Source organism: Desmodus rotundus, chromosome 13 (genome assembly GCF_022682495.2).
Source record: "Desmodus rotundus isolate HL8 chromosome 13, HLdesRot8A.1, whole genome shotgun sequence".
NCBI classification, from domain to species: Eukaryota; Metazoa; Chordata; class Mammalia; order Chiroptera; family Phyllostomidae; genus Desmodus; species Desmodus rotundus.
In genome coordinates, this window is record NC_071399.1 from 25,604,610 (window position 1) to 25,747,559 (window position 142,950).

At 43.4% G+C, this 142,950-nt stretch overlaps 4 protein-coding genes across 11 annotated transcripts; 2 read left to right on the forward strand and 2 right to left on the reverse strand.

Annotated features, from left to right (window-relative positions):
- The first annotated feature begins 2,601 nt into the window (after positions 1-2,601).
- Positions 2,602-52,251, forward strand: IKBKB (inhibitor of nuclear factor kappa B kinase subunit beta). Of its 5 annotated transcripts, XM_024578985.4 has the most exons (22): positions 2,617-3,000; positions 3,678-3,800; positions 14,386-14,480; positions 15,731-15,848; positions 18,640-18,709; positions 28,750-28,838; positions 29,864-29,953; positions 32,177-32,301; positions 35,617-35,724; positions 36,954-37,083; positions 37,455-37,649; positions 38,319-38,433; positions 39,978-40,101; positions 40,677-40,828; positions 40,993-41,054; positions 42,140-42,249; positions 43,917-43,966; positions 44,101-44,200; positions 44,409-44,556; positions 47,567-47,694; positions 49,570-49,660; positions 51,348-52,251. In XM_024578985.4, the coding sequence occupies exons 2-22, from the start codon at positions 3,696-3,698 to the stop codon at positions 51,411-51,413; spliced, it is 2,271 nt and encodes a 756-aa protein (XP_024434753.1). In that variant the 5' UTR covers positions 2,617-3,000; positions 3,678-3,695; the 3' UTR covers positions 51,414-52,251. The 5 variants fall into 5 exon arrangements, with proteins under 5 accessions (XP_053772347.1, XP_024434752.1, XP_024434750.1 ...); XM_024578984.4 differs by lacking the exon at positions 51,348-52,251 and having other exon boundaries at positions 2,609-3,000; positions 40,677-40,804; positions 49,570-49,792; XM_024578982.4 differs by lacking the exon at positions 51,348-52,251 and having other exon boundaries at positions 2,611-3,000; positions 49,570-49,792.
- Positions 52,252-55,698: 3,447 nt separating this feature from the next.
- On the reverse strand, positions 55,699-57,661 carry LOC112321516 (STING ER exit protein). 3 transcript variants are annotated; one of them, XM_045186688.3, is made up of 2 exons: positions 57,524-57,661; positions 55,699-56,393 (listed from the first exon to the last, which is right to left on the reverse strand). In XM_045186688.3, exon 2 carries the CDS (start codon positions 56,303-56,305, stop codon positions 55,745-55,747), a length of 561 nt encoding a protein of 186 aa, XP_045042623.1. In that variant the 5' UTR covers positions 56,306-56,393; positions 57,524-57,661; the 3' UTR covers positions 55,699-55,744. The 3 variants fall into 3 exon arrangements, with proteins under 3 accessions (XP_045042623.1, XP_045042621.1, XP_045042622.1); XM_045186686.3 differs by having other exon boundaries at positions 55,699-56,516; XM_045186687.3 differs by having other exon boundaries at positions 55,699-56,516; positions 57,447-57,661.
- A 69-nt stretch (positions 57,662-57,730) lies between these two features.
- On the forward strand, positions 57,731-82,742 carry POLB (DNA polymerase beta). 2 transcript variants are annotated; one of them, XM_024578904.3, is made up of 14 exons: positions 57,731-57,969; positions 58,310-58,367; positions 60,871-60,937; positions 64,104-64,178; positions 64,774-64,832; positions 66,271-66,320; positions 68,190-68,241; positions 69,834-69,888; positions 70,237-70,309; positions 75,036-75,106; positions 75,791-75,877; positions 80,812-80,876; positions 81,363-81,502; positions 82,499-82,742. In XM_024578904.3, the coding sequence occupies exons 1-14, from the start codon at positions 57,909-57,911 to the stop codon at positions 82,591-82,593; spliced, it is 1,008 nt and encodes a 335-aa protein (XP_024434672.1). In that variant the 5' UTR covers positions 57,731-57,908; the 3' UTR covers positions 82,594-82,742. The 2 variants fall into 2 exon arrangements, with proteins under 2 accessions (XP_024434672.1, XP_024434673.1); XM_024578905.3 differs by lacking the exons at positions 68,190-68,241; positions 69,834-69,888; positions 70,237-70,309.
- An 11,086-nt stretch (positions 82,743-93,828) lies between these two features.
- Positions 93,829-102,982, reverse strand: LOC112321391 (protein-lysine methyltransferase METTL21C-like). The gene is made up of 4 exons (XM_024578790.3): positions 102,847-102,982; positions 99,764-99,915; positions 95,116-95,233; positions 93,829-94,246 (listed from the first exon to the last, which is right to left on the reverse strand). The coding sequence occupies exons 1-4, from the start codon at positions 102,968-102,970 to the stop codon at positions 93,852-93,854; spliced, it is 789 nt and encodes a 262-aa protein (XP_024434558.3). The 5' UTR covers positions 102,971-102,982; the 3' UTR covers positions 93,829-93,851.
- Positions 102,983-142,950: the final 39,968 nt, after the last annotated feature.

The following is a 142,950-nucleotide window of genomic DNA, read 5'->3' on the forward strand; positions in this document are numbered from 1 at the left end:
TCAAAACAGGAAAAAGAAATATTGCTCTGCTCCATTTGAAAATATATTTTTTGTAAACAGTCTGCTCACATCTCTAGAGCAGGATAGAGACCGCTGTAGACAGTGGACATGTCTTGTCTGGAGGGAAAACAGGAAGTAAGCTGATAAATATCTTGGGACATGATGAAACCCAGAGGCACCTTCCTGGGCCATCATTAAGTTTTAAAAAAGAATTTAGTGATATATGGCTTATCAGAGAGATTTATGTTCAGTTGAAAATCAAGTTATTTTTGCCTTGGCTGGTGTGGCTAAGTGGATTGAGTTCTGGCCTGCGAATCAAAGGGTTTCAGGTTTGATTCCCAGTCAGGGCCCATGTCTGGGTTGCAGGCCAGGTCTCCAGTTGGGGGTGTACAAGAGGCAACCACACATTGATGTTTCTCTCCTTCTCTTCCTCCCTCCCTTCCCCTCTCTCTAGAAATAAATAAATAAATATATATTTTAAAAAAAAAACCAAGTTAGTTTTAGCTGAACAATGAGAACTCTTAAATTATAGTGGTACAGAATAAACCTTCAGCTTATCAGTTGTCAGTGGATGTCTCCCTACATTTCTCAGGGACAGTGATTTTCAGAGGAGACAGGATTAAAGAGAAACCTTTTATGATGTCATGCAGGAAATTGACTCTACAGAGGGCCCAGCACAATAAGAGCTCAATAAATGTTTTATTTTTAAAAGTTAAGCTATTAAGCAAACACATATTGCTTTCCAACTATTTACGCATGTTCCTTTCTCTTCCTGTCTTGAGGCTGAGTGTTCTATTTCACAGAGACATAGAGTAAGTTGGGAAATACTGAGCTGCCCAGGGTGCCCAGGGTGGCCCTGGATGCTGCCACCCCATCTGTTTGGGTTGATACAGTCCCCAACAGTTAGCTAACGTCAGCCTCCGGGCTCTGGTCAGGCAGGTGTGTCCTCTGTGTCAGGCACGACTCTACCATGACCTCATCTGTCCTTCATAACAACCCTGCTGGAGCCTCTTTTCTTTGACTTGTGTGCCCTCCTACCTTCCTGCTGCTCTTAGGCTGAACCAGATGAAACTGCTGGTCTTTGTTGATGATATTACAACTGTTTTTGAGTTACAAAAATGACAGTTTCATGCAATTCCTCCTCATATGGCCTCCACTTTAAAGAAGAGAAATGGATTCTTGTACTGGTTAAGTAATCGGCCCTGGATTCTCTGAGGTAGTCAGTCAATAGCAGTAGCTGCTTCAAAATCCAGTTGGCCTCCTTCTGAACCTCTTAGTATTATTAACCAAATATTAACTGCCACTATTAACCAAATAGAGCATGGTTAAGAGCATGGACCCAAGAAACAGCTGCTTGAGTTTCGATATCAGATCATCAGCTTACTGGCCTGTGACTTTGGGATAAAGACTTTTCTGGAGCATTTTAGATTTTGTTCTCCAGCATATGTTACCAGTTTGGTTAAAAAACAACAACAACAACTACAACTCTGCCCTGGCCAGTGTGGCTTAGTGGATTGAGTGCTGACCTGCAAGCCAAAGGGTCATTGGTTTGATTCCCAGTCAGGGCACATGCCTGGGTTGCAGGCCTGGTCCCCAGTAGGGGGCATGCAAGAGGCAACCACACATTGATGTTTGTCTCCCTCCCTTCTCCCTTCTTTCCCCTATCTAGAAATAAATAAACAAAATCTTTTTTTAAAAAAACCCAAAACTCTTATAAAATTTTAAAAAACTGGCAGGGTAGCTCAGTTGGTTACAGCATTGTCCTGATACACTAAGGCTGCAGGTTCGATCCCAGGCAGGGGCACATACAAGAATCAACCAATGAATGCATAAATAAATGGAAAAACAAGTCGATGTTTCTCTCTCTTTCCTTTCTTCTCTCTCTAAATATCAATAAGTAAAAATAAATAAATAAAAAAGACTTTTCCTCTTTGTGCTTCAGTTTTCTCATATGTAATATGGAGATGATAATAATAATGCGGTATTGTTCAGTTTGTAGGGTTGCCTTGAAGATTGAAAGAAGAAATTCAAATACACAGTTTAGAAAGTGCCTGGCACTTAGTAAGCACTCTATAAATGCAGCTATTATTCTGATTTCCTTTAATATTTTCCTTGCTTTAGTAAATATACCAACACACACAACTCCTTTGTCTGCTAATATGTGCCACAGACAGAGAAACTATTGTAAAAGACCTTATTTTAATGTCAAGTAGGTAGGAGATGGAGGATAAGCCTCAGGGTTGAGAGCCTCTCTCAATTTCTCAACATCACTGGGCCTGAGGCTGCACTTGGGTGCTATGCTACTAGATTTTTTTCCTTTTTCCTTTCCTTTCCTTGTTTAAAAGAAGGGGGTGGAGGCTGTCACTTCTAAGGAGTACAGTTGCAGTTTATCATTCTTGACAAAGAACCTCCAGACGAGGGGAGCGCAGCGCGAGCACAGGAGGCCAGTGGCAATTCTTGCAGACAGTCCCTACATCACTCCTAGCGGGGGCGCGGGAAATTCCACCTAGTTAGAAGTCTAGGAAGCAGGGTCAAGTTCACCCTAGGAGGGCTGCGGCGAGGAAATCCCCGTCACGCCTATCCTGAAAACCTGCATCAGGTGGAACTTACTAAAGAGAACTCTGGCGTATTCGGACTTGTTTTAGGACTGTTCTCTATCTATGAGAGCACAGCCTGTACAGTTTCAAATAACATCGTCTAGATGCCACACGCATCCATCCCAGTACCACCTGAGCGCCGGGCCCCCTGTGTTGCCCGGGTTGCGCGAACGCTGTCCGCAGAAGCACCAGCTGCGGCCTGGGCCAGCGCTCCCTGCGGCCCCTTTAAGAGCTGGCCCGGGGCCCACGTGATCCGTGACGACGGAGCAGGAAGTGTTTGAGGAAGCGGCGCTCGGCTGGCAGGTTTAAGATTCCCGCATTTTAATGTATTCGGGGTGGTACCAGAGCCCCCAGTTTTGCCGCCCTAGGCCCCGCACCCCCCGTCCCGTGTCCCCGCCGACAGGTGAGTCCTCGGACGGGCGTGGATCGCCGGGCGCCGGGGCCCCGGTGCCACCTGCCGACCCCTTCTGTCCTTTGCCCAGGCGTACTTGCACCTCCCGCCTTACTTGAGGCTCCTGAAGAAAGTTTTGTGGACTTTAAAAGCCGGGGGGTTCTGGGCGTGGAAGCGTTTCTCTCGTGCAATTGGAATGGGGCGGCCCAGAACAGCCCTAGCCCGGGCGGTTCCAGGTGGCTGCTTCCAGGTGGGTGGCTTTGGGAGAGAGCTGTGATTCATTTGGACTGTGTGAAGACTCACGTGACCGTGGGGAAAATCAAAGAGATTCTGTCCCTGCCACCGTGGGTGGAATGGCAGGGCAGGGCAGGGCGCCCTTTGCTGAAGTCCAGGCTGGGGACCCCTTTTCCAGGTGCTGGGGTGTGGGGCATCATCGACCTTTGAGTGACCTTCCTCCCTGCTTGCTTGCACAATGCCTGAGTGGGGGTAGGGGAAAGTGATCAAGGCAAAAGTTTGTTACCAAAAAACCAAAATACAAAACAAACTTTCATCTTATATAACATGAAAACCCGCTCAGTTTTTTCTTCTCTTACACTGAAGGGCTATGATATCTGTTACCTTCTCCACCTCCTCGAGTTCCATTTTTCCTTAACCTTAACCTTTTGTCCCCCACCCCAAATTGCTTACAGAGTTAACACGGCATCAGTATGAGCTGGTCACCTTCCCTGCCAACTCAGACATGTGGGGCCTGGGAAATGAAAGAACGACTTGGGACAGGGGGATTTGGAAACGTCATCCGGTGGCACAATCAGGTAGGGGCTCTGTGCAGCTGGGAGGAGCCACGGGCTGGGGGTGGGGTGGGGAAGACAGGCCCCCCCCCCCACTGCCTGTGTCCCACAATGTGCCATTTGGGTAAATGGGGCTCACCGTTGCCTTGGGCTTCTTGGAAGAGGGTGAGAAAGGGGGACTGAGAAGGGGGGCTTCAGGGCCACCAAGCTGACTCTAGGTTTGTGGTCTCCAAGCTTTATTGACTATGCCACCTAAATAAATAGTAAAAATATTTTGAGCTTTTCAGCCTCAATTATATATCTATTTTAAATTACAATACATACCTATGCTAACATTAGGCTATCATGTACTAAATATATCGTGTACGAATACATCACATGTTATAAAACATGCAAGTAGAAGAATTTAAGAGATGGGAATAAGGAAATATTTTAAAATGTCTTTCCAGTATTGTTTGCAATACTTCACAGCACAACAGACGCAGATGGATGTGAAAGTGGGAATTATCGTTAAGGATCTTGGGTGAAAATCCATATTTGAAATAATTTTTATAATTTTGAATTATTTGGACTGATTTCTTTTTAGATCTCATTAGAGCCTCATTATTTTTATTCCTTACGTATTCGACATGAGTTTCTCACACTAGACTTGTTAGTTCGTCCGTCGTTCTGTTTGTGCAGGTGCTACATGTACTGAAATTCTCTGCAGGGATCTTCTTAAACCACTTAACCATTGCGTGAGAGTTATTAAAAATTATAGAATGCAGCCCATAATTCGAACTAAGTAGAGCACGTGTAACCTGCAACTTGTTCCCACAGGCCCCTGTCCACCCCTGCCTGTGAAATGCCCTTTTCCCTCAGGATACCTCCAGTACCAGAAGTGGCAGGTGACCTTTCGACAGGTGGTCTGAGGAGAGTGCCGTATAGTTAGTATCAGAAAAGCTTAGTTTCTTTATTTTTTTGGATTCTAGTCTGCGGTAACCTCTGGGTGTATATACCCAATTTGAAGACCACTGCCCTAGGGAACCCTCACTCACCAAATAGGTAAATTAGTTTCCTAATCCAAAATTCAGACCCACTGAAGGCCTTGAAGGAACTGCTTTTTAGTCAAGGGCCACTGAGCACCATTTTGGACCGAAGGGACGGCAAATTGTGTACCACTTCCCAGAGCCTGGCTGCAGCGGGCAGGGAGAGTCCTCGAGGCTATCGGCTCTCCACTACAGTAACATTCTCACACCCGACTGGCAAACTAGGGTTCCAGCGAACCCTACACCTGGCTAAGGGGGACTCGGTAATACCACTGGCCCAAATTCTGGTCAGAGTATAACCAGGGGCCTCGCGTTGCAACAGCAGAGCCAGGTCATTCAATGGCCCCACGCGGACCTGGCCTGGGCTGCTTCTAATCAGGCCAGGGCTTTCAGAGTCCCGACTGTGGCAAACATGTGCTGCAGCTGAACTAGAGATCTTGGTTTCCTTCGAGAGAGCTTTGTCCAGATGTGCCGCTTGTCCATCGTGTCTAGCTCAGAATGCCCTCTGTCTGCTCTCTGGGTTTGGAAAGCTGTTCTCAGATTGAATTTTAGTTCCGGCTTCAGATAGGTGGGCCTAAGAATGTGTGTGTGTGTGTGTGTGCGTGTAATTACTCCTCTAGAATTACTACTTTCAAGTTCCTTCCCTTGCTGAAAAACCTTACCTTGTTTTTCATTTTTAAAAAGCCAAAAGCCAAACTCCTCCTCATCCTGCCACTTGAAGCCCCTCCTCAGTCTGACCTCCCTCTGTCTTTCTAGCGTTACTGCCCGTTGTTGGCTCCCAGCAGGTCTGCGCGCTGAGCCTGCTCTGGGACAAGTCTCTCTCTCCTGGTCAGCTTTCTGTGAATTCCACCCATTCTTCCAGGATGGGCTCTAGACCATCTCCTCCATAAACCCCTCGTGGACTCCTTAATTCTGTGGGAACTGGTTCCCCCATTGAATGCCTTCAGCTCTCTCATCTGGCATGCTTCATAAAAATGCCTTTTTGTCTGTGTGTAGTAGGAGTTTGTCTCGTCAAGGCTCTGAGTTCCTGGTCAGCCAGGGCTCTGTCTGGCTCTGGGTTTCTTTCAGGGGCCCCACAGCAGCTATCCTTATGTAATACACATACTGGGTAGGTGCACAAAATCGTGCATTTAGTCAGTCCATAAATATTGTCTATTAGGGATACAATGGTGATTAAAACCCCTTTGGGTTTTGATAAAGACCTTTTTGGAAAAGAGAGCCATTCATCAATAATTATAAATGTAAACTCCCAGCTATGGTAAGGGTGTCACGGGAGAGGGACCCAGTGCAGTGAGACCTGATTCCAGGGGTCGGGGAAGGCTTTCCCAACGAAGTGGTGCTGTGGCAGAGACCTGAGGGGTTGATAGAAATTATCTGGGGCAGAAAACCTGGGAAGAGAGTTCCAGGCCAAGCGAAGCAGCCTGTCCTGAGCCCCTGTGAAGGGGTCGGTCAAGGCAGGTTGGTGGGACTGAAAAGCCAGTGGGACTGAAAGGAAGGGTGACAGGGAGCCAGGTGCCAGGGAGGCTGAAGTGTTGAAGGTGAGAGTCAGACACTGCTGAGAAGGTTTTGCTTTGATCCAAAGAGCAACAGGAGGCTGGTGAAGGGAGTCTACTCTGACTGCAGGAACAGATTGGAAGGGGCCCAAGCAGTGGTGTGCTGGGAAATCAGCTCTCCAAAAAGAAAGAAAAAAAAGAAAAGAAAAAAATTACCTTATTGGTAGTGGTTTGCAATCTCCACAGAGTAACTACGCTCTCCAAGTCTTATTTCAAGACACTGAGAGTTTAACAACCAGTTCTCACTGTATTCCTAAATATTTAACAGCCAGGTCTGAGGAGCTGGCACCAGGGAGCTGGGCCAGGCCCAGGAAGCCCTCCACCATCCTCCTGGGTTCTTCCTCATCTGGAGATACCTATAGAACAGCTTTAGGTGCTTAGGGGAGACTCTTTCATCAGGGTTCAGGGTCAGGACATGAGCATTGTCTTGTCTGGTGGGTACCCCTCTGTTCGGAGCCTCTTGAAGAAAGCAGCTGGGTTAGAGGGGTGTCGATTTACTTAACTCTAGTTAGGTATAATGATTATACTTAACATAATCATGCATGGTTCCCTAATATTCCAAGTACTTTATCTTGTCTGCAAAAGAGAGACTTTTTTTTATCACAAGAGAAATTGCATAAAAATGCCTAAGCATTGGTATCCTCAGTCAGATAAGTGATGCCTAATAATAGACCCACTGTTCATTGAGAGCCTACTAGGAGCCAGCATTGGGTGAGGTATTTTACATGCTTTATCTCCCTTCTGCACAGTAACACTAGGAAGAAGTGCTGTGCTATTTGTCTTTAATCCCATTTCATAGCTGAGGAAACTGAAAGGAGAGCCAGAGGTTAAGTCACTTACTCTGAGGCTAAGCTAGTAAGTGAAGGAGTCTGACAATCTGAATCCAGATCTGTTCGAATCTCAGCCTCACGCTTTCCCCACTGTGGCTTCTCTGTGGTGAGGGAGTCCACGGTGGGGGACACCCCTAGGACACTGTCAGTTCTCCACAACCAGTCTAAACTGTTTTGAAGCACTAAGGAGAAAACCCCCCCTTTGGAGGACAAAATATATGTTTTCCTTTTTTAACAGAGGACCCTAAAAGGCTATTTCTCAGTGAGGAAGGGCAGTGTACCCGCGACCCCACCCCTGTTTCCCTGAGGTTTTTTATTCTTACCAAGCATGGGCCTTGGCAATCCTTGCTACGTAGTCCCTTAAATCTTCAGCCCAAAGGTCAGTGCAGCCCAGATAGGCTGATCATTTCAATAAGATCTTTGTTGAACACAAAGGAAGAAGAAAAGGAGATGAACCTGAGTGACCTCAGCCTGTAACACCTTGTGGGAAGAAGGGAAAAAAATATATTACTCGCAGTCACACAATGCTGGGTTCAAATCCTGCCTCTGTTATCACCAGCATCATGGCTCTGGGCCACAACTTCCACTGTGGGTTTTGGGGATGCTAAGATATTGGTCCCCCTGGCTCTGGGCCAAACATGGGCAGCATCTCTGGAAGCATCTGGAAAAGTTATGGGATGCCTTGTAAATATATTCCCTGTGTACTTCGATGTGGAAGTGCCTGGGGAGCACTGTCTTGGGTCTCAAAGGATGCTTCCCTGAGGATTGAATGAGGTGATGTATGCACTGGGCTGTTATAAACATATAAACAGAAAGGTGTTATTGATCATCCCTCTGTAGAGTAGCACTGACTTCTACTTGGCCCCTCACTGGAGAAGACTAAGCTCACTTCGGCTTATCTGTGTGTTTTGAAGTCTTAACAATTTTAGTCAGTCAGTTCACTAAGAATTTATTGAGCATTGACCTAAGCTCCATCACAGATCCATTAGGGGGAAAGAAAAGACATGACCTTGTCCTTAATGTGCTTCTGCCCTAATCGAGGAGAGAAAATGAATACTCAGGAAAATATCAAGTGTGTCTATACGTAAGCACCAAACTGTGTAGAAATGACAATGGCTACTATCTGTCAAGAGTGTCACGTGCCAGCGGGTCTAGGGGCTTTATCCATATTGCTCCTTGGCTGCTCAGAGGAGAGTGAAGGCTTCTTGAGGCAATGGCCCTGGAGCAGGATCTTGAAAGGAAGCAGACTTTAGGTAGTCTGATGGGAGAACAGAAGGCATTTCAGAGGGAAGAGCCACGTCGACACAGGGCGAGATAAAGGAAATGATACCCCTGTGATTTACTCAAGGCTCACGTTGTATCAGACACTCCATCTCACTTTAACTGACATCACCGGAAGGGTCAGAGCCATCTCCGTCTCATGGATAAAGGCCCCAGGCCCAGGGCTCATTGTCACATTTACTGGGTGAAGGATGAGGGACTTATACCCCGACCTACTTCATGCCTGAGCCCCGTGGGTGAGTTTGGAGGCCACTGTGTCCATTGGGTGTTTATACTGAACAAAGTGGGTTGAAGTCAGGGCCCTCTCAGTGTAGACTGGTCAACGCTTTGAGTCAGGGGTGAAGCTGCAGCCAGACCCTGGACCTTTTGGCTCTGAGGCCTGGGTTCTGTCCCTAGGATGTTTCTGGGCCCAGTTTTGCATCTTTCTTAAACATTCATTTTTGGAGGGCAGGGCCTGAAGAGGAAAGAGGAGGTTATTACTAATTGCCCTTTATGCCACAGTAGCCTGTTGGGTGATTGCCATGGTAACAGGAGACTGGTCTTTCTGTGCCATGCGTTTGAGTGTATGTTTTTGGCATCCTGTGAGTTTCCCCGGTCATTGAAAGAGGGCTGTCTCTGGGGAGCTGCGCCAGCTTCTGTATAAACTAACCGTCCAGAGCGCTCATACTGTGTGGCCACTGTCGATAGCCCTCAGAAGTCTGAGGAGGTGTCCCCCGCCTCCGGCCTCCTGCACTTCATGATACACTCACATTTACACATAAGTTTTCTATTTTCATGCACAAAAAGCGAAGAATCACAGAGACTCTTAATGACCTTCGTAATGAACTATGTTCCACATAGATTACACTGTCGGCCCCTTTCTCCACTTCCCAAAATACAAACTGATTTTAAATTTTGTCCCACATATGGAGTCCACTTACGGGAAGTTGGAGAGTGAAATGGTTCAGGCCAAGTCTAGATGCCGCGGCGCTGAGCTGAGACTGGGGGGCACCGGGCCAAATGAAGAGAGTCATCCGTTGCTGTTAAGAGTTTCATTGCTGGTAAAGAACTTACTCCCTAGGATTCCATAACCAGTATTCACAGTCTTTCTGTACTGTTTCACCAAATTTTGCTCTCTGGAGGAGGGGTGTTTTAAGCTACAGGAAGTCAGTGTTTGGGTTTATGTTTCAATGAAACATTACTCACGGGAAAACTGGAATGTTTTAGAGTATTTCCTAGAGGGCAGCTGTGTAAGAATGGTTTGTATGCCTACGTCTGCGCGGGGCAGCCCCAGGCCTCGGGAGTTAGGGTTTCCCCTACAGCTGTAGGGGAAACTGCCCACAGTGGAAAGTCAGATTGGGTCTCTGTGTCCAGCTATTCCTGGGTTCACATTACTAAATTCACTCTGTAGTGTGAACATTGAGGCCAGTATCAGATCTTCAATCTTTCATATCAGTCTTCAATATAAAAATCTATTGTGGATTCTGGGTTGGGCCCGGTGACAAGTGTGCTCAGCCCAATGTGCGTGTTGAAGAGAAGACTACAGTTATCTACAATCATCCAGTGTATAGGAGGACGGAGTACCTCAAACATTTTTTAAGTCACTTAATAAATCTGCCTTTTGGGTTTGATTGATCAGTCATTTTTATGAAGGAAGCACACTATTTGTGGTAGGTAGCATAATAGCCCCTACCAAAGGTGCCTACGTCCTCATTTCCTGAACCTGTGACTATATGAGTTACATGGCAAAGGCGAATTAAGATTGTAGATGAAGTTAAAGTTCCTGATCAGTTGACTTTAGATGGAAAGATTGTCCTGGGTTGGATGAGGGAGGCAGGAGCGTCACTGTGTAAGTGGTGAGATGTGACAAAGACTCAACGAGGCATTGTTGGCTGTGAGGATGGAGGGAGGGGCCCCGAGCCAAGGAACGCAGGCATCTCCCGTCCGGAAGCTGGAAAAGGCAAGGAAACGCGTTCTCCCCTAGAGCCTCCCGAAAGGAGCATAACCCTGCTGACATCTGGATTTTAGTCCCGTGAGACCTGTGCTAGACTTCTGGCCTCCAGAACCTTAAGGAAATAAAGTTGTGTTAAGCCACCGAGTTTGTGGCAATTTGTTATAGCAGCCATAGAAAATGAACACATTCTTCTGTGAATTCGAAGTTAAAATAGGTGCACATTTTAAAATACCTTGGTTTAAACTCTCAGAGTCATTCTGAGGTAACAAACCATGGGGGTCTTCTGGTAAACTGTTGCTGAGAAGCCTGCCCTTAAAGCCACCATGTGCTGAGTGGACGGTCAGCAGTGCTGCCTCGCCCGCAGCTCGGCCCACCAGCCTTCTCTCACGGGCAGAACCCCGCATCCCGCAGTCTGAGTCTCTGTGCAGATCCCATCTGCCTGGAAACAGGCATCTAACGTGGCAAGTGAGAGGGGCTCTCGATGAAGTTACTGGAGAACTGGGCAAAATTGTGAATCTGAACACTAACAGGAAGTGAAACGTGAAACCAAATTTTAAAAAAAGATTTTATTTCTTTATTTTTAGAGAGGGGGAAGGGAGGGAGAAAGAGATGGAGAGACACATGGATGGGCAGAGAAACATCAATCAGTTGACTCTCGCACGCCCCCAACTGAGGACCTGGTCCACAACCCAGGCAAGTGCCTTGACCTGGAATCAAACCAGCGACCTTTTGGTTCGCAGGATGGTGCTCAGTCCACTGAGCCACACCAGCCAGGGCCTGAAAACAAATTCCTGTCAGCTTAATAACAGACAGGAATTTGGAAGTGCATGATGTAGATGGCATAACGTTTTGTGAGATGTAATTAATTCTGTACATTGATTGAAGAAATGGTATTCTTTTGACACATTTCCTAGGTGGACTTCTACCCAAGTTTACGTGAACAACTGTACTAATTGGTTCAGTGGAAACAATTTGCAATTTTTGAACATCTTCAGAGAGAGGTTTGGAAATCTCGGCAAATACCAGGGCTCTATTAGCAAAGTATGTGGACGATATTTATGGCAGAACCTGGCTATCCATGCCCACTACCGCGGGCTGCACCGAGGACTCTTGTCACAGAAGTAGGCATGCGGTGATAGCGTGCGTGAGCCTTAGAAACACGCTCCGTGAAAGATGCCAGCACAAAAGACCGCACAGTGTATGATCCCATTTATATGAAGTGTCCAGAACAGGCAAATCTGTCGAGACAGAAAGTAATTGGTAGTTGCCTAGGGCTGGAGGGGTCGCAGGTAAAAAGGGCAGTAACTGCTGATGGGTATGGGGTTTCTTTGTGGGATGATGGACATGTTCCAAAATCTATTGCGGTTTTGGTTGAACCACTCTGAATGTACCCCAAACTATTAAATCGTATGCTTTAAGTAGATGAATTGTATAGTATATATATTATATCTCAGTAGAGCTGCTAAAAAAAGGTAGGGGAGCTTTGATGGAGAGCTGTGAAAATGATGGAGAGCTTAACCACAGCGATGTTGGGATTTGATAAAAGCAACTTCTGGGAGTATCTTAGCGGTGTTGTGAGTGTCCGTTTTCTGGCATTGGAGCTGTAAGGGTTAGAGATGCTTCTGCCTTGTGTCTGAAGCTTACAGTTTTTGACTGCCAGTTTGGGGGATTGGTTTTTTGAGCAGTGATTCAGTGCTCTTATTAGACAACTTCTGCTTGTGTTTGGAGACATCCATTCTTCCTTTTCTTCCTGGGCAGGCCCTTGTTCCTGCAGGAATCACGGCAGCCACATGCACACTGGGAGGTCTTGCCACAATCCTCGATGTGTTTAAGTCCCACTCAGTTCCATTCAGTGCTACACCTGCAAGGCTTATGATTGTTTTCAGTATGCATTTTATTTTATTTTTTAAATATATTTTATTGATTATGCTATTACAGTTGTCCCATCCCCCCCTTTATTCCTTTCTGCCCTGCACCCCCCTTCCCACCAGCATTCCCCCACCTTTAGTTCTTGTCCATGGGTCGTACATAGAAGTTCTTTGGCTTCTCCATTTCCTATATTATTCTAAACCTCCCCCTGTCTATTTTGTACCTACCATTTATGCTTCTTATTCCCTGTACCTTTTCCTCCCAGTTTTCCCTCCTTCCCACTGATAACCCTCCATGTGATCTCCATTTCTGTGATACGTTGCCTGTTCTAGTTGTTTGCTTAGTTTGTTTTTATTTTTGTTTTTTAGGTTCAGTTGTTGTGACTTTGCTGTCATTTTACTGGTCATATTTTTGATCTTCTTTTTCTTAGATAAGTCCCTTTAACATTTCATAGAATAAGGGCTTGGTGATGATGAACTCCTTTAACTTGACCTTATCTGGGTATGCATTTTCATAAAATGAGAAAATGGTGTGATAGGACCTCTAGGATATGCTTCAAGTGGGCAACACTGTGGTTTTGGTTTGGTTCTGAAATCTTTCTTACTGATGGGTACTGTGCCATCCTGCAGGCTGTGGCCTTTCCTCGGTGATGTTGAGCACGGGGCTGTTGGGGAGGTTCTTGCTGCAGGTGACGGAACACACAGGGTATTAGTATAGCTTGCGCACTGATGAAAGGACCAGTTCCCAGGCTGGTGGCCACCAAAGCCACAGCCAGGGGCAGCTGCTGTCCCTCACCAATCCTGGAGGTCCCCATGCAGGTAGAAGCAGCATAGTGGTGACCCCCTCCTTGTGGTGGCTGAAGTGGCCAAGGCCAGAGCCGCTGTCCCTGCTGCTGCCAGTGCTGAAGCCTCAGGGCCCTCCACTTTTAGTCTGTCCTCCCTGGCTCCTTGGCGCTGTCTAGAGCACTAAGGAAAAGGGAAGAGTTAATCCTCAGGACTCAGGTAGTCAGTTAATTATTCACACAAGTCTTATTGATTGCCTTCTCCTCCATTCACAAAAAATCCCTCAATGAGGGCATTATGCTAGTTACTTGAATGGAGGTTAAGGTGCATGAAGATAGACAAGCTTATAATTTAATGAAGAAAAGAGAAGATAACCCCATGACCCTATGGAAAATAAATCTTTTGGTAGGTATGTACAGTTGAGGAATTAGCTGTTGAGGGAGGAGAGCAAGAGCCCCGTGCAGCAGGAAGACTTTGGTGCCTGTGTGCCTATGAGAGCATAGACTAGAAAAGCACAGGAACTGGACGGTGGTGTGACTCAGCTGCAGTGGGTGAACTGGGGTGGAATCATGGCACAAAGACTGGGAAGGCAGGTTGGAGCCAGGCTTTGGAGGACTCTAAATGCCAGGAGTGTTACTGGGCACCTGCTCAGGGCTGGACACTACTAGGGGTCAGCTTCAGGACGGCCCTGAAAGTTAGGCATCCATATTCCCACTTTAGAGGTGAGGAAACTGAGTCAGATAACTGGTCTGCCCAAGGTCACAGAGGTGGTACATGGCTGAGCTGGAATTTGAGTCGGCCTGTCTTCCACCTACTACACTAGGCTTACATTCTCTCTGGAGAGAAAAAACTCCCTCCAGAGAGAGAAACATGAGAAGGGAGAGAAACGTGAAACATGAAGAGAATGTGGCATTAACTTTAGGGTGAACCACGTGGAAGTGCCAGTTTTGTAGGTCAGAATGGTCAAGATCGCGATGTCATGTGGTTCAGCCTGGTATGGCAGCAGTTGGGGTTTGGAGGAATCAGAACGCTCTTGAGTAGGGACGGTCAGCAGAGATTTCGAGCTTGAGGTGGAAACGGGGCAAGGCCTTGATCTAGACCCTGGGTGGATGGAAATAAGGAGAGAGAAAGGCAGGGTGAGAGGTAGGGAGGGTAAGACTAGCCTGATGGGCTGGCAGGTGACTTGGGATGTCTGTCAGTGGGTGCATATGCAGGCCTCACGAGCCGTGACCCATGCTTTGGGCCCCAAGGAGACGGTTTCAGATTTGACCGACAGGTTTCTGTGTTTGGTCGCTGGCTGTGCCGATGCTTCCCCTGTGTGCTCTCACTGCAGGAAACAGGTGAGCAGATTGCTATCAAGCAATGCCGGCAGGAGCTCAGCCCCCGGAATCGAGAGCGGTGGTGTCTGGAGATCCAGATCATGAGAAGGTGAGGGCTCGGTGCACCGGACACTGAGCCACTTTGACAGGGCCACCCCTGGTGGAGGTTTGGGGACACAAGGGCGCTGCTGGAGCTGAGGGGCCATGGGACATTGAAATGAAATCTGGAGGGAGTCCCACCTGCTCCCTCCTGCTGCTCATCTCAGTCCCTCCTTCTGCGTGTCTTAGCCCTCAGTCAGGGTACCAGACAGACTGTCCAGGATGTGACTTCTGAGCAGCGGTGGTTGGTGTCCAATACCAGGCCTCGTCAAGGGCTTTGGTCACTTTCTTTTGTTGTATTAAGGAACTTTATTTTTAAAGATTTTATTTCATTTATTTTTAGAGAGAGGGGAAGGGTAGGAGACAGAAGGGGAAAGAAACATTGATGTGTGAGAGAAATGTTGACTGGTTGCCTCTCTTCATGCCTCCAACCAGCTCCCTGGCCTGCAACCCAGGCATATGCCCTGACTGGGAATCGAGCCAGGGACCCTTTGGTTTGTGGGACAACATTCAACCCACTGAGCCCCACCAGTCAGGGCTGTACTAAGGAATTAAACAGCCATCCCAGTGAATTTTCCTTGGTTAACAGAAATCCTTTTCCCCCTGTATTTCCAATTCCAAGGTGGCATGTGACTATGCATTGCGGTGAACCTATTGCTGATATTTATTCCTCCATGTGGAGACAGAGCCTGTAGGCCCCTAGATGGAGGTAGCACCCTAGATGGGTGCTGTCCTCCCCACAGCTTTCCTTGTCAGCTTGGAAGACCTCAAGCAGTCACTCCCTCCACGAACCTCTTAAAAAGGGGAGGAGGTGTCTGTCACCTTGTTTGTGTGCACACACACACGTGCACCCACGCACACATGCACACACGCACACGTGCACACACACACACACACAAACACCACCGCCACTCAAATGGCATGAGATTGGAAGTCCCTCTGCTTTCCCAGCTTTAGAAGCAGTTTCCAAGTCCAGTGAGGACTTGATATGGGGCACTCAAAATAAAATTAAGTTTTACTTGATGCCCTCGCAGCATCTTTGAGTTCACAGTGCTGAAAGGAGAGCCGGGTGGGTGCTAGCTGGCCTGGCGCTGCGGGGAGTGCTGGTTTCTGACCTCTGTCTTCCTACTGACTGCCGAGGGCCCTTGGCTATTACGGGCCTTTGTTGTAAGGCCAGCTTCGCTGAGATGTGGACAGAGTAAGGAATGGGTATGAGCCAAAAGCTTGGGTTCCTCCTTCATTGAATTCTCCCCCTTCTAGGCTCAACCACCCCAATGTGGTGGCTGCCCGGGATGTCCCCGAGGGGATGCAGAACTTGGCTCCCAACGACTTGCCCCTGCTGGCCATGGAGTACTGCCAAGGAGGAGATCTCCGAAAGGTGAGGCTCCCAGGGCGGTGGGGCGCAGCCTGTCTGGGAGGGGGCAGTGGAGAGGCCTTTCACCGCTTTCATCACCAGGAAGCCCAGGGAGCCATGGTGACTTCAGCAATTGCTTTTCCTCCCTCAATCCCCCGTCCTTGCCCAGTGTGGGGTGTGAATCAAGAGACTGAATCAGAAGCTCTTACGAGAAAGTCAGGGAAGGGCTTGCTGTATGTTCTGCACAGTGATTATAAAAGGACAAGGAAACAACCCCCAGGTCTTGAGTACAGGGAAAGACTGGATATATTCCAAAACAAACTTGTCCTCGTGTGCACGTCAGGGCCGCTGCAGTCTTTCATGTCAGTGTCACTGCTGTCCTTATTAGGAGGGACTCTCTCCCACAGATGTGGCGCCTGCAGGGTCACAGTGTACAGCAGGAAGGGGGCTGGCTTAGTAACCAGGGAACCCAGCTAGCGTTCCAGAGCCACCACTGACTCACCTTCTGGGCTCTGCTTTCTTCCTTCTCAGCACATGAACTTCTCTTTACTAGCGTGTACGCTCCAGGGTGAGTGATGGCAGCCCTCCCTCACCTCCGAGACAGCGGTGTGGGCCCACCTCCCTGACGTTATCTAAAACAGCATCATGCATCCTGCTTTTACACGCTGCCTTGGGAAACAGCCCCGTGACATTGGTAAAACTGATATGATTCTCATGTAAAGGGTGAATATCATGGCCCAGAGAGGTTAAGTGGCTCCCAAGCTTCACACAGCTGTAGTGGCAGAGTTTGGGCCACAACCAGTGTGAACCCAGCTGCAGGCCACCTCTCCATCTGTGAAACTAAACAATGCCATATAGCATGGGGAAAATTAAAAGCTCTGGACAAAAGAGACATTTTTGCTTCCTGGCCAGTAGCTTAATTGGTCGGAGCATAGTCCTGAACACCAAAAGATTGTAGGTTCGATCCTTGGTCAGGGCACACACCTAGAATGTGGGTTTGATCCCTGGCCGGGGCACGTGAGGGAGGTAGCGATCAACGTTTCTCTCTCACACCGATGTTCCTCTCTCTCTCCCCACCCCCCTTCTTCTCTCCCTAAAATCAATAAACATATCTTCAGGTGAGGACTCGGGAAAAAAGAGTTGTTCTTGTATTGACAAAGAGGTTTCTCTGTCAGTGCACATCTCCGTAAGCTCTTCGCTCTAGAAGAAGGTCCAGATTACTGGGGAGGGAGGCGCCCAGGAATTTCTTCTGTCTTCTCACAGCAGTTTCCTGGACCCCGGACCTGTGCTGTTCTCATTACTCTTCCGGCCCCTTCCCCCTTCTTTTCGACAAGGAAGCTTTCCATGAGGGCCAATCCACTGCAGTTGCTCCGTCCTGCCTTGGGAGGTGGGCGCATCCTGGGAGTGTCACAGCCGGATGTGAACACAGTCGCTGGCATGGCCACAGGCAGGCTGCTGATATCAGATGAGAAATGGGGAACATGACAAAGCCTCAGTTTTCCTCTTTATTTTCCTAACCTTTGACAATCATCTGATTATTAACTGCACTTATTTAAGGAGATAAAACTACGTCATAGTTGAACAGATGATTCTTAGAGGGCAGTGTTGGATGTGACCAGATTATTGAGAGCCCTAAAGCTGGTCAGAGGACTTCAGACTTTATCTTGTAGGCAACAAAGAGCCAGTCACTCAGGGAAGAAGATACACACTTCAGCATGACGGCCCTGGCGTGGGTGCCGGATGAGCTGGAGAAGCAGGAAGTGATTGCTCCCTAAGGGGCCCCTTCCATGGTGTTACCCGTGGGGTAGGGTTGGTGGGGACTGGGGGAGGGTGCTGCTGCCCAGAGTGATGGGGTTATCTTGTTCTCCAGACTAGGTAGCCTTTCTTTGCCTTCTCTGGAAAGTTCAAAATCTACACACTGGTCATAGACAAGCTCGGCCAGCACATAAGCAAATGTAAAAGCCAGACCAGACTGAAAGAGTGAAGTCCGTATGCCTGGCCCAGGAAAGGGGCTCTTGGACATTCTTGGTTATAAATGTTCGTTCATGACTCTAAACCTCAGTTGGGAAGTGTTTTCTCCATTGTCTTCATTTGAGGCCAATTTCCAACAGTATAGTGAGTCCCTCGGTAAGCTGAGCAGGCCAGAAGGGTTAAGCGTTTGGGCTCGAGCCTCAGAGACACATGGCTTCCTATTCCAGCTCTGCCTGGAAAGACCCCCTCCAGTCTCAGGTTCCTCAGCTATGAAATGGAAATTCCAACAGCACTTACCTCCATGGCAGTGAGGAGGATGAAATGAGACATTGCAGGTAAAGCTGTACCTAGCTAATTTGTGCAGAGGTTAGCCTGGTGCCAGGCATGCAGTAAGTGCTCATTAAATACTCCCCCGCCCCCCGTCATCATCACCCCACTGGCAAGGTGATGTCAGTAAGTGGTCAGAGGGTAGTTTTAGTGGCTGCCTTCCACCCTGCCTTTTGCGGGATGCTCAGGAGCAGTGGCCCAGTTGTGGCTGAGCTTAGACTGTCCCGTCTCCCTCAGAACAGCAGCACAGGTGAGACTGAAAATCCCTCATCACAGAATGACTCAGACACCTCGGCTTGCGGAAGTGAGTGCTTCTGGGGGTTCTCAATCCAGCTTCCTCCTTCGCCTTGGGCTGGTTTCTGCCAGTCCTGCTTCCCCAGGCTGGCTGTCAGCTTAGGTCCCCCAAAGTCCAGGGCTGGGACCACACTCAGATGACTTCAGCTGACGAGAGCCGGTTGGGGACTTCTTGGTGGTTGGTAATCACTCAGTCTGACACTTCTTTTCGTCTTCTTGACAGTACCTGAACCAGTTTGAGAACTGCTGTGGCCTACGGGAAGGAGCCATCCTCACCTTGCTGAGTGACATTGGTAAATCCCAGCCCTGGAAGTCAGGCCGAGCCCTGCAGAGAGTGTGTGGTACCCCTGTGAGTCCTTGTGGAGCACAAGAGTGGTGACATTTTGGTCCTCTGGTCTTTGCAGAGGGTTTGGTTGAGGAATGACAGATTGAAGAGGTCAGGTAGGGGCCAGTGAGGCAGGCACTGAACTCAAAATAGAGTTCCCTTCCTTCCGGACTAAGTCATGAAGCGGATTACAATATATAGAGAATAACAGATTTCCTTTCCCATTACAAAGCTCCACTCCCTACTTTCCTGGAATGACTGTGATGGAGTAGGTTGTCATCTGGATGAATTTCATCCCTTGGCAACACATTTTTCCACTTCCACATTGGCAGCTCTTTTGCCACCCACAGGTGCCGGAAAAACTGCCCTTGTTTAATCCTTTGGTACCGTGGGTGTCCTCAGATGAGGGTAACTGCAGCGCTCTCTGGGGAGACCAGGCTGGCTTCGGGGAGACCGCAGAGGGCTGAAGCCATGCCCTGGACCCTGGTGCCCGCTTCAGGAGACAACGCGGAGGGCAGCTCCGCAGCCAGTGGTCAGCACATGGCTCCAGCCTAGCGAGACAGACATCAGGACTGACAGAGGGGCTTCCCAGGCCTCCTGAAAGAACAGTCATTTTTAATCTCCAAGACTGTTGGTACAGGCTGACTGTTTGAGATCTAAAGTTTAGAGTTATCCGGAGTTTATCGCTGAGTCTTGTCCAGAGATTTGGGGAACGATATACGAACCCTTTTAATCCTTTTCTCACCACAACCTTTTTGAAGCTGCATTTTGTTTGCCGACACTTTAGTTTTTAGGAAAATGCCAAACATACAGAAAAGGGAAAAGAGTAGTACAGTGAACCCACATGCCCGTCGTCCAGCTTCACTGGTCGTTACCATTTTGCCACAAGCTCCAAGTCTTGGCCTGGAAGGATCGGAGGGCCTCGCGTCCCTAAAACGCTTCACCTCGCTGCTGCGGATCTGCTTCTTCCTTACTCTTTGCCACTTTTGGTGAAAGGTGGGAAAGGAGAAAATGAAGTGGGGCTTAGTCAAGCAACGACATATTTAAGGTTTGGATCCAAACAATCGGACGTAGAACATTCCATCTCCCTCTCCGTGCTGTGTCTTTGTCTTCTGAATGGAGTTCACAGTGAGCGCAATCTGACATTGCCCCAATTTTACCCAACTTGGTTGGACATCCTCTGCCGGCCAGACTGATTCTCTCATGCGTTGGTCCGTGTGGGCCTACCGGGAGGGTCCTCTCTGTCTACCTATAGGGTCTAACCCACGGGTCAAGGATCTCACCTGTCTTCTCGGCACCTCGCTACAGGGCTTGCCTATCTACATTTTGCTCAGATATTTAGTGGGTTGTATTTTTCCCAGTAGCCAGATTGTTAATTTATTCTCTGTTAACTTGGGGAATATTCTTTTGTTCTTCATGGGCAACTTTTGTTTTTCCCTGGTTAGAGCTTCAAGTTTTTTTAAACTATCTGCTGTTTTTAAACGTTATTCTCTCAAATATTTTTCTTTTAAAAAAAATATATTTATTGATTATGCTATTACCGTTGTCCCATTCCCCCCCCCCGTCACTCCACTCCATCCTGCACACCCCCTCCCTCCCACATTCCCCCCCTATAGTTCATGTCCATGGGTCATACTTATAAGTTCTTTGGCTTCTATCAAATGTTTTTCTTTTACTCTCTTGTGCATTCAGCAGATAGTTGTTAAGAAAGTCTTAAATTATTGACTTGGGTACCCATTTAACTTGTATACTTCCTCAAGGGATTCTCTAGGGATATTAATAGAGCTTCTTCTGGTTGTGTATTCTTTGGTCTGGGCACATTGTGTATCCAGTTACCAATGACTTGTGGGGTAGCTTTCACATTACTTATTACCTGTTCAAGTTGTGTGAACAGGTGGTTTAAGTTACACACAAGTCAGAAAACCCAGACAGGTAAACTCTCACAGGCCTATGTTGTTCAGCTCTCTTATAGGTGGATGAATATTAAAATTCTTTAGGTGACTGATTCCCTGTCTTTCCTCTCTGTGGCCCCAAATTGGAGATAATAAGGCTTTGAAATATTAGTCCACTAGAATTAAATTTTTGAAGACAGAGACCTTAGTCATTGCTGTAACTCCAGCGTGTGGAACAGTAGAGCCTTATAAAGACGCTTCTCTATAAATATTTGTGAAATGAATGAAATTAACCCCAAGGGAAATAAAAATTAGTAAGGATCTATTAAAAAATATATCCATATATACGTAACACTCCCAGGTCCAATGCCAGCTCTTCCACTTATTGGCAGTGTGATCTTAGGCATGTTACTTAATTTTTAAGGACATCGATTTTGTTAGCTATGAAGAGGGACCATTGCTTACCTCATTAGAATTGTTATGGGGATAAAATTAGACGATGTGCATAAAGCTCTTAGCACAGTGCTCTGCTCCTGGCAGAATGCGCAGTCAGCAAGTTCTAGTTCCTCTCTCATTTCCTTCCCCCTCTGGCATTGGATTTATAGCACCCCTTTTGAAAAACCTCCATCCTGCTAATTTGGGTGTTGACTTGAGCTTGGGATCCCGTGAGCCAAGCAGGTGGCTGTCGTACGAGACGTCCCTTCCTCAGACCCATTCCTTTCTCAGCCACCTTTTGGATGTCCTTTTGTCCTCTGACCTTGTGGCTGTGGTGGAGGTGGCCGATAAGCTTGTATTTTGCTTCTGTTCCCATATCTGATTTGTATACAAGATTCATATTCATAAAATTTATTTCTTTTGCAAGGATTTTGTCACTGAGCCAAAAGTCCAAAGCTGTTTTTGGAGCTCATCTCACATTACTCTTTTGTGTTCTGAAACATTTCCTGAGCATATTTTGTTCCAGCTTGTTTCAAGTGCTGGCACCACGTTCCCTTTGTCGGAGTTGCCACTTCTGTTCTCTGCCAGGTTGACTTCAGACAAGTGGCAGAGCCACACCCTTGACTGCTGGGTCCGGGTTCATTGCCTTCTCTTCTGTGTTCAGCCTGCTTACCCCCCGTATCTTCTGTGCCTCTAACCTCCCAGAGATGCCCACCCAGAGCAGCGCCAAGATAATAGACACAGGTAGGATTTTTGCAGAGAACTTTAAATTGCCCAGGAAGATACTGCAATCAATGTACATATGAGAAAATGAACAGATGCCCGGTGAGCACGCAGGTGAGCCCCGTTTCCTCCGTCAGCCCGCTGCTGTTATGCTGGGAAGAGAACAGGAGGCAGAACCAGAGGCAGCTGGATATTTTTTGTCTTCCACCTAATGTGATCCTAAAATAGCTCAAGAAAGTTGTACCTAAGTAGGTTCTATTGAAACAATCTTGCTCATTATTCTTTGGAAAATATGGACATGTGTTTCCTTCTGCCAGTAGAGGAGCAGACTCCTGGGCACTCAAGATTAAGGTACAGATTGCCACACTCTGGAGTCCCTTGTCTCCGCTCTCTGAGGGGTGGGGACCTGCCCCCCACCTCCGGGCCAGCTGGGTGGGCCGGTTGTGCATTTGCCAAGGCCTTATCTGATCTTAGATCTGCCTCAGTCTTCCTTGATTCTCCAGGTGGTTGGCTTACTGTGGTGACTGGCCATCCTGTCGTCCCAGCCTTCAGGAGCCCCACTCTCTATTTTTGTCTGTGCTTCTTGGGGTCACCATCTCTGTCCTCGTTGGAGTGGCTCCCAGCAGGATCAGCACTTCAGCACTTTGAGCAGAGAGGTTTCAAAGAGAACGCAGGGCTTTAGGGAGCAGCTCCATTCTAGAAATCAGAGGATCGGGCTCTCTAATTAGTGTTTCTCTAATTGTGGCTTTATAACAAAAGCGGATTACCTGATCTCAGACGTTTAGGTCATTTGGAAAGCATAAATAACCAGATTAATGAATATTATAATGAAAGAAGACAACTATCTTTCAGTTCTGGCTTCTCTACTTTCCCAGCTCTTTCTCGTGCAAGGACCTTTCTGGTCTTTTTAATCTTTCCATTTCTTTTTAATGGAAAACTATGGTAACTTTCTGGGTCTACATGTCCTCAACTTTAAAATGGGGAATTTGGTCTAGATAACCTTAGAGAAGATCCTTCTAACTCTAAATATTCCATTTTCATTATTCAAGTAGCTGATTTTCAGAATGTTTGTCCCAGCATGTCTTCATTTTCCCATCCTGACCGCTTCCCCTCACAGTTCTCTCCCCCCACTCTCTTACCGAATCGTCTCTTACCCAGAGCTTTGCTGGATGGGTTCTTTTATTCCTGCTCCGTCCTATCCGTCCCTGGACCAGCCGCCCACTGCCAGGCCATTCTCATGACATCCGTATCAACTGCATCTCCAAATTTGTGTGTTCTCAACTCTCGTCTCTTTCTTGTGTCATTTGTCCCATCTTTCCGCCAATTTTGAATCTCATTTCTTAGACTCTGCCCCTCTTCCTGCTCTACACCCTTCTATTTAAAAAGTCTCCAAATGTGGAGACTTACCCTGACCAGGTAGGTCATTTAGTTGGAGTGCCATCCCCATACACCAAGGTTGCAGGTTTGATCCCAGCCAGGGCACATGCAAAAAGCAACCAGTGAATGCATAAACAAGTGGAACCACACATTGCCGTTTCTCTTCAATAAATGAAAAACATTTTAAAATAAAAAACAAAGTAAAAATAAAAAGTCTCCAAACACTTTCAACCTTCCATTGTGTTGTATGTCTCTTTTTTTTTTTCTGTTCCCACTGTCTTCACTAACTGGCCATAGCAAATTACTGTGATGATCCCCTACCCCACCTTCCCATCTCCATTTCATTAACCCATCTTTCATTTGAAAGGACACTTTTACCATAATCCATCATTAGATCAAGGCCAAACCTCCTACCCTTGCATTTCTTCTGGTCCACTGTAGCCAACTTCACATGTACATGGCTCGAACACCTACTTTTTGGTCCTCCTGCTTGCCTTTGCGCATGCTCCTCCTTTGCGAATGCTACTCCTGTACCTCCCCAACAACCCTAAGCCTTGTTATCTTTCAGGTACGGCTTTAGACTTGTCCTTTCCATGGGGACTGTCCTGACCCTTCACTCACAGTGGCTCTCCCTCTCATGGCTCGCTGCCTTCTTCCCTCCCCGCCCCACTTCCTCCCTCCCTTCCTTCCTTCCTTCCTTCGATTTTATTTATTCACTTTTAGAGAGAGGGGAATGGAGGGAGAAAGAGGAGGAGAGAAACATATATCGGCCACCTCTCACACACCCCTGACAAGAGACTGAACCAGCAATCCAGGCAAGTGCCCTGACTGGGAATTCAACCGGTGACCTTTTGCTTTAGAGAATGATGCCCAACCAACTGAGCCATGCCAGTTAGGGCTCTCATGGCTTTTCCCTTTTTTGCCATCCCCGCTTACTTAGTTCTCGGCATTTCTGTAGTTGTTATGTGCCCTCAGCCTGTGGTTGACAGTGAGGCCTGACCTCTGGGCTTGGGGTCCATTGACCAGACTTCGTGCAGTAAGCGAAGAAAACGTTTTGATTCACTGGCACATTGTCCACAACACCTAACAAATAGAAGACATGTTATAAGTTAGTTACTAGTTGAACGGATGAGAGAATGAGTTTTCACTTTTCTCTTAGCTCTTGGTGTGACTGCCTTGCTGATTAGTCATAGGGACTATTTTAGCTGAGAACCGTTTAGCTGGACTGAATCTTTCTCCACATGTCTGCACTTGGCCTTCCAACCTATTTTGTTTGGAAAGTCCAGTGACACCAAAGTGACTGGCACATAGTAGGCACATGGTCAATTTTTACTGAGTGAACGAACATCCTATTGCCCTTCTTACTCATTGGTGACTTAAATCGCCAGTTGGTGACTGCCTTTTCTGTCTGTTTTAATCTCTGTCAGCCTTTTGGTCCATTTATCTTCCCATTTCCTCTCCATAGAATGTATCCCAAACAAAAATGTTCTTCAGGGAACTTACTAACCCCTGTGAATTTGGAGTGTAGTAACTAGGGCTCATGGACACAACCCTGATAAAACTGGTTTTCTGGACCAAACTGGGCACAAATTGGACTAAAACTGGACACAACCCTTATTAAAACAAAGAAGTCAGTTCCCTACTTTGTGGTTTGTAATCTGAAAAAATATACAGGAGCTCTGATTTGGGATTCCGGTTCGTCAATAAGAAGTCCAGGAGTGCCGCACCGTTCAGTCACATGTTTGTCTACCTCGCGAGCTAAGGGAAAGCTGGGGTGAACGTCTGGGCGCCAGTCCTGGCGAGGACAACTGGAGGAGGCGACCCTTTCCCTGTGGCGGGTCCTTACCTTGGACTCTGTGTGCAGCATCTGTCCTAGGAATTCTTTTCTGTAATTAAAACATGAGAAATGAACTTTTAGGCTTTACAGCTTGTGGGGTTCAATTTTATACATGTATATTATCACTATTGCTAGAAGTTTAGGTTTTTCAATAAACTTTCAAAGGCAAAAGTATTTTTCTTAATTTCAAATTCTTATTTTTCATCCGATTAAGTTCTGTTGGTTTGAGACAATTTTGATTCATTTCATGATGCTCTTTAGGTACTATTTTGTGAAGTGTAGCAGTCAGGCCAAACCAAGATTTTCAAGGACTGATTCTGTAAGAGGACCTATTTAAGAGGTTTTGCCTATCAAAGTTTTGACTGTTTTAGTCCATCCAAGAGACTCCATATAACAATATCTGTAGAATTCTTTGATTTCCAAGTTTAAGTTGACAAAAATGTTTGAGAATACATGAGTGCCCCAAAATGAGGACTAAACTTAGTTGAATACTGTTGTTTAACCATCAAAAAAGACAGCTATTAATAATAATTAGTGGATTCAGTGACCAGTTTGCCATCCCTTGTCACTGAAGATTTGGTGACAACGCTTCATCAGCATGGCGTAGAGAACGAGGCTTTCAGTCTGATCTGACGGCTCTCCTCCGTCACTGGGGGGCTGCTTGGGACATCTCAGCTGCTTGTGCCCCGTGTTATTTGCGCTGAGATTTTCGCATCTACCTCCAGAGGCTTTATTTTCGTCAGAGTGTATGCGCTTGCTCAAAATGCAGGAGGCTCAGCTTTCATTCATTCTGCTTTGGAGCACATCAGCTCACACTTTTATCTATTATAACCTGACACTCTCGTCATGTACCCCAACGGGCCCTTTGTGTGTCGGCCAGTAAACGTTTTGGGTCGTTGCGCGTCAGTGCTGCCTGCCGGCCACTGGTTCAGTTTCAACAGTTACACCCTCCCCGTGTGCAAGGCTGTGTTTATGCAATTATTACAGTGTTTTATTATGCTTTGCTTGGATTCTTTAATATTAATTAGTAAAACAAAAGTGAAAGTGAATTAAGAAGTATTGGTCTTTAAAAGTTAACGCAATAGAGAACATATGGGGTCGAATGTTTTGGGCATTGACAGTAGCAAGTTTCTCACTTCATCTGGACAGTCAGCGGATCTATTTAGTTATGAAAGAAAAGAAAAACCAGGAGCAAGCATGAAGTGCTGGAACTTTATGGCCAAAGGCTGGGTTTAAAAGGGCAGATGTACCATATTTTTCGGACTATATGACATACTGGACCATAAGACACACCTAGGTTTTAGAGGAGGAAAATAGGAAAAAAAATTTTGAAGCAGAAATGTGGTCCTGGTCCTGCTCCTGCCTTCCGTGACCCCGCTCCACCACCGCTCCCCCCCCAGCCCAGTGAGCCAGGTAAGCTACATTCAGACTATAAGACGCACCCCATTTCCTCCCAAATTTGGGGGGGAAAGTGCATCTTATAGTGCGAAAAATACAGTAGTTTGGTTTTGGAATATCACATATTGTTCTGAGATGGAGCTGCCCGAATCAGATGTCAGTCAGTCAGTTGTTCAGTTGTCCCAGTTTGACTTTCAGGTGTTTTCAGGAAATGCTCAGCATGAAAGTCTTTCTGTAGCGAGTCTGATCACTGGTCCTGTGGAAGGCCGTTCTCCTGCTCTGCGGAGCGGACAGGAACTGCTGTATGGGGCCAGAGGGCTGCCCACCTCCCTGGCTTGCCCTCATTCTCAGTCTGGCTTGATGAGTTTGTTTATCATTGTTAAACCTCTCTTAGTGTTGTTATTGCATTTGCTTTTGACTTTTTTTGAGCAAAAACACAGATCATACCGTTAATTTGAAGTGTATCATTAACATTCCTGAATCATGCTGTCCATCTCTGAGTTACATCATCTGTAAACCTAGAGAACTTTAAAACAGGTGCCTATTATACTGTGGATCTACCCTAATTTGTTCAACCATCCGTGTTTGATGACTTTCGGTTTGTTTCTGGCTATTTCACTGCAAGGTGTGAAATAAGCATCCTTACTTGTATGTTCTGATGCTTTTGATTTATAAACTAGACTACCGCAGGTGGAAATAATGGGTCAGACATCATGCATATTTTAAAATTTAATAGATATTGCCATATTTTTTTTTGAAAAGGCACAGCAACTTTTACTCCTTCCAACAATGGAAGGAAGTACCTTTTATTTCTTATCTGAAGTTTTTGTCTGTTGCAGGTGTGAAAAGGGCATTTCGCTGCACTTTAATTTGCACCCTTTGGACTATTTGTGACCTGGAGCAACTTTGTGCATTGCTCGTCATTTGTCTTTCTTCTGTGAATGGACTCTTTTTCCACTGTGTTGCCTTCTCATGGGTTTATGAGAGCTTTTGTCTGTTATTTACTCTTTGGCGTATGTGTTGCAGATATTTTTTTCCCAGCCCTTTTGTCTTTGTGAAGAGTATCTTTTGCCATAAACTTTAAAACCCCTTTTATGTTTATTTGTATTGCTTTTCTTTTTGCCACATACTTTTCTTCACCTACTACTTTTTAATTTTTTTTTGCTAAATTTATCCCTTGGTGTTTTAGAGTTTCTGTTGCTAATGTGAATGAGATTATTTTTCTTTTTTCAACTAGATATAACTGACATAGAGAAAAGCTATAGACTTGCATATACTTGTTTTGTTTCCAAATAACTTACTGAATTCTTTCTAGTTTTTAGCCTCTTGAGTTTTCTAGGTATCTAGTCATATCATCTCCAAATAAAGATAATTTTATCTCCTTTGGATACTTATTCTATTTTTTTTCTTTTGTAGTACGATTAGCTAGGACTTGTGTTGAGTTATTAAAACCTGCCTTATGAGTAAAAAAAATCACATCCTGCCTGGAGTCTGAGCTGTAGATGGCCATCCCCCGCCCCCCACTGCCCTTGCTCTGCCCTGCCCCTCCTGGGTGTCATCATCAGATTTCCTCTTCACAGCAGGAGTTGTGAGTATCAAATAACTGCAAAGCCAGTGTTGTGCCGGCTCTTCCCTCCCAACTCCATTCGGAACCTCTTAATGTTGGGGATCATGTCCTTATCTTATGTCCCTCCCAGAACCTAGCAGACAACTGGGCGCTTAATAAACATGTCGAGCTGTCAGATGTGTTGAATGTGCCCCTCTTCTCTTCTTCAGTGCTCCCCACTTCTTCCCGGAGGCTGCCTCTGACCTTATGGGAGCCTAGACCAGAAGACCCAAGTGCTCTTTGCCCAGAGGGCACTTCTCCCTGTAGAATTTAGATTTTTGAGCTTCTACACCAGAGAAGTTTCCCTTCTCAAACTTCGTCAGCATCAGCATCACCTGGAGAGCTTGTTAAAGCACAGATTGCAGGATCACCCCCAAAGTTTCTGATTCAGTTAGTCTGGGGTGGGACCCCAGCTTTGCATTTCTGACAAGTTTGGATGCTGCTGGTCCAGGCAATGCAATTTGAGAACCACTGCTCTAGGCTGTAGTTGATGATCTCATAGTTCTTTGCATTGAAAAGCCAGATTCTTGTGGTCCCAGTTCTGCTCACATAGCCAGGTCTCCTTTACATCACCTGAGAGGTATCTGCCCAAGCCCCGTCCCTCCACCGCAAGCCTGTGCACTGGGAGTCAGACTATGGGTCAGGCGCACACAATAATCATCGTTCGCAGCATAGGAGATTTTGAAATAAAAGTGTTTTTTAGGCTTACTGAAAATTCACTCCCCTTTCCACTCTCTCAGCCTCTGCGCTTCGATATCTTCATGAAAACAGAATCATCCATCGGGATCTCAAGCCAGAAAACATCGTGCTGCAGCAAGGAGAGCAAAGAGTGAGTGGCCCTCTTGGGACTTGGAAGGTCCTGGGGACTGGCTCAGGGAGGCTGCTCTGGTGGAGAAGAAACAAGCTTTGCATGTTTGTTTATGTCTGCATTCCCTTGAGTTTATGGGAGTGCTTTTTGATTTGAAGCAAAATTTGGCAAAAACCTCTCGCTTTCAAATTGAGGCAAGTTTGAATGGATCACATTGTTAATTGGCCAAATTGCAGGAATCTGATAAGGAAAAGAGTGTTTCTCCCCCACCCCCCTGTAACCTCAGCCTTTGGGATTAGCACTTCTTGGAAGAAGACTCTTGTTTTCCATTTGTTTGGAAGCATCCACTTTTGATGCTAATTTGGAAACCAGCTCTAAGTTGGTTCTGGATGTGGCTGCGAAGAGGCATTTGAAACTGCCCATGGAGCCCTCCAGCCTGCAGTTCCCCCAGAGCGCTGTGCAGGTGTGGCAGTAACCGCCCCATGGGGCTTGGTGCTGTGCTTTTTCATGGCCTTGTTTGTTTCACTGGGGGTGATGAGCAGGGGCTCAGCCCAGAGGAATGTAGTAACTCAAGTGGGGTCACTTAATCTGTCTCTTACAGCTTCTGGCAGCATTCTAGGCTGACCCACGATGGTCTCGCGCTCACTTTTGTTTCAGTTTACCCTCATTCTTGCCATTGGTTCTTAGAGTTGAGAACTAAAGGTATTGACTTCTGAGAAGGGACCGGCCTGGTCTTTCACATCCTGAAGTCCAGGTTTAGCAACGTTGAGGGCTAGAGGTCTGTTAATATTGGACTTCCTCTGGTGGTTGGTCACAGCGAAGAAGAACATACGCCCTTTTTTCCAGCATTTTTCCAGCATATGTTTGATTCCTTTTGCCCTAAATTTACCACATTGAAGATGTTCTACTGTGTATTTGGTGGTTCTTAGGAAGTTAGGATTTAGTAACACCTCAGATCAGAAATACCCCTGCTCTGTCAGCACACAATCAGAATCCTTATGTATACTCATAATCCTCAACATTCTCCTCTTCCCCCTTTTTTCCAGTTAATACACAAAATTATTGACCTAGGGTATGCCAAGGAACTGGATCAGGGCAGTCTCTGTACTTCCTTTGTGGGGACCCTGCAGTACCTGGTAAGAAATGGGATTTACGTGTTTGCTGATTGGTTTCTCTCCGGTGGCCATGTGTGTGGGGCTCCTCTCTATCCTTGCCTTCCAGCACCTAAGCCTTGCCAGCTCTTCGGATGTTTCCTAGACGCGTAGGAACCGTTGTAGGAGGTCAGAGCCATAGTCTGGTCAAGTCGGCACTTCGCCAGCAGCGGCCTGGTGGAAGGATGTGGCCGTCTTCTCTGATGTCAGAAGGGCTCTGCTGCTGTGTCCTCACACAGCTCCAGTAACACCTGTGCTTCAGGGTTTTGTCTGAAAATAAAGAATTTAGATTAGATTCCTACTGCTCTGTAGAGGCCACAGTTTCCATGAAGTGTCTCAGGGGCCATTGAGGAGCTAAGAGTTCGGAGCTCCCACCCTTTCTTTACAGTGTTTCTGAATATTATGGTTCTATTTGAGCCCTTCATTCATTCAAGAAGTAGTGATGCAGCGTAGCCTCTGGGCCAGGCACTGTGCTGGGAGCTGGTGACGCATTGGGAAAGAAGACAGGCATGTCCCTGGCCCTTAGGAGCTTAGAGTTTAGCAAGAAAGTAGGCATTACCCTAAAATTTACACCGATGACTAAGAAATTACAGTTGTGATAAGTTCTGCAAAGGAGAAGTACAGGGTGTGGTAAGAATATATATCAAGAAGACCTAACTTAGTGTGGGACCTGAAGGATGAGTAGGTGAAAAGGGGCTGGAAGTGGGAGGAGGAAGAGGAAATCCCTGGCAAAGGGATAGCACATTGGGAGACCAGAAAGTGTGCCTGGGACCTAGAGAAGAGGGAAGAGAGTATCTTGAGTTGAAACTGGAGAGGTAGAGGACAGGTGATTCAGGGCCCTTTTGGCTGGATTCAAGATTTTAGACTTTCTCCTAAAACCTCTGGAGAGACATCGAAGGGTCTTAAGTTAGAGAGGGATCAGGCTCACCTTTTGAAAAGCTCACTTTTGATAGGGTGGGGAAAATGAATTTCACTGAACATGAGTAAAATTGTGGGCAAGTAGTAGGGGGACATTGTGATCGGCAGTTCAGAGGTCATGGCAGCGGTGAGGACGTAGAAACAATTTAAGCCATGCCTACCAAGAGGCATAGCAAGACTTGGTAATACAGCAGATTGCTTACGGATGATAACAACCACTGAAATGTTGACTGAATAAAGGAGCCTGCAGTTTAAAAGACAAACATTTTTAAAAAGGTTGAAAGCCACTGGATTTGATGAGCTTCAATATCCCATTTAGTTCTTAAATGAAAAAAAAAAGAAAGAAAAGAAACTCTTTGAAGTCTTTCTGAGTACATTTATACTTCCTACTTATCCCACCATCTAGGGTATGGGTTCCATCAGTTTATCACCCTCTCTGTGGGACAGAGGTTTCAGAGTGGTGACTCTCAGGGCGCTAGGAGTCAGGCACCTATGCCATCTAATGCAGTTACGTTGGTCCTGCTGAGTGTCCTCTGAGTCCTCATCGACTCTGCAGCAGTTCAGTGCAGGGGGACCCCATCTCTGACCAGGGTGCTCAGTGAAATCGTTCACTTGCAGGAGCCAAACTTCCGTCCATAACTGGACACAGAGATTGACCTGCCCTTCCATCGTGTCACACCTCCAGCCAGACTGTGCACAGTCCCGTCTCCATGCCTTTGCTTGTGATGGTCCTTTCTGGAATGTCTGCTCTCAGACACTCATGTTTGGGGAGCCTCCTTCCAAGCCTGAGTGTGGCCCCACCTGTGCTTCGAAGCTTTCCTTGGTCACCCCAGCTCTCTCTACTTGGGCAGCAGTCATGGCTCTGACTTTTTTCTTGCCTGACTGTAACTATTACATTGCATCGCACACCCCGTGCCATAAACGAGATCGGTTTAGGAGATTTGGTTAGCATTAATACGTGTGTTATGCATTTCGTGTGTGCAGCTCAGTATCATTTCCCTCTGTTGTGTGTAGTCTATCTTCCCATCTCTACACAGTGCCCCAGGGAAGGGTATATGATGTACTCTGATCTGCCTAAAAGTACCCTTAGGGGTTCTCGAGCCAGCATCAGGAGTCAGTGAGGTACAGAAAAATCTAGATAACACCACCTAAACACAGTCACCTCCTCACCCCTGAGTGGACATGCCAGTACCTCCTGGATGGAGCCGGAGAAAGTGTGGGGCGTGATTAGAAGGGCTGGTTGCCCCCTCTTGCAGGGGCTCAGGTGTGTTTCCACCTGCGTCATTGCAGGCCCCAGAACTGCTGGAGCAGCAAAAGTACACAGTGACCGTCGACTACTGGAGCTTTGGCACCTTGGCTTTCGAGTGCATCACTGGCTTCCGGCCTTTCCTCCCTAACTGGCAGCCTGTGCAGTGGTGAGTGAGAGACCAGGCCCTGGGACAGGGGCCCGGAGCGTCTCCTGAAGGAGTATGTCCCTCTGTCTTTGTCATGTCACTTTACCTGTGTCCATCTCCCTGGGCGCTCCCAGGCTCAGCCTGGGACATGTGTGATCTGTCTAGCAGAGAGAGAGTCCCTTTGGGATCCAGCCCGTGGGCAGTTCGAGGTCCAAAAACCTAGGAAAGTAGAGCAGTTGTTAAGTATTAACATCTTTAAATACAATACAATATAAATGACATTCGCCCTACGTTCAGTAGCAAGAAGTCAGCACATTCACAGACTGTTGTGCAAATTTGTACACTTACCCCCAAAATTCTGTGTATTAGTAAACAGATAAAGGACATGTGCACAAGACAAATGAGAAATATTTGCATGAAAATTTACTGTTGACAAATTTTCCTACAATATAAATTTTCCTGAATATAAATTTTTTATATTAAAAGTATAAGAAAGTGGCTTAAAATGTGAACCAAGTAAGTTACAAAGAAAGATTTTCTAGTAAAACACCAAAGGATACAATTAAGTTTTTAAAAACTACTCTATATTCTTTAACTCTTTTGATTTAAAAACTGTTGACCATTATATGTTTATAAAAGTTAATCATTAGTGACATGCATAATCTAAAAATTAACATTCTCCTAAGTCAGTTAGGTTTCATTTAGAATTGTTCCTTGAGAGGCCACACACTAATTTAAACGATGCTACTGTCGCTCAAATCTCTTTTTTAATTTTCAGTTTTTAGTTTTTTGGAGCAGTAATAAATTCCCATGGCTCACACTTCAAAAAGTGCGAAAGAGTATTCAGTGACAAGTCACCTCACACTGGTTTCCCAGCCACGTGGTTTCCTTCCCCACAGGCAGCCCACAGCATCCGTTTCTGTTTGCTTCCAAGGGTGTTTCGTGCATATGCAAGTGGGTCGGCGTGCATTTGTTTGTTTGTTAGTTCGTGAGTGTGTTTCTCCCTCTCTTTTACGTCAAAGGGACCGTAGTGTGAGCTCTGCCCTGTACGTGCTTCTAAGGCAGTTGTACACCGTGAGCGTTCCCTTCCCTCCTCGGACACCACCACTGCGAACACTTTGTGTGTCTCCAGACTCTTCAGTGTGTGTGAGACTTTTCCAAAAACACGAGTAAATCACATACTCGCATAGAACCTGCTTTGCCAACTCATTATTGAAAACGCTTCGTGCTGTCCTGTATTATTTGTAAGGTCTGTTCGGTACTCTCCTGAGTGGCCATGCTATAGCTCATTTAACTCATCCCCCATTGGTGGAAACATGGGTGGTTTACAATTTTTACTTTGTAAAATAACACCAAGAATAACATCCTGGCAGGGAAACCCTTATATAGCCACAGTAACTTCTCCTTTGGGTAAATTCCTAGAAATGGAAACAACAGATTAAAGATAGTGCATGTTTTCAAAGGTTTTTGATGTGTATTAACCAAATGCTTAACAGAAAGGTTGTGTTAGTACCATTTCCTCCAGGAACACACAGAGCTGTCCCTTTCACCACAACGTTGCCAACACCGGTTGTTGTCATTTTTCTACCTTTCTGGAAATAGTAGAAACAGTTAACTTTTTCAAAAGCAGGTATTTACCTCCTGAGAATATTTATTTATGAGAGTAAGATGTAGCCTTTGAAATCTGTTCCAGAGAGTGACATTATGTGATGGCAGCCTGGTTACGTCAACATTTGTACACCAGGTGTGGGAAGTGCAAAGATGCGGGAGGCCAGGTCCCCGCACTTCTCGAGGAGTCTGGTGGGATGACAAAGAATGCCCTCCTGTGGTGGCCTATTTTAAAACAAGCAATGCTTGTGGACCTGCATAGGTTCTGAATATTGAGGAATTAGCTAATTAATTTATAGTTACACCTTATACTATAACTATTATTAAGAAAACTTTATCTGTACAGCTGTACTGTTTTTAAGTAATGAAGTAATTACTGCATTTCTTCAGTTCAAATGTTGACCTTTTCTATTATATGTAACAAAATGAGTTAAAATCCATTAGAACTGGAAGAACAAGTGCTATTTGAAAATACATTCCTAAAGGCTTGGCATCTTCACAGTAAGTCTGTTGTCTGCAGAATCAGCTTCCTAGAACTCCCCTCATCGGTGCTGGAAGGCCAGGTGACCACTTCCAAATGGATCTCTCTGGTGCCCAGTAAGGAGCTGTGTAGTGGCCTAGCGTGTGAGAAGTGCCCGTCTCGTCTGCTTTGTAATGCCTCGGACAATGCTTCTAAAATTTCACTCTCTCCTCTCAGATGGCAGGTGGATAGTAATTTTAGGACAAATGTAATTTCAGCTTTATCATAGGATCATAAAGCTAATTTGCAATACATTTTAGGACCTAAGCAATAAGCATTTTATTTATTACATCCTTTTACTTTTATACTTTTCCATTGACAGATTAAGTTTCCTATTAGGGGGTCATCCCACTGGAATGTAATGACAAAGTCTTGGTGCACCTGACTTACAGCGGTCGGTTTCAGCCAGAGCTGTGCCCCACCGGCCCCTGCCATCCGCCAGCTCTTCTAGGTTTCCCGTGTGCCCCGATAGGCCACTTCACCCCTTACCAATGAGATGGGCTCAGAATACTTTTAATTTGAATTTGCTAGGTGTTTTTGGAAAGGAAAGCTTCAGACATTCAAATAGAGTAGAAAGAACACCAGACTTTGGATTTGAATCCCCAGTTCTTCCACTCTCTAGTTGTATGGCCTTGGGCAGATGACCCGATCTCTATTTCCTTACCAATGATGGGGATTAAAAACGATGTCTACCACATGGGGTTACATGGTAAAGGAAGTGCACATTCAATGTCAAAGCACTTGGTTATTTGTGAGGCCTAATTCAAATTACTATCCTTTTCACCAAGAAGATCTGAAACCAGTTGGATTTAAAATCTCTTTCCTTTAAATACCATTTCAGATGCATCAGTAAGTTCTCTAAGTTAGGGAAGGTAAACGTTCACTTACCCCTAGAAATAATATTTAGCCTATACATTCAGAGGGAAGCGCCTGTGTCGTGCGAATTTCCTGTAGTGTGGGATCTGCAGTCGTCACGGTTCGGAAGGGCGCAGTTAAGGAGTGCAGGCATGCAGGCAGCCCTGACCATTCGTAAACTCTCCAAGCAGCCTTCCTACCGGGGTACACACGCCCTGGCCGTTATCTGGAAAGATGGAATAGCGACCTGGGTGTGTCCTGTCCAGTTGTAAAGTGACATATTGCAAATGTAAAGTGGCTCGCGGCCGCGAGGTGACTGCAGGGCTGCCGTGAACAAGAACGTGTGTCTGCAGGCACTCCAAAGTCCGGCAGAAGAGTGAGATGGACATCGTGGTGTCTGAAGACTTGAGCGGAGCAGTGAAGTTTGCAAGCTCTTTACCCTACCCCAATAACCTTAACAGGTAAGGCGCAGGGGCCTTTTTCTTCAACCAGTGTTTTTCCTCTTTGCAAAGTAGATACCCGAGGTGACACCCGATGGCTTTTAGATAGGTCACCTGACTATCATCCTGTGACTGAGAACTAGGCATAATCCACCGCAGTCCTAAACTTAGAATGGATTCCCGCTCCTTGCTCCATCTAGAAATGATCTTTTCTAAAGTCCCGTAACAATCTATCTGCACCTCTTACTACCCGCAGTAGCTTTGAGCTTGTGTCACATTTGGTTTGGCATTGAGTTGCGCTCCTGCTCAACTGTAAGTCTTTTAAGGGTAGGGAATTACACTTTTTCTCTTTGCACCCCTCATGTAGCCTACTGATACTGTGTCATAGCCGACAAACTAACCGTTGTAATTTGAACAGCATTGCAGTCTTGTCTTAGAGCCAGAATATGAAGAGTAATAGTACAAAGGAAAGCTACGAGGCAGTCACATTAGCCATGAGTACCATGGATAGTAATGACCATGAGTATTTAGAGAATGGGGAGGCGTATTGTGTAGATTAGAGCTAATGTGGAATGACTTTGGGTGAGCTAGAACTTTGTGGAAGGATCTGGAAAGATGTTCAGATGGAGAGATAAAGAGAAAGTTCAAGGGGGAAAGACTGGGGGGAGCGAAGGCACGTGTAGGGATTCAGCCAGTAGCTGTGGGGGAAGGGCCCCCCCACACGCCTTCCCAAAGGGCCTTCTTGGAGGGGTGGTGAGAGGCCAGCTACAACCTTACAGGAGGCAGGCTGTGGGGGCTGCAGGCCCAAGGGAAGGCGTATGAGCCCACCAAAGGCCTTTGAGGGGGTGATTAATAAAAAAATAAATGAGTGTGCGGCCGGGGGTCTGGATTGTGCGTGGAGGTCATCTGGAGGGGAGGCAGGACTATGAAGTGCATTTAAAAAGCGTCACGGATCATTCACGAGTAGGGAGTTGCTGAGCAGCCTGTTGACCCATTTGTTGAGAAATCCTTGATTTGAGGGGGTGTTTTAGCAGGTCAGGAGAGGTGATAAGCACCTGAATAATTAACCTGGTTGAAAATGTTCCCTTTTTCTCTGAGATTAATTGATTTTTCAGTGATCATTTATTGGCTGCCATCTGTGTGTATAATGGTGAAATGCACGTGAGGTGTGTGCTTTTCAGTTCGCACGTTAAGGCCACCTGAAATTCGCATTAGAGGTGTCACCTCCTGCACTGTGCTCCTCTTCTCAGCGTCCTGGCGCAGCGACTGGAGAAGTGGCTGCAGCTGATGCTGATGTGGCACCCCCGACAAAGGGGCACTGATCCCGTGTATGGGCCCAACGGTTGCTTCAAGGCCCTGGATGACATACTAAACCTAAAGGTGAGCATGGAGGCAACAGGTGAGGTCCCATGGGACACGGCAGTTCTTACGAGGAAGAAATGCTCATTACAAAACAGGTCACGAACTGTCTGACCAGTGGGGAAATTTAGGCTGCTCTGAGAGTATCTCTGCGTAAGTGAGAGGATAGAGCCCCTGTGCTGACGGACACGGGCTGTAAGTTTGTAGCTAAGGACAAATAGGAATATTAAAGACTAGAGTGTATATACCATGGCACTCAGGCTCCCATCCTCAAGCTAGGGCACCGTCCTTTGTGTGGCTGGGAAGTGTTGGGAGTAGCAGAGCATCCAGGCAAAGAGATGGGCATCTCTTAAGAGTTGGGATTTTCCAGTAACATCTGGGTTGTGTTGCAGCTGGTTCATATCTTGAACATGGTCACAGGCACCACTCACACCTATCCAGTGTCAGAGGACGAGAGTCTACAGAGCTTAAAGGCCAGAATCCAGCAGGACACAGGAATCCCCGAGGAGGACCAGGAGCTGCTGCAAGAAGCGGGTCTGGCGTTGATCCCCGACAAGCCTGCCACTCAGTGTATTTCAGATGGCAAGGTGAGCCCCTGGCTTCCCGCAGAACGCCCTGTCTTTCCCTGACTTTGTTGGCGGGGAAAATAATCATGTGTTCAGATTTTAGCTCTACTTTATCATTTCTGTTCATCACATAGATACCTGCCTGGTTTTTAAAGTGGGAAAGGGAGGTCCCCTGTGTGGCCTAATGGGAGACACCAGTCACCCCACACTTGACTTGTTACTTTCCAGACCACTTAGAGTACCTTTATTTCACCTTTGTTGTCAAAGTGATGCTTCATTGTTCCACGCCAACCAAAAGTACTCACGATGCACCCCTTGTGTACAGAGCTGCGCCAGCAGCCACCGCAGTGAAAGGCATGGTCCCTGCTCCGCCCCTGCGTCCCCCCCCTCCCCCAGCTGATGAAGTTAACAGTTTTTGGAGAGGAAAGGAGACAGAAAATATCTGAACTGCACACAAAAGACAATCACAGAATAAAATAGAATGTGATAAGTGGTAAATAAGGTGTACATTGGGATAAATAAGTAAGGAACAGGCAAAGGAAGTAGAAGTAAGACAAGTGCTTAGTACTTGCTGGCTGAAGATGATGCTATTGGTAAATAGGGGAAAGCACTCTGAAATCTCTTTGTTATTACTTAGAAAAAGGAGGGGTTAGGTCCCCAAGATCTCGTTTTGTTCTTGTCACTTTGCAGCTAAACGAGGGCCGCACACTGGACATAGATCTCGTTTTTCTCTTCGACAACAGTAAAGTCACCTATGAGACTCAGATCTCTCCACGGCCCCAACCTGAAAGTGTCAGCTGTATCCGTAAGAACATCATTTTTATTTTCTTTTTTCATGTATAATGCTTGGAACATGGTAGGAAGGAGAGACATGGGCCAGAGGATGGGTCCCCACCACGGAGGTCAGCTTACCCTGTCCTCAGGGCAGCCTTCTTTACCAGGGGCATGCGAGGGGTAGCCCAGCCGAAAAGGAGCAGATTCCAACCCCCTAGCTAGAACTTTAAACGGAGGACAGAGACTGCTGTCTGCAAGCCACTGAACTTGAGTCAGATGGCCATTTTATTTATTTTTGAGTTTATTTATATTTTAATAATTAATACATACATATGATACACAAAAATCAAAAGGCATAAGAGGATATACAGTGAAAAATAAGCTATCCTCTCTCCCCAGTTTCCCAGCCTCTTGCAGAGAAACCGCTGCTATCAAATTGTTGGGTATGCCTTCCGGGGTATTCTACCTATGCATTTATAAATTATATATATTAAGTTCTTTTTCCCCCTAACAAATGGTAGCATACCATGTGTACTGTTCTGTACCTGCCTTTCTCACTTTATATATTTTGGGGATTTTTTCCCCCTTTTGGCACATATAGACCTGCCTATTTTTTTTAACTGCCTCTGTAGCATTACATTGTTGATGGTTAGATGGACACTTGAACGCATCCCCCAGTCCTGTTCTCACACACACTCACCCCCATGCACAGCATAAACAGATCAGGGGTCCAAAGGCCTGGAGATCTCCAGGCTGACTGCTTATTTAGTCATCTTCCAGTACTGCTGACTGAAGCTGCATTATTAGAAAGCTTCATATGGCCTTAAATACTGTGAGCATAGAGTTTCTATTAAAAATATATGAGCCACCCTGGCTGACGTGGCTCCGTGGGTTGAGCATCGGCCTGTGAACTAAAAAGTCACTGATTTGATTCCCGGTCAGGGCACATGCCTGGGTTGCGAGCCAGGTCCCAGTTGGGGGTGTGTGAGAGGGACAACCAATCCCATATATGTCTTGCACATCAGTGTTTCTCCCCTTCTCTTTCTCCCTCCCTTCCCCTCTCTCTAAAAGTAAATAAGTAAAATCTTTAAAAAATTTAAAAAAATTTACAATACAGGGTTCAGCACAAATAACACCCCTTTTTCATTACAAAATCATAAGCATGTAATTCTGTGACACAGCAATATCACACTCAAGCACACCATAGGACATTTTAAGTGGAATGGTCAAATTGAAGCTATAAATTATCACACCCATGTTATTACCCTACCAACCACACTCAAGCAGGCCTTACTTCTGCCAGGCCCTGTATATGAGCCTGTGTATATATGACTGTCTCCTCACAAAGTGTGTCTTCAGATCAGAGCAACGGCTGTTCGTTCACTGGCACATGCTTTCATACACACTGGCACAAAAATGTGCGAGGCAGTAACGAGGCACAGCACCCCAAAGAGTTATATAATAGCATAGTGGTTATGTAACTCTTAAAATTGTAAAAGCCAGTGATGTCTCAAGGCAGGATGTGGTTAATCGTAGGGCGTTATTCTCTGACAACTGTATATGTCTCTGTTCCAGTTCAAGAGCCCAAGAGGAACCTGTCTTTCTTCCAGCTGCGGAAAGTATGGGGCCAGGTTTGGCACAGCATCCAAACCCTGAAGGAGGACTGTAACCGGCTGCAGCAGGGACAGCGAGCTGCCATGTATTGTGCCAGGCGGTTTCGGGCTTATTTAAAGCTGCTTGGTGGCTTTGGCCACAGGGTGGTGGTGGAGGCAAGGGCCCAGAAGCAATGGTTAGGAGAGACAAGAGGGAGACGCTGGTTTGGGCGGGCAGGAAGTGGCCAGCAGGGCTGGAGGGAGGGAGGCCCTTTCAGACCTGGCAGGCTGAGTGACGTGGGCACGTGGAGCAGGAGTGTGAACTGCGGGCTGGGCTGACTGCACTGGGGGTGGAATTTGGAATGTGGAGGAGCTCATCGCAGGCTGGGTCAGCATCCCTCCCCTGCTGCCATGCCGGGGGCTGGCTAACTTCTCCCCGGGTTCTGACTCATGTGGGTTATGGGCCCTTTGTGTAGTACTCTGTTTGATTCCCACTTTGGTGCAGGACCTCATGCATTGCTGAGGACGAGGAAGTTGTCTTTATGGTTCGAAGTGGCTGCTCTTATAATACTTATAGCAGGGATCTGCCTTGGCATTAGAGGCAGTTTTGTTCTTATTGTACAGGAAATGGTATTTGGATCCCAAAGACGCCCCAAGGCTGTTTCTTGTGGTCCCCCCGCAGGATGAATCTCCTGCGGAACAACAGCTGCCTCTCCAAGATGAAGAATTCCATGGCCTCCATGTCTCAGCAGCTCAAGGCCAAGTTGGATTTCTTTAAGACCAGCATCCAGATTGACCTGGAGAAGTATAGTGAGCAAACTGAGTTTGGGATCAGTGAGTGTACTCTTTTCAATGAGTTTGGAGAGACCATTTCATTCTTATTTTCTGTTCCTAAGGTTTCTTTTATCCCTTTATAATTGAGTTGCTTGTTTCTGTTTTGGTTTTGTGGTGTCTTTGTTTTGTTTTTCATTTTTTTCCCCCTACATTTTTTTTTCCAGCATCAGATAAACTGCTGCTGGCCTGGAGGGAAATGGAACAGGCCGTGGAGCTCTGTGGGCGGGTAGGAGACTCATTTTAGGATTTACCCTTACTGAAGAGGATGAGGCTTTTTTCTACCGTTTTCCACTTTCTCTTCAACACTACGCCCATCTTGTATGGGAGAACTCAGGTTTTCCTCACCATGCTCTTTGACTTTACCTACACTTTCTGGAAAGAGGCTGGGAGAGTAGCCGCTAAAAGGTGCCGCACGGTGGCAGGTCTGGGAGCTACTCAAATGGACAGAGCCGGTCCAGATTCGAATGAGGAGCAAAGTGCAAAGTGTCCTTGGGGGAAGCCTAGACCTCTTCCTGTTAGGAAGGGCCTCAGATGAGTGATCAATACTCCATCTCATCAGAAGTTTTTGCCTAATTTTGCTGGGACACTAAATCCACAGGGGGGAAAAAGGTGTAGGCAGAGAGTCTGAGGACAGTGTAACTCAAATGCCACCGGAAAATGTGAATTAGGGAGGCGGAGAAGTGTTACTTAGTGAACCTCACACAGATTGAAGACCTTGGGCTCTGAGGGCTTTTCCTTAGGCTTTTCCACCATTTTCTCCTGTGAACTGGGGCAAGGATCTTCACCTCTGTGTTTTAGTGTTTGTTTCTGTAAATCAGTACTAAATGCATGCTTAAAGGTGAAGGTATATAGACAACACCCCGTTTAACCATAGAGACGGGTGAGCGCTCCACCCAGCGTGGCACTCACGTACATAATCTGTGAAATAAAGGAATCCAGGACCCCACATGGGATGGCATTGGATGGACAAATTAAGAGAAGAGACAGGAGTGAACACTGGGCATCTTCTATGTGCCAGGCACCATTTCCAGATGCCTTACATACTGAGCTGACCCCCAGGCTGGCCCCTGTAGAAGCCTGTCTTATGGTGGGAAACTAACTGCACATCCAGGGTTAGGGAACTTGCCCAAGAGTCACACAGAAAGGGGTGGACCCGAGATCCAAACCTGGCTCTTTCTGACTCCAGAGCCCACACGCCTTCTAGCCGGTCAGTTGAGAGTCTGCCCTGAGCCTGGAAGGTTTCCCCCGAAAACCTCGCATCTCAGAACGCCCCTCGTGCGTCCGTTGACATTAGCATCGCTCTTCCACCAGGAGAACGAAGTGAAACATCTGGTGGAGCGGATGATGGCGCTGCAGACGGACATTGTGGACTTGCAGAGAAGCCCGATGGGTCGGAAGCAGGGCGGGACGCTGGATGACCTGTGAGTACCCGCCGGGCAGGGAGCACACGCTGTCCCCAACACACACACGGCCCGAACTGGAGTTTCCACGTGTGTGTTGGCACCACGTGGTTATTATGTGAGCTCATGGGACTGTTCTCCTGTAGACATGCACCCTCCCCACACCCAGTGAGTCATCTCAGCATGTTCCAGAAATGAGCAAGGACAGATTGTCATCACTCTGAGCCTTAGTTTCCATATCTACAAGGCGGGACTCAAAAAACCCCGGAATTTGCTTATAAAAATTGTGTATTACTCTTGCATGTTTAAACTTCAGTCACCTTCAAAGTCCTCTCCATTTGATGCAGTGCTCCTATCGAGATGTTTTTCCGCTGCTCAAACAGTTTTTGAACTTGTAAATTTGATGCCTTTTAGTGCTTCTACCGTGTTTTGTTTCACATCTTCCACACTGGCAAAACGTTTCCCTCTGAGGAGTTTTTTCATCTGGGAAACAAAAAAAAAAGTTGCTTGGGGCAAGATCAGGTGAATGGGGGGTGCAGCATGGGGATCATGCCATTTTTGGTCAAAAACTGATGAACACTCAATCAGCGAGGTGTGGGCAGGTGCGCTCCTAAATCGCCCCCCATGAAATGGGCAAATGCAATGAAAGAGTCTTCAAAAAAAATTCACTGAAGCCAAATGCAGCCTCTCGTAACACCACCAGCTGGTGCACTGATCCAGATGGGTTCCTAGAATACTCACAAGGGGCCCGCCCTCCAGAAGATGATTCCTGTTTTTGGCAGAGTCACCCCTTGTATTTCGTGGCCAGAAGAATTGTTCGACCTCCCAACGTTGGGAGGATGAGTTCAGATAATACATAGAGCAGTAGCTCGTAAACTGTGAAAGTTATACCTCAAGGAGCCTTTACCGTGGTGTCAGGCGGTGCTGTTCGTCCAGCCCGCCCTGACCCAGGTGTAGCTCGAAGAGAAGGAGAAGACTGGCACCTCTTGGAAGTTTGGACCTGGACACTGTTCTTTCGAGTTTTTGTCAGGACTTTCGCCTTGGCTCTGAGAGGGCAAGGTGCCCGGTAGAGCCGTCCCGCCCGAAGGAAATTGCGCACAGCCCCCAGGGTGCAGAGCGGAGGGAGGCAGCAAGCACATCAGCCTCTCAGGAGCTCTCACTCGGGCTCAGCAGTATCCTCTGATGCTTTTACCAAGATTCTCAGGACCAGGAGCTGGAATATCAGAAATCTGATTGTTGTATTCTGCATTTTCTTGAATCATATACACCTTAATTCTCTAGTTTTTGAATGAAAGTCACCTCTGAAAATGTCAGCCAGTCTCACTGTGTTAAGGTGAAAAAGGGATAGGCGTTTGTGTCCACCTGGGCTCGGGTCCAGGGATGGCATCCAGAAGCACTGTTGTGGCAGCCGAGGGGTTAGGAATTCCATGGGGCAGAGTGGAGACTCCTTTCCTTTAGGTTCTCTCTCACAAAACCTTGGAAATGTTTGATTTTTGACGATGATCATCCCCTTGTTACAGATATCACCTATAATATCACCAGGAATAATCATTTCCCCCAGTCAAGACATAATGTCAGTCTTATTTCTAGAAATCAGCAATTCTACTGGCAGGAATTAGCGTATCAATGCTTCAGATGTGCTAATTTGGCCTCAGATCTAGACAGAGCTGCTTCTTTGTGTATTTCAGAGAAGAGCAAGCAAGGGAGCTTTACAGGAGACTCAGGGAAAAACCAAGAGGTAAGCGGGGTTTTGTGTCTGCCTTGGGTCCCTCGTTATGTCAGGTAAGAGGCGCTGGTGCTCTGTGCTGGCCTGCTGGCCCGCTGGCCCCCCGGCCCCCTGGAGCAACTGTGCACCTCCTTTCTTCTTTTCAGACCAACGAACCGAGGGGGACAGTCAGGAAATGGTGCGACTGCTGCTTCAGGCCATCCAAGCCTTTGAGAAGAAAGTGCGAGTGATCTACACGCAGCTCAGGTATAAACCCCGACTTTCCTACTCGAGATGGGACGTGGAGAAGCAGCAAGCCTCGTGAGGCCATTTCTTCACTCCACTCTGATGCGCTTACCTGCCTGAAGAACATTTTTATGCAGCTGCTGAATGGACTCATAACTGCCAGTGATTAAGTTCTCCTGCTTTCTCTATCCCAAATGCCACTGCGCTCTGTCTTGTTTATTCTTTACAGTAAAACTGTGGTTTGCAAGCAGAAGGCTCTGGAATTGTTGCCCAAGGTGGAAGAGGTGGTGAGTTTAATGAATGAGGACGAGAAGACTGTTGTTCGGCTTCAGGAAAAGCGGCAGAAGGAGCTCTGGAATCTCCTGAAGATCGCGTGTGTGAGTGAGCCCCCGTGCCAGCCCCGCAGCCCTCTCTGGGCCTTCCTCCCTCTGTGGGCTGTCATCCCTGTGCAAGAGAGACCACAAAGCCACTGATAAACAGTCAGCTGCTGCCGCTCAGTTTTCACTTCTTCGTGCCTTAGAGCGAGCGGTGGGGGGCAGAGTTAGGGCGGAGGCCCGTTGTTTTTATTTATGCATGTGTTCATTTCCTGTGGCCACTGTAATAACTTACCACAAAGTATTCAGTCAGAAGTCTGAAATCAAGGTGCTGGCAGGGTTAGGCTCCCTCTGAAGGCTCCAGCGGAGGACCCTTCCTTATCTCTTCCAGCTTCTGGTGGCTCCAGGTGTTCCTCAGCTTGTGGCTGCATCACTCCAATCTCTGCCTCTGTGTTCACATGGCCTTCTCTGTGTCTCTCTTCTGGGTGTCTCTGAGAAGAACACTTGTCACTGGGCTTCGGTCCCACCAAATTGTCCAGGAGGATCTTAACTACATCTGCAAAGACCCTTTTCCCAAAAGCTCACATTTCCAGGTTTCTGGAATTAGGAATGGACAGATCTCTCGGGGGTCCTGCACTTAGCCCTCTGCAGCGCATGGCAGCGTGACGTGGTGGGTCCTCATCTGTGTGTGCTGCGTCCGTTCCAGTTCATACTTCCTGTGCCCACCACCTGTCCATGTAGCTGTGGTTCCACTGAATGGTGCTCAGAGGGAAAACATAACACAAAAAAGAAAGCTCAGGGCAGAGAGGTGAGAAGAGCCAGGCAAAAGCAATGGAAACCAGAGCTGATGGGAGAGTGACCCTCACAGTGAAGGCTGCACAAGGCTGAAGAGGTTGAAAAGAGAGCCATGTAGTTATTGATAGCCTTTAAGAGCATAGAGGAGCCCTGGCTGGTGTGGCTCAGTACATTGAGTGCCGGCCTATGAGGCATAGGGTCCCCGGTTCGATTCCCAATCAGGGCACATACCCTGGGTTGCAGGCCAGGTCCCCAGTAGGGGGCGCATGAGAGGCAACCACATATTGATGCTTCTGTCTTTCTCCCTCCCTTCTACTCTGTCTAAAAATAAATAAATAAAATCTAAAAAAAAAAAAAAAAGAGTGAAGAGGAGAATGGGAATGTAATTGCTTAAGGTGGAAGCAGGATACAAGGATGGCGTTTTTAAGATCATGGAAACTGGAGTATATTTATAGGCCAAGCAGAAGGAGACAGTGTTGTGGGGATTCACACTATCAAACTGACAGGAGACCGTTTAGTCTCCAGTCTTGAGAACAGTGGAGATGTCAGTATCATGAGCTTGGCCTTGGGAAGGGGTGAGTGACATTTTCTCCTATAAGTAAGGTGGAAAAGAACGGGGGAGATTTGACGAGGTGGAGAATATTTACGAGGGAAGTTGAGGTATTCACAAGTGACGGCCTGGTCTGCGTCCATTTCCCATTTATTGAGTGCTGACTCTATGTGCCCAGGAAGGTGCCAAAAACTGGAGCTGCAGGAGGAAAAGTAAGTGTGGTGGCTGGCCCAACGAGCTGATGATCTGGTGAGGGGCACAGACAGGGAAAGGAATGAGGACCGTTTAGGGCAGGAAGCGCCATACGGCAGCTATAATAAGCACTAGCTATAGCATGAATGCACAGGAGGAATGCCAGCTTCAGTCTTAGAGGTGAGGGAACCACAGAAAAAGTTCACAAGGAGGTGTTGTTTCACCTGAAGTGTCCGTAGGAGGTAGGTGGGTGGCTGGGTGGAGATGAGGACCCTCCAGGACAAAGACATTGCTCTGTCAAAGCCTGGAGCGGGGAGGTATCAGCACGCTGGTGTGGTGTCAGGGAGGGGATCCCAGGGATGGCACCGGACAGGCAAGCCAGGGCCAGCGCATTCAGGCCACACTTTATTTTGAAGAGACGGAGGAAACATGGCAGTGTTTGTTTTGTCCTCTCATATTGAAGGGAGATAAGTGTGGGAATGGGGGGATCACATTAGAGATTTAGAAAACTCACTCTGATGGCAACTGGAGAGCAGATTTGAGACTTCGGCAGACCCCACCTTTGAGCATGAGGGGCCACTCAGTGGGGCCGGAGCTGAGTAGTTCCCGTGGTGCACAGGACAGGACGACAGAAGGGTAAGGAGCCAAACAGCACAGTAGGGATCTCCTTCTCACTCGCGGACCAAGGCAGAAGGGAAGGAGGGACATGGCTGGGCCTCTCCAAGGGTGATAATCACCAGGGAAGATACAGCAGGAAGACAAAGAGCAGGGAAGAATAGGAGACTTGAATGGCTTGTTGAGGTTGGACCTTGACGTTCGGCTGGAAGGGAAGATGTGGAGCCAGGACGGGTCCCACAGTTTGAGTGGCTGAGAGGGATGAAAAACTGCAGGCTGCGGGGAGGGCGAAGAGAGGGGTTAATGAGCAGTAGGTGAGGCCCACAGATGAGGGTGTGGTGGGGACTCGGGGAGGAAGAGGTGGCTTGAGGTGCTGAGAAGGTTGACCGCAGGTCGTGTCTGTGGGCTGCAGGTTTGAGGAGGTGTAAGTAGCTGGGGCAGGAGCCATCGGTTTAGCATCTTGGCTTTGAGGTGGAGTGGCTGCCGCAGCCTGGGAGTCAGAATATCTTGGTTTTCTTCTCAGCGTCCCACAGAGGGTACAATTCATGGAAAGTCACACTTTTTTATGTGTCTTAGTCTTCTACTTGGAAAAGAGTAAAAACACCTCACTTTTCATTTCCGTATTAAGAGTTCATTAAGCAATCAAACTTAATGAAATAAAGCTTACAAATACAGGCACTCAAATCTCCCTATATTTAGAATTTCTTATCAAAAAGTACACCTAATACAGAAACGTTTTCTAAACTGAAAGGCAAACTACCAATTGTTGCCATGGATAGAGGTGTTGACTGATACGGTCTAGGAATAACATGTGTCTAGTAGCCAATTGTCTCGTGAGAAAATACCATGGTGTGAATGCAGGAGTTGACTTATCCCATTGCTCCAAAACTTGGTTGACTTCCTTTTTGGTCTGTGTTTTAGAGCAAGGTCCGTGGTCCTGTTAGTGGAAGCCCAGACAGCATGAATGCTTCTCGCCTTAGTCACTCTGGTCAGCTCATGTCTCAGCCTCCCGCTGCCCCTGACTGCTTACCTGAGTCGGTCAGCAAAAGGTACGTGCGTCGCGGTTAACAGAGCCAAGTGTAATATTCAAGGGCACATCAGCAGCTCATGGCGGGGAAATGGAGGTTCGTCACTGGTAGACCGTTTCTCCTGTCTAAATGATTTTGTGCATGTTTTACTTTGTGTTTGTTACACGTGGTGGCACTGCAGAGACAAACGCCTCTTAGTCCCTTGGGAGTCAGAATATCTTGGTAACCATAATTTTCCTATGTGAGGGTTGGATTACTAATTGCTCGATCAGAAAGTGCTAGTGAGTCCATCAGTCACTCTCCAGTCTTCAAAACCAGGTCCCTCCCCCCCCTCCTGCTCTGAGTCACCTGCCTCCTCCCTCTCACGCCACCACCACTTTGAGTTACCAAGTTTCCATTTTCCTCCCATTGCCTCTCATCACCTCCAGTTCATCCCTTCCTCTCCTCTCCTGTCACCTGGACCACTGCCGCAGAGGTGGTGAACAGATGCTTCAGCCCCTCTGGCAAGGCTTTCAGCCTCCCTGCTTCCTGCCTGGTTCTGCCTCCAAGCCGTCCCTGGTCAAATTAGTCCTCACAAAATACCATTTTGATCAAGTTATTCCTTGGTCAGTGACTTCTAATGGTTTCCCACTCCCTAGAGCATCCATCCTGAGTCTTTTCAGGCATTCACGGCTCCCTCAGAGCAGCTCAGGGGGATCCACTGTTCCCACACAAACTCCTTGCTCCAGCCCAGTGGTTCTTCAAGTCTGGTCCAGACTGCAGCATTAGCAGCATCTTGTTTGAAATGCAGATTCTGCATCAGGGGCTCAGGGATGGGGCACAGCAGTAATGATTAAGAAGCCCAGGTTGGTTCTGATGCACACTCAAGTTCGAGAACTTCCCTGGGACGGCCCTCCCATCTGGAGGGCACATCTGCTTCCCACCCCCTGTGAAGCCCTGGCCGCACAAGCACACGGGGATCACTCTCTTCTCGGACCTCCTGTGGGGGATTTGTGTTTAATTCAGTCCCACACCCATTAACTCAGCACATTCTATGTGCCACGCCCTAGGCGCTGGAAAGGACTTAAATCAGTTCCTGTAGGCAGGTCTATAGACAGGGCAAATAGATTAATGGTTGCCTAGGGCAGGTGGGGAGTGGGAATGGGAAGTGGTTGCCAATGGGTACAAGATTGCTTTGTGGGTGATGAAAATGTCCCAAGACTACATGATTGTGACGGTCGCACAACTCTGTAAATATACTGAAACTGTCAAAGTGTACACTTTAACTGGGCGAACTTTATGGTATGTTATTTTATCTCAATAAAGTTATTTTAAAAAGTCCTGTTCCAGTATTTGGCCCTGTACTGGTTTGGTACTTAATCGCACATGGCCTTAGGTTCTCGATTCTCTCCCCAACCTACTGTGGGTTCCCTGAGGTTAATGACTGGGTCCTGTGCCTCCCTCGTTGTCCTCTGGAGCCGGCACCGAGCCTTTAGCCTAGTCAGTGGTCCTAGAGATGAGACCAAGCAAAAAGGTGCCCCGTGCTCCTTCCGTCAGAGAGTCACACCTTGCAAGGTGAGAGGACACTGCTTCCCGGGATTTGTCCTGTTCCCTCCAGTAATATACTGAGAGATCTGGAAAAGCTATGCCGGGAGCACAGGCTGCCAGTTGTTTCTCCACGTCGTAGAGCTGAGGTTAGAAAAGGGCGGGTGGCCTGTTACACTCTCCCCTGTCTTACCTTGGCCCGTTCTTGATAGGACACGTGCGTGGTTACCATGGAAAAGAGAGAGCACCAAAATAATTCTCACTCAGTTTTTAAAACCTTGTCTAAACTTCTTTAGCATATTTTAAAACAGTAGTATCACCTCTGAAAATATAATACCGACCACTTTCTAATAACTCGATCCTTTTCTTTAGTGACGCACTGGTGGCTGAAGCACATACTCTCTGCACCCAGCTAGAAAGCGCGATGCAAGACACCGTGAAAGAACAGGACCAGAGTTTACGGGTAATGGCCTGGGTGAACCCCAGCTATTCCGTGTCCTCTCTACAGCAGATGAGAGAAAGAAAATGGAAAGGCGATCCATTGGTTCCTCGATCTCAGTATACACTTAGGGTTTTCTAGTGCAGTGACCCTTAAACAACGCAGGGGTTAGGGGTACTAATCCCCTGCACAGTCAGAAATCCACGTGTAACTTTTGACTTGCCAAACTTAACTATAAATAGGCTACTGCTGACGTCACTGATAACACAAACTGTCGATTAACACATACTTTGTGTATGTGTTATATACTGTATTCTTTACAGTAAAGCAAGCTAGAGAAAGGAAAATATTATTAAGAAAATCATAAGGAAGAGAAAATACATTTACTGTATTTATTGGAAAAAATTCACGTACAAGTGTATCTGCGTAGTTCAAACTGTGTTGTTCAAGGGTCAGCTATACATATTTATTATTATTCATCATCAAAATAATGCTAACATTATGGAATGGGCACAGTACTTTGTGTACTCATTATCTCATTTAATCCTTACAACATTTGGTAATGAAGAAGGTAATATTATTCCAAGAAGACCTCCCCCGCTCACCCCCCCCCACCCCCCACCCCGCGCCAGCAACTTTTGCTCCATTGCCGAGCATTTGTGTGTTGTGGGTGCTGTGCTGGATTTCACGGACAAAGCAAGAACTGTCATGGCCCCACTTCTCAGGGACTAGAGCTAAGCAGTAGGTAGTACTAGTTATAGGGAAACTAACCTAAGGGAAAACTAGTCAAGATACAGGTACATTAAGGCAGAACTGCCCTGGCCGGGCGGCTCGGTTGGTTGGAGCATTGTCCCGTGCACCGAAAAGGTTGCGGGTTCCGTACCTGGTCAGAGCGCGTACGTGAGGCAACCAATCGATGTTGCTCTCTCACATCCATGTTTCTTTTTCTCTCTCTTCCTTCCTCTCTCCAAAGTCAATAAAACAAATCCTCAGGTGAGGATTAAAAAAGACAAAACTAACATTGCTGCAAGGATCCTAAATCATTCCCTCAGCTCTTTGCATGGCCTCTTCTTGCCAGTACAATCCCCTGCTAGCCTCCCCATCATTTCTTAGTTTTCAGAAGAATCAGAGGGGATACCATTAATCGTGATGTTATGGTATTTATTCAAGTGTCATTCTCTGGTTTGGTGGTTTTCTGTACCTGTTGCTGCTGCTCTTCCTCCTCATGGGACTGTGTATTTAATCCTTTCACTGCTAATTTGTATTTCTGCCAGAGGAAGAGGAAGTTTTAATTAGAGTACTTCATCTGGGGAGGTTGGAAATCAATAGCTGAGATTTGCTCTGCTCCTAGATTATGATATATTCCTATAGCCACGGGGCCTTTGCTTATGATTTCGCTCCACGTGGAATGCTCCTTGTATGATCTACCCACAGTGGGCATAAATAAACACCATGAGTACAAGTAATACTAAAATCGCCTTTCCAGTTTCCATAGTCCAGGAATCTCTGGGACTGTAAGCCAGTCCAAGGAAAAGATCCTGTATGATTTTGAATATGTCCCTTTAACTCAAGGGTACCCTGCAATAATAAGACTTACTAATGAGAGGGTTTATATTTCCTTCTAAATTGTGCTGGTTGCCTCCAGGAGAAGAAAAACAGCTTGAGGTGTATTGGTGGCTGCTGTATTTTTAACCTGCCTTTTGACTTTCAGTCTCTAGACTGGAGCTGGTTGCAGACGGAGGAAGAAGAGCAGAACAGCTTGGAGCAGGCCTCATGACTGTGTGGGTGGCCCTGACCACCTGATGGGGCTGCCTGGCCCGAGGCTCTCCCACAGTGGCCCCTGCTATATAGATGTCTTTGGCACCGAGCATCTTTGGCACCCAGACGGAGCCCTTCGCATTTGCCCCACAGTTGTGGCATTGACTGTGGACCAAGGGTGTGGCCCTCCGTGGGCACTGCCAACAACTTGTCCGTACACTGGAAGTCCTCCATCCCAGGGGCCCAGCAAACGTGGATGCCAGGCATGAGCATTAGGGAGGCTAAACCACAGTAGCTCCTTCCTCTGCTCTGAAAAAAGCGCTCAAGTACAGTTGCACAAAGACCACTGGACAAACGTCCAAAGTTAATTTTTCAGGACAAAGTATGAACAGCACTTGGTGCCAGCCTGTCCTCTCCTGAGCCCTCCTGATCTGCAGAGGCCCTGACCCATGTGTCCTCACCGTCCGCGTTCCACTGGATTTGGCTTCTCATGAACAGACTTTTAAATCATGCACTTGGCCTGGCCCCATCCTCTCTCTCCCTTTTTTTATTTCACTGCTGCTAAAATAGTCCTTTTACCTACACTTTGGTCGTCATTCTCCCTTTGTCAAGGTTATGAATGCAAGCTCCCCTGTCTGTGGTCCTTTCTGCCCCAGAGTGACTCACTAGAACCAGGATGGAGGAGCAACACCCTTCCTTTGGTTCCTAAAGATAACTTGAGAGTGAGATGTCATGAAGAAGAAGGAAAGGAGGAAGGGTTGCCTGTCAACCACTGGCCTGCTGACCACAATGCTCACACCTCCTGTCCTTGCTCAGATGCATCTGTGTGTGGTGGTGGGGGGCGGGGGGGCAGGGAGTCCCTGCCTCTCGTATCTTCTAGCAGTATTAAATTGTTTTATTTAAAAAACCATTTCTGTATCTTCTCATATGATCAAACTCTTATAGTGGGTTTCACAATCCATTTTTACAGTACCTTTGGTTATGACTTACAAACTCATAATCCAACTTAAATTTTTATAAGATGGAATAGTGCCTTAATCAAACAGTGCCATAGCATTCGTACTGCGTCTTCGACATTTCATTAAACTTCACCTTTACACGAAAGCAAGAAAGCAAAAGAGTTCAGATGATGACAAAAATGAGTTCGGTTAGAGAACAAAGTTGCAACAGAAGAGTTTCACCAAATGGCTTCCACGGAAATACTGCAGAAGGGTTTCGTGGTCAAGGAAGTTTTGGGAATACTTCATGCTTTAATTGCCTCTTAGCACCACCTTGTACACTGGCATATTAAAGTCAGCAGGTCTTTGAATAGCATTTCATTCAATGTCACTTTGCTATAATGTTGATGAGATGCCGCAGGAACTTAACTCTTGTTTATATCAATTATCCTATGGCAAAATTGGTTTCATTATACGTCATTTTGCTTAAAGTTGCAGAACCTATTAACACTATTTTGTTACTATAACAATTTGTTGAAATGGTGACATATCCTAGGGTTGAGCAACTAATTTTGGTTTGCCCAGAACTTTCCTGGTTTTAGCCCAGAAAGTTCTGTATCCCAGTAAACTTCTCAGTTCCTGCCAACCTGGGATGATTAGCCATTCTACATCATGATGTGTCCATATCCTGTGAAATTTGAAGTATTTGATACTTTAGCAACAGTACAATTTAGGATATTCAACAAGTACTTAATTGAGCACCTCTATATGGCAAACAAAAATGAACTCCTTACTTTCATGGAGCTTACATCGGTGGGAAGGTGGGCAGAGCAAGGAGTAGATAATAGGCAAATAACATGGGTAAGTTTCAAATAGTTTCAAGGCTATGAAGAAAATCAAACACAGTCATGGGTAGAGAGTGTTAGTAAGTGTTGTTCAGGAATGGGACGAGGATGTCACTACTGGTCTGAGGTTTGAAAGGTGAGAAGGCAGCCAGGCAAAGGCCTGAACAATGTGAGAAGAGCCCTGGAGCGGGTTCCTGTGCACAGTAAATCATGACGTGTACTAAACAAAGGGAAAAGTGGGAACTGGGAGAGATGGTAGAAGATAGGTCACATTAGGCCTTGTAGGCCATGGAAAGGAGTGTGGATTTTATTCTGAGTGCAATGAGAGAGAATTTAAGCAAATGAATGACATATTCTGACATGCATTTTTTAAAAAACCACTCTTGTCCTACTTGGAGGGAACAAGAGGAGATGCAGGAAGCACACTGAGGAGGTTATGGCAGTAATTGGGGAGCGAGATCACGTACAGTGTACTACAGCAGTGGGCAGTAGAGGTGGTGAGAGGTAATCCAGTTGAGAATATATATTCCGGAGACAGATCAGACCAGACTTGCTGACAGCTTGGATGTGCAGTGTGAAAAGAGCAATTGTGACTTCTGGGACTTTGTGACTTTGTCTGATGGCAGGGTGGATTAAAGTATCATGAACTAAAAAGCAACCAACCAAATGGGAGATGATATTTGCAAACATTAGCTCTGACAAGGGGTTAATGTCCAAAGAACTCATACAACTGAACACCAAACAATCCAATTTAAAAAAATGTGCAGAGAACCTAGACAGACACTTCTCCCAAGAAGACATACAAATGGCCAACAGATATATGAAAAGATGCTCAATTTCGCTAGCTATTGGGGAAATGCAAATCAAAACTACAATGAGATACTACCTCACACCTATTAGAATGGCTACTATCAGCACGACAAGTGATGGGTTGGAGAGATTGTGGACAAAAAGGAACCCTCATTCACTACTGGTAGTAATGCAAACTGGTACGACCACCATGGAAAACAGTATGGCAGTTCCTGAAAAAATTAAGAATAGAGCTACCATATGATCCAGCAATCCCTTTTCTGGCTCTCTATTCGAAAAACTTGAAAACATTTATTTGCAGACATATGCACCCCTATGTTCATTGCAGCATTATTCACAGTGGCCAGGACACGGAAACAACCAAAGTGTCCTTTGACAGATGATTGGATAAGAATGTGGTACATTTATACTGTGGAATACTACTCAGCCATAAATAAAGATGAAATACTGCCATTTGTGACAACATGGGTGGACACTGAGAATATTATGCTAAATGAAATGTCAGAAAAAGCTAAGAACCATAATTTCTCTCATGTATGGGATACAAAACTGAAACTCATAGACGCGACAGTATTGTTACCAGAGCGAAGGAGGTGGAGGGTAGTAAAGAGTAAAGGGGACTGAATATATGATGATGTAATATGATTTGACTTTGGGTGGTGGGCACACAATGCAATATACAAATCATGTATCATAGACATGTACACTTGAAACCAATGTCACCCCAATAAACTTTAAAAAGTGTCAACTGAGAGAGGGAAAAGTTAAGGAGAAGCTAGTGGGGCAAGAATGGAGTTCTGTGGGACATTTTATCTTTGAGATGCCTACAGAGGACAATTAGAGATAGCCTGTAGGCAGTTTGATATATGGTACTAGAGCTCAAGAGAGATTAGGGCTAGAAATACAAATTTAGGAACCTACAAGCTACACATGGTATTTAAAAAGGTGAAACTAGACAAGGTGGAAAAGCTGGTTAGAAGATCAAGGCCAGAGGCACTTTCCCACAGAGGCTGGAGAATGGAGGAGGAACTGGGAACCAACACAAAGAAAACAAAGGAGTGGCTACTACAGAAGAGTAAGGAAGAAGGAAAATGCAGAGCATATACTATTTTCGAAGCCAACTAGAAACATTATTTTAAGAACAGAGTGGTTAAGTGGATCAGATGTTAATGGTTGATCCAAAAAGAAAAGGACAGAGTATTGATCATCTCCCTTGGGTTTTCTGGCACTGGTTCTTTTTTCCTCTTTTTAAGTTGGCATGATACTCATATAAAAAGTGACCCCACAATTTCCCAAAGTTGTAACATTCATTGTTCAGAGGCGAAGAAAAACTTTAATGAATGATCATTCTTCAAAACAAAATAATATGAATATAGCCTGGAATAGAGATGGATAGGAAAAATGAACAAAAAAGACTTAAGATCCAGTTTTTTTCCAAAAATATTTAAATATTTTATTAAGGAGCAGCTACTTTGCAAACTAAAGACACTTAAGCACTGATCTATTCATAGTTTCTACACAACTAAAGAAGTTGACATCAAATGGACGAAAAATACTACAGTCAAGACCCATATATTTAAAAAACCCATTTGTAGAAAGCAGGTCAGATGGACTCAAAGACCTCCTGAATGTAGGAAGCAACATAAAGCATTCTGCTGGAACATAAAAGCAGGAACCTCTCCATGCAGTCAAGAAAAAGTTTTTGGCCTCCTTGTCTAAATGCTTGCCTCCAGCCTGGGTTCAGAGAAAGGTCCTGATCATTTGAACTGGTTGTCAATCAATGTCCCCTTCATTTTTGCTTTCTTGGCTTCCAGTTCAGCCAGCTCTTGCAGCTGCCTTTTGCTCATGCCTTTGCGCTCCAGCTGTTTTTCAATCACTTTGGCATTCTGTGCATACGAGTCAGCAACTTCCCTAGCCTCAATCTCCTCTTCCTCTTCATCAATAGTAGACACAGTGACAGAGCTGAACTTGCCCATGTCTTTAGTCCGTTTGGTCACCATCACCTTCTTAGGAGGCTCTTGCTTCTGAGTATATATGTTCATTTTCCCAAAACCCTGGCCAAACTTGACTACTGCTCCATCCACAATGAAGGTCACGGGAGCATTCTTTGGCTGGGACTGGTAGAAGAGTGGCAGTCCACACTTCGTACATTTCTTCCTGTACTGTCGTTCAATGCCTTCAGGCCTGCGAACGTACATAGTCTCCTGGTCTTCTGTGTTACAGAACTTGTGGGCGTGTTTGGCAGCATCAATCACCCGGGACCGATCCCGGGGTCTCATGGGCAATTTCTCCAACTGACAGTCCAGCACCAGAACCATCTGGCCGCACAAACAGTAGTAGACGTGGAGGGGCTTCTCACTGTCCTCATATTCCTCCCGGTCCCGGGTGTAGGAGCAGACAACAGACCTGGACACAATTTTAGGCATAGTTCATAGGGTAAGCCCACAATCTCAACGCTAAAATAAGGAGTCACGCAGAAATCCAGATGACTCACTTCTAATTGAAGGTGGGAATCAAAGTATGAAGAAGCTTCAGAATAAAGGTAAAAGGCAATGGATAAGTAGCAAATACAAATATTTACAAAAACCATACAAATACAGTGTACACAAAGGGTTAGGAGTAATATATTAAAAATCTAGCAAATTAATAGACAAATACCCCATTAGAAAAACGGCCAAAGGATATAAACAGGAAATTCACAAAAGAAGTACAAATGTTCAATAAATATAAGATACACACTGATACTGTAAACACAAAAAACACAACCAAGCACAACCTAATTAAAGAAACTATACCTAAAGCATTATTCCATTATTAAAATATAATGGGAATTTTAAATGAACTGGATTAGAAGACTTGGAAATGTATGTCCCAAAATAGTAATTAAGATGGATGGCAAGATGTTCATTGATTCTAATTTTCTCCTTTTATACTTTTTTCCGGTTTTTCTACAGCCAATCATGTATAACTTTGTAAAAAGCTTTTAATTTTATTTACAAAGCAATTGCCTGGAATGTGGCAATTTAATATGAACCCCAGGAGTTAACAGGGAAAATATTGCTGATGTTACATTTTCATTTCTCAAGCAGAACTAAGTTTCTTACATATAGGTCCTCATGCTGTAATAACAGTTTAGGTTAAGCACTTCTCCCTTTCTAGTGGCTTTTTCATTTTGGCCCCTACCGCAAAAGGCAGGGGAATAAAAAATGTTTCACATAGGAGGCTTTCCTATTATCGTCCTATTTCATTCCGGACTCCTGCTGCCCGCAGTACAGGAGTACGCCAGGGCACTGTGGACTGCACTACATTCTCACCTAAAGTTTTGACAGTACGTATGACCCTGGTGTTGCCTCCTATCACATTTAAAATACGTCAAGAATTCAATAATTATTACTGCGCACACAAAATGTACGCAGTCTTCGGTATTCATCTCCTATCCCACCACCTTATAGACCCTACCATCTTAGTTTGACTTCAGCGTCAAACACCGGGCTCCAATTTTCCCCTTCTAGGGAGAGGATTTCAGAGAAACGTACTGGGAAAACAGATACGTGTTTGGTTAGGAGTCCAGGTGTTCTTACTGAAACCCCACTGGGACGCAGTTCTGAGGTGTCCACTTTCCTCCTGCCAGATCCAAATTCAGGTCTTCTCCAACCTCCCGGTTCGGTTTCCCGAGCCGCACAAACGGAAGTAGCGCGGTCTTAGCCCCGCGCCGGCACCGCCTCCTATCGTGACGTCACCAGACGCGCCGTGCGCCGCGCCCCCTGTCAGAGGCAGCCATTGTTCAGCAGCTCGCGCCGGCTGTTCAGGGGCTGGGGAGGTTCTACTCCTCCTCTCCAAGTCCCTGCCCCTCCTTAAAGCTGGGAGAGGGGGGCCGGTCCCGGGGTCTGGGCACTCTGAGGTTCTCGGGTGAAAGCCACCATGAGCAAACGGAAGGCGCCGCAGGAGACTCTCAACGGGGGGATCACCGACATGCTCACAGGTTAGCACCGCACCGGGGGCCGCTGGCTTTCTTCTCCCCACCTCACCCCCCCCCACATTGCTTTCCCTCCCTGCTCTCCCGTCCCGTCAGCCCAGTGGATGGGATCGGCCCCTCGCAGCGAGTAGTCTTGCGTGCGAATCTTCTTTCCGTCCCTTGGCCAGTGGCTGATTGTCAGCACTGCTGGGGACTCTGTCACCGCTTGGGCTGCCTTTGGCCTGGCCCATGTAGAAGTGGAACGTCACCGACCTTTAAGAGGCTGTTTCGTCCCCTTTCGGGAAACTCAGTTCTTGTTTGCTTACTCGTGGTTCTTGTTCACCCGAGCCTCTTGTTGCCTTTTCAGAACTCGCGAACTTCGAGAAGAACGTGAACCAGGCGATCCACAAATACAATGCCTACAGGTGGGACGATGCAGCAGTCTCTGGGAGCATGCGTTCTAGGATGTGTGGCAATTGAAAGGGCTGAGGGGCCCGTGGGTATTTGGACCATCTGCAGGAGGAGAAAAAGAGAAAAAAGCAAGAACGGAGGGCATTGGGTCTGTGGTGGTACCTCTGCAATCTTGGAGACCATGGGCAGAGCTCTGCAGAATCAATTCTGATCAGTTCCCAATTCTGACTAAAAGTTGGCCGATTTCCTCTCAGCAAACATCAATTACTGAAAATGCAGTTTGATTTTAAGCCATAATGAAAGACAGTGGATGAAGTCTGTGCTGTGAAATGGATGTGGTTCGAGGAATCACATTTTTTCATGTGGTTTGTCTGTGTTTATCCTGTCACCTTTTTGGATTCCATCCTTGATCATCTCACCAGGGCCTTATCCTAGACATTATTCCCACATCGACCTGCTTCTGATCTTTGGCTTATAAACATGTCCAAATCCCTCAGCTCTAAAAGAATCTTCTTAACTTCCCCTTTCCTCTACAGTTAAACCTCCTTGAATAATCTTGGTTCCTTGCCTGGACTTCCTAGTCCTTAGTCGTTTCTTATCTCATTGCAGTAAAATTACCACTCTGCCATTCCTCTGAAAATGCTCTCACCCGCGTCTCATCTCATTGGGCTCTCAGTGACACTCACCACTGGTTCATTCCGCTCACGTCTTACCCCTGATTCCTGATGGCTCGCCTCCTGTTCTTCACCTCTCCTACCCTTTAGTGTTGGTAGTTCCCAGAGGCCTGCCCTTCACCCTCTTCTCTCACTCTGGTACTTTGCCTGGCAATCTTACTATTCTTGGTGGCTTTGGCTACTGGTGTGTCAATGACTCCACATCTCACTGGGCCTTTCTCCAGATTTTTAGGTCTCTGTTCCCTTTATCTTTACCTTTTCAAAACTAAACTGACTTCTCTCCTTCCCACCAGCCAGCGTAATTCAAAACTGATTACATTCTCTCCTTTACCTCCTATGACTTCCTGTGTAGTAATTGTACTATCATCCATGCATTTGATGATCTAGGAATCAGAGAGATATTCAACCTTATAATTTGAGTCATAGCAGGTTTCAAAGAGAAAATATTTAGTCTTGAACAAACCCATCAAGGATAAGTGAGGGGAAGAACAATCTAGAGGTAGGACTGAAAATGTGCCAAGGCGTTGAAACATGAAGGGGGGTAGCATTTTCTAGTAGGTCAGAAATTCAGTTGGCTTAAAGGTTATGGTCTGAGTGGGAAATAAGTCTGGAAATGCAGGTAACACCCCTGTATGCTCCTTCCTTTTCTGATACACATTTCTCTTGATTGTGGCCAAAGTATTCTTTTGAAAATAGTTATGCTAACTTGTCATTCTTCCATATCAAGTAATTAAATATTTCTTCTTTACCTTGATAGAGCCTAAATGCTTTGTGGCATACAAAAGACCTTTCGTAATCTAATTCTTCCTTTTCAGGCTTTGCCTTATAGTGCCAACTATATATATATATATATATCTGCAACTACTTGCCTTTACTGAAAAATTCTCTTCGCAAACTCCCTCAGCCTGCCTTTCCAGAATCATCATTAGTATTATGCTACTAGATAAGTTGAAATCCTAGTCTAAAAGTTTATATGTGCTGTACAGAATGAAAACCAAGACTCCAAAGACCATCTGATATTTATGCTTTAGACTTAGACATATTATGGCTATTTATCAGCATCAATATTAAACCACATTTAGCATTGAAATCATAGACAGGATACCATCAGTGTGTTCCCAGGGTGTACCCCATCTGTCACCAGATTACTGAGCTGGATATGTGTGGAGATGGGCAAGAATCACAGGTCACTTTGCCTTATATAGAACTGAAATGGGAGCAATGAAAAAAAAATTGGTATTAAGGACATAGGGGAATACAGTTTTAAACCATGAATTTAAAAATAGCCACCCATTAGCCAGTTGGGTACCTGGTAGTCTGAATACTGCTAAGTGGCACATTTTTATAAAATGAGTTATGAATAATTTCCAAAAACTAGCTATTGAGTGGAGTTTTACAAGTTCAGGGCCATGGATAAGACATTTTGGATGAAAAAGAAAGGCTGAACACTGTTAATCAAAGTCTGTTCCTTTTATTCATGTAGTCCCTAACTAAATAAATATTTAAAAAACCAAAAAAAACCCCTAGCTTTTAAAAAAGGCCCAATGATATTTTCCACTTAATCCCAAAAAGGAAATGCCACTATTTCCTGAATCTCCCTAGTTTTACATATACAGTTAAGGTCATGTTATCTAATGTGAGGATTTTCAAGATATACTTCTAACAGTTAGAGGGATGGGTGGTCTCTCAGCTCATCTGTGTTTTGTATAAGTTTTACATGGATGTGGAAAATCATCTTGGTGAAAGTTTCAGCTGCATATTTCTTTGTATGTGTGTTCCAGTTTAAGAAAAATTAAGACCTTGCTGGATTTCTAATTTCTAATTTCTTTTTTTTTCCTTATAGAAAAGCAGCATCTGTGATAGCAAAATACCCACACAAAATAAAGAGTGGAGCGGAAGCTAAGAAATTGGTACGTTGAGTGAGCAAGTTGATTTTGAAGAGTTCGTACATGTACAGATTTGGCGGGCTCCCATAAAACGAAATTTGCTTCTTTGTAGCTGCCTTGACCCACACAGGCAGGTTTCACTGTTACTGATTTCTTGGAGTAATATTTATTCTGTTTCAAGCATACTTTTTCACTCAGAGTGTTGGGGGCAGGGTAGGTTTAAAGACTTTTAAACATAGCTAATTATAATTTTCTTTCCCTGCTTTCTCCACATATGCCTGTACTTGCTCATTTTCAGCGTGAGTGCAGTCCCGGAGCAGAGTGTGCCGACAGAGTGGTCCGAGCACATCTGGTCCCCAGCCACCTTTTTTTGATTCTGGGGTATAGGGACTTAGGTGACTTAATGTTCCCCAAGAGATTTTACCCATTAATAAGCTCGTGACTAACCCCTTTGCATATTATGGCATTTAGCCCTTCCTCTGATGTCCCTGCAGCCCGGTGTGCCAGTAGTGTCACAGTTTCCAGAAGGCTGCGTCTCTTGGTGGTTTGTAGTAGTATAGTTAAGAACATCCTGGGAAAGTTTACCTGTTGATAGTCACATTCTGTCTCATCTGATTTCACTAAAAGATTCTAAGTTCTTCAAAATTAAAGACTATACCTTAGTCATCTTTTCTTAAAGATGTCAAACTGACTTAGCTTTTGATTAGTCCAGGTCCTGATAGTTACCTTCTTCTGTTGATCTTTATCCAATTTTGCTTCATAAAAGTCTTCTAATATTTGACTGTCCTTAATTTTCTCATGAGAGCTTTCAGAGTGTAAACTGTAACTGTCCTTATATTTTCATCCTCCAGAGTCCTAACATTACCATGAATCTTGTATTCTTATGACTAAGGGACAGATTATACACATTCGTCAGGTACCACACATCTTCATCCTGGATTTATTACTTAATACAAATCACGCTCTGGTGTCGGGGTTTTAAATCCTTTGTGCCATGATAGTTCTCAACATCAGTATATCCTCCCCAAATAGACTAACCAAGCAAGTTACAAATGCACTAGACTTCAATTCTAAGTTTCAGTATTGGCGAACTGGCCCACTGTTAACCTCAGGAGCTACATTCTGTTCCCCTTTAATCACCAATGAATTTCCTTTTTTATGTTAATTGGAAATAGCCTGATCATTTATTAGAGGCAGACTTCTGTCAAGCTCTGATGCACTTCATCCCAATTCTGAGTTTGTGGTGTATCCCTAAAAAGAGCAAAGAAGTACCCCCAATTTTTTTTTCTGCATAAGATTGGACTTAATATGAAAATCTCATCTTTATTCCATTTCATTATTATTTTTAAACAGACCTACTTTCCAGTGCATTTGAGTGCTTCTCAATAATTCTAGGAGGCTGAACTTCCCAGAATGAGCATTTTGCCTTGTATTCCTTAATGTTAGGTATAGAAAATAGCTGGGGCCTAAATTGCTTTAGATCAGTATGTGTCTTCTGATGTACAAGATGAGAAACCAGAGCATCGTCCCTTTTCAAATCTGTTCTTCTTACTAAGTATTTTTCATTTCTGTCTGGTATTTGCTATTTTCAAAACTCAAATATGCATTCAGTAGTCTTAGAACACTTACTAAATATTAAATAAATCAAGAATAAAAAAAGGTAAGAAAAGAAAGAAGAAAAATACAGAAAGAAAGAAAACAAAACAGACACGCAAAAAAAAAAAAGATATAGCAGGGCGAACTCAGGGCTAAGAGACAGTAAGAAGGAAATATCTGTCACATGCATGTTAAATATTTAGCTGTAAGCATGAATAAAGTCCAGCTTCATGAGTAATCAGAGATGCAAGTTAAAACTAGGTGCTGTATAATGCCTATTAAATATCGAGTGTAATATGCAATATGAATAAAGAGGTGGGGGAAAAACCACTCATTTACTGCTGATCAAAATGTTGGTAGTTTAGTCTTTCTGAAGTAAAGTGTGGCAGAATATTGGCAAAATGTTCCAACAATTCCACTCTGGGGAATTTATACTAAGGCAACCAGCAGAGATACGTGGATACACGGGTTCAGTAGTTAGTTCATAAGTTGCGAGGGCCTGTATGTCAGATACTCGTCCAGGTGCTAGGGATAAAGCAGTGAAAAGACAGGATCTCTGCTCTCTTAGAACTTATGTTCTAGAGCACTGCTGTCCAAACGGTAACCATGAGCCACAGTTTGGCTAGTGAGCTCATGAAATGTGGCAAGTGTGACTAAGGGGTTGAACTTTTAGTTTTAATTAATGTAAGGTTGAAATTGTCCCTTGTGGCTGCTGGCTGCCATGTTGGACTATTAAGTTCTAGAGCAGTGGTTCTTAAAGTGTGGTACCTAGGCCAGCAGCAACCGTATCCCCCGGGAACTGCTGGAAATGCACCCTATTGAATTAGAACTTCTAAGGTGGGACTTGGCAGTGTGTGTTTTAACTTATCGTTCAGGTGATGCTGATGTGTGCAAAAGCTTGAGAGCCTCTGTTGTAGAGGAAATTTATGACAGCATTGTTAAAATATTAAAAACTGGAAACCATCAAAATGTTCACCTGTAGGGTATTTGTTTAATAAATGATGGTACATTTATACAGTGATATGTTTATGGAGGCATTAAAGATATTGTAGTTGTATTTATTCATAAGGAAATTTGCTCATGATGTACTTTTAAGTTGAAAATACATGTATTTTACAAAGTGGTATGATTCTGTTTTTGTAAGAAAACTGTATATACATACATAGTAAATCTACTTATATGTATAAACAAAAAAAGTCAATATACAGCAGATACTAAGTTACAAGGTTATTACAGTTTAAATTTTCTTTTTTTTTTACAGTTTAAAATTTCAATGATGAAATTAACATGATTTAAATATTTTTCTTTATGTAACTATTTTCTAATTTTTCTACAATAAAGGTTAATTCTTAAAAAAAATTAAGAATGTAGGATTCTTAATGAGTCATTTAGAATTGTTTTTGCTAGGGTTTCTCTTTTGTCAATCATTTAAGTATTTTATGTTTTTACTAGGGCTCAATTATCTTTATCCTTTGTTTCAAAACTGGTCATGTGACAATCACTTGTTTTTCATTTCTTATTTTATACTTTATTTTTTAGTGATTTGGTAAGCATTCTGTTTGTATGACTTCTTTATGTTTAATTTTTTACGTAGCCCGGAGTAGGAACAAAAATTGCCGAAAAGATTGATGAGTTTTTAGCGACTGGAAAATTGCGCAAACTGGAAAAGGTAAAATTGTAACTTATTTGTTTGATTTTAATGTCTGTCTGTATGGAGCCCTCACGGAGCACCACTGCACAGTTGCTCCGTCTAGTGAGACTCTGAAGGAAAAGAGAGGAGGGGCGTTTATGGCTTTGTGTTCTATTTCTTAAAAATTGGAACATTCTATAAAGTGTTCACTTCATTTATGTGGCATTTAAGAGACTATTAGCGTATACGATAGAATTATCTCCTTATTTTCAGTACCATTCAGGAGGGAGATTTAAACTCTGACTAAAAGGTGTTATCTTTTAGAAGTTCTATGCCTAAATTCTCCCAAGCATTTGTAAGGTTTTATTTCACCCTGATGGTAGTAATTATATCAATTCTGGTCTTTTATATGTAAGTCTTTTAAGAGCATTGGATAAATTAGAGATGAGACATCTTCAGCTGCTCTGGTATCACTTAAAACTGCGAAGGTTATATATGCCCATCTCTGTAGGGGTTATCCAGGCACATGTAAGCGGCTCTTCAGGTCTCTCAGCAGACTGGTATATTTCCAGTAAGATCATTTGAGTCCTCAAAGCAATTCCTAAGTCATTGTTATGTTTTTTTTCCCTTAAAGATTCGGCAGGATGATACGAGTTCATCCATCAATTTCCTGACTCGAGTTACTGGCATTGGGTATGAACTGTTTTTTAAGCAGACACAATAGTAGGGTTGGTTTAATATTTTTATGTCAGCCAAAGTAAAGTGCATGCTGTTTCCCTTCAAAACGTGTTCCTTTCCACCTCGTGCCTTTGCTCATACAGCTCATTCTTCCATAGCTCACAAGTCTGAGGCTGGCTCTCTGCATGGTGCCTCTGCTGTGGAAACCCTGTCCAAGGCAAATGTTAGTCTCCTTTGTGAAACCAGTTGGATTCCCCAGCCAGAAAGAATCTCTTCCTCCTCCAAACTCCACAGTGCTCTGTGTACATCTTACTACTTCCTCCAAATTAAAGCTCACTTCCCTCTCTGAGCAGGATATTTATCTTAAGCACTTAAGCCTTTTTTCCACAGCACCTAGCAGAGTACCCTGTGAATTTGAAACTAGCCCTCAAACATTTTTTAATGAAGGAATCTTTATCTTAAAATTTGAACTAGCATGAACAGAGGCTTCTTTGACACTAGACACAGTACAGATGCACATTGAAATGTTAAGATGCACATTGAAATATTTACTGAACTCTCATCTTCATGGAATGAGACATGTTTTAGATATATGGCAGTCCTTTAAAAGGCAACATTTTTATGAAAATTACTCTAAAATAGATTAAATTTTTAAACCTACTCTGCTGAAAATGAGCTTGACCAAGGCCTTTATAAAAATGTTAGTTAAAAGTTGTTTTAAGGACATCTGTTACATTAATCTCTTTTTCCAGGCAAGAAAACCGATTATAGAAAGTGAGATAACTGGCAGAATCAGAATTAGAACCTTTGTCTCCCGACTCCCTTTTCAGCTGTTTTTTTCTGTCACAGTGCCTTCTTTACATCAATGTCAGTTTCTGTAAAAAGGCCCTTCGTCATTCCTGTCTCAGTTTAAATATCATCTCAGAGGCCTTTCTTCACCACCACCCAATCTGAAGTAGTACCTAGCCACTCTGTCATATTATATTCTGTTTTAATTCATCTATTGGATATGTTTGTATTTGTTTGTATATGTATTTATTGTCTCTACCCACTGGAATGTGAGTAGGTGAATGTTATTGGTTTATTCCTGACATATTTTTAGCACCGAGAAGTGTATCTGACCCATAATAGCCTGCCAGTAAATCTCATGAATGAATGAACAGTTTTCAGGTGCCTGTATGTCTTTTATGAATAAAGTACATGAGCATTATGACATCTAGCTGTTTAGACATCTTTTTCATGTCCACGTTTGTGGTTATATTCCTAAATTGAAGCTTTAAGAATTCTCTTTGGATGAAATTGATCTCTACCAAACTGATCATGCAACATTTTAGCAAGTCCTGTTCAGCTCAGTAATAACTCTTTATGTTTGAAGAGAAGGCATAATTGGTTATTTGTTCCAAGAATCCTGAGTTTTCCTGGATATTGAGATAATACTTTTTTTTCTTTGTAGTCCATCTGCTGCAAGGAAGTTTGTAGATGAAGGAATTAAAACATTAGAAGGTGAGTTTGTAATTCCAGGGTAAATGTGGTCCCGATGGACTGTTAGATGCTCTAACAAGCTAGAACTTGAAAAACTGTTTCTCAATTAATAGATACAATGATGTTTTCTCTTTAACGCTACACAGAGAGTAAATATAAAGAGTAGTTTAGCTCTTACTGGTGTGGCCCAGTTGGTTGGGTGTTATCCCTCAAAGTGAAAGGTCACTGGTTTGATTCCCAGTCAGGGCACATGCCTGGGTTGTGGGCCTGGTCCCCGTTTGGGGCACATGTGAGAGGCAACCAATCGATGTTTCTCACACATCAATGTTTCTCTTGCCCTCTTTCTGCCTCCTTTCCCCTCTCTCTAAAAATAAATAAATAAAATCTTTTTTAAAAACTCCAACATTCATCAATAATTTTTTTTAAAGAGGAGTAGCTTATAGTCCCATCTTAAATATGTTTAGGTTTGTAACTTAGAAGAAAAGAAGAGCAAGAAGTGGCTTTTTTTTCTCATTGATTTTTAGAGAGAAAGAAACATCGATTTATTGTTCCACTTACGCATTCATTAGTTGCTTCTCGTATGGTTATGGATTAACCTTAGGGTAATCCATAACCTTGGTATATCGGAACTGTGCTCTAACCAGCTGAGCTACCTGGCTAGGACAGCTTTTTGGTTTTAAGGCATTGATTTCATTTGCAGATTTTTAGATGAGTTAAATTACCTTTGTTTCTTTAATAAAATTTTAGACACTAAAATCCTATACATTCAGCTTAAAGTCAAGTTATGTATATTGGGAAAAATTTGATAAGAGGTTTGTAATGCTTGTTGAATTTTTGCTTAAGTAATTATGAAACATTTTTCTCAAGCTTGTATAGCAATCCTTTAAACTTATTTTTTATACATTTCGAGCACATATAGTATATAAATAGACTCACTGTAGTACATTACTGTGGCATTGGGATTTAATTCTTGTGCATTCAACTACTTGTAAGCAACACTGATGGCTAGGTGGACAGGCTTTAGGGGCCAGATTTGAATCTAGTCTCCACCACTTCATTAGAATGCATGATCCTGGTGCTTCAGTTTCTGAGCTACAAAATGGTATTTTAATTTTTGTCTCATGATTTAATGAAATAAGGTCTTCGATATGTAAACCACTTAGCAGAATGCTTGGTACCTACTAAAATACTTAAAAATAGTAACCAACTCTTAAGAAGCATGATTAATTAGTAATATCACTAAGAATTTGTGGGGGTCACTTGGATAGACAGTGAACTCTACAACTGCATCCCAGGGTTGTGCTTTTCTGCTGTGGCATATATGGTTTATCCGAGTGAAGTACTGAATAGAGTAGTCAAGAATTTGTTTCTCAAACGTATTCAGTTGCATCCCTTGGGAGTGTGAAGGATCTCCTGTGATGGTTTTTATATTATCTGACAATTCACAGATATATAATACAACTGTTGATATATCACATATTGTATAAAACAAACTCAGTATTTCTGTTTCAGTCATTTCAGTCGTATACTTTAGCATTTTCTGTGTAAATGCATGTGTGAGAAATCCTAAGGGCTCTATGTATCATTAAGATGACTATCGTCTCCAGTTTGTGTTCCCAGAGAGAGCTCATGTAGACATGAGGGTGACTGTAGGAGGCGCTCTGGGGCGTACTGGCCTTGCTGTCCCTTTGACAAGGCCTGCTCCTGCACTCCTGCCCCATGGAGGGACATCCGAGTGCAACCCAGCCACTTTTAGATTTAAGATGTGATGTTATGATATGACAGTTTTTGAAGTAAAAAATAAGGATAATACCTCTCCTTTCAACAGGATTTTTAGCACAATAGTTCTTTATAAAAAGGATCACTGAATTTAGCATTTTTTTAAAACAGATCTCAGAAAAAATGAAGATAAATTGAACCATCATCAGCGAATTGGACTGAAGTAAGGTGGCAAATTTTATTTTGACACTGGAGATGTAAAGTAAAATTTTTTGTAGCATTCTTTCATACATCATAATAATTCTTCAAACTTAGCTAAACAACCATTTTTCTATTTAGAAATGCTAAGATTTCTTGCACACTCCAGTAGAGAATATGCCTATATTCACATGTTTTGTTTTAGCTTTCTAGGTTGTTGGCTTGTTTTAGTATTTCCCTCATCCTCTTGACTTGAGCAGGGAGCGTCTTCTGAAAGTACATAGAACCCAGGGCAGTCAGTGTGTGTTTATTCCGTACTTACATATACAAAGCACTGCATTAGGTCTGGTTGAAGGACACAGACAGGCTCGGGGTAGTTTTTACGAAGTCTAGAGTCTACCTCAGACCATAGGACATGAACCTCAAACACTAGATTAAAAGAAGAAGAAGAAAAATACCGAACACCTAAGTAACAGTAAAGGAATAACTAATTAGGCATATTGTATATCAGCATTAGCTGTTATTTTCTGTGCCAGATATAATCAGGAACTCCCTTTCTAATTATTTAAAATGCACAGTGCGTAAGCTACGTGCAGGCGTGGGCATGTGTCTTTTTGCTAGTCTCCATGTAGTCTTGGTGGCCATTCAGTCCTAATAACCTGAACTTTCCTGTTGATACCTTACCATAATATTTTAAACTTACACTGCCCTTCCAAAACTGAGCAAGTAAGTCACCCAGGATGCTAGAGTTCTCACTTTCCTTGTGTTTACATAGTAAACAGATCTTCTGAAGAACTTAGTTCTGAGAATTGGCTTTGACCAGGTGCTCTGTTCTTAGATGTCATTTCACACTTAGATAATGTTTTTATAACAGTCTTATTGAAGTATAGTTCAGATACCATGTGATTCACTCATTTAAGTATGAGCTCAGTGATTGTAGCATATTCCCAGAGTTGCACAGCCATCCCCACGATCAGTGTTAGAGTGCTTCTGGTATCTCGGGAAGTGCCCACACCCATTAGCAGTCGCTTTCCTTTTCTCCCCACTTGTCCACCTCTTTCCTGCTCGCCACCCCGCCTCCCCACCCCGAGCTCCTGGCAACCACCAATCTATTTTCTGGCTCTGTAGATTTGCCTATTCTGGACATTTCATATAAATAAAATTATGCAGTATGTGGTCTTTTGTGGCTGGCTTCTTTCAATTAGAATAATGTCTGGGTTTACTCATGTTGCAGGATCCTACCAGACTATTTTAAAATACAATAATTTTACATGATTTAAGGGCAATAAGCTATAACCTCTTGATTTGTCAATAGGGAGCAGCCTAATTTGCAAATGTACTAATATGTATTTATTTACTCTCGATATGTGAATGTGAAGTTTACTTGTAAATAAGTTTAGATAGAGTATCTGGAATATCAGAAAGGATGACACTTAGGGATTTTGAACCAAATTAAGGAATAAACTTTCCCCATCCCCAATTTTATTGTTATCTTAATGAATTTTAACCTTGATTTTTGAATGACCTGATTGTATAAGGACACTTGATATGGTAGAAAATGTAGTTTTTAAGAAGATTTATATTGTCTTTATAGATATAGATATTTTGTCTTTATAGATATTTTGAGGACTTTGAGAAAAGAATTCCTCGTGAAGAGATGTTACAAATGCAAGTAAGACTGTGCTGAATTATATTCTTTGATTAGAATTGACAGTGTCTCCCTGGCTAGTGTGGCTCAGTAGACTGAATGCTGACGTGTGAACCAAAGGGTTGCTGGTTTGATTCCCAGTCAGAGCACGTGCCTGGATTGCGGGCTAGGCCCCCAGTTGGGGGTACGTGAGAGGCAACCACACATTGATGTTTCACACCCTCTTTTTCTCCCTCCCTTCCCCTCTGTCTAAAAATAAATAACTAAAATCTTGAAAAAAAAATACAATACCTGACTATTTAAAAAAAAAGAATTGATGGTTCCACTTGGTGAAAAGCCATTTTTAGAATACTGACTTAATTTTTCTTCTAGGATATTGTATTAAATGAAGTTAAAAAAGTGGATTCTGAATACATTGCTACAGTCTGTGGCAGTTTCAGGAGAGGTAATATACTTAATCTCAGGTTATTCATGCCTTGATGTTAAAATTGTCTAATGTATATAAAAGCATGGATTAAAGAGATGTAATTTGTGTTACTTAAAAGATTTACTAAGATCCGGTTGTATAAGCTAAGTTTATTTATTTATAGATGGAAATATATATATGAAAAATTAGAAGAAATTTGTACTGAATTTATTATAGAATGATATTTCAGTGACTAATTTTAAATAAAATTATAAAATACTAATGAGTATGTTAAAATCCTAGTAGTTGTCTGGCTAGATGCTAGTGAATCTGTGGGTAGTTTTTGTTTTACTTGCTGTATTTTCTAAGTTTTCTATAATTAGTCTAAAAATAATGTCTCAGAAGTACCAGTTCAAAACCAGTTCTCACCACAACCAGACTGTGTAGATCTCTATTTACTATGTGAACACCAGCAAAGCAAGAACCGCATAATCTTGGGTCTTGTACTGCTTCAGAAATTTGGAAGGGTAATGTAAGTTTAAAAATATAAACTTTAGCAATAGTTTTAAGAGTTTTCTATTCGAATAGAAAAACTTGATTTAAAACTTTTAGAATAGATACCTGGTTGAATCTCTGGCCATCTCTGGGGTTTTGCTTGGAAGTAGGTGATGGGCTATAAGAAATTCTCTGGGTAGCTGCTGTAAGGATGTAGATTTGGGGAGAGAAAAGGACTAAATCTGTAATTGCTGATAAATCAAAAGAGCATTGGATTAGGGCCAAAATACCTGGGTTCTCAGGCTAAATATATCACTATATGATTTTAAGTAAGCCTGTCTCTCCACATCCTGTTTTCCGTATTTGCAGAATGGGAGGATTAGAGTTAACAAGTTGTACCCTGGCTGGTGTGGCTCAGTGGATTGAGTGCTGGCCTGCAAAAGCAAAAGGTTGCCATTTCAATTCCTGATCGGAGCACATGCCTAGGTTGTAGGCCAGGTCCCCTGGTTGGGGGTGTGCAAGGGGCAGTCGATTGATGTTTTTCTCCCTCTCTTTCTCCCTCCCTTACCCTCTCTCTGAAAAAACAAATGTTAAAAATAATGATAATAAAGTTAACAAATTGTTAAGTCTGTCCATGCATCAGAAACATCTAGTTTTATAAAAATATACACATTGCTGTACCCTGCTACAAACCTACTAAATAAGAATCTCCTTGGGTGGGGCCTTGGAATGACTATTTTCCAGACGTAGACCTTGATGCACAGCAAGTCATGTGCATGCTCATTTGACTATGACAACCGTTCTGGATTTACATATTTTAATTTTATTTTTGCTTTTATTTATTATTCAGTAGGTTTTATGGTTATGTGCTTTAGTGTAAAAAAGGTACACACTAAGAAGTCTCTCTTCTACTCTATCCCTGTTTACTGTCTTCATTCCCTCCCACCACTGACCCATTAACAACCACTTTCTTGTTTACTCTTTCAGTGTTTCTACATGTAAAGATAACTAAATGTGCATGTACATTTTTGGTTTCCTTCTCTCTCCTTCACAAAAGTAATATATACACAGTACTGTACCTTTTTTCACTTAAAAATACATCCTGGAGATTTTCCACATTGATACATAGAGAGCTCCTTATTCTTTTTTATATCTGCATAACATTCGATGGGGTGGATATTCCATATTTTATTTTTTTTTATCTAGTCCTCTGTTAATGGACCCTGGGATTGCTTCCTGTTTATTTGCTTAAGTAGTTTGTTTTTGTTTTTTAAATGGATAAAGTAGTACATTTTTCATGGTAGGTGGATGGTGGAAGACATTCAGCTTTGAGGAGAAAGAAATGAGAAGAAAAGACAATAATTTTTTTTTATGTTAAAATAGCTTCCATGAATGTTCTGGGATCAGTGCATATTCCATCTAGTCGTCTTTATGTTTAAATACCTGGTTAAAGGTTACTGATGGGTAGGATGATGATCCAGAGACACTGTTGGATCTTCAGGGACCAGAAGTATTTTTTACATATATTATGCTTATAAAATGGAAAAAAAAAAAAGGAGGAAATAAACAGGATTATTTTATGCCAACTGTGTGGCAGGCACTATTCTAGATGCTTCTACATATGTTCTTATTTGGTTGCACAACAGCCTATACAGTAGTTTTTAGTAGTTTGTAAACAAGGAAAGTGAGGTCTAAAGGAATATGCAGTCTTCATTTGCAATGCTGAAAAAAATTTTTTTTAATGAAAAAAATTCTATAGCAAAAGAAAGGTTTAAACAACTGTATGTAACCTGCATGAAGTTACTTGGTTTTAAAGTAGGGACCAAAATGAGGGCTTCCGGCCAAGATGGAGGTATAGGTAGACACAGTGCGCCTCCTCGCACAACCAAAAGAAGGACAACAACAATTTAAAAACAAAAAACAACCAGAACTGACAGAAAATCGAACTGTATGGAAGTCTGACAACCAAGGAGATAAAGAAGAAACACTCATCCAGAACAGTAGGAGGGGCGGAGATGGGCAGCCCGAGCAGGGAGGACTTGTGGCAAGGCGGTGGCTGGCAGACCCAGCGAGGTGGCTGATCGTGGAGTGGGGTGGGCAAGGCTGCAGCTGGTGACCAGGTGACAGACCACACAACCCAGGACTCTATCTTGGGGAAATAAAGCCTCAAATGACTGACTGAAAGCACCTGTGGGGGTTGAGGCGGCAGCAGGAGAAACTCCCAGCCTCACAGGAGAGTTCATTGGAGAGACCCACAGGGTCCTAGAATGTACACAAACCCACCCACCCAGGAAGCAGCACCACAAGGGCCCAATTTCATTGTGGGTAGCTGGGGGAGTGACTGAAAACCAGCAGAGAGCAGAGCAAGTGCCATTGCTCCCTCTCGGACCCCTCCCCGACATACAGCATGACAGCTCAGTGACCAGCATTAATTACCCTGCCCTGGTGAACACCTAAGGCCCTGCCCCTTTACCTAACAGGCATACTAAGACAAAAAAAAAAAAAAAATGGTCCAAATGAAAGAACAGATCAAGCTCCAGAAAAAATACAACTAAGTGACAATGAGATAGCCAACCTATCAGATGCACAGTTCAAAACACTTGTAACCAAGATGCTCACAGAATTGGTTGAATTTGGTCACAAATTGGATGAAAAAATGAAGGCTATGCTAAGTAAAACAGGAAAATGTACAAGGAACCAATCATGATGGAAAGGAAACTGGAAGTCAATGGTGTGGACCAGGAGGAAGAAATAAGCATTCAACCAGAGAAGAATGAAGAAACAAGAATTCAAAAAAATGAGGCTTAGGAACCTCCAGGACATCTTTAAACATTCCAGCATCCGAATTATAGGGGTACCAGAAGGAGAAGAGGAAGAGCAAAAAATTGAAAACTTACTTGAGCAAACAGTGAAGGAAAACTTCCCCAATCTGGTGAAGGAAATAGGCTTCCAGGAAGTCCAGGAAGCTCAGAGAGTCCCAAAGAAATTGGACCCAAGGAGGAACACACCAAGGCACATCATAATTACATTACCTAAGATTAAGCAAAAGGAGAGAATCTTAGAAGCAGCAAGAGAAAAGGACACAGTTACCTGTAAAGGAGTTCCCATAAGACTGTCAGCTGCTTTCTCAAAAGAGACCTTACAGGCAAGAAGGGGCTGGCAAGAAGTATTTGAAGTCATGAAAGGCAAGGACCTACACCCAAGATTGCTCTATCCAGCAGAGCTTTCATTTAGAATGGAAGGGCAAATAAAGTGCTTCTCAGATAAGGTCAAGTTAAAGGAGTTCATCATCACCAAGCCCATATTATATGAAATGTTAAAGGGATTTATCAAAGAAAAGGAAGATAAAAAATATTAACAGTAAAATGACAGCAAACTCAGTTATTAATGACCACACCTAAAACAAAAACAAAAGCAAACTAAGCAAACAACTAGAACAGGAACAGAACAACAGAAATGGAGATCACATGGAGGGTTTTCAACAGGGGAGTGGGAGGGGGAGAGAGGGGGGAAAGCTACAGAGAATAGGTAGCATAAATGGTAGGTACAAAATAGACAGGGGGAGGGTAAGAATAGTATAGGAAATGTAGAAGCCAAAGAACTTACATATATGACCCATGGACATGAACTATAGGGAGGGAATGTGGGTGGGAGGGGGTGTGCAGGGCGGAGGGTAGTGAAGGGGGGGAAATGGACAACTGTAATAGCATAGTAAAATATATTTTAAAAAATTAAAAAGAAAAACAAAAAAATTAATTAGGGACGAAAATGAAAGCCTAAGTCATTATCATGTGCTATGTTCCTATCCATGATGTTATAGTTGTAAATTTTATCAATATTCATTAAATAAGTTCAGTCATAAGAATTGAAATGAGTTTTCTGATTACCCTTTATAGAGTTAAAGCTCATTGTTTAATTTGAAATTTTTAAATATACAGTATTCATAGATGTATTTTAAAGCTATTTTTAAATGTTATTTTTACTCTATTCAATACTTAAGGTTTTTTTTAATATGTTAAATTAACTGATTATGTGCAATATCTAATGTCAGTTACTGTTGTTATACTAGATTCTTCTGTTTTCATCAATATACCTGAATAGTTGGACAGAAAATTGAAATCCTTTAACTAATTCTGAGTGTGAAGCACAGTGAAATAGAAAGTTAAGCTATGAGAAGTAAGGTCCTTCTATGCGTGTCATTACCTCGGTTCTGTTTGTGTAATAGATACATTTACATGAAGAATTCCATATGTTTTCTTTGTTGTCCTAGGTGCCGAGTCCAGTGGGGACATGGATGTTCTTCTGACCCACCCAAGCTTTACCTCTGAATCAAATAAACAGGTGCCTCAGAATTTATAATCACTGTGATCAATCTTACGTAGCAGTGAATATCATTTTCTAAATGACAATGGGTATTTTCAAAATACCCAGATTTGTTTTAATCTTTCTGAAAAGCCATTTGAAGTGTTTTGTACTGATTGAATTATGTGAAAGGCAAAGTAAGTTGTTGAAAGGGACACATGTTTTTCCACAAGGAATTGGGAAGACAATCCAACATTTGAAAGAGATGAAGTTTAGTAAAACATTTCTGGAATGATTTATTGTCTATCATAGACATTTTAGAAATAGCCAGTATGATATTTAGGTTTTCATTAAAGGAACATCTTTCTATTAAAAAATAGTAGAATAAAATGCTTCACCTTTATTAGAAAACCCAAGAAGGCAAAACATTTTTGATTTTGGAATATATGCCTTTTAAAGATGAAGCAACTAATTTTTTGATTTAATGAAACAAATAAACACATATGTTTGTTTAGAAGTATCATGATATTGGTGAATGATGGTGGTATCTAAAAATAAGTTTTATTTAATAAGATGAATTATCTGTCAGAAGAAAAATATTTACTCAGAACATAGGAGAATAGGCATTTCTCCACGGATAATCAGAAAGCTCATGTTAAAAATGTTTTCTTGCCATAGCATAGTAATTGCTCTTTTTCTTATTCCCTAATTGTGATTCTACAGCCAAAGTTGTTACATCGTGTTGTGGAGCAGTTACAGAAGGTCTGTTTTATTACAGATACTCTATCTAAAGGTGAAACAAAATTCATGGTAAGTACTCGTTTGAGTTAACACATCGGGAAAAAAGCACTTTCAAGACTGTTCGATAATGGCTGTGTGTGACCTCATGATAGCTGAAGATTGCAGTCAGTAAATACCCTTGAGATTTTAGAGAAGAAGAACTAGCAGAATGCTAATCTCGGAATATTTTAGGAAAGAATTTTGTTTTAAATTCCCCACTTGTAATATCTGTGCCATTGGAATAGATCATTAGACATAATCTGCTATTTTCAAAATACCCATAAGGACTTTGATATGTGTTTTTCCCTAAAATAGCAAGTGTTTTCATATTCTCTGACTCAGAATTCTCCAATAATTCTCCAATAAAATCGAAGCTTATTAATCTGTTCCAATAGCACAGGCAGGAAAGGAGTCAAGGCATGTGTAGAGCACACAGGGGAAGAAGCATGTGACGCGGAATGACAGGTAGGGGAGTTCGTAGAGGGAAACACACCTGCAGGGATTTTTCAAAGTGGAACCCGTCATGATGAACTGTCAAAATCCTGTCGTCTTCCTAGGGAGTTAAAATGTAAAGATTCAAGACAGATGGCAAATGGATTAAAAACAGGTTAATAAATGGCCCTGTGTAAAAGCTGGCAGGAAGGCAAATAGAAATCTAGGACTAAGGTAATAAAGGCTTACTTTTATTCTACTGATGACTTAAACATATGCCATTTGCACCCCTTTTCTCTGTGCCCCACTTTTCCCTTAGTTGTGTGACTGAAAGGACAGAGACTATGCTTTTGGAGCAGAGACATGCTAGAATTAGCAAGCCTTGTGCATAAATTTGATAGTATTGGTAACAATCAACGACGGCAGTTGAGATAGGTGATCGAAACGTGTCACTCAGAAAGTAGAATGGTGACTGCCAGGGCCTGGGGCGTTGCTGTGTGGTGGGTGTGGAATTTCGTTTGGGGAAGACAAGAAAGCTCTGGAGGTGGCGGGCAGTGGTGATGGTTGCACAGCAGGGTGAATGTACTTGATGCCACAGAACTGCATGCTTAAAAATGATTAAAAAGGTAAATTTTATGTCATGTATATTTAACCATATAAAAATGTTATTAAATTCAGCCTGGCGATTTTAATGGGCTATGAAAGTGTATTACCTACATTGGTCACACTTTATCAATGTTTTCAAAAGAGCTTCAGGAAAGGTAAAAATAAAAATTCTAGTCAGTCTTTGGGAATTAAATATATGATCTCTTTTCCTGAATCTCTATGTCCAAAAATATATACACATATAAGATCCTATTTAAAATAGGGTTTATATATGCTCCATGAACATCCTTTTAAAATTTAGATTGATTTTAATTCACTCAAAATGAATGTGCATAAATCTTACATTTAAAGTACAGTCAGTAAGACAAAACCCTAAAAATAATATGAGCTGGACAAGTGGGATTTTTTTCCCGTAGTAGGCGTGTCCTTGTGTGCCTGGGCATATTCTGGGCGCCTCTCTGGCCTGACTGTCCTCCCCAGTAGTCATCTCTGCGACAGGCACTGGGTCTCCCTACGGGGGAAGTGTACCACCTGCTTTCCGTTAGCGAGGTGGGAGGTGTTCATGCAATACGATAGCAGAAGCATTTTTTCTTACAGTCTGAACAGTATTCTGCTGGTGCTCAAATAGAGATCTAGAGGAAAAACCAACAGGCTGTAGTAATCCAGCTAGCAAGAATACAAGCTGGTGGGCTAGGTGTCGCCTGAAAAGGAAAGGTGGGTAGCCAAGTATGTGTGAACTTAAAGATTGGCTGAAAGTGGTAGAAATGGGTTATTGTAGTTAACTGCTCCATCCAACAAGAGAAGACCTTTGCCTGGAAGTGCACGGGCAGCCAGATCCCGGTGACTGCTACAGAGGAGGCCGGTTCAGACCACATTGTTCACGATAGAAAGAACAAAATGGTGAGAATGAGTGTATTCACTCATCGATAGGATGAGAAGGTGTATGCAGTCAATTCAGCAGATCTGTATTAAACATCTACATTCCAGGCACTGTTCTAGGAGCTTGGCATGTATCAGCGAATTTAACTAGAACCTCTATTTGGGGGGTATGGGAAGGGACTGAAAGATAACAATGAATATAATAAATAGGTAAATTGTACAATGTGTTAGGTTAGGATAATAAGTAAGTACTATTTTAAAACAAAAAGGGGGAGAGCAAGGTGCGGGGAGATGGTCATGCAGCAGACAGTATTACATAGGATGGTCAGAGGCGGAGAGGATGGTCAGACTGGGGAGCAGACTGAGGTAAGGGAGTTAGCCAAGCACGACCCTGGGGGAAGAGCAAGCAGCGGCTCCACGTGCATGAACTTTAGCAGAGATACCCAAAGAAGTTAAGATCTCTAGGTTTCTGAAAGGAAGTGGGCTGCAAAATGAATTCAGTTTGTAAGGGTCAGTAAACCCTTCTCATTCCAAGTCCACTTGATTTCAAAACCTCTTGTTGCTGTAACCACTGACTAAATAGTATTAAAGATATGACCATTTATGTGTTTTTCAAGTTATCTTCAAAACATTAATTCCTTTAATAGAAATTAAACCTTAGGAAAGCCAGGATTATTCCAGATCTTCTTGTAAAATCATGGTCTTTAGATAATTAAGCTATTCTTCCTTAAGTATAACATTCGGAAGAAAAAAAAACCAATTCTCTCTGCATTTAGATGCCTGTTTGCTTTATATATGATGAGTACCGTTCAGATTTTAGCATTTTGTGCAAGTTTGGCCCTGGATGATTTCCTGTGAAATATCTACTACAGTGAGGATTCAAGGGACAAACAGGAGGTACCTTGAGTACCCTGAGGAGGTGAGAGGGGCTATATTTCAGACACCCACGTGAAGCTACATAATTGAAATGACAAACTAAACCAATCCACTCTATCTAGTAAAGAATTTGCAATAAACAGGAGAAATTCTTTAACATTAGCACTTCAGAAAAAGTGCAGGAAATAAAATTAGCCTTGAGGAAAGGAGCGAAGCCTGTGGATGAAACCCTGTTCCTGCTGCGACAGACAGTAAGGTCATTCATTGCCTGTGGCATCTAAACATCCATATCCGCAAGGTGATACCTCCCGGAAATGGTCGTTTCTGATCCATTTGAAGGTTGGGTTGGAACTGGTTAGTGCAAAGAAGGCAGGTTTCATATTTTGAAGATAAACAGGATTCATTAATCTTTTAGCTATAGCAACAGCCGAAGAAAACACCCATTTTGGTTTTTAGATTTTAATTTTTCTATGTTGCTGAGTGAAAACGGATGGCATTTAGTGACAATTGTACCAACTTGACTACTTTGTAGAACCAGAAGCCTGTCACTTGCATATTTTTCTTAGAATGTGGCATTTGAAACTTTTATTTTGAAATTTGTTGATGTCTTTAGTTCTTTTTACATATTTTTGGGTTGTTGACTAGTCCAGAATTTTTGCCCATTTTTCTGGAAAAGGAAAAGATAACAAAACAGACCTTGAAAATACCTGTTTGAAAACTGTAGAAGTATGAAAACTCCCTTGTAGAGAAGGAAAAAGATGATCCCCTGATTTAAAAAAATTTATTGATTTTAGAGAGAGAGGGAAGAGAAACATTGATTTGTTGTTGGATTTATTATTTATGCACTCACTGGTTGACTCTTGTATGTACCCTGACTGGGAATCGAACCCACAACCTTGGCGTGTCAGGACAGCTGTCTAACCACCTGAGCCACCTGGCCAGGGTCCCCCCTGATTTTCTTATCTTTTAAATTTTTATTATTTTTCATCTTTCTGTCTTCTAATTTCTGGGAGGTATCCACAGTTTCAAACTCTTCTACTTTTGCTATTATGTTTTTTGTGTTGATTTAAATCTTTTCTTTAAGTGTTCTTTCTCTGTAGTATTCTGCCCTCATTTCATGGATGGAATGTCTCTTGTTACCTAGAAACATTACTTGTAGCTTTTTTGTTTTCTTCTTCCTGAATAATCATTTCTTCCAAGTTGCTTTTTCTGTTTTTTTGTGTTTGTTTTGGTCTCTGTCTTTTGTGTTCAATGCTTTCCTTGATCAGCTTGGTTTGTAGAATCACAGAAAGGCCAGTCCTCATACCCTGTCTGCTGTTTCATGTAGGTCTTTAGTTATGAAGTGTAGTAGGGAGGTAGCGATAATATATAGTGTTTAGAAAAACTAAGTTAAAAGTGCTCTGAATTCGGCTTTTTCGGCTTCCAGCTCGGAGGAGGCTGTGGTGCAACTTTCTTTGGTTGCCCTAGTGTGGGGTCATATGAACCCAGCCACCTCCACCGCGCTACTGAAGTTTGACCCCAGGGAGATCAAAGTCGTACACCTGAGGTGCACTGGTGGGGAAGTTGGTGCCACGTCTGCCCTGGCCCCCAAGGTCGGCCCTCTGGGCCTGTCTCCAAAAGAAGGCTGGTGATGACATCACCAAAGCAACCGATGATTGGACGGGTTTGAGAATTACAGTGCAATCGGCCATTCAGAATAGGCAGGCCCTAAACAGGCAGTGCCTTCCACCTCCGCCCTGATTATCAAAGCCCTCAAAGAACCACCAAGAAGCAGAAAGAAGTAAAAAACACATTAAGCACAGTGGAAATACCACTTCCGATGAGATCGTCAACATTGCCTGACAGAGGCCGCACTGATCTCTAGCTGGAGAACTCTCTGGAACATTTGAAAAACTCCTGGGGACTGCCCAGGCTGTGGGCTGCAGTGTCGATGGCCACCCCCTCATGACATCGTAGATGACGTCAACAGTGGGGTGGTGGATGCCCGGCTAGTTTAGAACCACAAAGGAAAATATTTTAAAGACCTTTTGACAACAACAACAACAAAAAATAATAAAGCTCCAAATTTGAAAACTGCCTCCATTTAAAATGAATATAACCTCAATATTTAATTAAAATGAAGCCTTGAATTTAAGAACATCTTTAAGCATTCTTTTAAATATCCATTTTAGGGTGTTTGCCAGCTTCCCAGTAAAAATGATGGAAAGGAATATCCACACAGAAGAATTGATATCAGGTATTTTTGTGGCTGGCCTATTAACTTTTTCCTTTCCTCCAACCCGCACCCCCCCTCCCCATATATCTTGGAATTCACATAAATGTCTAGAATCCCTTTTTATTCTGAAGTGCCATAAATTCCAGCTATAGACCATGTGTAGTCTGAAAATACATGAACAGTAACTGTGTACAGAATCTAATTTATTTTCTCTAGCTCCCCATCTGCCCACGATGCCTTCCACAGCTCCAGAGTAGGTTCCTGCCTGGGGAAGTTAGCTGTACTGAGTGACACTGCTTTGCATTTCCCACAGCTCTAGCACAGCGTAGCGTACTAAAGCCTACGCTGCAAGCTTAGGGCCGTGGGAATGGTCCACCTAACGAGTCTCCTCTTCAGGTTATTTGGCCACATACTTTTAGGTGCTATATACCATATTGATTTTAAGAGTCTTATTTTTGCTAAATTTGAAATGTGTACTAGAAAACTTATGTACAGCTTTTTTTTTAGGTTGATACCCAAGGATCAATATTACTGTGGTGTCCTGTATTTCACTGGCAGTGATATTTTCAATAAGAACATGAGAGCTCACGCCCTAGAAAAGGGCTTCACCATCAATGAATACTCAATCCGTCCTTTAGGAGTCACAGGTGAGCATTTGCGTTCCTTAGACATAACCCCAGTCATCTGCAGGGAAAGTTATTCTTAAAGATAAAATATTTTGGTTTAGCAACTTTGATTTCTCTAAAAAGCCTTTAACTATCTGTGCCAGTTCATTGTGGTTTCTTTGTATTGTCCGGCCCTCAGGCAACACTAGGGGCTCCAGCCATGTGTGTTCCCAGGCCCCCAGTGGCAACAGTTATTTCTAGCTCTATCAGAATGGATTAAGTTCTCTCTACCTATGATGGTCAGTAAAAAAAAAAAAAACATAGTATTGATCTAAGTGTTTGGTTTCTGTAAATGTGCCGTCAAGACTTCTGGTGAACCCAGGGATCGTTGCTTTCGGTGCGAGGCCAGACCTAGTAGCTTGGGCCATGCTTTTAAAGTTTAAAGAGTGAGAATTACGCGATCTGTGCTTTGTGGATCCTGTTAACATTTCACAGTACACTGTGTGGTTTACTGTTCTCTACTGGTAAAATGAAGATTTTGTTATTTTGTCCTAGAATTATAAAATCTGGCTTTCATCCTTGGTAGACTAGGGCAGTACTTCTCACATGTCAATGTGTGCACAGACCCCAGAAATGCAGATCCTGAGTCGGGGGCTCTGGAGTGCGGCCCACGATGCTGAATTTTTAGTAAGCTTGCAGGGGACACCAGTACCGCTAGTCTGGGAGCCACATTCTGAGTTGCAGGGAACTAGTGAGAGTGTTTTACATAACACGTGGTGTCCACAGCAGACATGCAGCAGAGAGGAGAAGCATGAAGGAGGGCCACCTCAAAGCTGTAGGTGGGGTGCTCAGGTTCCTCTTGTAGCACTGGCATGCTGGCATGTGTGTGACAACCTCAGACACAAGCTCATCGGGGGGAGGGGCAGTCGCTATCTTTGTTTTCAGTGGCTTGGTTATCATTTTTTCCCCTACAAGTGTGTCCCATACAACTGTCAGTCCTAAGCCTGGTAGTAAGTTTCCTTTGTGTCTCTCTTGCAGGAGTTGCTGGAGAACCCCTGCCGGTGGATAGTGAGAAAGACATCTTTGACTACATCCAGTGGAAGTACCGAGAACCCAAGGACCGAAGTGAATGAGACCTGTCCTTCCTCCCAGGCACGGCCTAACAGGAGTCTTAATTTATTTCTTAACCTTTGCTATGTGAGGGTCTTTGGTGTTTTTAAATGATTGTTTGTTCTTCATGCTTGAGCCTGCACTGTAGTCAGTAAAACCTCTTGGACTATTATCAGATGATCTTGTTGTGATTTTGTTAGAAAATATGTTTAAATTTACATTTTTGCAATGGAATTCTACACAGTAGAGAGAAAGAAGGCGCTTATACCCTTCGCAACAGCGTGGATGGAACTGGAGAGCATTATGCTAAGTGAAATAAGCCAGGCGGTGAGGGACAAATACCATATGATGTCATCTTTAACTGGAACATAATCAACAAAAGAAAAAAGCAAAATATAACCAGAGACATTGAGGTTAAGAACAATCTAACAATAGCCAGAGGCGAGTGGGGAGGGGACAGTGGGGAGAGGGGATTATAGAAACTACTATAAAGGACACATGGACAAAATCAAGGGGGAGGGTGGAGGTGGGGGAGGGAGGTGGGTTTGGCTGGGGTGGGGTGGAGAGATGGGGAGAAAAGGCACACAACTGTAATTGAATAACAAAAAATTTTTTTAATTTACATTTTTGATCACACATCACTAAGGGTTTACTAGAGAGAATTAAGAGATGAGATGATAGCAAATCTTGAATGGGAATTTTTTTTTCTCATCTTCTGCCCTTATGCTATAAACCAACATACCCCCACTTCCTTTCCTTCTATTTAACTGATTACAAGTTGGTCAGTTAGATACACCCAGAGACTATCTTCCTGAGGATGGTTCAGTATTTTTTAAAAACTAGGGACCTTCATAAATTTAATCTTTTTCTTGGGTTGGGCCATGTTCGGTTTTGTAATATGTACTTAAAACCTAAGTAGAAGAACAGGTGTGAGGTTTAACTCTTAAATCTGTAGAAACTGGGTGTGACCCATCAGAAGGAGGCTCCCTGAGCAAAACCACTTCTACCTGCGCCCATGTATACAAAACACGGCCTCTTCCACTCCTACCAAAAATGTCACTTTTTTGCCCTAGGTTTCCTCCAAGGTAATTTTTAAGTTTAAATGGTAAAACTATATCACTAAAAACACTCCTTGAAAACTGGAGCTTTGAAATATAAAAATTATGTAAATATAAAATACAAAAAGTTATCACATAAATAAAGCTATTGAATGCAAACTGTAGAAGTGCTTTATAACTGTACTAACAAGATACAACCTTTTGCATCTTATTTCTTTGTTAACTAAATTATTTTGTAGTGAAATGGCGTTTCCCTTCCAAGAAATGGAAGAAAATTAAACAATAATGTTTTTAAGGAAAAAATAGCATTCGCTGTGGTAATTTCCCTGGTAGGATAGAAGGATTCATTGAACCGCAGATGCCATCCCTTTCCCCAACCGCTGTCAGTTACCAGAACTTCACCAGAAGTTATTTAAGATTATTTGAACTAATTGAATCACTAGATCAAAGTCAATTTGTTTTGTTACAGAGTCACATCCCTTTTCTGCAGAAATGAACAAAAGCCAAAGCTAGTGTCCACTCATCACAAGGCAGCATCTCACCGTTCTCTAGCCCAGGCTAATTGCCACAAGGTTGAAATCGCTACAAGATTCGATTTTAAGATACATTTGTGTGGGAAAGATTTAACAATTAATGCCTGCAATTTCTGCTTGAATACAATGAGCCATCTTCATATTTTGGACTACTTACAGCTTTTTAGATTTTTTGGCATGCTCTTAATCACGCATGCCTTGATTGCCAGGTACTTGACTTTAAAAAACCTTCCAGAACCACAGTTAGAATGCCAGAAGGTGTCTGCCCTCGAGCAGTATCTTTATGCCCTCTCCTGGAGCAGACTTGTCCTGCCAGTAGGACCACTTTACAAATTTTAGTCCAAAAATGACAAGCACAGCAAAGTCCAGGTCCACCGTCAAAAATTCTAAGGCGGCTTTCTCCCTCTTTTCCTGTAACGAGATTAATATGGGCTTTAGCAGTAAGTGGAGAAAATTGCTACTGGGATAAGGGCTTGGGACACAGAACTAAAAGCTACAAAGTAAAAATAGAAACAGCCTGCAGGTCTCCTGGAGCTGGATCTTATGCTGAGAGCAATAACGAAATGGAAATTTCAGCTCTACCTGACAGAATTAACTTTTTGTTGAGTTAAAACATTTGTCAAAGAAAGGTGGGATTTCCAGGCTTGAAAACTGTCACTCATTAGTGTTTTATGAAATGGGATTTATATTGACAAAAACAGAGACCATTACTTATAAAGGGGCCAGTTCACCCGAGGACACAAATAAGAGCAGCCAGTTTACCACCCGCAAACTTCCCAGCTGTTTTATGTCAAAAATCGGAATTTGACACTACAGTCTGTTAAAAAGCATCTTAGTGAAGTTTGTCTGAGAATGCAAAGTTATTGCACTGCGTTTGTCTCTGTTTCGTACCCTGAGGATCTGAGAAGGGAGACTGCCATTTGTTAAATTATAGACTGTAAAAAGATGCGTATATAAAGTTCAATTCAACAACGAAAGGTTTTCTTGCTAACCAGTCCATAATTATGGCCACTCCTCTGTCCTCTTGGTTTGCTGGCTGCCTCATGCTGCTTCCTACCTGATCTCCATAGCTGCTTATGAAAAGAGAGCACAAACAGGACATGCTTGCTATGTTTCTGGGGTAGAGAGGAATGCAGTCAGTTTCAGCCTATCCTTAAGATTTTGGATTTTAAGATTTTATTTATTTTGTTTTTAGAGGGGAAGGGAGGGAGAAAGAGAGAGAGAGAAACATCAAAGTGTGGTTGCCTCTCCTGCACCCCCTACTGGGGACCTGGCCTGCAACCCAGGCATGTGTCCTGACTGGGAATCAAACTGGCACTGGACCTGTTATTCACAGGACAGCGCTTAATCCACCGAGCCACACCAGCTGGGGTGTTTTTTTTTAAGTACTCAGAATGCTGCTCTTACCCTTTACTGCCTTGTGATTTCTTAACATTTGGCTTCCTCTGGGATTTGTTTTCCTGAATTGGATGCTCAGCTAGCTGTTCCTTTTGTAGGTAACTATGCATCATCATCATCAATCTGCCTTCCCAGCATTGGGTTGCATGTCCCATTGTAGCACAGACATCTGAGAGACAGCCAGGGGCAGTAAGAGTTATTAACTTCAAGGATTAGAAGCACAGACATGCCCATTGTCATACTGTTTAATAGCTTGGCAGAGCCTCTGTCTTCAGCTGGTAAGTACTTTCGAGATTTCTGGGACATGTGCGCTAAGTATGCGTGTGCTCACATATGGCAAAGAGGGTAGTTAAGTATTAACAAAATCCAAGTGAAAACAGAATTTTAAAGATTCCAACTTGCACCCTTCCTTTAAAATCATCTCCCAAGTTGCTGGCAAGAGCTATTGCCAGGAAATAAAGCATTTTATTGTGTCAAGAAAAGGCAGCTGCATGAATTTACCTGAAGCATGAAGCTAAGGACACGTTTAGAGAATGCCTATCTTGGAATATTCTAGTCTATGAGATTGAGATTCTATCTTTGGTTTATAAATCACTGGAGCAAAGCGGGTCCCACGAGGCTTCTGATAGCTTCCTATACGTGCAGAGCGTTCCTGGGCAGTGTGTGGCCGTCCCTTGTCACCTCTGCCACCCACGGCATGGCGCTGCAGGCGTTATCAGACAAGTGCTGTGGACCCTGTGACGAGAAACTTGTCACAGGCCTAGGGACTCCAATAAGATATAAGGTGACGTTTTGTTCCAGGCAGGAGGTGGAGGAAGCCAATCATAGTGGCACTTTGCTGTGACAAAGCTTAGGTAGCATCTTCACTTTTCAATGTAATTGATTTTCTCTCACATTTTTCTGGTTTGCCATCAAGCTCTAACCAGAAATCTTACCTTTAAGTTCTCCCTAGTGCCTTATTTCCCCTTCCCCTTTGTCACTAATCACAAATACATACAGGACTCCCTCAAGGAGTTGGTTCTGAATACGTTATTTTAAGTGGGGGATGGAAGTGAAACCTACAGTTGCCTCACTGCCCAGTTGCTGCCAGTCACTCAGGATTTGCTTTCAGTCCCTTTACAGTTTTCCCTCCTAGCTGCTCCCCAACACTGGAGCCCAGCTGGGGTGCACCTCCTGGAATGGCTGCGCCATGTCCCACCAAGGGTGGGTGGTGCCGAAAGTCACTCAGCCATGCATTTGAACCAATTCTGCTATTATAAACACTTTGGAAATAGAGGCTAAGCATTTATAGTTGGAGGATGTCCCCTGAGTGATTCTAATGCACATTTTCTTATTTATAGCCAGGGTTTTAGTTCTACTACTTGGAACCATATTTTAGTCTGGTTTTTTACATAAACCATATTTGCAAATATTTGTACATAACAATAACATAGTTCTTGAAAAGCTGGACAGTTTTTTATGTCCAAAGGAATTCTCTCAGGAGAATTTGTGAATTAATGAAGCAGTGTGGAAGCATAATATAATGTATGTTTTAAGTGCTGGAAATAATGGCCCATGCCTTTCTATAGTTGGCTGTCCAGGTGGAACTACATCAAGTGTAATAGGTTAGTTTCCTGTTCTAGAAGTAGACTAGATGAAAAATAAGCAAACATAAAAACCCCTCAGTTACTCCACTGTTAATTGGATTTGTACTGCATGTAAGGCACATGAACCAGAAATACACCCCCAGGAAACCAAAATCTCATAGGGCCTGCTGATCCGGAATTTGCCCTGAAGTGGACTTCAGAGTAAGTGGTTTAGTGGAAGCAGAGGTACAGTGCTTGCTGTGGGACGCACAAGTGCAGCCACTTCTGATTTGAGCATTTAGGTGAGGCTTTCTGGAAGAATGTGGGAAGGAGGGTTTCAGCTGGTAGAAATGATCGAGGAAAGGGCTTACCAGGCTAAGTGAACAGCATAAGTAAAGACACTTTTTATTTATAGTGTGTGACTAATATTTATAGTATAGTTTCCTCCTTTAGATTCTCTTGGGATGTGCGGAAAGAACCAGATGTGGAGGGAGGGAGGCTTTTTCAACTCTTCGGTTCTCAGATACGATGTGGTGCTGTCTGTTCCATTGCAGTCTGATGGGGAAAATGCCTGTCAGCAAGAGTTATGGGAAATCAAAATCGGTTGCACTCACAGTATGAGAACAATGAAGTTAGCTTACATTACAGTACACTAGCTGCCAACTTATGCAGAAAAAGCCACTGAATGTAAAACCCACCCTTGTTCTTTTTAATTATGTAGCATGAATGAAAAGGATAAATTAAGAGAAACAAGCATGTAGTAAATGATGCCTAAGATTTTTTAATTTTTTTATTTGAGATCAAAATAAAGCTTTTACCTTTTGACATTTGTCGTTGGATACATGACTATAAAAATTATTTGGTCCCCAATAATTTTTCTGGTGCACATATCAATAATTGCATAGATATATGAGGTCTGCCCAGAAGGTATCCAGCCATATAATATGAAAAATAGAGACATTTATTGAAGATACAGGACACAAGAAACATTGTACACAGGACAATGATGCTTCAGTCCCCTTCAAAGTAGGCACCTTGGAACCTCACAGAGTTCTCCCAACTGCCATAAGCTGCCCCATTGTATTTTCCTGAATCTCAGTGACGGTCTGCAATCTCTTTCCTTTCAAAGGTGATTTTAGTTTTGGGAAAAGCCAGAAGTCAGGGCACCAAATCTGGGCTGTAGGGGGCTGAGTCACCTGGGTGATTTGAAGTTTTGCCAAAAAACTCTGCAGGAGACGTGATGCGTGAGCAGACATGTTGTCACGATGAAGCTGCCAATCACCAGTTGTCCATAGCCAAGGCCTTCTGACTCATCTGAAGTTTCCACAGAGGACTGTTCAAGCTTCACGCAAAATCTGACGCAGATTCATTGCTCTACTTTCTCAGTCATTTTGAATGTGACGGCCACACAGTACACATGCTCACTCAATAGCGTCTACCACCCCCACTGACCACTACAGTGAAGTCACCATTGTTCATCCATGTGCATTCCAGTCCACTCTCCTTGGTTGCCAGGTTACATCAGTGTCACACAAACTGTTCTCACTAAAGTGTCTGACTGGCCTTTCTCCAGACAGGCCTCGTATACTTATTATAGATGTTATTGCTATGTAGATACTATAGATGTGAGGTGTATAGTTGTTCATAGTATTTTCTTACAACCCGTTGTCTTTCTGTGACGTCAGTTGTTACTTAGCCTCTTTCATTTCTGATTTTATTTATTTGGGTCCTCTCTCTTTGTTTCTTGAGGAGTATGGCTAAAGGTTCATCAATCTTGTTTTATCTTTTCAAAGAACCAGGTCTTAATTTCATTGATCTTTTTAATTGTTTTTTTAGTCTCTATGTCATTTATTTTCTTCTTTTATTATTTCCTTCCTTCTGCCTACTCTGGGCTTTTCTTGTCCTTTTTCTAGTTCTTTTATCTGTAGGATTAGATTGTTCATTTCAGATTTTTCTTGCTTCTTGAGGTAGGCCTGTATTGCTATGGACTTCCCTCTTAAGACTGCCTCCACTGTATCCCACAGATTTTGGGTTGTTGTGTGTTCGTTTTCATTCGTTTCCAGATAATTTTTTATTTCTTTCTTGATCTCATTGGTAACCCATTCATTGTTTAATAACATGCCATTTAGTCTCCATGTGTTTGAATGATTTTGAGTTTTTTTCATTGTAGTTGATTTCTAGTTTTATGCCATCGTTGTCTGAGAAGATGCTTGATATGATTTCAACCTTCTTGAATTTGTTAAGAGATATTTTGTGTCCTAACATGTGGTCTATCTTTGAGAATGTAACACGTGCACTTGAGAAGAATGTATATTCTGCTGCTTTGGGATACAAAGTTCTGTATATATCAGTTAAATCCATCTGACCTCGTGTATCATTTAAGGTCACTCTTTCCTTGTTGATTTTTTATCTGGAAGATCTATCCAGTGATGTCAGTGGAGTGTTGAAATCCCCTACTACGACTGTATTTCTGTTGGTTGCTCCATTATAGTGCACCAAGACTTGTTTTAAAAATATATATTTAGATGTACCTATATTGGGTGCATACATATTTACCAGGTTTATATCCTCTTGTTGGATTGGCCCCTTTAGGGTTATGTAGTGTCCTCTTTGTCTCCTGTTATGACCTTTGTTTTGAAGTCTATTTTGCCAGATATAAGTACTGCTACCCCAGCTTTTCTTTTGTTCCATTTGCATGGAATACTATTTTCCAACCCTCCACTTTCAGCCTGTGGGAATCATTTGTTCTGAGGTGGGTCTCTTGGAGACAGCATATATATGGGTCATATTTTCTTATCAATCCAGCTACCCTGTGTCTTTTGATTGGAGCATTTAATCCATTTACATTTAAGGCTATTATTGTAGGTACTTATTTATTACCATTTTTTCCTTTAAAAAAAGATTTTATTTATTTACTTTTAGAGAGTGGGGAAGGGAAGGAGAAAGAGAGGGACAGAAACATCAATGTGTGAGAGGTACATTGGATCAGTTGCCTCTTGCATGCCCCCAGCTTGGGGACCTGGCCCACAACCAAGGCATGTGCCCTGACTGGGAATCCAACTGGTGACCTTTCAGTTTGTAGGGCAGCGCGCAATCCACTGAGCCACACCATCCAGGGCGCCATTTTTTTCTTTTTGACTATGTTCCTCTCTCTTTCTATTTCTTCTTGTCAAAGCAGTTCCTTCAACATTTCTTGCAATGCTTGCTTGGTGGTAATGAACTCCTTTAACCTTTCTTTGTCCGGGAAGCTCTTTATTTTACCTTCAGTTCTAAATGATTGTCTTGCTGGGTGGAGTAGCCTTGGTTTCAGATCCTTGCTCTTCATTTCTTTGAATACTTTATGCCAATCCTTTCTGGCCTGCAGTGCTGTTACTGAACCCAACCGGTAAGGGGGAGAGGACCCTACTGCGGGCCACCAACCAAGCAAATCTTCAAAGAGAGTTTGGTGGAAAGGAAAGGAACCTTTTATTTAACAATTATAACAAAGGTAAAAGGGGGAGAAACCAAAAATAGCTATTTAAATATTTATAATTATCATATAATTTGAAACAATGGCAAGTTCCTGCCTAAAATATCCAGGTAACAAAAGTAAAGGGAAAGAAAAAATTCAGAATATGACATCGAAAGTAGGTATTTAAATGTTTGTCATTGCAACTACTACATAGGTTCAAGAACTGAAAAAAAAACACAAGAACAAAAATCTGTTTACAGTGTTAACTATTATCACCAAGGTCTTTGGAAATAATGGCAAGCTTCTGCCTGAAAGCCCATCTCCTCTAAGACACCCAAAGAAAAATCACCCTGTCACCCTCTGTCAGCCCTGTTCAAGGTTGCACCAGGAACCTCTTTTCCCAGCCAAAACTGTCATAAACGTAGGTGGCTTAGCTGGTTTCCAGTCACTGTCCAGCCTCAGGCATTTTGGAGTCCATGTGTCCAGGCCTCCTACCCACGTCGGGCTGTCCTCTTGCTCCCGTCGCTCACAGACCCACCCTGGCACCTGCTGGCTGGCTCCCCACCAGAGGAGAGGCTCGGGAACTGCTGGTGGGGCCAGGTCTGTGCTGTGCAGGGGAGGCGCGCGGGGACTGCCGCTGACAGCCCTCACTCCATTGAGCTGCCAAGCCCCTTCTCTTCCCTCTTATTAACCCTAATGTCCAGAGCCCAGGAGGAGCATTGTTTCTGCTGGCTCCTTCCCCGCCCCACCCCCCCCCGACCAATCACTCCCACCAGGATCCCTTGCATGCCCCAGCGTGTGTTCCCCTGATTGCCAGGGCGATGCATGCATGTGCTGCTCAAGCCCTTCCCCATTTCTAGGGGTGGGGTCCTCCATTACAATGTTTCTGTTGAGAAATTGGCTGACGCCTTATGGGAATTCCCATATAGATAATTAAATGCCTCTCTCTTGCTGCCTTTAAGATTCTCTGCTTTTAATATTTGCATTTCAATTGTGACGTGTCTCGGTGTGGATCTCTTTGGGTTCATCTTGATTGGGACTCTCTGTGCTTCCTGGACTTGTGTTGACTTTTTCCTTCACCAGGTTAGGGAAGTTTTCTGTTGTCAAAGAAGTTATTTCTTCAAAGAAGTTCTTGATCCCTTGCTCACTTTTGTTCTCCTGGTATCCATATGATGCTGATCTTGTTACATTTCATGTTGTCCCAAAGTCCCCTTAAACTACCCTCACGCTTTTAATTCTTCTTTCTTTTTGCTTCTCTGATTGAATGTTTTTTTTCTACTTGGTCTTTCAATTTGCTGATTCGATCCCTTGCTTCATCCAGCCTACTGCTTATTCCTTCCAGTATGTTCTTTATTTCAGATATGTTATTAATTTCTGACTGGTTACTTTTCATGGCTTCTACGCCCTTTTTAATGCAGTTGAGCATCCTTGCAACCATTTACTTTGAACTCTTATTTGATAGATTGCTTGCCTCCATTGCATTTAGCTCTTTTTCTAGAGATTCATCCTGTTCTTTCATATGGGGTCTGTTTCTTTGTCTCCTGTTTCGGCTGTCTCTTATATTTGTCTCTGTGCGTTAGATCTGCTATGACTCCTAGTCTTCATGGGGTGGCCTTACATAGTAGGCAGCCTGTGGGACCCAGTGGTGTGGTCTCCTTGATCTCCTGAGCTGGGTGCCTAGGAATGCTCCTTGTATGGGTTTTGTGGGCCCATTTGTTGTAACTGAGCCTTGATTGCTGTTGGCCTGTTGGCGTGTGGGGTCACCCCTCAGACTGGCTGGCTGTGAAGTTCATCCCTGACCGTGGTGTGAGCTGCTGTGCAGATGGAGTCTCAGCACGGTTTCTTCTGCAAGTCCTTGGTTATCAAACTCCTCCTCAGCCATTTGTCAGCCGGTCCTTCAGGGTGACTGTTCCCCAGTTTAGTTGTGTTTCCTCTTGGCTCTGGGAGGAGGCAGACACAAGATCCACCTCTTCCACTGCCATCTCGAAAAGTCCTGCGGCATAAGTTCTGTCGGATTTATTTCTAAGTATTTGGTATTGCTATCACACTTTTCTTTATTTAAATTTCATTTTCTAACTATTTGTGGTTAGAATCTCTAAATACACTTGAGCTTTGTATGTCAACATTTGGCAACCTTGCTAAGCTTACACATTTCAATAATTCCATAGTAAATCATCTACAGTTCCAGGGGTCCACAAATTATGGCCTATGGGTCAATGCCAGCCAAAGGCTTATTTGTACAGGTCCCACAAGCTAAGGTTGTTCTTGCATTTTAATAAATTATTGTAAAAAAAGCAAAACAAAACAAGTACAAAAAATATTGTATAGAAACAGTATATAGCCTACAAAGCAAGAACATTTCAAGTCTTGCTCTTTACAAACAAGAGTTTTCTACGATTCTAAATTTGCATGTTTTATTTCTTTGCTTGTATTGATTGCATTGGCTAAAATCTCCAGTATAATGTTGAAGAGAAATGGTGGTAAGCTGGGATTTTAAGTTTTCCCCCCTTATCTCAAAGGAGAAGCTATTAACATTTTATAATTGTGATGTTTATTTTAGATTTTTCTGTAGTGCTCTTTAAATAGAACAAATAAAAATTCCATTCTTTCCTAATTTTCTATGATATTTAAATCAAAAGAAAAAATCAGACAACACAGAAATTGAGCTTGCGATGGTCCTAGGCGGTTGACACGGAGGGAGAGTATTTATAAGTTAAATTCTCTTAGGAAGTTTCTCAGGCAGCGTCCATTTCCTCATTCTAGCACTGTTTCCATATTTTTCACTTTCAGTCCTTGTTTAGCCTGTGATTGCTTTCTCTCGTTCAATATCCTCTCCCTTTGCTAATTAAAATCCTTAGAAGTAGATTCTTCAAATTAAGATGTAAGAACCCAGTGAAGTTTGGTTTCAAAAAAACATGTGACAAAAGTATATTGATAAACTTATAACTGTGTTCTACAGTAGAAATAACAAGGAGAAAATATGCTTGTTTATTGATTTATTCATGTAAAATTTACTAAACATTTAATTGAGACTTCTGGAAGCCAGCAAAGCTATTTTTACATTTTCATGTTAATCTTTGCAGGTATTTAGATTAACCAGATAATCTTAGATAGGTTATTCTAGAAAGCTGCTGTAATTTTGAGTTCTGTTTATTTGGGGTGTACAAGTTATTTTTTATGCACTACCTTCTCAATCTTATAAGTGTTTTATTGACAATGCAATCTCTAACACTGCTCAAAACATGCACTAATTTTTTGAAAGACATTTCATTTAATTTAGTCCCATTTTAGTGTCCCTTTAAAAATTTTAACTGATGACTCCGGAAATTCAGCCAAGAGTGTTGTATCAAAAACTTGCTTGAATTTATCTAAAAATTCATAATCGGTGCTGAATCTGAACTTGTTTGCCCAGAGCAGCACAGTCCCGGGACGGCAAAGGTATACCATGGTGCTGAGCAGCTTGTCCAGATAGTAATGGTGGTAGACCACATCAGAGGCCAGAACGTAATCAAAGTGAAAAGTTGACTTGGGGAAGTTTTGTTCCAGGCCTTCTCCCCACACCAGTTCTTTCACCTCGGGCAGATGCGCCGTACGTTTTAGCGTGTTCTTTAAGAGGTTGTACTGAAGGTTTCCTAGGACATCAGGCAGATCTGTTGCTGTGACTTGAGCTCCTAAGAGAGAAAGAGAAAAAGGGTAACGATTACCTGGGAACATTGGGGCACTTGGAGTGGACCTACACTCTCAGGAAGAAACCAAAGCAATAGAGCTGGGCTCCTCACCCTCGGCCCTAGTGACATACGGGCTGGACGTACTTGACATAATTCCACTGGACAATTCCTTCCGGGGCACAGGTGGGGCTGCCCTGTGCTCTGTAAGGTGTTTGGCAGCTTCTCTGGACCCCACCCACTAGATGACAGCAGCCCCTCCCCACCCAAGTTACATTTATCTGAAGGTTTTATCTTTTCTTACATGAAGTAGTCAGCAACCAGTTTTCTTTCCACATAGGATGATCTGTTTTGTATGACTCTTGCCCTCATCTAAATCCATTAATTAATGCTTAGGCATTTTTAAAGTTAGCGACTATGGTTCATGAAATAGATCACCAGATCAGATTTTTAAAACTCCAGTACTGTGCGCAGAGGTAGGACAGATTAGTGCCGCCCCCTGCCCAGGGCCTGGGAACTCACAGCCTCTACTTTGGGGTAAATCTATGCTCACCTTGTATTAACTCACTTTTTTCCCCTTCAAAATGTTAGTTACAATATTTGCAATAAAAAGCAGAAGATAATACAACATAGTTGTTTACAACAGGGATCTGAAAGTCACACCTCCAACTTGTCAACTTCATCACATGGTAATTGGTGCACGGAGCAAGTTCCTTTATCTAAGACACGATAATCTTATCTCTGTGGCAATTCTAGCTGACGACAAGTGGGGGAGATTTAATGAGTGAAATCATGGCCAACTACCTAAACACAGCCTGTGATAAAGCATCACTGTTGTCACAGTACAGGTCTCAGGAATAAACAAAGGCACAAACCTAAAATACTGGCCACGATGGAAACAAGGCCTGGTCCAGCACCAATTTCAAGTATTTTAGCATCTTGCAGGTTCAATTCCTCTGCGTGTTCCTCCAAATACTGACACAAAGCCGTGGCCTAAAAAATATTTACAGTTGTCACTTGGGCATTAGAACACTGGAAACCGGTAACGACCCCAATCCCTACCCCAAGTTAAATATTTTAGGACACGGCATTAATAGTTTCAGTTTATGGAAAGGTTCATCAGAATCAAAGTACACATTTAATGATGTATTTAGACCTTTGGAATATGGAAATTATAATACTCATCACAGGAAACAGTGTTAAATCCCTGTGTCAGAGGACTCCCTCCCAATCAGCTCCAGGCATTGGCAGATCAGCTCGAGTCGCAAATCCGGGCAGCGAGGCCTACGGGACGGCCACTTCCTGCTCTGGTTTAGTCACGTCTAGCGTCTGACTGCTTTAGGAATGTTGTATAACTGTCTTCAACTCCTCTCTCCTAGCCTCTTTCAGAAGTCAGCTGGGCTAGGACTTTGGCTGCTACAGTGGACAACTGGGCAGTTATTTTTTGTAAGTGGTTTCTCTAAGAAACACTTAGACTATCAGAGCCGCGCTTTCCAAACTTTGCTGTGTTCTCAAGTCATCTGGGAGCCTGGTTCAAGATGCGCACCTTCGTGCAGCAGGGCCGGGGTGGGTGGTGGCAGGGGCTCAGGACTGCGTTTCTCACAAGCCCCCAGGTGATGCCAGGGCTCCTGGTCCGTGGACCACACTTTGAGCAGCAGTAGTGAGGAGATGTTTAAAAAAAACCATGCAAATAAACTAAGACAGCTTTTTATAAGATAGTCCCTGGAGAAAAAAGGGTAATTATTTGCAATGTGGGGGTTTCGATACTAGGAAGACAGGGTCACCTAGGCTATCGAGAGGACAAACACTTTGAGGTGTTTTCTGAGGAGGCGGCCCTGCCCTGTGAGAGGCTGGCCCCACTGGGGTGCTTTCCGGAGGCAAAGCTTTTCTCAGGAACGGCCACATCTTTTCGCGTGACGAACACTCCCCCACTACTCCTTATTTGTAAGCTCTGAAAAGAGATCTTCTTCGCAGAGAGTTGCACTAGCAATCACACAAGAAAAGGGTGTTTTCCCACTTTACATGAACCCTTCTTTCATAGCTCTCAGGGGGTTGAGGTCCTGGCAGAGGCCAGGGTTTGCTGTGAGAAAGACTGGGGCCTTAACGAGAAGAAAACAGCCCAGTGCACGAGGCTGTTTTCCACCCCTAATCTCTCACACCCCTGCTATGCTTGTCTATTTGCCAAATATATTACAATAAAAAGCTGTGGAGTGGTTTGGTGGTTTTCACACTTGTTGTTATTAAACCAAAGAAAAAGAACAACAACAAAATCACAGACACAGACAACAGCATGATTACCAGAGGGAAATGGGGGGGGCGTGGTCTCAGAGGTTATGGGGCGATAAATGGTGATGGAAGGAGACTTGACTTGGGGTGGTGAACACACAATACAATATACAGATGATGTCTTACAAAATTGTATACTTGAAAACTATATACTTTGATTTTTTAAGTATATTTTATTGATTATGCTATTACGATTGTCCCAATTTTTTTCTCCACTTTATACCCCCTCTGCCTGCACCCCCCCCACCCTCCTGCATTCCCCACCACCCTGAGTCCATGTCCATGGGTTGTACATTTAAGTTCTTTGGATTCTCTATTTCCTATACTATTCTTAACGTCTCCCTGTCTATTTTGTACCTACAATTATGCTTCTTATTCCCTGTACCTTTTCCCTCATTCTCTCCCCTCCCTCTCCCTCCATGTGATTTCCATTTCTGTGATTCTGTTCCTGTTCTACTTGTTTGCTTAGTTTGGTTTTTGCTTTTTAGGTTCAGTTGTTGATAGTTGTGAGTTTGTTGTCATTTTACTGTTCGTAGTTTTGATCTTCTTTTTCTTAGATAAATCCCTTTTACATTTTATATAATAAGGTCTTGGTGATGATGAACTCCTTTAACTTGACCTTATCTGAGAAGCACTTTATCTGTCCTTCCATTCTAAATGAAAGCTTTGCTGGATAGAGCAATCTTGGGTGTAGGTCCTTGCCTTTCATGACCTGGAATACTTTCCAGCTCCTTCTTGCCTGTAAAGTTTCTTGAGAAATGAGTTGACAGTCTTATGGGAACTCCTTTGTAGGTAACTGTCCCCTTTTCTTTTGCTGCTTTTAAGATTCTCTCCTTATCTTTAATCTTGGGTAATATGATTATGATGTGTCTTGGCGTGTTCCTCCTTGGGTCCAATTTCTTTGGGACTCTCTGAGCTTCCTGGACTTCCTGGAAGCCTATTTCCTTCACCAGATTGAGGAAGTTTTTCTTCATTGTTTGTTCAAATAAGTTTTCAATTTCTTGCTTCTCCTCTTCTCCTTCCGGCACCCCTGTGATTTGGATGTTGAAGCACTTAAAGTTGTGCTGGAGGTTTCTAAGCCTCTCCTCATTTTTCTTAATTCTTGTTTCTTCATTCTGTTCCAGGTGGATGTTTATTCCTTCCTTTTCTTCCAAATTGGTGACTTGAGTCCACTTTACTTCCCTTCACTGTTGGTTCTCTGTATATTTTCATTTATTTCACTTAGCATAGCCTTTATTTCTTCCTTCATTTTGTGACTGAGCTCAATCAATTCTGTGAGCATCTTGATTACCAGTGTTTTGAACTCTCCATCAGATAGGTTGTCTATCTCCTCATTGTTTAGCTCTTTGTCTGAAGCTTTGATCTGTTCTTTCATTTGGGCCTATTTCTTTGTCTCAGCACACCTGTTACATTATAAGGGGCGGAGCCTTAGGTGTTTGGCAGGGTAGGGCAACCCACTTAGCTGCCTTGTGGCACTGTATATGGGGGAGGGGTCACAGAGGGAACAATGCCACTCCACAATGCTGCTCCACTCTAGTCCCACTTTCCATCACTTCCCTCACTTCCCACAAGTGAATTGTGCCCTCTCAGGTGCTGATTCTCAGGTGGGTGGGTTTGTGGGAACTCTCCTGTGAGACTGGCAGTTTTGCCTGCATTTGCAACCCCACAGGATTTTACAGCCAGAGGTTTTGAGTCTTTAGTTTCCTGGTCAGCCAGCCTCTGCCTTGTCCACGTGGTCTGTAGCCTTGCTGCAGGTCTTCTGCTGCCCGGCTGCCTGTCTCAGCCCCTCCTACCAGTCTGGATGAATGTTTCATTAACTCCTTGGTTGTTGGAGTTCCATGCAGTTTGATTTTCTGGCATTTCTGGTTATTTATTGTTTTTAAATTGGTTGTTATCCTTCTTTTGACTGTGCGAGGAAGCGAAGTGTTTCTACTATGCTTCCATCTTGGCCAGAGAACTATGTACTTTTATTAACCAATGTCAACCCAGTAAATTCAATATAAAAAAGAAAAGAAAAATCTTTGTTTGAAAGAAGTCACACTTATATACATAAGGGGTAAAAATGGAGCTTCCTTGGTTGAGAGGAGTGAAAAGGGGTGAAGCTCTAAGAATGTGCCCTTTGCCTGCCTCTCCTTCCTTCTGCTCCCCCTTTTCACATGCCACCAGGACCCCAGATTGCCCCAGGGGCTCTCCATGGAGCCTCTAATCATGACTACACATTGTACATGCAGCCCTGGGACCAGCAGGTCTGCATCATCCGGGAGCATGAGAAGTGCAGAGGCACAGTCCACCCCCCCCCATCCTGACCCCAGAGCTCCTGAACCAGAATCTGCATTTTAACAAAATCTCAGTTGGGTTCACATCCATGCTGATGATGGAGCCACTCTGATCTGGAGACTGTCTCAGCCCAGGCTGAGGACCTGTGCAGTGGAAAGAACAACAGTGCTGGCGTCTGAGGCTGCTGACCCAGCCTGGTCGTGCACCGTGCCCCCAAGGCAATAGCTTTACCAAACCGTGAACTTTTCTTCATTAATTTAGCAATTCATTAATGTTAATAATAGGACATTAACAATTGCAGCCAACGTGAGCTTGGGTGTATCACTTCATTGAATCCTCACAACCATCTGGGGAACTGGACATTCACCCTGCCCCATGCTTTAACTATGGGAACAAAGGCAAATGGAGGTGAATGAACATCCATGGCCACTCAGCCAGGACAGAGCAGGCTTTCTGGCTCTAAATTCAGAGTGTTTCCCCCATTTCAGAGCCATCCTCTCAGGGCTGTTGCAGGGAGAACATGAGATGCGTTCATGCCTCCTAAACATTTCTACTGGAATATCCACAGTGTGAAAAGGAAATGAGCCCCCGAGGGTCTGTGGGAGTGGCCCCAAAGGACAGGCTGCAAAGCTTAAACTCTCAAGGTGTGATTTTTTTCCTTAACAATTCACATGAATTTTTCATCCTACTTCCTGATATATTCAAGTCTATGTTCATGTAAAGAATAATGTTTCAAGAACATAGCACAGAGGAATATCAGTGCTTATGGGAGAGCTGCTATGTATTTGTGGAGCCCAAGCACACCCCCCACACCCCTGGAGGCAGGGCAGCAATGGACCCTCAGTTGGAGAAACGCAGAATGTTAAAGTACTTGGCAAACTGTCCAAGGCAACGCAGATGGATAACAGTGTTACTGTCGTCCCCAGAAATCCTGGCATCCTAGTGTAGCATTTCTCTCACCCCTGGCCACACCACCGCTCCGTAACTCTCTATTGATTCTTGAACCACAATCTTCTCCCCGGCAAACCGGTAATATTCCTGAGTGTAGCTGGCATAATCTGCAGGGACAAATTTCTGGAGGCTCTGAAGAGACGGCTCTATGTTGTTAACATCTGTGGGGCAGAAAATAAAATAGGTTGCATGATTTGTTGATTCCATGCAAATATGTACTTAGTACAATTGGTAAGATGGAAACAGATTGAGAATTCTTTCAACAGCGGGCCGATGCTGTCAATGACAATGGCTGCAAACTAGCACAAAACGATGATATGGAATGGCAGGGACATAAAATTCGGATGTGACATTTTTAACATATGATGAAATGCCAAAGGGTGTCCTGAGTCCTTCCCTCTATTTAGGGGAGGACGTAAAAGGTGTGGCTCCATCCCTACTCTGTTTGGATGACAGGAGAAAGCCAAATGGCATGAGGAAAATGTCACAGATGGGCTGCCTGTGTAAGGAAGACCTGGGCACACACGGGCCTGACTATTTTTAGGTCTTGAAGTAACATTCTCACATGTTGGCTGGAGAGTGTTCCTTAAATCCTTCCTACATCGGCTCCTCAAAAGGTACAGGTCACCCAAAGATGAGCCAGCCCCACAGTCCAGGGGGAGGTTGTCAGATGAGCTCTGACTATTAAGTTACGACTGCTTTAAATACTCCTTTACTCCCATGACCCACTCTGGCAGCTCTCAAATATCATATAAAATGAGAGGAAAACAGCTCCTGCTAGAGGAGGATGTGAATAGAGGGTGGAGGGTGGCAGGTCTTTAAAGAAACCTACTCAGGAGTCCACCCCCGAGAGGCAGGTACGACAGGCCGTTTTGGGTATCACTGATTTCCACATGCACCAGGACAGGTCCATGCTGCTGGTCTGCAAACTGTAACAGGTTCCCAGGAAGAACAGTACAGAAACTTGGAGTAAGCATTTAAAATTTTTACAATTTGATCATGTCTGTTCAATCTAATTACATGCCTGTATTTTGCATGTCTTTGCATGTATTTTCATTCGGTTCCCCTAGAAATTCATTTTTGTTGTATTTTACAAAAAAAAAAGTGTCAGTATGTGGCAGATTGGGAAAAGGTCTTTGCCCATCACGTGCGTGACGAGGCTGGTCTGTGAACTAGCACACGGATGTCCGCAGCTCTTCAGAGTGTGGCCCTTGGCCACAGGTTCTGACTTAGGGGGTTCCAGCCCTGGAAGGACAATTCTCAGCCCTGAGCAAAAAGGCGAGCTTCCAGAGACCAAAGACTTCACTGAGCTTGCTGGAACCTGCTAATAAAGAGTGGCCAAGTCAGTCCTGAGACGCTGTCCTTTCCTGTCACGTACACTGGTTAGGGTGGTGGGGAGGCTGTAGGGGTGGGAAGACCTATGGCCCTCGCCTACCTCCATGGGAAGCTACTGACATCTAAAAACACCAACCCAATACTTAGGAATGAGCAAGGAGGCCCAAGCTCCCCTTAGAGGGCTGGGAGGCTGACTCTGAATTCGGTTTCAGAGACAATTAGAAGGCAGAGGAATAGACCGTGGTGACTGGTAAATACATGATGAGCAGTGTGGGGCAAGGGGAGGAAGCGGTGATTTTCACGGTTTGGCGATGACCATGGTGTAAACGCTCCCACCCTGGTGATTTCAAACCACCATAAAATGTCACTGGGGAAAGATGTGCAGCAGCTCACCATGATGCAGGATTTCTGCCATCTGGATACACTGGACATCAAGGGCCTCAAGAGCGCAGCTAATCCTCAAGTGTACTAAATAATTCGTGACGAGTCATACTTATTACCTTAGTTTTTTTATATACCTTTGCCTTTGATATAACCTATTTGGTTGTAAGTTTATGTGACTTAAATTTCAACAGTAGCTGTGTTTAATAACCAACTCACAGAATTCCTGAAATTCGGGAGCTCGTACAGGCCAGTCGGTACAAGGAGTCGGTGAGGGCTGTGCTTTTTCTCAAGGGCTTTTATCACGGAGCGTCTACCAGGAGCAGCCAGACCACCAAGTGCTCATGCCAGCTCCCACAGGTTTCGTCCCCCCCGCCCCCCGCCCACTACAGCCAGCCCACTCATTCTTCCTTTCCTTCCACATGTCACCAACCAGGGACTCTCATGACTGTGGGAAAAGTCAATGGCTGATTTTGAATGGCTCATCATTTCCCAGGTTAGTAAGCTAATGTATATACTTTCCCAATCAACAGTGGGCATAAAGAAACATGGGCAAATTAGGGGTTTATATTCCCATAAGACCCTTTTGTGTTTTACAAAGATATAGAAATTTAAATTTACTGTACATTAAATATTTTCATTTATTGTATCTATGCCAGCTTGATAGTTTTAGAGGGACCATGTTTTAGAGACGAGTAGAGTTGCATTTCTATGTAGACTGTTTAGTAAAAACAAATAACACCCGAATTCAGTAGAGTTGGAACATAATTATACCACAGTAATTGACTGTAAATGTTACAAATGCTGTCTCTTGGCTTTGATGACATTTTTTGTCATATCTGTCATTTACTAACTGCTCATTCCCTGTCTGGAAATGCAACCCTGATGGTTCCATTGTCCTGGTGGGGAAGACACTTGGCTTTGCAAGGGTCCCGTGTATGACAGCGCTACCAGGAACACACTTTGGTGAAAAGCAGAAACTAGTGTAGATTTCATGTCTCTTTAAGAGTTCTTGTACAAAAATATACAATCTTCAGTTTATACACAAGATAAAACAAATTTGTGGATTTTGACAAGTAGTAAGGATGCTATGCACGCATGAGGGTGTTTTCCTACTTGGCTTCATTATACAAACAATTTACATGGATAATAACTAGCCTTACTGTGGAGATCATTTCTCAGTATATCCAAACATCGAATCATTTTGTCATACTCCTGAGACTAATATAATGTTACATGTCAATTATATCTCAGCAAAAGTCATTTAAAAATCTAGAGTTAAAGGAAATGCAAATTTTTGTCACAGAAGTTAGCTGGACAACGACATCACTGGGAAAACAACAGTGAAGTTGTGGAGGAAGTGAGGAAGGAGTTACCTCCTGCGGGTCCACGGGTGCCGTCTTTCTGGGGAGTCTCCTCTGCCTCGAACCAGCCATCCGGGGAGCCCAGTCCTTCCTGCAGGTGCCCAGGCTGCTGCTCGGAGCCCAGACACACGTCCATAACCGGAGCCGGCTGGAGAGCAGAAAATTGGACAAGACCCAAGTTGCTCAGCCCAGGCTGTCTGAATCTCTCGGAGGGCTCTAAGGTACAGCTTATCGCCTTAGCATCTGCTGAGTGGAAAAGAACGCCCGCTTTTCAGCTTAGTTCCCTGGACGAGCACAGCGGCCACTCAAGGAGCTGCCATCCTGGTTGTGCAGAGCAAAGTGGAGGGAGACCATTAAACACGACCGAACGTATTCCGTGCACGGAGAAAGGCAAAAACAGAGCATGGAGCCGGGGGCAGGCATGATGTTGCCAGGGTCCAAAGTGTACTTCCGATAACTTTGGGAACTGAATCTTAATAAAGAAAATCTGGGCTGGCGGTATGGCCATTGGGAGCACCACGTGGCCTGAAATATCATGGGTGAGTAGCCAGGGTTTGGAGCAAACGCAGGGCTGCTCCCTTTTCATCTGAGGCTTGATGGCAAGACAGTACAAAGGGCTGAGAGCTGGGAGCCTGCGTTGGCTCCCCACTCTAACACTTCCCAATTCATTTAACTCCTCCTGGCCATTTCCTGGTCAGCAAAAAGGGGATAATAATACCAGCCTACCCTCTACGGCGGTGGCAAGAAACAGGAGAGCAGAGGTGATTAACACAGCACAGGAAAACTCTTCCTGATTCAGAAAAGGGGACCTAGCTGCTAGGATCACGGATCGGCGTCAGAATAATAACCCTGACATCGCTGCAGAACATGTATGGTTGCCAAGCACGCTCTAGTGCTTTATGTGGATTTATTCATCTAATCCTGCCAACAAACCCTGTAAAAGAGATGCTATTATTATGCCTCTTCTCAGATGAGAGAAATTCAGGCACAGATTAATTAGCAGCCCCAGTGGGTGCAGCTGGCTAGTGGCAGAGCCAGGAATCAAACCCAGGCCCAGCTACAGACTCTGCCTTCCTATACATGAGGCAGGACACAGCTTGAGTCGGCCCAGGCTTTCCTGGCTTAATTTGCCCTGAAATGACTCATAACGTTTCCCTAACACAGAGACATTTTCTAGTCTTTTTTACAAAATGTGAATGGTTTTTCTTGTTTGTGTTTACCATTCTGTATTTTCCACTGACACACGAGTTGTCCATCATCCTATTGTTTCAGTCAATGCTGGACAGCAGCTAGCCACACCTGCCACAGCTGCCACAGCTGCCACACCTGCCACAGCTGCCACAGCTGCCACAGCTGCCACAGCTGCCACACCTGCCACAGCTGCCACAGCTGCCACACCTGCCACAGCTGCCACAGCTGCCACACCTGCCACAGCTGCCACACCTGCCACACCAGGGCGAACTGGCTGAGCCAGAAACCAACAGGAACCCAGCCATTCAGGCACTGGCCTACTCCAGCGAGCAAGAAAACGCAAGAGAGAGCGCCAGCCCCTGTCGCGAATGCAGTCCCATCCCACACCTGTAGGAACTGCATGTCCTTCACTTTCATGTGCCACAGGATTTCAAACAAACGAGGCTGCTGTGAAAGTACATCAACATTTTCATTGGCTCTCGAATCAAATAAGCAAACATTTCCCCAATTCTCCAACTCACCAAACCAGCCAAGAGTGCTCTGCTGGCCTGTGCCTTGCAGGAGAGTTTTCTCTTGAAGATACTTACTAGCTCCTTCCTTTCAACTTTCCCACAATGCCAGGAAGTTTCTCCTAAAAGATAGCAGAGAGGTCGCTTAGGAGCCCATAGAGCATCTTCCTGGTGCAGATGTCTCAGCGCTGTGGGGAGGAGCCTGCATTTGGACCTCGGCTCTGCCCTGTACTGTCTCTGTTGATAATGGTGACGCCTACCTCGCACGGTGGTTGTGGGAATTCAGAGGAGTAATCTGGGCAAAGACTCACAGGGCAATGTCTACTCTACCATCCCCGAAGCTAGAGAAGTCACGCAGTACAGCACTCTGTGCCGGCTCCCTTCCAGCAACATGGAACTCTGAACGTTAAATTTAAGACATTTCGTCACGTGCATGCAAGCCAAGGAAAATTATTTGCCTTGTGAAATGAAGTGAGTCCCTCCCCCGTCATTACACTTGACATGAGAAATCAATTTTTTCCTAAAAACAGCTGTGCATTGAAAAACAGTCTTTCTAGAGCGTAACTACAGCAGTCTACCTAGCATTCATTATTAGTTTGACACCTCATAAGGTATCTATCATATGTTAGTATTTAATAAAGAATTGGGAAGTTTTTTAAATGACTGTTGTTAGTACAAACCCTCAAAATAATGTTGAACTGTTAGTTTAAATATACCTTTACCTTATGTAGCAGAAGAGATTTGAGATTTCTGTGTACCCTTTAATCCCCAATGTTTTATATAGATCTGCACCTAAAAGGATTAGCATTTTATGAACAAAAGCCAGCCAGTGGAAGTCCAAGTTATTTAGGGTAGCATTACCCACCAGTACTCAGACACATTGCTTTGCTAGAATTTCCTCTCTCTCTCTCTCTCTCTCTCTCTCTCTCTCTCTCTCTCTCTCTCGGTCTTTCTTGCTCTCTCCCTTTCAATCTCGTTCTCTCTTAAAATTTCTCTCTCAGACATACACGCACACACAATCCTTGCAATGTGAAATAGAATCACCCTCAAAAGGTCCAGAAAATCACTCCAGTGGAGCAGAGACTGCCCTCTATGGTATCCTGAGATGTCGTTTGGAATGTGGACTTACATTTCACTTTTTTAAAAAGTGGGGGTTGGGTGGTTAGGGGTTTTATGGACTTGCAAACTTTGTGCTCATCAGCCGAACCCCTGTAGCTAAAGGAAGGGGTGTGCCTGCCTTGGACTCTGTCCTGCACCCTGACTCTGGCGTCCAGAAATAATGTAAGACTCTACCTAGAGGGAGCGACACTTACAAGGAAGACATGAGAACAGTCTCTACATAAGAAGAGACATGAGTAAAGGCTTAAAGTCCCACAAGGGGTGACTAGTGGGGGTGACAGTGAGTAGGAAATCAGAAAAATTCTGCAAAGGAAAAGCAAGCTGTTGTCATTTATTTAACAGAAATAGTGGCAGTTAAAAGGGAAAGAGGAAGAGCGTTTATTCATTTTGGAAGCCTGGAAACCCTTAAAATAGAATATAGGACATGTAATTTAAATCCTCAGGCAAATAGGCATTAAATAATCATTCACATTTACGAGGGACTATATTTAACCATTGAGCCGAATGAATGCTGATTTAGCTTTAGATATTCTTAAGAGCCTATTTCTATTTTCACTTTTACCCAACATTGGTACTTTATGTTTGTTTCCTCTAACTCCAGAAGTTTGTGCGGCTGTGCTGTGGCCCTATGAGTATCAGGGCTTCCTTCCCACTCCCTGGAATGAAGGGAGGGGACACGGGGTCTTTTGAAAACCCACCATTCCGGCGCTTCGGTTGTTCCCCGAGCGGTTCACTTCTGCGATCACATACTGCACTTCTGTAACTTATCCCACCAGATGTAGCAAAAGACGGTCATCATTACAACTTTTTAACTTTTGAAAACTGATTGCAACGTATATGAATATATGTACGTGCATTTACACACACACATTCATCCTATGAGCTTTAAAAATGAAGAAAAGCACAAAGAAGAAATTTTTTAAAGTCTCCTTAAATCCCACTATCTGGAGAAGTAATCCTGACATTTTCTGGCATCAACTTGTAGGCCTTCTATGGTATAAACTTAATAAAAAGCTATTTTACTGAAAATGAAACTAGATAGAAATAGTTACCTTTGACCCAGAATGGACTATTCTATTATTTTAAGAGTTTCTTTAAAATAATACTTTCTTCAAGAGCCATCTTTCAGGATCTGCTGAAGAAACAAATCAGAGCTCTACTGCCTGGAACTGGAAGAGGTTAGGTCTAAGGTCCCTGAATTTTGGACTATGATGCGCCACATCAGAACTACCAGGAAGCTTTAAACTGAAGACTCGAGGCCCCTCGAAGTTCCTGCTCAGAGGCCTGAGGAAGAGCCTAAAAGTTTGAACTCACGGTCCGACAACTGTTCCCTGTGTGTCTGCAGCACTTGGCACGTAGTCGATGTCGATCTATAAGGCAGGGGACACGAGAGTTGTGTTCAGATAGCTGCAGTGCCACTCACGAGGAGGGATTAGGCCTTCTGCATGGCCCTGGAGGGCACACTGATGAAGTAAGTTTCCAGGAAGCAGAATTGGGCTCAGTAGGAAAGAACTTTCTAACAAGCAGAGCAGTGGAACAGTTGATCTCAGGGAGCCCAGCCTAATGGAAAGTGGGCCAGATTCGAAGTCAGAACATGAAAGACTGGATCAAAGCTTTATGCAAGGTCAGTGAGTAAGCTATGTGTGGGGGTCATTCTCCCTGCCTTTCCCTAGCAGTGTAGACCTCTGATCTATCACTGGGCTTTTCCCAACTGAGCCTGGCTGTCTTGGCCAGTGGTTCTTAACATGGAGGAACCCTCCCTTTCTCCCAGGGACACTGGCAATTCAGAGGTGTTTTTGCTTGTCACAAGTGGGGTGGCGTGCTATTGGCACCTAGTGCATGGAGACCAGGGATGCTGCTAACCATCCTGCATTATACGGGACAGCCCCCATGACAAAGAACTGTCTGCCCCAAAATGCCAGCAGCACCAAGGGTGAGAAACCCTGGTGTAGGCAATGAATCCAAGTTGTCACCCAGCGGGAATTCTAATTGCCTCATTGCTTGTACCCTCTGCTAGCCAGGTGAGTCCTGCCTCCTCTGCCTCGGTGTCCTCATCTATAAAGTGGGGCGGGGCAGTATTTCCAGACTGTCTAATACACGCCAGATTCGGAGCGACATCTTCCCATAGACCCGGCATGGCAGCCCGTGCTTTCTCGCAGGAGAACACCCAGAGACAGGCTCTGAGAGAGATGTTTTGTTCGGGGAGGGAGGAAGGGAAAATAATCGAGGTTAAGTGTGAAAGTCAGCAAAGAGTGTTCTGTGAGGCCAGGGGGAAATAAAAACTTAAACCCATGGGGAAAGGCTGGGAAATGAGGCAAACCATACACCTCAGAATCCTTCCATTCCAGGTTCAGAGGGCTTCTGGGCAATTTCCACACAACCACCGCAGCGCAGGTGCAGAGACCAGCAGGGCGAGCGCTCAGATGTGTCTGAGAGAGGTGAGGCGTGATAGCATCTGCTATGGCCCCATAAAAGGTTGCTGTTCTTTCCCACAGCTGTAAGAAGTAGATGAAACGCTATTTATCTGAAAGAATTTGCCTGGTGTCTAGAAGATCATAATCATTGGTAAGGAGATGCCTTGTATTAAATTGCTTGTCGTTCAAGTAGAAGGCTAAAAAACAGTGTTTTTTGGAAGAATTCTGGGTCACTCATCGAATCAAATGGAAACACTGAGCACTGGGGCTCGATAAATAAAGTGCCCGGGGCTGCTCTGGTCCCAGAGATCTCAGCGGCAGGAGCTTGCGGGCTGTTTCATTAAACGGTGCTGTTAGCGGCCTCAACTGCAGTCACGCTCCAGCGCTGTGTGCTTGTGGTCAGGATTTAAGATGTAGGGGAAAATGTTCTGATTGATGTAACTTGGTCATAAGTTCAGCCCCACAGTCAGGGTTGGGTCGTGTGAAAAGCACCCGCCAAATCATGAGGAGCAGGGCTGGCAGCTCAAAGGAGGGATGTCCATGGAACACGGGTTAGGTGTGGCTCTCTTCCTCTTCCCGGCCACCCTGTGCATATGCACTTTCCAATTTCAATAAACACAGTTTCAAAATGGACACCCATCATCTCTGAAATGGATGGTAACCTAAACTCTTACTGGCTAATGCATCTAGAGAGAATGGATTCATTCTTCTCCAATCCTAACCCTCTAGAGTCAGGGGTGTCCAACCTGCGTCCTGTGGACCACATACAGCCCAGGAAGGCTATGAATGCGATCCTACACAAAATCGTAAATTTACTTAAAACCTTATTTTTGCTCACCAGTTTTCATTAGTGTTTGTGCACTTAGCGTGTGGCCCAAGACAACTCTTCTTCTTCCACTGTGGCCCAGAGACACCCCTGCATGATGTCCGTTTCTTCACTGGTCCTGCTGCTTCTCCCTCAGTAGCCATGTAATCCCGTGTGACCTTGGACAATAACTTAATCAGCTGTTTCATCACTGCATACCATCGACTCTATTCCCATCCCAGAATATGAGTGACAGGCTCACTGCTTTCTCACATGATCTTCCCCAGAAGTTCCATAAAGGAAGGGTTGCCGATCAGACAGACATGAGAGCTGTCCACCACGCTGATTTATAGGGAAACTGGTGGGAATTCACTTCCAGAGAGGTGGGGTTTCATTGAACTGGATGTTCCTTAGTGACCCCAGGAATCACTAACATTCAAGGATATGTGATTTTCACTATGTTATACAGAAACTATTTGGTCACCGTGAAGTGCGATTCCATAACTTCTGCTTCCTCGGTTATCTGGTAACACAGAGGCTCAAGTGCATAATCCTCTCTGTCAAACGATTTAGGGCCGCTGCAAGGCCCCTCCCCAGCCAGTCTCTGCGGAAGCCCCGCAGAGAACCAGGGGAAAGGGTCCACTGCTGCTGCTGTGGAGGCGGTGGTGTAAAGATCCAGACCACGTGGCACTGTAGCAGCAGCAGATGCAGAAAGCCTGTGCAGCGGAATCGGAAACTGGGACTCTTCTCATCTTGGCTTGGGCTGGTGTGCGAAGGCAACGGATTCCTTACCATGCTAAAGAGAGACCGTCATCAGAAATTTTAAAGTAGGCGTTCAAAAAAACCATTCAAGCAATGCTTAATTTTTGTCAGGCTTGTGGACAGAGAAGAATTTATGTCTGTTTCATTTTAAATGTCCTTTATATAATGACAAATGGTTCCCGTGAAGAAGGAAGAAAGAATATGAGTGAAATAATTCAATACATTTGCAAAGAGAAAGTGAAGTGATAGTCATTTCATTTTAAAACAGCACATACCCCCGTGCAAGCATTAGAGTGCGCACTTAGCCCCGTGGAAAGCATGGCTCTTCATTGTCTTCTGCCTTGTAAAGAGACCAACCTGCAGCCTTGATGGACTGACTATACGCATTTGGGAGAGGAGGTATACTTAGAGGTGTGTTTCTAGTTTTATTTTTTTCCAAGCCAGTTCTTAAAACAGATTACCTCTCAAAGAAATTTTATTATTATTTTAGAAAAACATTAGACTGCGGTCATTGAAGATTTGTCAGGGTTCATGTCATCAAAGTAGCCAAGAGTGTTTTGCAGCTGAGGTATAAGCCTCTGATATTAATTACACACAGCAAAGTTTAGTTTAAAAAAAACTGATCAAATTCTGATCAAAATGTCTATGAAATAATAATTTTCTTCCTAACTTAAAGTTTAGTAAATGATAGCTTTCAGAAATTCACCTTAATCTGAGAATAGATGGAACCAAGTGAATCTCTAAGATGGAAAAAAAAAAATCCCTGCCCAGTAGTTCAGCTTTGAGAGAGACGAAGAGGAATGAGCTCTCGGTTCCAGTTTTATTGTCAGACCTAAAGCAGAGAAGACTATGACAACCCTTACAACTCTCGGCCAGAAGCAGATGCTTCCAATGCCATCTGTTCTTTCCAAATTGTCATCTGCTGCCTGGAAATGGCACTTTTTAGAGGGGCTTAGTGGTACCTAATCATACTCCGATTTTAGTAACAGCAGTTGACCCGTGCTCAGAAAGATGATAATTTTTTTTCCCAACTGATTTCTGTTAGGAAAGAATGTTTATCTGATGGGGTTATTCTGGGATGTACCACAAGGGAGAATTCCTTTCGCTGTTTCTCATCATTCTAGGACAGACTCAACTTGAAAAACCCATGTTCTCATCTGAGGCTCCCCTGCCATGGATTTGGGGAAATATGCTGAATTATTTCAGTATGAATCCAGGTGAAAAGGAGTGAGAGAGGCGTGGCGGAGCAGAGAGAGACAGGCAGTTACAGGAAAGCCTAGGCCTCCCACTTTCCAGCTGTGTGATCCCAGAGAAGTCACATCTCCAGCTTCTGTTTCCTTCATCTGTTAGGGATGACACCTTTCACATACCCTTGCAGATTCTTTTATAGGTAAGCAAGGCAAAACATATGAAACAAGTTTGAAAACTGTAGGGCCTATGTAAGCACTATCATTAGTTTATTCAAGAGGAATTTGGATTCTATTATATATGTGTGTCGATAAAGTTACAAAAGAAGATAAGGGTTCACTTCCAGCCACGTAGCAGGTGAAGCTGGTGTAGGCATTCCTTCTTATTCTAAACACATAAAACACCAAATAAAATATTTTCAAGTATGCTTCAAGAAAAGGATATCGGCTGGCCAAGATAAGGGCATAGGTAGATACACTTCTCTTCCTTACACAACCAAAGAAGGACAACAACAAATTTAAAAACAAAAAAACAACCAAAACTGGCAGAAAATTGAACTGTATGGAAGTCTGACAACCAAGGAGTTAGAGAAGAAACATCCACCCAGATTGGTAGGAGGGGTGGAGACAGGGAGCCAGGATGGAGTGGGTGCACAGCAAGACAGTATCTGGTGGACCAGGTGGTCCCACTTTTGCATGCGGATAAAATGAAAGGAACAGCTGGGGAGCGAGACAGACTGCACAACCCAGGGTTCGAGTGGGAAGCCTCAAATCCTCAGCTGAAAAAACCTGTAGGGGTTGTGGAGGTGGAAGAAACTGCTAGTCTCACAGGAGAGTCTGTTGGAGGGGCCCACAGGGTCCTAGAATGTACACAAACCCACTCACCTGGGAATCAGCACCAGGGGCAACACATGAAAGAGCACAATTTGCTTGTGGGTAGCAGAGGAAGTGACTGAGAGCAGGGTGAGAGCCTAGCAAGTGGCATTGTTCCTTCTCTGACGCTCCTCCAGAGACAGTGGCACAACACAGCCAAGTGGGTTGCCCTGCCCTGGAGAATACCTAAGGCTCTGTCCCTTACAACATAATAGGTGCACCGAGACAAAAAATATAGCCCAAATGAAAGAACAGACCACGACTCCAGAAAAAGAACTAAGCAATGAGGAGATCGACAACCTATCAGATGCAGAGTTCAAAACAGTGGTAATCAGGATGCTCACAGAAATGATTGAGTACAGCTGCAAAATAAAGGAAGAAGTGAAGGCTATACAAAGTGAAATAAATGAAAATATACAGGGAACCAACAGTGAAGGGAAGGAAACTGGGACTCATATCAACAAGTTGGAACAGAAGGAAGAAATAAACATTCACCCAGAACAGAATGAAGAAACAAGAATTCAAAAATGAGGAGAGGCTTAGGAACTTCTGGGAAAACTAAATGTTCCAACATCCAAATCACAGGAGTGCCACAAGGAGAAGAGGAAGAGCAAGAAATTGAAAACTTATTTGAAAAAATAATGAAAGAAAACTTCCCCAGTTTGATGAAGAAAATAGCCATACAAGTTCAAGAAGCCCAGAGAGTCCCAAAGAAGCTGGACCCAAGGAGGAACACACCAAGACACATCATAATTACATTACCCAAGATGAAAGATAAGGAGAGAATCTTAAAAGCTGCAAGAGAAAAGGACACAGTTACCTACAAAGAAGTTCCCATTAGACCATCAGCTGATTTCTCAAAAGAAACCTTACAGGTAAGAAGGGGCTGGAAATAAGTATTCAAATTCATGAAACGGAAAGACCTACATCCAAGATGACTCTATCCAGAAAATTTAGAATGGAAGGACAGATAAAGTGCTTCCCAGATAAGGTCAAGTTAAAGGAGTTCATCATCACCAAGCCCTTATTATATGAAATGTTCAAGGGACATATCTAAAATAAGAAGATCAAAACTATGAACAGTAAAATGATAACAAACTCACAACTATCAACAACTGAACCTAAAAAAACTAAAACTAAAACTAAGCAAGCAAGTAGAACAGGAACAGAATCACAGAAATGGAGATCACATGGAGGGTTATCAGTAGAGAGGGGAGGGGAGAGAATGGGCAGAAAGGTACAGGAAATAAAAAGCATAATTGCTAGGTACAAAATAGATGGGGTGGGGTTTAAGAACAGTATTGGAAATGGAGAAGCCAAAGGACTTATATGTACAACAATGGACATGAGCTAAGGAGTTGGGGAATGCTAGAGGGGGGTGCAGGGCAAAGGAGGATAAAGGGGAGAAAAAAGTGGGACAACTGTAATAGCATAATCAATAAAATATACTTTTAAAAAAGAAAAAAAGAAAAGCACGTGGAAGCTTGTAAGAAGGGAAAAATCTCTAGATGCCATAAACAGAGAGGACAATCGAAGCCACACTGCCAGTGAATGAATGCATGCCACCAAGGCCTGGGGTGTATCAGACTCGTGTGGAGGGCCTGGAATCCAAAGGTTTCCAGGATGGGGTTTCAATGTGTTTAGGGACAGAAGATACGTCCTTGGGCCAATAGGACAAAAATCTGGGGCCAGAGTAAACCCAGGTTTTGGGGGACCTCAAGTTCATATAGCCTGAGGAGAGGGTCCTCTTTAAGAGAAAAATTTTAATTACAAATGCAAAATTGGGTTCAAAAGTAATGTTTATTTAAAATGAGAAATCAGCAAAATTGACAAAATTTTAAAAGACCAAAATAGCCAAGTATTTTAAAATATATTAATATGTTACTGTATCATAACTATATAATAAGCATTATATAATAATATATTAAATATTAAATAATTAACTTCCTGCAACACTTTAAAAATATCATTTCCTAAAATTTTGGTTGTCTACTTTTTTATTAGTTCATGTGATAATAATATAACATATCTCTCTTTATATAGAAGATAAAACATTAATAAAGTTTTTTCTTCAGGCATGTTCATTGAAATTTATTATATATAATTAATGACATTTTGATAAAGTTTCTTTTAGCTTTACAACCTATGATTGGTGAATTTTTAGGATTGTTGTGAAATTTGCTTTTTTCATGTTTAAGTTGTAAGATTGTAGGAATTTAAATTTTTCTTATGAAGAGACTAGTTGTAAATATTCTTTGACTCAATAGCACTCATTGACCAGACTGTGGTCTATTCTGTTTTTTGTAGCAAATTAAATCTTCATTTTTATTTCTTCCTATTTCTTCAGTGTTGGTATTTATTAGTCAACAGAAGTTTAATCTTTTTTTTTCCCCAGTGGGTTCATATTATTCATCCCTTTTTGTTAACGGATAGGAGAACTATGTTTATGGACTTGAACTTCAAGAAGCACAAGGAGAAAAAATTAATGCACTTAAATTTCATGGGACAAATCTGACAAAAAGAGAGAGGACAAGTATCACACACACACACACACACGAACTCACACATATATATGGAGAAACATACACACATATATAAGGAGAGAGGTTGAAAATAAAGATGTTAATGAAAAACGAAAATGGAGACCACAGTTTGAACACACCACAAGGCTAAACACTGATAGACATGGAACCAAAACTTGAACTGTCCAGATTTCCCTGAAATGCTGGCTCTGACCTTAAACACAGTTCCCATTACAGTGCAAGCGAGGGAACTGAGCTGTCATAAACCACCGTGTTTTCACACTTCGCAACAATGACACCTTCTTTCTATAGCTGTAGGCTAGCTACGTCTCCAGCCTGAAAACCCCACCTAAACGTAGGCTTCCCCGATGTCAGCAGGACCTTACAGCTTCCCTCAAGCAAGTAAACTTAGGCAGCGCTACCCTCTAAAATAAACGCGAGTTTCTAGGAGACATCACGGCAGAAAGCAATGTGTTTCCTCCTTCGCGCTTCCTTTATACACCGAGAGTAACTGCTGACAGCTGAGTTTCTACCGCTTTGGGTTTTGAAGTTGCCTTGTTCACTAACAGTTTTATTCCTCCCTCAAAAAGATGGTCATATAAGGTAAAGCTCTCTGAATTATTTGATAATGTAAAGTAATCTTCCTTGCATCAGGAAGACTAGGGCAGGGAGTAGCCGGACAGGGCAGGGCACTGATGTTGCGCCTGGAAGCCCGTGAGGCTGCACTGGCCCGAGTAGAGGCAGGGGCAGGGCATTTGCAGTGCCCCACAGGAGGTGTCCGATACGCATTCATATACTGGCTGAATTATTATCCTTTTTTACCCTCACCTGAGGACGTGCTTATTGACCTTAGGGAGAGGGGAAGGGAGGGAGACGGACAGGGAGAGAAGCATCTCTGTGAGAGACAAACATCCATCAGTTTCCTCTGGCACACCCCCTGACTGGGAACCAAACCACGACCCAGGCATGTGTCCTGACCAGGAATCAAACTAGCAGCATTTCGGATTCAGGGATGATGCTCCAACCAACTGAGCCACACCAGCCAGGGCTACTGGCTGAATTATTGATGAGTGTGCATTATTGAGCTGATCAGAAAAAAGAAAATCTACCTTCGTTGTTGAAAAACAACATCTATTTGTGTAATTCCTCCCTTTAACAGACTAAAGGAGAAAACCTATATGCTATCCTTAAAAGATACAGAAAAAAGATCTGGTACAAATCAACATCATTCATGAGTTTTTAAACATAAAAACCCAAGGAACTTCATTAACATGACAAGTATTATCCTCTGAAAGCCCACAGCCAAACATCATATTATATGGAGGAAAACGACAAAGAAAAAAAAAAAGAAAAAGCTATCTGCTGTCACTATTCCTATTTGCATTGTATCAAAGTTCTGGATAATACAATAAAAGCAAGGAAATTAAGTAAAAGATATGATTGAAAAGGAAGAAATAAAACTTTACATGATATGATTTTCTGTGTGGAATATTCAGTACAGTCTATAAAACAAACTGTTAGAACTAATAAACAAGTTCAAATTTGTACAAGATCCCATATAAAAACAACAATAAAAATTTAGGGAGGGCAATTTAAAAAATAAGTCATTTGCAGTATAACAAAAACTGTAAGGTACCAACAAATACATCAATTGAAAGATGATACAATAAATTTTCTTTCTCAAGATTTTTCTCTCTAGTTGGTGGAGAAACAGCTCCAAATAAACACTCCCATTAAAGTGGGACAGAGGTAACATGAGCTATCACAAACCACCTCGTTATGACATTTGCCAATAATGACACCCTTCTTTCTACAGTTGGTGACTAGAGCTCAGGCAAGAAAACTCAAACTTTTGGAGCTGCATGAATTACTTTTCCCTTCTCCTCCCACCACTCTACTACTTCCTCCTCCTTCTTCTCTTCCTCCCTCCTCTTCTCTCTGTTTTCTTTTTGTAGTCTTCAGTTACTCAGTCAAAGGTCCCTACAGTTTTGTTAGTTATATTAAAATAAATGGAAAGAAAAACTCAGAGCAGGTTGTGAATGTAAACTGGGGAAATCTTGCTTCCAGAGACAGAAGGCGTGGAAATGGGCCCACGCTCTTCTAAGACAGTGAAAGTTGGCAACCTCGGGAACTAAAGTTGACATTTGCCACTTCTTATCTCTTAGATTCCAAATGCTACTGTCAACTATAATGAGAAACTGGTCTCTTTTTAATTGTATCATTAATACAACTCATTGGCCAAAGCGGAAGAAATAAGTGAGTGTGAATATGTGTGCATGCCTGTGAGTCTGTGTGTACGGTTAAGAGACTAGTAATGCTACAGCTGCTTTTCAGCTTCCAAAAGCCTTTCATAAATATCTCAGCTGCTGCTCTTAGCAATTTTGTGGGGTCCACAGAGAAGGTATCAGTACCAGAGAAAAGAGCGGGAAGAAAGTTCCCATTAGTCGTTTCTCCAAGGGCAGTAGGACTCTCAGAGGGCAGCAGTCTTATCAGACTGGAAAGAAAAAATCATGAATCGAATAAAAACAAACTTCATCCATGAAGAAATAATTGATGAGCTGGACTTCATTAAGATTAAAAACTTCTGCTTTGTGAAAGACAAATATACATCAAGACAGGTTACAATTAGGAGAAAATATTTATAAAAGACATATCTGATAAAGGACTCATGCAAAACACCAAAGGACTCTTCAAACTCAATGGTAACAAACTACCCAATTAAAAATGGGCCAGAGACCGTAACAGACAACTCACCAAAGAAGACATGCAGATGACGAGTAATCATGTAAGAAGATGCTTCACATCATGTCATCATGAAAATCCCAATCAGGACGACAATGAGATACCACTGCATGCCCATCAGAATGGCCAACGCCGGTGAGGAGGTGGAGCAATAGGGACTCTCATTCACTGCTCATGGGGAATGCAAAGATGGTACCGCCAGTTTGGAAAACAGTCGGCGGTTAGAACACAACTAAATATACTCTTACCATATGATCCAGCCATCGTGCTCCTTGGTCTTTACCCAGTGCAGTTGAAAATTTATGTCCACAAAAAACCTGCATGTAGATTTTTTAGCAGCATTATTCATAAACTCATAATTGCCAAAAATTGGAAGCAACCAAGATGTGCTTCCATAGGTAAATGGATAAGTAACTGAAATATATCCAGACAATGGAGTATCATTCGGTGCTAAAAGAAATGGGCTCTCTATGAAGCCATGAAAAGGCATGAAGGAACCTTAAATGGATATTACTAAGTGAAAGAAGCCAATCTGAAAAGGCTCCATGCTATAGGATTCCAACTGTATGACATTCTGGAAAAAACTAAACTGTGGAGACAGTAAAAGATCAGTGGTTGCCAAGGGGAGGGGAAGGAGGGATGAGGTGTGGAGTACAGAGGATTTTTAGGGGAGTGGAACTGTCTTGTGTGACACTATAATCATGGATAAATATCATCATGCATTAGTCAAAACGCACAGGATGTACACCAAGAATGAACCGTGATGGAAACTACGGGCTCGGGATGATGACGATGTGTCAGAGCCGGTTCATCGATTATAACAAATGTAGGGGGGATGCTGGTAGTGGAGGAGTCTTCCCGTGAGAGAGACGGGGGCATAGGGAAACTCTCTGTTCTTGCCGTTCGATTTTTCTGTGAACCTAAAACTTCTTTAAAAATAAAATTCTTAAGCTCTGACTGGTGTGGCTCAGTTGGTTGAGTGTCATCCAGCAAAGGGGAAGGTTGCTGGTTCAATTCCCAGTCAGGGCACATGCCTGGGTTTCAGATTCAATCCCCAGATGGGGTGCGTGCAAGAGGCAGCCAGCCGATTGCTGTTTCTCTCTCACATCAATGTTTCTTTCCCTCTCTTTCTTCCTCTCTTCCCTCTTCTAAAAATAAATATACAAAAATTAAAAAAATAAAATTATTAAATGAAAGTAAATGATAACAAAAATCCAAGGATTTAACATTTTAGTTGCCTTTAACTGCAAATGCTAGGTGGGTTCAGTTTCAGTTCTTTGAGAACAAAAAAATTCCACGAGTCGATTGTTTACTAATCCCTTCCCCCGATGTCAGTGGGAAACCCCGAGTGGAAATCAGAATACGACCGTGCAGTCAGCAAGCTGAAACCCTGAATTGCAGGATAGCTTCAGTGCTCTACGCATGTGTCAAAGGTCAGCTGATTGAGTTACAGGCTTGGTTCTCTGCCCAGCACAGCAATAAGGATGGCATTATAGTGGCCCCAACACGGGATTATCTTTTCTTTTCATTCCAGGCACATGAATCACCCTAGGTATTAGAACAACAACACAGGGACTTCTCCCAAAGGAAAGGATTGCAGCATGCCTCAACACATAGACAATAGGATCGGAAATACTCAATTATACATGTGTGGAAAACAGCGATCTGACCTCACAGTGTCTCTCTGAGAAGTCCAGGATACGCAGGAGACAACTCGAAACTGTCACCAACTCTCACGTAGGAGAAGACAAATGTGATAAAGTGAGCATTTCACAAGACATATCTGATGTCCATCTCCCCTATCCCAGAATGTGCCTATTCTAGTCTGAAATGAATGCTGTTATCCCAACCACTTAAAGCCTTTAACGCCCCTGCTCTTCTCTCTGTCTCTCTCTGTCTCTCTCTGTCTCTCTCTCTCTCAAGCTCTCCTGGCAAAATGAGAACTGTAGAATCATACCTCATTTATAATGCTTTAACCCCATCCAATTTATTAATCATTTTATTTATTGAAACTATAGCTCTTTCGTATAGATATTCCTTATTTAGAGTATAACTATTTCCATTCCCTTGGCTTATTTTATAGGTAAAAACTGAGCTAGACTTTTAATTTTTTTCAAACAATTGTCTCTGGAAATTTCTTCCTGCCTCTCTCTTGCTCAGAGAATTCTTACTATTTCCTCAGCTCAGCCCAGACATCACAGCACCAGAGGGGCTTCCAGAGTCCTCTGAATAAACACCGTCTTTCATTCTCTTCCCTCCCAGCTCAGTTCTACTCTCTGAGATTTCATCTCTTGCCCACTGGACTGGGAGGAACTTGAGGGGTGAGACCTGGTATGGTGTTGGGCCTGGAAAAGATGTTCATTCAATGTTTAGTGAATAAAGGAAGGTATGAATGAACGACAGGAACTTTCTAACGCAACAAAATTCGGATCATACAAGTTTATAAAGTTGATGTAGACCAGCTTCTTCAGATGTAGAGAGATTGAACTACCAGCTCAAGGTTTCTCAATCTTATGCAATATATCAATCGCTTTTTCTCACCAAGATTTTTTCTTTGCTAATTTTGAAATATATAGAAAGTTATAAAACTAATATAATAAACACCAAAATTCTCACCACTTAGAAATGAACTGAACCTTTCATCACATTCTCTTCATTTTTTATTTAATAATTTTTATTGCATTTTTATTACCATTTTATTCCCTTATCCCCCCGCCATCCCCACACTGTTGTCCATGTCCTTGAGTCTTTTCTTCACTTTGCTCAACCCCTCCATCCCCAAACCCACCCCCCCAGCTGTCATCCTGCTATTTATGGGTCTGTCTCTATTTTGCTTGTTAGTTCAGTTTGTTCATTAGATTCCACATATGCATGAAATCACATGGTATTTGTCTTTCTCTGCCTGGCCTATTTGACTTAGTATAATGTTTTCCAGGTCCATCCATACGGCAGTAAAAGGTAAAACTTTGTTCTTTTTTTACAGCCAAGTAGTATTCCATTGTGTAAATGCCCCACAGTTGTTTTATCCACTCATCTATTGATGGACACTCGGGCTGCTTCCATATCTTGGCAATTGTAAATAATGCTGCAATGAACATAGGGGTGCTTGTGTTCTTTCAAATTAGTGTTTTGGGTTCCTTTGGATATATTCCCAGAAGGGGGATCACTGGGTCAAAAGGCAGATCCATTTTTAATTTTTTGAGGTATCTCCATACTGCTTTCCACAGTGGCTGCACAAAACTGCATTTTCATCAACAGTGCATGAGGGTTCCCCTTTCTCCACATCCTTGTCAGCACTTGTTTGTTTTCAAACAATTGTTGTCTCTTGTTTGTTGATTTATGGATGAAAGCCATTCTGACTGCTGTGAGATGTCATCTCATTGTGGTTTTAATTTACGTCTCTCTGATGATTAGTGACATTGAGCATCTTTTCATACATCTGTTGGCCCTCTGTATGTCCTCTTTAGAGAATTGTGTGTTCAGGTTCTTTGTCCATTTTTAAATTGGATTGTTTGATTTTTTTGGTGTTGAGTTTTTTAAGTTCTTTATAAAATTTGAATATTAACCCCTTATCAAATGTATTGGCAAATATGTTCTCCTGTTCTGTGGGTTATATTTATATTTTGTTGATGATTTCCTTTGCTGTGCAAAAACTTTTCTAGTTTGATATAGTCCTATTTATTTATTTTTTCTTTTGTTACCCTTGCCTGGGGGAGATATATCTGATAAAACATTGCTACAAGCTATGTCCGAGATTTTGCTGCCTATGTTTTCTTCTAGGATTTTTAGGGTTTGGGGTCCAACATTTAAATCTTTAATCCATTTTGAATTTATTTTTGTGTGTGGTGCAAGAAGGTGGTCTAGTTTTACTTTGCAGCACGTATCTGTCCAATTTTCCCAATGCTATTTATTGAATAAACTATCTTTAGCCCATTGTATGTGCTTTCTTCCTTTGTTGAATATTAATTGACTATAAAGATTTATTTCTGGGCTCTCTATTCTGCTCCATTGATCTATATGTCTGTTTTTATACCAGTACCATGCTGTTCTGATTACTATGGCCTTGTAGTATAGTTTGATATTAAGTAGCATGAGTCTTCCAACTTTGTTCTTCTTTCTCAAGGTCACTGTTGCTATGCAGATCACAGTATCTTCTTTCTCAGGAATTTTTTGGTTCCACATAAATTTTTGAAATACTTGTTCTAGTTCTGTAGAACATTGGAATATTGATAGGAATTGCACTGAATCTATAGATTGCTTTGTGTAGTATGGACATTTTAATGATGTTAATTCTTCCCACCCATGAACACAGTATATGCTTCCATTGATTTGTATCTTCTTCAATTTCCTTCTTCAGTGTTTTATAATTTTCTGAGTACAGGTCTTTTACATCCTTGGTTAGGTTTATTCCTAGGTATTTTATTCTTTTTGAAGCATTGTAAATGGGATTGCTTCTTTAATTTCCCTTTCTGTTAGTTTGTTATTGGCATATAAATATGCAACTGGTTTCTGGATATTAATTTTGAATCCTGCTACTTTGTTGAATTCATTTATCAGTCCTAGTAGTTTCTTGGTGACATCTTTGGGGTTCTCTATGAATAGTATCATGTCATCTGCAAACAAAGACAGTTTCACTACTTCCTTTCCAATTTTGACACCTTTTATTTATTACTGTCTGATTGCTGTGGCTAGGACTTCGAGTACTATGTTGAGTAAGAGAGGTGAAAGCAGATACCCCTGTGTTGTTCCCGATCTTAAGGGGAACGCTTGTAGTTTTTGCCTGTTGAGTATGATGCTGGCAGTGGGATGGTCACATATGGCCTTTATTACATGTAGGTATGTTCCCTCTATTCCCACTTTGCTGAGAGTTTTTAATCATAAGTGGGTGCTGGATTTTATCAGATGCTTTTTATGCATCTATTGATATGATCATATGGTTTTTATCCTTAATTTTGTTTATGTGGTGAATCACATTTATTGATTTGTAAATGTTGTACCGACCTTACATTACTGGAATAAATCCCACTTAATCATGGTGTATGATCTTTTTGATGCACTGCTGTAATTGATTTGTATTTTGTTGAGGATTTTAGCATCTGTGTTTATCAGGGATATTGTCCCATACTTTTCTTTCTTTGTAGTGTCTTTATCTGGCTTTGGAATTAAGATAATGCTGGCCTCATAAAATGAAATTGGAAGGCTTCCCTCCTCCTGAATTTTTTGAAATAATTTGAGGAGGGGAGGTGTTGGTTCTTCTTGGAATGTTTGGTAAAATTCACCTGTGATGCCATCCAGTCCAGGGCTTTTGTTTGTTGGAAGTTTTTTTGATTATTGCTTCAATTGCACTAGGTGTAATCTGTCTATTCAGATTCTCTGATTCTTACTGATTTAGTTTTGGAAGACTGTACATTTCTAAGAATTTATCCATTTCATCCAGTTTGGGGGTATACAGTTGTTCATAATATTTTCTTACCATCTTCTGTGTTTCCTTGGTGTCAGTTGTTATTTCTCCTCTTTCATTTCTGATTTTATTTATTTGGGTCCTCTCTCTTTTTTTCTTGATAAGCCTGGGTAAGGGTTCCTCAATCTTGGTTGTCTTTTCAAAGAACCAGCTCTTGGATTTATTGATCTTTAGTATCTCTCTTTTTTTTAGACCTATTTTGTTTATTTCTGCTCTGATCTTTATAATTTCCTTCCTTCTGTTCACATTGGGCTTTGTTGTTCCTTTTCAAGGTCCTTTAAATGTAAAGTTAGATTGTTTATCTGAGCTTTTTCTTATTTGTTTGAGAAAACAAAACAAGAAAATGACTGTAATGCTACAAATTTCCCTCTTAGGATCGCTTTCCCTGTGACCCACAGATTTGGAATTGTTGTGTTCTCATTTTCACTTGTTTCGAGGTATCTTTTGATTTCTCCCTTGACCTCATTGTTGACCCATTTATTGTTTAATAATCTTATTTAGCTTCCGTGTCTCTGCATTTTTTTTTTTCAGTGTTGTTCTTGTGATTGACTTCCAGCATCATTGCACTGTGGTCAGAGAAGATGCTTGATGTGACTTCAATCTTATTTATTGAGACTTGTTTTGGGTCCTAAAGTGTGGTCTATCCTAGAACACGTTCCACGTGCACTTGAATGCATGTGTATTCGCTGCTTTGGGGTGAAATGCTCTGAAGATATCAATTAAATCCACTGATCCAGGGTGTCATTAAGACCACTGTCTCCTTGCTGATTTTCTGTCTGGAAGCTCTATCCATTGAAGTCTAAGGGGTGTTAAAGTCCCTAATCATGACTGTATTTCTGTCGATCACTCTTTATGTCCATTGAAATTTGCTTCACATATTTAGGTGCTCCTATGTCAGGTGTGTAAATGTGTACTAGGGTTATATCCTCTTGTTGGATTGTTCCCTTTACCATTATGTCATGTCCTTCTTTGTTTCTTACTATAGCCTTGGTTTTAAAGTCTATTTTGTCAAAGGTATTACTATCCCAGCTTTTTTTCCTTTCCATTTTCATGAAATATCTTTTTCCATCCTTTTACTTTTCATCTGTGTGTATTTTTTGACCTCATGTGGGTCTCTTGGAGGCAGCATATACATGCGTCTTGTTTTCTTATCCATTCAGCTACCTTATGTCTTTTGGTTGGAGCATTTAAACCATTTACATTTAAAATGATTATTTATAGATACATATTTAGTGCCATTTTATTGTTAGACTATTTTCCTCAGTTTTTTTTTCTTTCTCTTCTTCTTCTTCCTTCTTCTTAAATCAAGCCTTTTAACGTTTTTGCAGTACTTGCTTGGTGTTAACAAACTCCTTTAGCTTTAGCTTTTTCTTGTCTGGGAAGCTCCTTATTTCTCCTTTGATTATAAATGATAGCCTTGCTGGGTAATGTAGCCTTGGTTGTAGATCCTTGCTTTTCATCACCTTGAATATTTCATGTCACTCCCTTCTGGCCTGAAATGTTTCTGTTGAGAAATCAGATGACAGTCTAATTGGTGCTCCCTTGTAGGTAACTACCTGCATTTCTTTGTGACTTTTAGAGTTCTTTCTTGTCTTTAAGCCTTGCCATTTTAATTGTGAGGTGTCTGGGTGTAGGTCTCTTTGGGTCCAACTAGGTGGGACTCTCTGAGCTTCCTGGACTTGTGTGCCTTTTTCCTTCACCAGATTAAGGAAGTTTTTGTTCATTATTTCTTCAAATAGGTTCTTGATCCCTTGCTCACTCTCTTCTTCTTCTGGTATTCCCATGATGCAGATGTTGGTACACTTCATGTTGTCCAAAATGTTTCTTAGGCTCCCCTCATTTTTAAAAAATTCTTTATTCCCCTGGCTGGTGTGGCTCAGTGGTCTATTGCCGTAGAGCTATCAGCGATCTACAGCATGTGGACCCCTCTGCTGAGTCTGAGTGTGTGAAGAAAGAACCAGGCTGTGCACCAAGGCTGACTTTTACCAGCACCAAGCCCAGGGGTAAGTCAGCTGAAGCCTCAGAGCTCCCAGCGATCTGCCTCTGCCTGCAGGCTTTCTGAAAGGTTAAAGAATGAAAGTCTTCCGGCTGCACTACCCAGCAACAGGGTCTAAGCACCACAGGGTGGGGCAGAGTAATTCCTTCAGGCATGGCTATCGCTTCCCCTCAGGCTGATGCCATTTGGAGAGGAGTGCTCTGCCTGGGAAAGATGGCTTCAGTGGTATGAGGAATGACCCAGCACAGGGATCCTGGCAGCTGTTCCCGCAGCTCCCTTCCTGAGGCCCCCAGACTCTCCTCAAGCATCTCTAGTCCACTCCGCCCTCTTTCTGCTGGAGCCCAGGGGAAGTGGTTAGAAATGGAACTCTTGTGTGTTGGCCTTTTAAGAGGCTCTCTGCATCTCCAGTCTTCTCTCCCTGGTGGACAGAAACCCCACTGCCTTTCACAGTCATATGTTATTAGGGTTCCTTTCCCAGTTCTGGTGCTGTAGGCTGGGTAGCCCAGCTTGGGGTTAGACCCCACACTTCTCTGGGGGAGTCCCCCGGCCACTGAAATATCCCTCTAGGACTATAGTGGCTGCCCACAGGAGCCCAGCCAGCCCTCTCACACCTCTTCCCCACTCCCTACCAGTCTCCTTGTGATGATGTGGCTTCTTCCATCTGTCTGTGGTTATCAGTCTTCTCCCCAGCTAGTGTTCAGCTGGTTATTCAGGATGATTTTTCTATAATTTAGTTGTAATTCCAGTTTTGTCCTGGGAGGAAGTTAGTGTAGCTTCCACTTACTCCTCTTCTACCTTTGGTCTCTCTCTCATCATTTTCTCTTTAATGTATAGATACAGCCCTGGCGGTTGTGACTTAGTGGTTGGAGCGCCATGAGGCAACCGAAAAATGTCAGGTTCTATTAATGGTCAGGACATGCACCTAGGTTGCAGATTTGGTCCCAGGTCTCAGGGCACATATGACCCCTGGTCTAGGCATGTGCTGGCACAACCAGTCGATGCTTCTCTCTCACATTGGTGTTTCTCCCTCTTCCTCTCTCCCTTCTTCTCTCTCTAAAAGCAATGAAAAAAAAATGTCCTGGGGTGGGGATTAAAAAGATATACATACAAGTAAAGGTCCCTTTCATCAGACAGTGTGCCAATTATGGGCTTCCTACCTCTCAGCTCCCTAGTCACCCTTTCCCCCCCTGCTCTGTGAAAATGAATGTGGGTCCTTTAAATATTTTCCCTTTGCCAGCTGGAACAATACTAAACTCTGTCAGAAGGGGGCGCAGGAGGACAGCGTTTTGCCTTCTAGTTTGGGTGTGTTGGAGCAGCTAAGTAGCCCTAGAGCCCAGGGCCCGGAGTTGCAGCTTCTCCAGCACTCTCTGTGTAGACTAGAACAAGGCAGCCAGCAGCAGCCAGCAGCAACCAGCCCCGGCAGCTTACCCCTCTCCCCCAGCACACTTGGATAATTTTGTAGCTCAATCCTTCCCCACGTACAGCTTTCCCTAGCACCCTTTAGAACTGGTTCCCAACAAATGTGACCAGCGCAATGCCACATCAACATCTCTCCCACCTAGCAGGCCACAGCCACGCGCTCTCAATGAGATCTGGACCTCAGACCTGTAAGTGGTGGTGCTGCCGAACAGCAGTTGGGGTCCCGCTGCCCACTGCCACCCTCTAGGCAAAATTGAACAGGCAGAAGTTTGGTGATAAAGGAAAGGAGTCTTTATTCAAGAGCTTCACAACTTTGGAATAACAGCTTTCCACATACATTAGTCACATAAGCCTATCAGTTAAGGCCAAACACTTAATACCTGAATTCTCCTATCATTCCCTGTTCATTTTTATCTTATTTCTATAGGGTTAATTTACAAACTAAAACAACATAAGATACAAAAGTTACACAATTTGGAAGAATGGCAGGCTTTTGCCTCACAGCTCCTCCCGTCTAGATCACCCAAAGAACAACCCTGCCACCCTCTGCCAGGCCAGCCCGTTCCAGAGTTCCCTCCCATCCAAAATGCCATCTGTTGGGAAATGCAGGCAGCTGCCTCATGATCATCCAGGCATCCTGGAGGAAGAGAGCCTGAGAACCAGAGCCAGACCTTTTATTTCAAATCTTCTAGCCCATAATTCCATGTGCTCTGGAGGCATTCAGTTTCTCAGCCAATCCCGTCCTAGACTGTTGCCTCCTCCTATGGCCCCTCCCTTTTCCTCCCAGTGATCTGGTCAGATCTCTCTGTATCAGTGGGGGGCAGGGAGGGGAGAAGGGAGTTCCATCTCAGCTAATTGTAGCAGCTATTCCCTACATTTGCTTTTTCTACATTCTCTAGTGTTCTCTTCTAAATAGCCAATGCCTCATTATTTCAGTCACATGTTATAGCTATTAATTCTTCACACTCAGCTATCCCTGCTAAATTACTGTGTGGTTTCTTTCTCCTGATTGGACCCAAGCAGAAAAAGATACCAGCCAAGGTCCCATGATGTGTTATATGCTTGAACTTCTCATCTCGGAAGTGCCAGAGAGATGGTTCAGATCTAGAGGAGCTGTCTGCACGGAAGGGGACCCCCTTCAGACACCTCTGAGAGATAAGTTGTGACTGATGATTTTGCCAACTGGAATCTCTGGCAAACACAGGCAGCCTTTACTCAGACGCACCCCTAGGGACTTGGGATTTGTGGCTTCCCTGATGGGACCCCCGCAGGAACGCCCCTTTTGTAAAGCAGCTACTGGCTTGCTCTCAGGCTCAGGTTGAAACTGCACACCTGACTGCTGGAGGCCTGTGACTCTGCAGCCTGATGCTCCTCCCGCTTGGGGTGGGTGAGCTCAGACTCAATGACTAACATGGTGGGAAGGGCTCAATGAGCCTCGCTGGGAAGTGGAGTTCAGCCAGCTTGGCCCACCCCAGGGGCATCTTAGCTTTCCATGAAGAAATTGGTCACCAGCCCTCTGGGGGAAAGTTTAGCCCCCACTTCACCACTGAAGCAAGGCTACTGGCTCTGTAGGACCCTCATCTCCCAGAGGGGCACAGTCGGGGTATTAATAAAAAAATATTCACGCCATTAATTTAATCAACTGAATAGGAGGGAGAGAGGCCCCACCCACTGGACATTGTTGGAAATACCAGAGCCCCAACTTCTTACTCTGAAACTAGCAATTAAACTAGAACTAAGCACTTATCTTGTCTTCAGGATAATCAAATAGCCCTTATTGAACAGAGAAACTTATTTACAGAGGAATTCCAGCTAACTAGTGTGTAAGGAGGTCACTTGCCACCTCTAATGAAATAACTGAGTCATGCAGCAGTCACCAGAGGATGATACACTTGACGGAGCTGAGGAGCTGCAGCGGCGATCTGGCCGTCGCCACCCAGACCTCTGGCCACCCTCAGCACCGCTAAGAATAGAACCAGCCACTAGGTGCCGCCTGGTGTGCTGCGATGTGAAAAACGCGGCACCAACTGCAACACGTTCTTGCCAAAAGAACAAGAAAAGGTTACACCTGAATCTAATCACGTGTCTAAGGTGAACTAGAGTAAATAAAGGGATTAAAGAAGGAAGTCAAATATAGCCACAACAAAATGAAGAAGAAACAAATCAGAATGTGAGACATTCTATGGGACAGCTGATCTCTGGATTCTGGAACAAATCAGCCACGAAGAGAGGGGGAGGCAGGAGGACAGGCTGGAACAGATTTACCCTCTTGCCTGAAACAACAACAAAAACCAGACAGCATGTAAGAAACAGTGGTTCCCAACATATTAAACATCAGGCCATAAAACACGTGATCCAGAGAGACAGGAAACAAAACAGGTGAGCCCCACACCTGACTCAGCTTGCTTCCTGCATGCAGTTTCCAGGCCGTAGACAAGGAGGGGAACCCAGGAGAGGAACCCAGGAGGGGCCCAGCAGCTCCGTGAGGTGGAGAGATGGAGTTCCGAGGAGCGGCAAGGCAGCCAGAGTGTGGAAGAGAGAGCTGCAGAGAGAGACCTCTGGGGATCTGTCCACACAGGCCCTCGCTTGAGTGTTTAGCTGACTAATGATGAGCACATGCATGTCAGAAAACTAGCCCAGGTCAGGAAAAGAACCACCCCAAAGGATCAGAACGATCTCTGGAGCTCACACAGAGCTGGCAATAGTGCTTATTCCCACCAGCTAGAGAGAAAAACAATTCACTGGTCGTTGGCAAGGATTCGAAAGAGTCTTCGCTCAGTGATGGGACAGAAGTAGTCCTGGAGCAACTGTTGTTCTGCTCCTGCCTAACCACAGTTAAAAACAAGACCTAAAAGGGTAAAAGTGTTCTCAGTAGTTAATGTGTCCCAGAACAAAGCTGAGAAATATATATAAAATACGAAAATATCTAGCACTCAACAGGGTAAAATTGACAATGCCTGGCAATCCATCAAATACATAGAAACAGAAATTTTTAAAAAATACATTTTACTATAGAATCAAAAATATAAAATACTTAGGGAAAAATCTGATATGAGATGTGAAAGACCTGGTATCTGAAAGCTACAAAACATCGCTAAGAGAAATTAAAGAAAACCTAAATAAATGATGAGATATATAGTAAGTCCTCACTGAACGTCATTGACAGGTACCAGGAAGCCAATTTTACCATAAGCTAATTGATACAAACAAGAGTCAAGTTCCTTAGGCATCTCATCACTGCTATAACAAATACCCATTGAATGAAAGGCTGCCATACAAGGACTTGCTGTAACATGTTCATGAATTAGGAATGATGGTATTAAGATGTCACTTCTCGCCTAATCTATTGTTCAACTCAATCTCAATCAACTTCCCAGCAGGCTTCCTTGTAGAACTTGAAAAGCTTACTCTAAATTTCATACTGAAATGCAAAAGCCCCAGAATAGTCAACGTAACTGAAAAACAGAGAGAACTTACACTACCCGACTTCGAGACTTCTTATAAACTAAAGTAACGTAGACAGCGCAGTGTCGGTTACATCAAGTTAGACAAACAGATCAACGGAACCAACCAGAATCCAGAACCAGGTCAACAAATATAGGGTCTGTTAATATTCACACAGGTCTTAAAAAATTCAGAGGATAAAGCATAGTCTTTTCAACAAACGGTGCTGGAACAATTGTTTATCTCTATGTAAAACAATAAAATCGATCCACACCTCTTACCATGTACAAAAGTAAAGTCAAAATGTACCATGTAAAACCTAACTTAAGAAACTTTTAGAAGAAAATGTAAGAGAAAACCTTTTCCTTGTATACAACACCAAAAGCTTGACAGATTAAAAAAAATAGTGATCCATTATATTTTACTGAAATTAAAACATTCTGTTCTTTGTAAGATGTTATGTGAATAATTAAATACAACCTACTGAATGATAAAACACATTTGCGAAGCAAATATCAGATGAAGGACTTACATCCAGTTCTACAAAATGCAGGTCTTGAAACTCAGTAAGAAAACAACCAAAATAATAAAAAAGTGCACAAAAGATCTGAACACAGTTTATCAAAGAAGACATACTGATGGCAAATAAGTACAAGAGAATTTGCCCAAAATGATCAGTCATTAGTGTAAATTCAGATCACAAAACGCCACTAACACTTATTGTAATGGCTATTTTTTTGCATTCAGTGGTTTCTTTTGTTAACTGTGACACCTGTCATTCCACAGCCTGTGCTTCCATCTCCAGACACGAAGTGAAGGAGGTCTCGCAGCAAATGTCGGGCTAATGTAAGCCTTAAAGAATAAAATAGCAATCAAACGCTGTACTGTGTTAATGGCTTAAATGTAAAAGATTGATATACCAAGTATTGCTGAGGATGCGGAGGAACTGGAATTCTAATACACTGCTGGTGGGAATGTAAAATAGTACCCTTACTTGAGAAAATAATTTGGTAGTTTCCTAAAAAGTTAAACAGAGGTCTGACATAAGATCCAGCCATTCAGTTAGGTATTTATATAAGTGACATGAAAGACTATGTCCTTGCAAAGATTTGTACATGAGTTCTCATAGCAATTTCATTCATAGTAGCTCAGAAGGGAATATAACTCTCTGTCTAGCGATAGGGGAATGGATAAACAAATTCTGGTATTTCTCCACATCAGAGTACTACCTAACAGTAAGAAGAAATGAGTGGTTGATACATGCAACATCATGACTGAGTCTCAAAATAATTATACCACTAATGCAAAACTCTAGACAATGCAAACCGTAGTGTTAGAAAGCAGATCAGTGGTTTCCTGCCAATGGGGGTGGGGTGGTTGGGGGGGCAGGACGGAGACATTAGAAAGCAGCACAAAGAAAGCTTTAGGAGTAATATAAATGCTCATCATCTTATTTGTGGTGATGGCTTCATGGGTAATATGTATGTCTAACAGAAAATTGTACACTTTAAGGATATGCAGTTTTTTCTATTCAACTACCTCTTGATGTAGCTGTTTAAACAAGTTACCATTTACTATTCCTTAGAAGAAAATTTTAAAAGATTAACAGTAGCCCTGACTGGTGTGGCTCAGTTGGTAGGGTGTCGTCACGCAAAGGTCGCGGGTTCAACTCCCAGTTAGGGCATATGCCTGGGTTGCAGGTTCTGTCCCCGGTTGGGGCACATGTGAGAGGCAACCGATCGGTGTTTCTCACATCGCTCTTTCTCTCTCTCTCTTTCTCCCTCCTTTCACCTCTCTCTAAAAATAAATAAATAAAATCTTTAAAATATTGTAAAAAGATTAATAGTATGTGGTAATAGCAAGGGTGTAGAAGGAGGAACATTATCTTGTTTATGGTATATGAACAGGCAATGGCATCTTGGAGGGTGATTTGTCCACGTCCTTTCAGAATTAACAGACTAGTATAAAAAGCGCTGGAAGGGTAGGGGCCTCTGGAAAGTTGGCTGCCTAAATGTGTCCTTGACACCCTCCTTCTCCCAACTACTCCTTTTGAGTCTCCAAATTTCCACAGTTTACTGAAGAGACTTGAACTGTGAAAAGGCCTCAGGATGTGCCAGGGTTGGGTGGAAAAGGGCTCTGTCACCAAGAGCCTGAACCAGCAGGGGACAGTGCTGGATGGACTCCTAAACAGCGGCTCTTGGAAGGAGCTTGGCTTGTGGAGATCCACAGATTTAAGGGGGAAAGATTCCTGACTTTTCTCAGGATTCTCTGGTCTTGTCTCTGGATGCTGAAGACCTGCAGAGAAGGAGAATAGCTGGGCTGCATCCTCCCTAATTCCAAGGCTCCGAAGCCCTTAGCCTTTGCAGCTAGGAAGAGTAGCAGCAAATAAGCTTCCATATCTTATCAGCGATTGGCCGAATTGCCAGAGGGAATGAAGCTACCCCACCTCCTGCAATTTATAGGACTGTTGCTTAAGGTATTTCAGTAGCTGAATCTGAGCCCTTAGGGATGAATAGTCACAAATAAGCAAAAGGAAACACCATGGATGCAGCAGCTAGAGAGAGGAAGGAGTAACAGAGCAAGTGAAGCATGCAACTCCTCCTGAAAGAGAGCTACTTCTGAAGAGCACAGATGTTAAGCATGTATCTTCGAAGTTTCGCATCTTTCCCCTCATGTTTTGAGATTATTTTTCACTTTATCTCATGGCCACAGGTATGTGCTTCAGCAACGAATAACCTCTCCTTCAGTGCATCTACTGGTGTGTCTTTTAATTTTTTTTTTATCTTCACCCAAGGACATTTTTTCTCCATCGCTTTTAGAAAAAGAAGAAGGGAGAGAGAGAGACATCAATGTGAGAAACATGGATCAGTTGCCTCTTGTAGGCACCCTGCCCAGTGATCAAACCTGCACCTGAGGCATGTGCCCTAACTGGGAATCGAACCTGCAGCCTTTCTATTACAGGACAACACTCCAACCAACTGAGCTACACTGGCCAGGGCCATCTATGGTATCTTTTATTTTTTTTTAATTTTATTATTTTTTAAAGATTTTATGTGTTTTACTTTTAGAGAGGTGGGATGGGGGTGAGAAAGAGAGGGAGAGAAACATGTAAAAGATACATCGTTTGGTTGACTCTCACACGCCCCCTACTGGAGGTCCTGGCCTGCAACCCAGGCATGTGCCCTGACTGGGAATCGAACCAGCGACCTTTTGATTCACAGGCTGGTGCTCAAGCCACTGAGCCACACCAGCCAGGGCTATGATATCTTTTAAAGGAATGATTATTTTAATTGATGGATTTCACAACATTTTCAGTGAAGGATAACACGTACATAAAAATGAACAGACCATAAATGTCTAACTCAAACATTTTTGCAAGACACACCCATTGCACCACCACCCCAGTCGAGATGTAGAAAGTTGCTGGCACCACACGAGCCTCCTTCATCAACTTCCCAGAAATGACTCTCCCGCGCACAGTCCCTGTGCAGACTGTCATCACTGCCACTTCGTTTTGCTTTTTTTTTTTTTAACTTATGTGCAGAGACAGGCGTTCCAGGAGGAGAAAAGAAAACCAACAGCGGGGCAACAACGTAAGAGGTGAAGAGCAAGGCCGGTGAAGACCTAGACGCAGCAGTATCCGGGTCCAGTCCCTGAACTCCAAGGATGAAGACAGAACTCAAAGGCCTTCAGACTGAAACATAAGAAACTTACAAAAATATTTGAAATTACGTTGACTGCCTCGTTTGCCCTCACTTGAGGCTAAGAGACAATTTGATAGTGTTTGTGAAATGCTGCTAGAAAGGGGTGGAATCCCATTTCCAACCAAAGCATCATTCATTCAGATAACAACCGAAACACATACGCAAACATACTCGGTTTCAGAGACTAGAATACTCACAGTTTATGTGATGAACATACTAGATAATCTAGTTGCAATAAACGACAAATGAATTTAGAAATCAAGTTTAAGATGGAGAAATATGAAGTGGAGAGGAAATACTTTTGAGCTATTACTCTGGTGATATATGGTTAAATCCAAATGGTTGATGATACATAGTGTGGGTTTCTAGAATTCTGTATAAATACTAAATAAGGAATCTTGTAATAGAAAAGGCCTTCTGCAAAGTCAATTGGCTGGATGTAAAAATATCCAATTGTTTTACCTAAACCTGACAGTTTGGGAAAGGCTGAGACCCCCAGCAAGCAAACCTGTCTAAAAATCTTACCTGACATGAGTAAAATGAAGGGCGATAAAAGTAAGAAAGGATGAAAGGAAGGTCACAAAGTTAGTTCTGCCCTTAGGCTCCCTCTGGAGGGTCCCCTGCCAGGGCACCCATGTCTTAGAGGATGGGACTTTCTTCCCTCCAGAGCCGCATTCGTGGGAAGGAGTGGAGGGTTTACGTGACTGGCGCCAGGGGAAGCGGGGAGGAGCTGTCACGTCCACCAGCTTCTGGACCATGCTCTGGGCTCCTGGGACTCAGAACAGCCGTCCAAACAGTCCGGAGCCAACTCCCAGGGTGCGAATGTGCTTCTTTCCGAGCCTGTTCTCCAGGGGATGAGCGCACACAGCAGCGCCCATCGTGTACAAGGTTCAGCTGCGTGTGTGTGTGTGTGTGTGTGTGTGTGTGTGTTGGGGAAGGCTGGTGCAGCTTGCATGTATGTGCTGGTGTGTCCACTCCCGTAAGCATGACGTTCTGTGTCCTTGTGGGAACAGAGCCAGACTGGGAAGGAAAGCGGCGGGGGTGCGCTGTGGGTCCATGCCCTGGGCCACGCCCGAGTGACCCTCCAGGCACTGTCACTTTCCAGAGCAAATCTCCAAGTATGAGGATTCTAAATTTGAGCCTGGTGTTCCAGGGCATTATGGAGATGTATCTGTCATAGCAGAAGGATAGTTAGCTTATCAGTTTGATTTATAACTTGCACATATGTAGACAAATAGTATGGGGGCCTCCCTTTGTATTCTTGCCCCGGGCTCTGTAAATATCAGGGCCGCACGTTATATGACAAATGATGAACCACGAGTTCAGAGAAGAAAAAGATCGCTGTGGGCTAGTGCGACAACTCACTGCAAGTCATGGTATCTTAGGCCAGAGGACGCAGGTGAGACAGGCCAACTAAAACATCTTGGATACAGATTCCTGGGTGCAGGTAGAGGAAACCTTTTCTCTAGTACAATGCTATTATTTAACGAGAGAAAGCCCAGGGAGATTTGGCAGATAGTAACAAAGCTGTGCCTGACCCCACATCTCCTGGCTGCCAGCTCCCCCACTAGCTTCAGCTGGCCTGGGATTCAGTAGCTTTGGAAAACAGGGGCAAGGGGCAAGTTCAAGGAGGGGCAGAGAGGAGACCAGAGCTTCAGAAACTTTTCTAACTGGACACAAATGAATGCCTCTCTTTCTACGTCTGGAAACCCAGCTGGAAGTAGCCACCTTTAAAATCTCATACCTGATCTTTAAAGGTAATGTGAATTAAAGTATATATTCCATTTGTTAACGAAGCTTTGGAATTGGACTGAGGGTAGAACTCAGGTGTTGCTTCTTAACTGGTGACTTTGGGCAAGTTATTAACTTTTGAACCCCAGTTTCCACATATGGGAGTAAAATGGGAGTAATAGTACCAGGGTCGGAGTGAAGAGTAAATAGTATAACGTACATCAAGCGTGCCCAGTGCTTAGTATCAGTGGCTGATTAGCTGTCCCCGGCATGCGTGGAAACAGAAATTTTCTAATGATGTGGTCACTCGTGGTGTAACAGTGGAAATTGTATCTGTGGGAAAGTGTAACCCACCCCCCCGCGGCCATTCTTTTGACGTTGTTTCTGTCAGTGCTGACCCTGCCTAATACGTGGCTGGTAGATGAACAGCATGTTTGTGTAAGAATCCTAGGAACTAACTTCAAAAGATATAGACTCCGACCCTCAGGCATCCCGGCTCCAGGAGATTTGCTGACCTTCGACGTGGAGGCAGGGTGACAAGAAGGCAGGATGACGGGAAGCGAGGATGACTAACCAGGATGATGCACACCGCTCCGTCACTAGCCTCATTGGGATGGACTGGGCCCGTCTGCACCTAGAGAACTTTGCAACCCCTCCCTTGGTCTCTTTGCTCCGTTCCCCTCGCCCTCCTTAGAAACACCTCTGCCTGCACTGAGAGGTGGCGATGGGCTTTGAGACGTGAGTCCCCATCTTCCAGGTTGCCAGCATCTGAATAAACCCCTTCCCTTCACATCAACACCCGCCTGTCAAGTACTGGCTTTTGTAGTCGCAGGCAGCCGGACCTGCGTTCCTACAGTGGTGTGGTCACGTGGCTTCCCCTGCACTTTGGGATGGTATTATTCAGTGTTTAGAATGTAGATTGCAGACTTATTTCCTATACTCCCTTTGGGAAATGGTATGCCAGCAAAGCTGAGTTTTGAAGGACTGATGGCACGTTACTTAGAATGAGACAGATTAGTGCTGGGGCCTGTTCGCTTTACTGTGCGGCCGCTCAGTCAGTCGGGATTCTTGGACGAAGGGCAAACTTTCCTTTCCAGAGTTCCAGCCTATTTTTGTCAGCAAGGAGACGTGATACAGCCGACTTGGTAATAATTCTTGTAATCCTACGATGACATGCATGTTCTAAATCTATTAACGAGTTGGCTAAGACGTAGTATGAGGTATTGTGCTCCTCTGGACATTTAGGGGGAATATCTGAGTTGCTGGAAAAGCCATCGAATTGTTTATATGTTGAGCAGAAGGGATCAGGAATAGACCCTTGGCAGCATTTTGGGAAAACTAGCAAACATCTTAAATATGAATTTATGAGTCTTAAAATGAAATTAGGAAAAGTATAGGAACATGGCTTCGGTGGTATGATCTGCCTGCAGGGGACTACGGATTCTAGAAGAAATGGAATGTTAAGTTGTGTGCAGCTGTCATTGGGCCTGGCAAGTAACAAGAACCTCTCGCCCCACATCTCCCTCCCCTTTGGAGTTTTGGGGTTTTATACCCCTTTTGCCCATCCCCCACCTCAGGCAACCACCAATCTCCCTTCTAGATCTATGAGCTCAGGGTTTTTGGTTTCTCTTTTCAACATTCCATATCTAAGTGAGGTTAGATAATATTAATCTTTTCCATCTGACTTGTTTCCCTTAGCATAATTATTGGTTTCTGAAGACTTGGTCCATTGAATGTAAATTGTCAAATGCATGTGTGTGGGGTTGTTAGCAGCACAACCTTATTACGTCCTCCAGCATCCTTGGCAGCTGGAGTGATGCCTCTTCCCTTTCTGGTCTCATTCGTCTTCTCTCCTGTGTTTCCTTTTCAGCCTAGCTCGAGATTCACCAGTGTTATTTAGGCTTCTTACATAGCTAACTTCTGGTTTGGTTGGTTTTCTCTGTTTTTGTTTTGTTTTAAAATTCATCGATTTCTGCTCTTGTACTTATTTTCTTCCTTCTGCTTACTTTGGATTTATTTCGCTCTTCTTTTTCTAACTTTTTGAGGTGAAACTTTCTTCTTTTCCAATATAAGTATTTAATATGAATTTCCCTCTAAACACTGCTTTAGTTCACAGATTTTTTATATGCTATATTTTTATTTTCATTCAGTTCGCTGTATTTTTTTAAATTTCCTTGAGACTTCCTCTCTGACCCATGGGTATTTAGAAGTGTTATTTATTTTCAAATACCTGGTGATTTTCCTGTTACTTTCTGTTATTGATTTCTAGGGTTTTTTTTCAATTATTGGCAGAAAATATACTCTGTGTGATTTCATTCAATGCTTGTAAATTTGCTAAAATTTGTTTCAACTAGACTATTGTCTATCCTGGTGAATGTCCGATGTGTGCGTGCCAGGGAGAGTGCTCTGTAATGTCAGCCAGGTCTCACTGGTGGACACTCATCTGTCCCTGGTAATTTTCTTTGCTCTGCAACCTACTTTAACTGATATTAATGTAGCCAGTCCAGTGTTCTGTTGACTGTTTGCATGGTCTACATTTTCCAGCCTTTTAACCTACTTATACCATTATATTTGAAATGATTTTCTTATAGTCACCATACTATTTACCCACTCTGTTAATATGGCTTTTAATTGGTGTATTTGAACCATTTGCATTTAAAGTAATTGCTAATATGTTAGGACCTAAGTCTACCATTTTATTATATTTTTAAATGTTTGTTCCCTCTGTTTTTTTTGTTCCTGTTTTCCTTTTCCTGCCTTCCTGGGGGTGGTGGTACTTGAAAGAATTTTAGTAATCCATTTTGATTTCTCGAAAGGTTATGTTGAGTATATTCTATATATAGTGTGTGTGTATATGCATATATGTATATGTGGGTTTTCCCTAGGAATATGCATATGTAACTAATATAATTCCACTGGTATAAATATTTTACTACTTTACTATGGATTCAGAATCTGAATCTTGGTGGTACTCAACATCATAGTTCACATCTAAAACCTTAGGCTGTGTTGATTCTGGTTGATTGATGCATTGGTCATTTGGGAATCTCTCTAGAACTTCATAAACATATTTAAATAGTAGTAAATAGTGAAATATAGAATCCTCACCATTTATGTCTCTTTACAAATCTCCCTTTTAAAATATAATGGTCTTAAATATTTTCTCTACCTACATTGAGAATCACATCAGAAAATACTACAGTTCTTGCTTAGAGCCATCACAGGGGAAGAACAGTCCATTATATTTTTCATGTATCTGGTCTCCTATGGTCCTTTCTTCAGTCCTAACATGTTCCAAGTTTCCTTCTACTATCACTTCCTTTCCGTTTGAAGAATTTCCTTTGGCAATCATTTTAGGGAAGATCTACTGGTGACAAATAAGCTTTCCTTCACCTGAAAATGTACTTCATCTTTATTTGTAAAAGATATTGTTGAGTATAGAATTCTGCATTGAGAACTCTTTTCTTTCACCACTTAAGAAATGCGGTGCCACTCCCTTCAGGCTCCATGGTTTCTGACAAGAAATACGCTGTCATTCTAGTTATTTGTCCCCTGTAAGCAATCTGTCATGTCTCTCTGAGTGCTTTCAGTATTTTCTTTGCCTTTCTTTTTTTATTACTTATTTTTTAAAAGATTTTATTTATTTATTTTAGAGGGGGGGAGGGAGAGAGAAAGAGAGGGAGGGAAACATCACTGCGCGGTTGCCTCTCTGCTCCTCCAACCTGGGACCAGGCCCACGACACAGGCATGTGCCCTGACAGGGAATTGAACCAGTGATCCTTTGGTTTGAAGGCCGGCACTGAATCTACTAAGCCGCACAAGCCAGGGCAGTTTAAGACATTTTAATAAGTTAATTTTTATATCTTCTATTTCTTTTCTGAGACTTTATTCTTCATTTGTTTCATTGCTCATGGAGGCATTTTTATGATGACTGGTTTAAAAATTTTGACAGGTCCTTCTCTTTTCTCATGGAACTGAAGGGTTCCTGGTTCTTGGTATGATAAACTATACTTGATTATATTCTGGATTTTGGGGTGTTATGGGAGTCTGTAGTTCCTTAAGTCTTCCAATATGGCGGGTAGTTGCCCTGTTTGGGTGTAGAACGTAATCCTGGTCCACTTCTGCTTTCCCTTCTTTCTTTTTAGGGGGCATTTGAGCAGTGCCACCTGGTCTGCCCCACCCGCTCGCTCAGGAGCTGCAGAGGGCAGCCTGGACCCTGCTCAGCAGGCCCCACTGGGTTCACTTCTCAAACCTCTGGCGGTTTGCTTCTGATCGGTTGCAGGCATTAGTCCCCTGGGAGTCTCCCCAGTACTTCATCGAATATGTAAGCAGTGATTTCCTCTTGTTCCTTTCTCTAAGAAACATTTTCTGATGAACAAAATAAACTTATGAGCAAAGCAGAACCAGAGGCCTGCAAACATGGAACAGACTGACCGCGGTAAGAGAGGAGCGGGGCGGTGGGGACTGTTCGAAAGAAGGGGGAGGGATCAGTCTAAGGACATACAGGAATGACCCATGGACATGAACAATGGTGTGAGGATTGACTGTGGGAGTGGGGGGCAGGCTGGGTGGAAGAGCGGCAAAGGAGGAAAACTGGGACAACAGTAACAGCATAAACAATAAAACATTTTTTAAAAAGAAAAAGAAACCTTTTCCCCGCTTTCTGCTTGAGAGGCACAGCACTTCGTTACTGCGAGGTGGCGATGAAAGTCTGTCCATAGTCTCCATGGACACCTGGGGACGGGCGGGGAGGGACGTGTGTGTCACCTCGTTCTTAGAGGACAGGAGCAGAGTTAGGGCTCTGTCCACAGTACCCAGGGAGAGAGAAAGGAGGTGGCTTACATGTGTATTTGTCAGGAGTTGGGCAGGTACTGTCAAAAGGGTTCATCCTGCTCTGCCTTCCCTTTTCTGGTCTTTTGGTGACACAGAGCAGCCTTTTCATGGGACTTTTATTTTGTCTGCTCCTTTTGTTAGTGTTTCCAGGTTCTAGCATTCTCCAGTCCCAGGCCAGGATATGTAGGTGGAAAAATAAAGAACTCACTTTTATATTCTTTGTTGAATCCTAAAGTCCCTAACTTATTTGCCTTAAAGATTTTATTTATTTTTAAAGATGTGAAGGGAGGAAGAAAGAGAGGGAAACACCAATGTGTGGTTGCTTCTCATACACCCCCTACTGGGGACCTGGCCCGCAACCCAGGCCTGTGCCCTAGACTGGGAATCAAACCAGCGATCTTTTGGTTTGCAGGCCAGCACTCAATCCACTGAACCACACCAGTCAGGGCTTATTTGCTTTATTTTGTCCACCTTTCAGAGTCTTCTGATATTTGTTTTATATATTTTTCCCAGGATTTTTAGCTATAGTTTTGAGCCCAATAGGAAGAAATTGGGTAGAATATGTATATTCCATCTTGTCTGGGTCACAAACCCTAGGTTTTGACCAGAACAATTGGAAAGATAAAGTTGCCATCAGCTGAGATGAGAAAGGCTATGGAAAGAACTGGTTTGTAGAAGATTGGCATTTTAGTTTTGGTTATGTTGAGTTTGAGATACCCACTACTTAATGAGTGGGGGTAGTGAGAGGCAATTAGATAACTAAGTCTAGAATTTAGGAGAGATTTTGGGGTTGGTGATACAAATTTGATTAATCAAACTTACACACCTTCTTTCAAGCCAGGGTACTGAATGAGATCCCAATTTCACAATGTAGAGGTTGCTGATGAGCGCGGTAAGGAAAGGGTAAGTGAATGGTGGGAGAAACATGCTTGGTGTGGATTTATGGAACAATGGAACAGAGAAATGTGATCATGAGTAAAGAGTGGTTTTTGTTGTTGGGTTTTTTTGTTTTTTTTTTGAGAGAGAGAGAGAGCGTTCGTTGCCAAGCGGAGCAAATGAATAAGGAAGTAGTTGGCAGAGGAAGAAGGTTTAAAGATGGTTTGAGGGGTTGGTTTGATTTTGTTTGTTTTGAAGAAGGAAATAACATCATGCATGCTGTTAGGAATGATCCAGTACAGGAAAAACAAATGGTGTAGTAGAGAGAGAGGAGAAAAGTTACAATGATTCCCTGAGTGTATGAGAAGGAATAGGATCCTGTGCACAGACGGAGGCACTGTCTTGAGAGGGCGGCAGGGGTCGTTCATCTACGGCATTAGGCGAGGAAGCAGCTGTGTCCATGCTGTTGTGAAGAGTGTCTGTGAGGAGTCTCCTCACTTCTCAGCGAAGCATGAAGCGTATCATTTGCTTGTGAGCATGGGGTAGGAGGTATCTGAGGTTTGAGAACAGAGGTGAAGGCATGAAATAGGAAGGAGAGTGCCAAGGCCCATCAGTTTTGTTACAACAAAAGCAAAATGACTCAAATTGTAGTGACTGTGTGTATGAAAGGTAATCTGGTGGAAGAAACGGATGAATCCGGTTCTAGTCTCTCGCTACCCAGTTGTGGGTACCTCCTTTGCCCCACTTATGTCTGCCTTCATTATACATTGATCTGGAAGAACTGCTCTTGAACAAACGACAAAAATAAAGCATCACAGCAAACCTAAGGTGGCAGTTCCAAACGTGCCCGGTAGCCACTGGGCTATTTTTAAATCGTGAGGGGGAAACAGCGCCACCTGTTGGACACTGTGTGAACTACTAGCTCAAGGTAGTTCACAGTTTCATTCATTCCTTTCCATTCTGCGACTTCATTGTGAAGCTGAGTTTATCAGCTGTTGCTAAAACAAAAGCCAGTACTGCGCAGAAGCCAGCACGGAGTGTCCAATCTGATTCCTTCCCAAGGTTTGAAGAGTTGTGCAGTGCCCAGCAGGCACATACGCTCCACCAGTATCTGTGGTTATTTAAGAATGAAATAAAAATATCTGTCTTTCAATTTCTGTATTTTTTCAAACAACTCCTAAGTTGTTAAGATATAAGTAATAATTAAGTTGTTTGGACCTAAGCTACTTAGTATTCGGAATTCTTAGCTATTTACTTTGACCTAGGGATGCAATGAAAATATTAGAGACATTGAGAACACTGAGAAAGTTTGGAAGCCTCTGACTTAGGGATAAATTCCTGTTGCTCCCTCTATTTCTTCCAAGGAGCGGCAGGCCCTTGTCAGGCGTAGCTGGGTGCAGGAGAACTAAGCAATTCTCAGACCTCAGTCTGAATCTTGCAGGGGGACAGCTATGATGCTCTGCAGTCCCAAGCGCCCTCATCACCTAAACACTCAAGCCCCAGTCTCTCTCCCTAGTTGTGATGGTGTGTGGTGTCAGCATATGTTATAACTTGGCATTTAAAGCCAAGATGAAACACATGCCTCTCAGTTTCCTCGGTCTTTTTTTAGTCCTCACCCAAGGACATGTTTATTGCCTTTCATTGTTTTCTTTTCTTCTCTTGAGACTGGAGAGAAAGAAAGGGAGGGAGAGAGAGAAACATTGAAGTGAGAGAGAAACATCGATTGGTTGCCTCCCGTATGTGCCCCGACTGGGGACCAAACCCACAACCTGGGTATGTGCCCTGACCACAAATTGAACCTGCAACATTTTGGTGTACGGGACAATGCTCCAACCAACTGAGCCACCCGGCCAGGGCTCCCTGAGAGTCTTGTGCCTCTGGAAGAAGCCAGGCCATGTGTGTCACCAGCAGACTTGGCTTTGATGTTTGTCCTTTTCAACATCACTCCCAATGGGTAATTCTTGATCGATAGCTTGGGACAAATAACTGTGGCCTCAGAATTGCTTTTGTTGTCACCAACAAAGATACAGTAACATACCGGGCATGTTAACATTATTTGCATTGTAATGCAAATAAATAATACAATCATTAATAAATAACGATACAAGAATAAACTGTGTTTTGCATCCTCGTCACAGTAAACCTATTTTGCCAACAACCCCCGTATGCACACGTTGGAGAGATGAGACACCGGTAGGCCGCGTTTACACGAGTGTGCAGGCATGAGAGTGTTCCAGGGCTTTGCAAAGATGGTCTCTTCTGCACCTGCAACTGTGTGCTTCCCGGGTCAAGCCTGTGCCTTGTTAGTTTTTGTTGGTACCCAAGACAAGGCCTATCCCATGGTAGACAGAGCATAAATGTTTGTTGCTAGAATATGGAAATTAATAAATATATGGTTTGCATAAGTGAATGGAAAGCTGAAGGAGTTGGAGCTTCAGGGCTCCGAAGATTTGTAAAAGTGAGATATTTAAACTGTAATTAATAAAAATATTATCTCTTTCCACTGTGACATTTCTTCCTCCACATCT

Coding starts and splice junctions, on each gene's coding strand:
- IKBKB (XM_024578982.4), top strand. CDS start 3,696: ATGAGCTGGTCACCTTCCCTGCCAACTCAGACATGTGGGGCCTGGGAA. Junction 37,084..37,454: donor ATGACATACTAAACCTAAAG/GTGAGCATGGAG, acceptor GTTGTGTTGCAG/CTGGTTCATATCTTGAACAT. Junction 38,434..39,977: donor TGAAAGTGTCAGCTGTATCC/GTAAGAACATCA, acceptor TCTCTGTTCCAG/TTCAAGAGCCCAAGAGGAAC.
- LOC112321516 (XM_045186686.3), bottom strand. CDS start 56,413: ATGCCTAAAATTGTGTCCAGGTCTGTTGTCTGCTCCTACACCCGGGAC.
- POLB (XM_024578904.3), top strand. CDS start 57,909: ATGAGCAAACGGAAGGCGCCGCAGGAGACTCTCAACGGGGGGATCACC. Junction 70,310..75,035: donor CTGTGGCAGTTTCAGGAGAG/GTAATATACTTA, acceptor TTGTTGTCCTAG/GTGCCGAGTCCAGTGGGGAC. Junction 81,503..82,498: donor CCGTCCTTTAGGAGTCACAG/GTGAGCATTTGC, acceptor TCTCTCTTGCAG/GAGTTGCTGGAGAACCCCTG.
- LOC112321391 (XM_024578790.3), bottom strand. CDS start 102,970: ATGGACGTGTGTCTGGGCTCCGAGCAGCAGCCTGGGCACCTGCAGGAA. Junction 99,916..102,846: donor CACCCGTGGACCCGCAGGAG/GTAACTCCTTCC, acceptor TCTGCCCCACAG/ATGTTAACAACATAGAGCCG. Junction 94,247..95,115: donor CATCGTGGCCAGTATTTTAG/GTTTGTGCCTTT, acceptor TTTCTCTCTTAG/GAGCTCAAGTCACAGCAACA.